The sequence below is a fragment of the Lycium barbarum genome, chromosome 6 (genome assembly GCF_019175385.1).
Source record: "Lycium barbarum isolate Lr01 chromosome 6, ASM1917538v2, whole genome shotgun sequence".
NCBI lineage: Eukaryota > Viridiplantae > Streptophyta > Magnoliopsida > Solanales > Solanaceae > Lycium > Lycium barbarum.
In genome coordinates this window covers 132661921-132806099 of record NC_083342.1, presented here as the reverse complement: position 1 = coordinate 132806099, position 144179 = coordinate 132661921, and the positions used below count along the sequence as shown (strand labels likewise).

General features: G+C 35.3%; 11 protein-coding genes and 1 long non-coding RNA gene across 17 annotated transcripts in view; 4 read left to right on the top strand and 8 right to left on the bottom strand.

The window, feature by feature from the left end:
- Positions 1 to 8279: 8279 nt before the first annotated feature.
- Positions 8280 to 13276, top strand: LOC132599132 (plastid division protein PDV2). Its single transcript, XM_060312358.1, has 2 exons — positions 8280 to 8658; positions 12526 to 13276. The coding sequence occupies exons 1-2, from the start codon at positions 8449 to 8451 to the stop codon at positions 13126 to 13128; spliced, it is 813 nt and encodes a 270-aa protein (XP_060168341.1). The 5' UTR covers positions 8280 to 8448; the 3' UTR covers positions 13129 to 13276.
- Positions 13277 to 16316: 3040 nt separating this feature from the next.
- On the bottom strand, positions 16317 to 16781 carry LOC132644710 (uncharacterized). The gene has a single exon (XM_060361316.1). It carries the CDS (start codon positions 16779 to 16781, stop codon positions 16317 to 16319), a length of 465 nt encoding a protein of 154 aa, XP_060217299.1.
- A 6771-nt stretch (positions 16782 to 23552) lies between these two features.
- On the bottom strand, positions 23553 to 25128 carry LOC132599131 (LOB domain-containing protein 23-like). Its single transcript, XM_060312357.1, has 2 exons — positions 24229 to 25128; positions 23553 to 23903 (listed from the first exon to the last, which is right to left on the bottom strand). The coding sequence occupies exons 1-2, from the start codon at positions 24379 to 24381 to the stop codon at positions 23616 to 23618; spliced, it is 441 nt and encodes a 146-aa protein (XP_060168340.1). The 5' UTR covers positions 24382 to 25128; the 3' UTR covers positions 23553 to 23615.
- Positions 25129 to 25278: 150 nt separating this feature from the next.
- On the bottom strand, positions 25279 to 27985 carry LOC132599130 (uncharacterized). The gene is made up of 2 exons (XM_060312356.1): positions 27423 to 27985; positions 25279 to 25903 (listed from the first exon to the last, which is right to left on the bottom strand). Exons 1-2 carry the CDS (start codon positions 27801 to 27803, stop codon positions 25526 to 25528), a joined length of 759 nt encoding a protein of 252 aa, XP_060168339.1. The 5' UTR covers positions 27804 to 27985; the 3' UTR covers positions 25279 to 25525.
- A 5624-nt stretch (positions 27986 to 33609) lies between these two features.
- LOC132599128 (CASP-like protein 5C3) lies at positions 33610 to 35889 on the bottom strand. Its single transcript, XM_060312354.1, has 3 exons — positions 34928 to 35889; positions 34581 to 34713; positions 33610 to 34223 (listed from the first exon to the last, which is right to left on the bottom strand). Exons 1-3 carry the CDS (start codon positions 35065 to 35067, stop codon positions 34023 to 34025), a joined length of 474 nt encoding a protein of 157 aa, XP_060168337.1. The 5' UTR covers positions 35068 to 35889; the 3' UTR covers positions 33610 to 34022.
- A 142-nt stretch (positions 35890 to 36031) lies between these two features.
- On the bottom strand, positions 36032 to 39983 carry LOC132599129 (mitochondrial import receptor subunit TOM6 homolog). Its single transcript, XM_060312355.1, has 2 exons — positions 39729 to 39983; positions 36032 to 36250 (listed from the first exon to the last, which is right to left on the bottom strand). Exon 1 carries the CDS (start codon positions 39915 to 39917, stop codon positions 39753 to 39755), a length of 165 nt encoding a protein of 54 aa, XP_060168338.1. The 5' UTR covers positions 39918 to 39983; the 3' UTR covers positions 36032 to 36250; positions 39729 to 39752.
- A 2625-nt stretch (positions 39984 to 42608) lies between these two features.
- LOC132599127 (RING-H2 finger protein ATL65) lies at positions 42609 to 44985 on the top strand. Its single transcript, XM_060312353.1, has one exon. The coding sequence runs from the start codon at positions 43076 to 43078 to the stop codon at positions 44255 to 44257; it is 1182 nt and encodes a 393-aa protein (XP_060168336.1). The 5' UTR covers positions 42609 to 43075; the 3' UTR covers positions 44258 to 44985.
- Positions 44986 to 50222: 5237 nt separating this feature from the next.
- LOC132599126 (probable CoA ligase CCL6) lies at positions 50223 to 57143 on the top strand. 4 transcript variants are annotated; one of them, XM_060312349.1, is made up of 21 exons: positions 50224 to 50475; positions 51107 to 51170; positions 51533 to 51622; positions 51750 to 51806; positions 51920 to 51968; positions 52086 to 52162; positions 52386 to 52425; positions 52504 to 52598; positions 52699 to 52863; positions 53222 to 53332; positions 53456 to 53543; positions 53679 to 53745; positions 53851 to 53926; positions 54003 to 54120; positions 54241 to 54486; positions 54649 to 54788; positions 55213 to 55395; positions 55466 to 55585; positions 55829 to 56178; positions 56264 to 56402; positions 56503 to 57143. In XM_060312349.1, exons 1-19 carry the CDS (start codon positions 50330 to 50332, stop codon positions 55907 to 55909), a joined length of 2013 nt encoding a protein of 670 aa, XP_060168332.1. In that variant the 5' UTR covers positions 50224 to 50329; the 3' UTR covers positions 55910 to 56178; positions 56264 to 56402; positions 56503 to 57143. The 4 variants fall into 4 exon arrangements, with proteins under 4 accessions (XP_060168333.1, XP_060168335.1, XP_060168332.1 ...); XM_060312350.1 differs by lacking the exon at positions 56264 to 56402 and having other exon boundaries at positions 50223 to 50475; positions 55829 to 55998; XM_060312352.1 differs by having other exon boundaries at positions 50223 to 50475; positions 55829 to 55998; positions 56264 to 57143.
- Positions 57144 to 86233: 29090 nt separating this feature from the next.
- Positions 86234 to 87908, top strand: LOC132599124 (uncharacterized). Of its 3 annotated transcripts, none has more exons than XR_009566770.1 (4): positions 86234 to 86502; positions 87163 to 87292; positions 87363 to 87482; positions 87576 to 87908. It is a non-coding gene; the product is annotated as an uncharacterized LOC132599124 (long non-coding RNA). The 3 variants fall into 3 exon arrangements; XR_009566769.1 differs by having other exon boundaries at positions 86235 to 86502; positions 87566 to 87908; XR_009566768.1 differs by having other exon boundaries at positions 86237 to 86502; positions 87363 to 87908.
- An 886-nt stretch (positions 87909 to 88794) lies between these two features.
- On the bottom strand, positions 88795 to 90484 carry LOC132599123 (cold-regulated 413 plasma membrane protein 2-like). Its single transcript, XM_060312347.1, has 4 exons — positions 90227 to 90484; positions 89844 to 89951; positions 89662 to 89732; positions 88795 to 89224 (listed from the first exon to the last, which is right to left on the bottom strand). Exons 1-4 carry the CDS (start codon positions 90406 to 90408, stop codon positions 88950 to 88952), a joined length of 636 nt encoding a protein of 211 aa, XP_060168330.1. The 5' UTR covers positions 90409 to 90484; the 3' UTR covers positions 88795 to 88949.
- Positions 90485 to 106858: 16374 nt separating this feature from the next.
- Positions 106859 to 110131, bottom strand: LOC132599122 (allene oxide synthase 3-like). The gene is made up of 3 exons (XM_060312346.1): positions 109199 to 110131; positions 108109 to 108595; positions 106859 to 107128 (listed from the first exon to the last, which is right to left on the bottom strand). Exons 1-3 carry the CDS (start codon positions 110058 to 110060, stop codon positions 107014 to 107016), a joined length of 1464 nt encoding a protein of 487 aa, XP_060168329.1. The 5' UTR covers positions 110061 to 110131; the 3' UTR covers positions 106859 to 107013.
- A 33172-nt stretch (positions 110132 to 143303) lies between these two features.
- The window catches only part of LOC132599121 (9-divinyl ether synthase), a 2151-nt gene continuing 1275 nt past the window's right edge, over positions 143304 to 144179 (bottom strand). Inside the window, exon 2 of the mRNA XM_060312345.1 lies at positions 143304 to 143942. Within this exon, the coding sequence (XP_060168328.1) occupies positions 143396 to 143942 (547 nt within the window). The 3' untranslated portion in view covers positions 143304 to 143395. The remainder of the gene's footprint in view (positions 143943 to 144179) is intronic.

Sequence of the window (144179 nt, the reverse complement as noted above, 5' to 3'; positions counted from 1 at the left end):
TCGAGCGCAAGACAGTTGAATTTAATATACCCGAGAGTTACGAAGCACTAGCAGGTTGCAACATGTCAAGGAGAGGAGACCTATGAGATTGTCCTTCGACTTGCATGCCAAAAATTAAAATTAATGGGTGCGTGAAGATAAATTTCAGCGACCCAGAATGACGCGATTGACTGAGCGAAGAATCCGCAGAAGCAAGGTACTTGAACAACTTGATGGCAAAAATCGAACAAATATCGAGAAGTGTCATTTGATAGATTGGACCAATAAATTTGGACATCTACCAATATAAGAAACGATAAATGCTGATAGTAAAAGTTCCATGACGTAAATCGAGTGCCAAAATGGATTCTACGAGGCATGGAGCTAACAGGTCGAATGTTTCGTCGTTTGAGACAGAAGATCATACCCGTAAAAGAAGGACACAAAAAGCTCTATAATTTGCAGTTTGATGCGAGACAAATTGTTCGACACTAATAGATTTGAGTAACTAAGCAAATAACGATAAGAGAATGCCTATTAAAACAAAGTTGGAATGATAAGAGTTAACTTTAAGGATTTTCAAGGCTAGTTCATGTATGCGAAAATTAGGAAATTTCCTCCGACGATTAGAAATTTGTCGGGAGTCATGCCAAGAACGCGAACGATCTTAAAGGTGCTCTAGAGTGGCTAAAGTGCGCTAACCGCGGAATAAATAAATTTATTTTTTTTAAGTGAAGATGATGCAAAATAATTAATGAACAATATGCAATTGTGCGGCAAAGCAAATATGAATTTTACTTTTCTTCTGAAACAAAGATGATGTTAGTAAATATCAAGTAATAACTTTTCACAAATAAATTCAAATAAGAGCCTTCAAATAAATTTAAGTAATGAGCTTGGCATCAGGTGATAATCACAAATAAATTCAAAAGCAAGCATATTGCAAATAAGTTCAAGTAAACCACTTAGCAAGCAAGCACGCAACTTAAAAGCTTATAACACAAGTATATAAAATAACCGCCACGCGTGTTAATACGTAGGGGACCTCCTTATGCCCGAGGTAGGCCTAGCGTGTATTTGAAAGATGAAGGTGCCATTATATGTCATCCCATTTGCTCTTTAATTAATTAAACGAGTCTATTCCCAAAATGAAGTACATAAATATTTTTAAGCTTTATTACATGCCAAATAAGGAAAGAAAAAATATTCCTAAAAATAAGCTAAGTTCAATTGCGTCCAAGCTTCTTTCAAAACTCGCGATCTTCATGGCTATCTGCATCACAAAAGGTTAGTTAAGCCCCACCATCTTAAAGTTTAATTAATTAGAGCAATGGTCGATATTTGGCCCAATCAACTTCAAATAATACATAACATGATAAGCGTCGCTTAGGGTCATGAACCCACTTGGACATTTTGGTAATGTTTACTAATGGACTTAATACACCTTGGGTATTAAGCCTCTTAGGCTCGTGCATGTCCTTAAAGAGGGTTTTGGTTTAGCTCTATCTTAAGCTGACTAGGAGTTGTTTTCCTATGACACAAGGCTCCCCCAAGCGGACAACTTGGGAGTGGAAAGTCCGTGGCCGTCGACTGCACCACTGATCGACTAAATCCACTAGATCAATCCAACTAAAGGGGTAATTTAGTAGTGCACGGGCGCAAACTGCGAAGCCGCTTTAAGTGTGTGAATATGTGTGAGTTTTCCAGGAGGGGAAGAAATATGAGCGGAATGCCAATTTAAGGAAAGCAATAACATACATATTACATAGAAAATTTACATAAGGAATAAAATAAAACAACCAAAAGCATATAAGGAAAAAGCAGTAATAAAGGCAAAAGAAAACAAACAAAATATCCAACAAATTAACTAATAACCTAAGTCTGTTATGGTTAGAGCCTAAGTTCCCCAGCAGAGTCGCCAAGCTGTTATACCCCATTTTAACCGGGTTGAAGTAGGGTCTAATGGGTAATGGGCTGGTCCGTTTGGGTAATTATTTGGGCTGGGATGAATTAAAATGTGGGCTGATTTTATGAATTGGTCCGAAAATAGTATGAGTTGATTGGGCTACTACATTTAAGTAAAAGACTTATTTAAATAACTTGTGTTAAAATATTACTCAATATAAAATACGCAATTATTAGTGCTCATATAATAAAAATGGCGTTGTAATAGCCGTGCAATGATATTTCGAAAATCCGCAGTAAAATAAACACTATTATTTAATTATGCAAAGATAAATGCGATGCGTGTGCGTGAGCTGGTAAAATGCCGAAATGATACAAATTGTGAATTATAATAATAGTAATAAATAATAATAATAATAATAATAATAATAAATGCGACAATAGTAATAATAATAATTGATAGGATAATGCAATGACGGTGTTGATAAGAGGCTAATAATTATAGTAAACATAATATATATTTATTTTATTTTTCTCAAAAATATTAGAAGCACAAATAGGTATTTTCGGAGGAGAGGCGGGACAAAATTGGGTGTCAACAGTGAGCATATTGTAACGCCTGTTGGTGTGGAATGAACGTGCCCATCTTTCCGGTGGTTCTTCTTCTATGTATTCTGCAGCTTTTGGGTCGATTTGTTGTATCTGTGACATATAGGTACGAAACTCTGCCTGTTTGTAGGTAGTTGTTGCATTGTAGAACAGTGATAGGATCGCTTCGGATGAGAAATATTTCTGCAAGTTCTTCTCCATGTGGTAGATGCATTTTCCATGCTGGGTATCTGGATACAGTTCTTTGATTGCAGTTGCAATTGACGAGTGGCGATCGGAAAGAATTGATAGGTCTTTGCGCGTGCCAAACACCTTTTTCACGTGTCTGAAGAACCACCTGTAGGATTCATTATTCTTAGAGTCTGTAATACCAAATGCGAGAGGAAATATGCTGTTGTTTCCATCTTTTGCTACTGCTATCATGAGCACATCGCGGTATTTTGATTTCAAGAAGGTTGCATCCACCATCATTACTGGTCTACAGTGTTTCCAACCCTCAATTGATGCTCCATACGCGAAAAAAACATATTTAAACTTATTGTCAGCGGTCCATTTGATGTTAGCAACTGTTCCAGAATTTCTTAATTTCATCATGTGAAGATATTGCGGTAGAAGTGTGTAGTTATTTTCTGGGCTTCCTCTTATGACATTATAAGCGTGTTGGAGGGAACGCTATGCTTTGTGGTAACCACTATGCAAGCAATATCTGCTTCTCATTTCTTCAATGACAAATTTGGGTGTTATCTCTTGTAGTGTATGGCGTACTAGGTCTGTAATGTATTCCGCTATGACTTTTGAAGTTGCATTCCTCATGTCAGAGGTGATGAAATTTATTGAACAACTATGTCTCTTTTCAAAGTTAACTACTTTGAAAAGTTCTGATCCTCTGAACCTTGAACTGTGGAAACGCCAAATGCAGGTTGGATCAACACATCTGATGTAATACCGTTGCGTGCATGACTTTTCTACCTTGTACTGTTGATGACGAGTAATTGCAATGTTATTCATGCACTTTTTCACGGTATCTTTGTCTTTGAATAAAATGCCAACTTCTATTTGATCAATCGATGCACTAGGTGTCAAAATTTGTGTATCATTTTGTATCCTCTTCCTTTTTAGTGTCTTTGTTTTGTTGCATGGCTGTGTTTGTGTCTCTTCAACTGTCATGCTCGGAGTAAGTGATACAACATTCATTGAAGTTGGATGCTGAGAAAGGTCATTGTTTACAACTTGCTCAATGTTTGGCGGTTGCCATTGTAGCTGCTGAGGTGTCTGGTTAGGAGTTACTATCTCGCTCTGCTCATGTGGAATCCCAAGGTTATGTCTAATAGGGCTGTGTTGTTCGTCATCCAATCCAACTTCAGACATGTCTTCTTCATAAGCAATGCAGAGTTGTCTGTCAATTTCCTCTATGGTTTGTCCTTCTGTCATTAGGATAGATTCATTATGATGTTCTTGTAATGGGTTGTTCTCCGCATCAGCTGAATTGAACTCTAATATGAAACGGGAATTCCTGAAGTTGTCATTGTTGTTGAGCAGGTACAAGCAAGTGTGAAGATCAATGTAGTTTGTTACACGCATCCCTTTGGATGTTTTCTCACTGGTGTCAAACCATATGTTGGCCTCTTTTTGCTGAGTATATTGTGTATGCCCCGCAAATATCTGTTGAGTGAATTGTTGAAAATTTACACCATCATTGACAAGTATTAGCTTGGTTTCATGATTAACATAATTGTAGGCGGCGTCCCATTTGCCGTTGAAGGCTACGTAGATGCATCTTGGTGTCATTTTTTTGTTAAACTTCCTGCATAAAGAGAGATTCATTTGAGAAAAAAACAAAATGAAATGTATTTAAGTTGTTAGTTTTGAAAATTTAAGTTCTGCCCTTCCCAGCAGGCTTTATATGTAAAGTCATGAAGTATGCCTGAAACGGCATACTCTACCATTTTGTAAACAGAAGTTCTGCTGCTACCAGCATTCTTAAAAAACGGAGTAACTGTTTCTGCAACATTTATTCCAATGAAATTGCAACAGTTATTTTCATGAAACTAAAAAACCTCCTCTGTCTTTATCTAATTTAAATCAAATCCATGCAACAGTTATTCCAATTTAAAATGGACTAATTTATACTTCTATATAAACCAACACAACTTTTGGAAGAAGGAAAAAAAAACACTTTACTTCTGAAAACCAGATATAATCACATACAAAATGAACCAAAATCAACATATTGTACATGTTAATGGTGGCCACGGGCAAGCACATGAACATGCCCATCCTCATAACCAAATCCATCCTAATATTGTAAATTTGCAAATTACTCATGAAATTGCTGATATCAAAAGAGACATAGATTTTCTGAGGGCTCTTTACGGTGCTCTAAGTAGAGAAAATGATGATCTGCGAAGAGAATTACGATTTGTAAGGCAGAGGTTATTCTAGCACACTGGCCAAGTTGACGATGGGGCAATTTGGAATGGGTACACATGAAATTAGAACTGATGATGGTAGTTTGGTACTTATGAAGTTAGGATTTTATGTTTTGTGGATATATATATTTAAATGTATGTTAATGAAGTGTAAGTTTCTTTAGGTTTGTAGAATTTTACTTTAATGGCTTCTAAACAGAAGTATTGCCTTCTACGGCATACTTGTTCAGAAGTTTGCCTGTAACGGCATACTCTACTACTTTGTAAATTGTACTTTTGCCTTCTCCGGCATACTTGTTATGAAATTGATTCAGAACATTGTCGTTAACGGCATACTCTACTCTTTTGTAAATTGAACTTTTGCCTCCTCCGGCATAAGCACTTTTTGTTTTGCTGATGATAATGCAGTAACTGTTTTTGGTTAAAAAAAAAATGAAAACCTCCTCTACCTTCATCCAATTTAAATCAAATGCCTGCAACAGTTATTCCAATTAGAGGATTGACGCAACAAGACTAATTTATACTTCTACATAAACCAGAACTTTTGCCTTCTCCGGCATACTTGTTATGAAATTGGTTCAGAACATTGCCGTTAACGGCATACTCTACTCTTTTGTAAATTGAACTTTTGCCTCCTCCGGCATAAGCACTTTTTGTTTTGCTGATGATAATGCAGTAACTGTTTTTGGTTAAAAAAGAATGAAAACCTCCTCTACCTTCATCCAATTTAAATCAAGTTCCTGCAACAGTTGTTCCAATTAGAGGATTGACGCAACTGCACTACTTTATACTTCTATATAAACCAGAACTTTTGCCTACTCCGGCATACTTGTTATGAAATTGGTTCAGAACATTGCCGTTAACGGCATACTCTACTCTTTTGTAAATTGAACTTTTGCCTCCTCCGGCATACTTGTTCTAAATTTGCACACAGTTTACCTTAATTCAAGTTTAAATTGATAAGCATTGCCTGATTTAAATTGAATTTACTATAATTACAATTTCAAGTAAATAAGCATTGTATACTAATTTAATTAAGGTATAAAGTAATTAAAATCAGAACAAAGCATTACATCCAATCGATTCTACTTTGTTGATTAATTTTATCATGCGTAATGTTCAATCTGAGCTGTATGTCATCTGTTTCTTAATAATCAGGTCGTAGAAGATGATCTTTTTCAAATATTAACAATCTAAACTTAATAAAATCGTTAAATTGAGTTGAATTAAGATTTGTACCTTTTACTAATGTTGTAGCAGTAAAACCAATGAAGAAATCTGGCTTGAAACAACGATTTGAATAATTGAGAAATTTGGCTTGGGAACGAAGTTGGGCTGGGTTAACGATAGAAGGATTTGAGAATAACGATTTTTGTTGTGTTTTATATGTAACAGTTAGGGGTAGTAATGTCTTTTTACTATGTTAGCTTTGCTCGGAAGGGCAATAATTAAAGACCACCATTTTGAGGGGCAAAATCTAAAGACCAGCCCAAAAGAGGGGCATTCGCGCCAATTGCCCATTATAGTGTACCTATGTGTATGTAGTTTTGTTTGGGTAGTAATAATATATATATTTTATATTGCTAATAAACACACACACACACACACACACATATATACTATGTTCAAAACACGATTAATATAACATTGTACTATGTGCTCCGTATCCAAAACTTTATTATATTAGTGTGTGTAACGAATACAAAGTTTGCAAAAATTTATTAATACTTTTTAAAAGAGAAGACTTGTTTAAAACGAAACTATTTTCCTCTCTTTCAGACAAAATAATAACAATATTTAAGCATCAGTTGATACTTTAAATTTTAATTCGATTAATTTAAAGGTGTAAAATATTCTATTGTTAATGTATGTAGATTGGACCTAAAAAATACTTATTATTTTTTATCAAATTTTGATTTGGATAATTCAAATTCAAATTATTAAATTAATTTTACATGTTTAAAACGAAACAAAATAGAAATTTGATTTTCTATTTAAACGAAGAACTATTATTTTTTAATTTTTGGTGAATATTCTTGGTTTAGCTCATTTTACTTGTCATGTTGTCTTTTGCACCTTTTTTTGAGGAAGCGTCAATTAGAATTATAATTTGACTAATTTACCTTATTTATTATTTGATCTCCATTTAATATTATTTTTTCTTTTACGACATTAATCTCTTTTCATATTTATTAGAGTAAGAATAAAAATTAAAATATAAATATTTTAAGTATATTTATTTTAGTAAACATAACAACTAAATGACATGGCGGAATAGCAAATACAACAGTTAAATATCTAGATTAGATCTCAGGCTAATATAAGAAAAGAAAGGAAATTGTATAGTTTGACTACTTAATCTTTTGAAGAAAAGCAATAATATGGGGTTCACGTTTTTTGATGTACAATAATTTTATTTGCTCCCACTAATGGGTTGATATGCACGTGACAATGAATCCACCATTATTGACTTAATGGGAATACTTTGAGAATTACATGAATATTGTTTGATTTTTTAATATGGGGTGCACGTTTTTTGTTTTGTTTTGATATTGCGTAATTTTTTTAATATGAGATCCACTTTTTTTTTACATGAATTTGGAGGATGTTTTTTTATATATTTTTTAATTTTTTTTTAACATGGGGTCCACTTTTTTTTTGTTTAAAAAAAAAAATTAAACATGAGTTGGGGACGGACGACGATCCATCCCCCAACCCATGCTTATATATAGTGTGTATATATATATTCATGTTAGGTTTCTTTTCGAACGTGATATAATGATATATACATTTACCAATTATGGATCCAGCTCCTCTCCATTTCTCTTCTCTTCATTTTCTCCAAGTTCTACCTAGATGAATGACACATGTCCCTTTTTAATATCCATGGTGTAAATTTAATTAGCTAAATCAAAGTACTTAACTACTGTTAGAAAAATATATCTGTACATATTTAAATCTAGAAAATCTTGCCTTCCTATAAATTAGCAGTAAATTGCCCACTAACGTTAATTATTTTTTTAGGTCCCACCTCCAATGCTTAGTCATGTTATTTAACTTTTTACTCTTTAATTATACGTATACGCATTTCACTCCTATTTTTTTTTTTTAAAACATAAGATTAGATTAGGTCTTCGTGATACCTAATTTTATTGTTTTATCTTTTCTTTTACTTTTTTACCCTTTCTATTTTTTTTTTTTTTGGCAAGACTCCTATTAACCCAAAAAAATAGCAACAGGAATAGTAATGCCGGACCACAAAAATAGTTTCCATAAACCAAATATTTGTAATTTCTTTAAGGTAAAGGACAAAAGAGACAATTGGAAAATTATTTTGTTTGTAAGTTAGGAGGGTTTATAGTCGAAAAGCAAGTGTATACAGTGACTAATGTCATCTCTTTAGATTCCAAGAAAGCACCACAATCACTTGTATTTCACTCGTTTTTCTTCTTTTGTCACTTTCTTGCTACTTGTTTGTCCTTATTACAGAAACCCCCTTTTTGCAGATTTCAAGAGTGTTAAGGTAATGGACGAAGACAGAATAGGGTTAGTGCTTGCTAGAATCTCAGAGTTGAGGGTAGAGATAACAAATTGCATTCAGAAAGCATCAACAAATGCAAACAAAGATGAAAATGGAGTAGAAGAACCGGCTGAGGATGAAGATGAAGCTGTGGATTGTTTGTTGAACATTAAGGATGCTCTTGAATCACTTGAAGCCCAGGTGTCTTCTTTGCAGGTCTCTTCCTTGGAACATTTCCCCCCCCTTTTTTTTTTTTTTTGTTTTGTTGAAATAAAGTGTGAATATAATTGATATGTAGAAGACTCCAATTAATTTGAGATTGAGGGGTTGTAGTTATTTTCTTCTTCTTATATGCTACAGAAGTTTCCCTTTTCTTCAGTTGATAGGCAAGGCGGCTCCTAATCTAGGGTAATGAATACTGTAGTTGCTAGAAGAGATAATGGCCACTATCACTTTTTCACCCCTCAACTATCAGTTATTCCCTTTTGCTACCTGAACTATCACCATTTATGTATTAAAACACACACCTAGTTGAGTAGATGGTCCTAGTTCAGGTAGTCAAAGGGAACGACTGATAGTTGGCCTAGTCAACTTCTAAGTGTGTTTTAATACATAAATAGTGACAGTTCAGTTCAGGTGTGTCTTTAACTCTTGCTTGAAGCTTCGTTTGATTTTCTTCTCTGTTTTATAACTCCCTTACACCGGATTTTTTAGTGGGGTTTCTGTAGTCTGGGTTGTCTATTATGCTATGTGTACATTTGTTTTAGGATAATTTCTTTTGTGTGGTAATGCTGTTCTATTGTTGAGTTTTTTTTTTTTTTTTTGTATCCTTGAAATATACTTACTGGTCCTCTTGTTGATGTGTTTATGGTACATTTGAGAGCAATATGTTTAAAGTTTTTGGAGCTGATGTTCCGATACTTATTTGATGGTTAGCCTGATGTTATTTTTTCTGAAGGAAGCTTATATTTTGGACATTCTGAATTGAATTTTCTTCGGTGAGATTAAGTAAATGTATAGTGGTGAATTAGATGGATTTAACGCAGTTTAGATTTGTTCCACGAAGTGGATAAGAAGTCTTCTCGACAGAAATGGATGAAAAGTTTTCTATGTCAATAAATTATCTTGTGTTTTAGTTCTTCAGTTTCAATGAAATGTATAGCAGTTCAGGATTTGACATTCAGTTATATATCTGCTCGCTAATTCTGTTGCACATTACTTTATATATTTTGAATAAACCGAAAAATCCCCGAGGGCTAGTGGCACAAGGTTTGAAATTCAGTAAATAATGGGCACACGCCTCTACCTTTCTCCACTCGAGTACCGGACTTTTTGTTGTAATGCATATACATCTAGTCCATGTAACATGAAGTCATTTTAATGTGGTAGATTTAAGTGGCATCATCAGTTTTTGGATTCTTCAGTGGGATAAATGGACATAGTGGGTTTAAAGTCTACATGAGGTTTAGACGAGAGTAAATATGTTTGCTTTGCTTCCTGAGCAGGACTACTGACTATTGTACGCAATTTTGAGTTCACAATCAAATGTTAAATAGTTGTCTTTGAATCTACTTTTTTGTGTGATAAACTCTTTGACTATTTCTATATGTTGTAAGATGAATCGGAGCTCAAAGACCTGACTAACCATAAAATTGGTAGAATTTTAGCACTCTTAAAAGCAATCCAGTTCAGATTTCAGTGACAAATGTTTTGTGTTTTCTATTACTTTTGTATAAGACATGAAGGGCCTATAGAGGAGATGGTAAGGGCTAAGGGGAATGTAGCTCCCGGTGGGAATAGAACCCGTGCCCAGTGTTCAGGAAAGCGTGAAGCGGAAAAAAGGGACAAGGCGGTGAAGCGAAGCGCTCGCTTCATTGAGGTGAAGCGCAATTTTGTAAAAAAGACCAAATTAGATAGAGATAATATATATAAGTAAATGTTCAATCTATTGTCACAAAAAATACATGTAACTTTGCTTCTATTGGTGGCACTAGCTCTTGTACCATATTCCCAAGTCGCGTCAAATTGGGATATTTTTTAATCACTGTTAAGGTTTAGGAAAAAAAATCAGCAAGGCAGCTCCATTTTTTTTCCAGAACACTAGCAGAAGTCAAAAAAAAAAAAAAAAAGAAGTAGCAGCAGCATATAATTTTACTTTTATGAAAAATTCATTGACATATAGTCACTGTTAACATATAAATGCTTTGTGAACAACATAACAGAGGAGAGAAAAGAAGAAGAAGAAGAAGAAGAGTTGAAACCCTAAGAAGTAGAACAAAAGAAGTAGAACAATTCTGGGTCTGAAATAAGAGTTTTCTTAAGTCGGGACTCTTTTTTTCCTTAAAACCGACCTTTTAAAACATAGAATAAATAAAGCGACGCTTCACAACGCTCCTCGCATCGCAGCGCTTCTGCCTTGGAAGCGACCGCTTTTCTTCACCTCCGTCGCTCCAGGTTTTGGAAGCACTGGGTCCTCTCGCTTTCCTGAACACTGCCCGTGCCTACTGTAGTGCAAGTGAACCTGGCAAATAGTGAACTGAAGGTCAATTCCCTAAGCACATGCTTGTAGTAGAAACGATACCCCTTCTGAAATTTTAATGTTAGAGAGAGAAATGATGATCTTCTCATCTCTATTTGAAGCTAAAGATTTTGAGGTGTAGAATTAGAATATTGGAAACACTAATTTTCCGTAACTCACCAGTTCCTTGAAATATAACTTACTTGATTTCTGAAATTGATTCCATCAACTATATGATCTCTAGCAGTCTCTTTGTAGGTCAAGTAGATACCTGATTTCAGGTGATGTTTCGTTAAAAGAGACCAATCACTCTATTCTAACAAGAGAAACGCGAATCTCAGTTTGTGAAACCCCATAATCCATCCCCGGTTTTGACAGAGCTGAAATTGATAGGGTGTTTTGAAAAGTTTTGAATCCTAAACTACTTTCCAGCTAGGATATTTCTCATTACAAAGTTGTTCTTTTCATGTTACATTTAAATTGTTTAAAGATTACTATCCAAGATTGATAAAGTAACTTCTGAATGTAATTTGTCGGCTAAAGTTTGATTAGTCACTCTGTCTTGGAGGAAACTGTGTTTCAAGTGATGGTGTGATCATATCTAATGTGCAAGCTAGGATCTGCATGCTGAGTTTCTGTTGCAGTTGCTACGTGTAGTCAACTGGAAAGTGACTGTATCATGTTGTAAGAGAAATTGCATTTTTGCTTCCAGTCTAAATGCATCATCACTAGCTTTCATCAAAGAGTTTGAAGTTTGTTTGAAAAATCTTCATGTGAATTTCATATGATTGTTATGCTTAAGTTATCTCTTGGTTGTGGCATGTTGGGTTTGGGGCTTTAACATGTGTTTGGTTGTGATGTTCTGCAGTGGGCAAAACTTTGTCCTCTACCATCATTATTGCAGGGTTGAACTTTTGATCCAATGATCGCGATAGTCTATTCTGGTCCAATCTTTGCTATGCCATTTATAAGCTTTAGAACTACCACTAGAACAAGCATAATCTTTTGTGAAGAGGCTAGTACTAACTTTAAAGTCAATTTTTATCTGTCTTGCACTTGTTTTCATATCTTTATTTCATGAAAAGTCAGAAGGTGCCTGTGGTAATTACAAGTGAAATCCGATCTGTCAATTTAGGAGAGATATATTTTCCTGTTAAAAACATTCTTTTGCATTTAGTGAATGATCAGTGTCACCCGTTACTGGTAACAGTAAAGCTCAAAAGGTTGCTCCTGTGCCTGCCGGGTGAGATGACAAACATCTCTTCTTTGTATGAGCACTTATCTGATGAAAAAATCTTTATATGAGATTGGTAGTTACATATATAAATATATTCTTCTTCCTTTTTGTTTCAAACACGATGTAGTCCAATATTCCAAAGCAGCAGTATTTTCTCATTGCCTTAGGGATTGGATAGCCCGGATTCTTCCCACAGTATTTCTGAGTAAATTAATTTTCTTCCTGTCAAACACGATGTAGTCCAATATCTCTAAGTTGCAGTATTTTCAATTATGTCGTCCACCTTTATTTAAGCTATACCTCATTGCCTTTAAATTCAAATGTTCAGGCACTACAAGAGCAACAATGGTATGAAAAGGAAGCAGCCCTGGCTGAGATAGGTTATAGTCAAGAAAAATTGCTCCAGACACTGAAAGGATATGAAGGCAAGGACTTCCAAGTCATACACGAGGCAATTGCTTTTGTTTCTGAAACAGTAGAAGACAACAACGATCTTCTACTTCCTCCTTACCCAAGCAGACCTTCTCGTTCCCTGGTGTCAGACAAGAGTTATGGTGCCCGGAAGTTCACTCAAAATGGGGCAATTGGTGGCCACAACCACGATTCCAGGAAAGATCTTGATGAAGCTAACCATGAAAGATCCGAGTCTAAAAGCCCATTAAGAATGGTTAAATTCTTCACTAGTGCAGCAGCCAAGACAGCACTCACAGTTGTTGGTGTAATCTGTGTCTTGAGTTTGGCAGGATTCGAACCTCAGCTAAAGAAATGGGATAATCAGTTCAAGGTATCAAACTTGTTTCAACAGCTGGCGAACAAGGGAAAAGTGCCCGTGGCTGAAAATGGTGAAACTCAGTGCACCGTGAAAGAGAGAGTTGAAATCCCATTTGAATCAGTCGTGGCAACTCCAGATGTAAATTATGGCTGTGGATGAAATGTTATTCGTTTTTCAGCGTTTGTGTAAATGCCACTAAGTTTTTTTTTTACTACATTTGAACTCTGCGTGGCCTGACAATGTAATTTGTCTTAGCTAGAGAAAGTTCAATCAGAAAATAAAATCTCATGCTCATTGTGCCCTTTAACTTCTTCTGTTAAAACGTTATATGTTCATTTCTTTACAAACAAAAACAAACTGCTGTGCATATTCATTTTCTTGACTGAACATAGTCGTTATATGCTAGAACACTAATCTCATTGTATTTTATTTCCGTTATATTTCTGAAATGGCAATTATTGTGCTATGTATGGATGGATTTTTTTTTTTTTTTTTTAAAGTCACTCCTACTAGCGAGCGATGTTATCTTGCAATATTTAAGAAAATTGCGTTACCTGGAAAAATACATTGCAACAGTTGTGAGTTAAGGTTTTTGTCATTTTTCTTTCCATATGATCTGTGTGTTCCTTGATAGATCTGCTGTGGATTTGCCAACTTAGGTCATTAATATAATGTCGCACGCATGGATTGAATAGACAAGTAGGTGTTTTATTAATTGAAGGGACAGAATTGTAGCACATTCGTGTTTTGGCTCACCTGAAATTGGGAGACTTTTTCAGCATCACAGCAACTTCCTGCGGACATAGCACATGCTATCCAATTAATTGAGTTGGAATTAGAGAGTTGTTGATTTAATAATTTGCTGTTATTTTTCTCTTTTCCTTGTTATACTACAGAACCAGGATAAGATAATTTTCTTGGCAGTTGCACTTTCTTGGGCCCTTCTTGTTGTGCAATTGGCAAATATAGTATCAAGAAATGATATAATGCTGTCAGTCAAGTAGTAATTTTTCCACTGCTACCAAATTCAATTTTTTTTTTCCATCCCTAAGTTTGTTACTACCATATTCTTTCCCCAACCATTTGGGAAATCGGGGAAAGAAAAGAGGAAAATAATAATTAAAATCAATGTAGGAGATTTAACTGATATCACTAGACTGTAAGTCTTGATGGTAGTTCTCAAGAAATTCACTCTCTCATGAACAAATAATTGATAAATAACATTATGGTAGTGTGTGTCAAGTGTCAGCTAAGGTCTATTGATACTCCTGGTGGCAGCTCTCAACAAAGAAAATTCAAGAAGACCACTAAATTAAAATGATAGACTCCTGTAAATGTTCCTTGTCAAAAAGATTAAAGTCCTTGTCTCAAGTCTGTAGCTTACTGCTACAAGTTAAAACTGCAAACAAATCGATTTCATATAAGTGAATTGATGTTAAGGCTTGCATTAAATTCATCGAATCATACACTTTAGGTACTTGGACATCTGAAAATGTCATTTATGGATTGCAGATGACCCAAGACTCGCTATCACTCGTAGCTGGAAGCTAATAAGCTAAGTGAAAGCAAATACCATAAATTATTGCAATTGAACACAAACAATAATTACACGTCAATTCCCAAATAAAATGGACTAACACAATTCGATATGTGGTGATATTTGGGGCTTCTCATTCGTGATTACAATGTTCCAACTAATACATTTCGAGTATATAAGAGATCTTGATGTTAAATTATGATAGGTACCAAACTTCATTCAAAATTCTAATATTTGAAGAGGTGTAACTAAATCAAATTTTGGGAACTTGACCAACATGCTCCAACTGTTTAGTATACTATAAAGAATTTGCAAGAAATGGGAACTTCCCACTTAAAGCATACTTTTTTTTTCTGGGAATTTCTTTGCAATTTAAAAGTATTCCTGAATGGTATTAAAACCAAAATAAACATGCATTGATGTGTTAAAATATACATGTAGGACATGTGGGAACGCCAACCATCCATTCTATTTCAACATATACAGATCCACATGCCAGTATTAATACCAAATATAAATTGATTTCCTCATTTCACACCGGACCTTTTCACTTTCATTAACTACTTAAACTTATCGTTTGCAGAATATGATATTCTTGCGTTCTTAACTAGAGGTCTCGAGTTCTTGAAATAACGAACTTCTTTGTAAAAATTTAGCATCACCAAGGAACAATCGAAAAAATTCTGGCAATATATGAAAACGATTCATCACCATCTTCGCGTATTAAAACAAGAATGTCCACAGTGTTCTAAATCCAGCTCACGTACCTCTTTAATAGGCGAAAAACCCAACCCTTGAAACATCCTACAGCCCCAGGTGCACCCAGAACTAAAATGACAACCCCCCCCCCCCCCCTCCCCCCAATTTTTCTCGGTTGTGAGACACATTAAATTTGAGGGAGCACTTTTCCTTAGCGTGCCTACCCAACAAAATCCATATTAATCAGCAAGTGAGCTTCGACTACCTGATGATTAAACCGAAAAAATTACATACATAATTTTCCACCGACATCTTTTACTCAATAATTTGAAAAGAAACCCTCTAGTTGGGCATGATCAACTTGATAATCTGTTGTCCTCATTGTTAGGATCGAAATCAGAGGGCATCATGCGGAAGCTAATAATTGCAAACCTCGAACGTCAATAAATCAGACGACAAAAAACATATACTAAAAAAGCATAATATTATAGTATGATTTAGTCAACTGGCCTACACATGAAAAACTAAAATAAAAACTATTGAGATAATAACCTCCCTCTAAACAAAACTCTTTAAGGACTACATTGTGGATGCTTTTATGTGTTCTATTGTATGAGAGAAATTCTTCAATATATAGAGGTCCAAAATCTTTTCCTTCAAAAAAAGGACTAACCAAATATGAAACAGAATTATATTTTTCATAATCAAGACTTTCCTTTTGGAGAAAAGTAAAGGAGAAAACCCTAACACTCGCCCCAGCACTAGAGAGATTCTTTGGAAGCATATTGATTCTATAGCTATCTCAAACTAATATATAATTAATAATTGAGTTCACAATAAAATATTTATAGATACTTTGGGAATAATTTTTACTATATTTACAACCTCTCTATAGAATTTCCGTCAATCCACATATTATGTTCTAGATCCTCCTCTGTTAACTGTAGCCATTGGAGACCCTGCAACTACTTTTTGTGCTGATGGTGGACCCGGGGTGGAGCTACATGATCCGATAGAAAATCACAATCCTCTTCGTCGGAAAATTAAATAGCGCAAATAAAGCAATAATATTTTTTTCTTGTATGCATAAAAATTTTGAATCTCCAAATTTCTAGTACTGTAGTGGTAAGGGTGATTCAAAAACTTCAGGTCTCGGGTTCAAATCTCTAGTATGACAATCTTGCATTTTCTTGAATCCCTTTCCTGATTTTGACAGTGTAGTGGACAAATAACAATAGTCATTAAGAGCTGTACTTGCTTTAACAGCAAGTGCACACATATCTTGAAGAGAAAGTGGAGTGTTTAACTTTGAAATTGGCAAAAGAAAATAAAGCTGACCAAGCTGCAATATTTCAACTTTAGCCAATGGAGGCACTAAAGCGTTGACATTCATGGCTTCTGAGCTACAAATGAAGAAATCAGGATTTTGAATAAGGATTTCGCCTGCGGTAATGGGGTGCTGGAATTCTTGAAGTTTTCCGTTCATTTGAATCACCATGGCTACTTTTGTAACTGGTAAATTCATTATGGTTCCATTTTGTTTTGGCATCAATGGTGAAGATGTACAGATACCCATTTCAATTGGTTTTCCAGGGGGAAAAAAAAAACAGGGGAAAAACAGAGGCTTTTGAGAAAACAGAGGATTTTTTGTTATGGAAAGTGGATAGTGTTGTGCAATTGGGAATGAAGGGATTGTGGTTTATATAGAAGTGGTGGACAGTTCAGTTACCCGGTTTTGACCGCTAATCAAGCTCAATTAATCATACGAGAAAAAGTAGCATGTTAGAGAAAATTACAACGTATGTTTATTGGGAAACAATGCAATTAAATTTGATTCATTTTTTTAATTTTTATATAAGTTCGACTCAAACTTCTCTCTCTATCTTGGTATATATATTGGTATAAGTGTCTTTATAAGTTTATATGTTTTGAGCTATTTTTCTTAAAGTAAGTTTTGAGATATTTTTATGCAATGTAAATGATCAACTTGTATATTTCTGAAATCGTTCCTTAAAAAGATTGTGATATGGAGGAGTATAATAATTTATGGATAAATTGCACTAAACACCCATATAATATGACTTTGTAGCAGATGAACTCCATATACTTTCAAATCAAATATTTATATCCTAATAGTATGAAAATTCTTCACAAATATGTGCTTGAATTTTTTTATTTTTATTTTTTAGAAAGGGCTAAATAAAATTACAATTTAAAAGTTCTACGTATTTAAGTTTATGTAATTTATGAGGATAATTTTTCTTGATGAAATTTTTACATCTTTGATTAAAGAAGAGAAGAAATATTATTGAAATATGTATCTTTCAAACCTCTTGCAAAAAGAAACGGCCACATATCACCAATCAGCAGTAATGACTTCTTGTACTTATGTAAGCTATTTAATTTCTTAAACTTATTATATTTACTATATAGGAATTTCAGTTCTCATTCTTATTATAGTTTTCTTATTTATTTGGATAATATCATTATATTTGGGTAGGATTTTCTAGTATAGGGTGTAAATGTTTGATTTCAAGGAGTGTATATGCAATCGAGTAATATTATAGGGGTATGTACTATTTTGTATATAATTTATTCATAATTTAACTGATACAAATAGAGAGAATAATTCGAACTTCAAATAAATTAAGTCCGAGTACTTTGAGCTTTGACACAGGAACTTGTTAGCGTGTTTTCTAAGAAGGCAGGGCAAAATACACAAGCACACACATATAAGATGTGAAAAAACAAAATAATTAATACAGATCCACCGGCCACTGTTCTTAATGACTTCTCTGTAGCAAGGATTATTAATTTATTAGTAGTAAGTTATTTGGAATAATGAAATTATAAAGGGACGAAAAGGTATAATCCAAAACAGTTATTTAATGACTGGAGAGAAAGGCAACAAATCTTTAATAAAGCATTGATCTTTTAGGTAGGAGATGTATCAAGCATGCTTAATTTAAGAAGTGATCGCCAATAGCATGGGCCAGAATGCAAATGTGCATCCATTATTATTTTATGATTTCTGTTACCCTTAATCATAATCATTATCTAGAAGGGCCTATTTTTCACTGTTAAGGATATTAAATAATATCTTATTTTAAAGAATGTGGATATTACGATCCCTAGATATTAAGCTAGAGTTAAATATGACTTACTTTGAAGACTTTTCACTCGATATCTGTTTGTCTAGTTGAAAGTTGCATCCTACACTTTTTTTTTTTTTTGACAAACTAGATATGCATTAATCAAACTCAGTAATCAATTGTACAAACCAAAAAGATGCTTCTTTAACAACCCAAAAGGAACATGTCAAACCAATAAACTTCACTAAATGGGACATAGTCCTACATTGTTGCATATATATACACAGAGACTAAATTACAAGCTAGATGTACGTATTTGGTAAAACAGAATATTTTCCGGAAATCTTTATTTTTCAAAAGATAACTTACTTTTTGGAAAATATTTTTCGGAAATGACTTAATTACCATCATGCCAAATACACTTATTCGATGGTAAAAATTACCCACACTTGATGTATGTGAAAATATATATCATATATTCATTAAATTGATGTAAATACTGAGTGCAAGTAAGTTCTTGCTCTGATTCGAGAATGTGACTGAACCGTTGAGGGATAATATCATTACGGGAAACGTTAAAACACAATTTCCTAAGACGTTTATTTATTTTGTATGAACAATAGTTTCAACATCGATCTAGAAATAAAGTCCTATCTGTGTGTTTGGATTACCTTGTATGATAGATTGTAATATATTTGGAGAAAATATGCGTAAGTATTTGCTGTTTTTGCAAGTGTAAGAGAGTAGAGACTGCTAAAAGGAAAAAATATATAAAGTAATTATAATAAGTGAAACCTTCATTAAAGGAACAAACGGAATTTAATCATGCTAAGCACTCCGAAAATCATTATCAAAGCTAACACTTTCCTCATAAATTCGCCAACGATGTCTCGATATTGTCTGTTCGCTTTCTTGTTCCTTTTTTTGTACGTGTTACAGTAATTGCAGGCAAATTTGGTTCACACTTGGCAGAGTGAACTCAGAGAAATTATTGGTGTAGACAGTGGGTGATACGAACCTTTTTCAATCATACTCGATAAGATTAAATGATAAATAAGTGTATCAAAAATATACTCGGTATAATATTCACGTGATGAACATCTTTTAAAGAAAAAAGTGTAAACTCGTATTGAGTTTAGTGGCTGATGAGCAATAAGGGTTGTCGTGAGATGAATAGACTATTTTCACCCTTAATCAGAGGTCTCGGAATCTCATGTTAGATCCCCGAATATGGTGAAAATCTTGTTAGAGAGTGTTTTCCCCTTACGCTCCGCGATTCAAATTAGTCAGGTCCCATACAAATACAGGATACGATAAATAAAAAAGAAAAAGGTAAGTGGCTGATGGGGCATGTGTGGGGGTAGCTATGTGCTTTCCTTTTGTTGTCTTTTATCCAACCAGATTAGGGTAGGAGTATAATAATTTCAGATATGGGCCACTTTTGGTTATACTATCGACTATCGTCGCTGCTTCCTTTTCCACATAATGTATGCACATTGCACAATTCTTCAATTTCTTCTCTGTTGTCTTTTTCTATTTAATTTATATCTTGAGGGGGATGTGGTGCGTATTTGTTTGGTTCACAATCACTTATTATTGATGGTTGCTTCTCTTTTTTCACTCTATTTCTTATTCTAATTTAAGTTTCTGGGTCTTTCTTTACATATATCTTTTCATGGTGGAGAATCTTTAATGTCTCATTGCATCTTTTTATTTCGTTGAAAACTATGTATGTTCATATAGGATGAAGCGTGTGATTTTGAGAACATGTTCAAAGAAGCCCTAATTATTTGTAATATGTTTTATTGATTTAGTTTTAGAATGAAATTTACTAGAATTGTGAAAAATATATACAACTAATTCATGAGTCCAACTAATTTAAGATTTAGGCTTAGTTAATAGATTGATTGATTTTTCTTTGACTTAGTGCATATGCAAATTGTTGTTAGTACTTTAGGTTTACATCTTACGTTGTTTTCTGAGAGTATAACTAGTTAAAATGACAATTTTATAGTATAAATTTCATTTAATCCCCTTAACATTTTGAGTTTGAAAATAATAGCTTTCATCTTTTGAATAGGACAATAAACCCCTTAATACTGTTTACATTTTTGAAAATCAGAATTAGCTTTTATGTGATCATATTTATACGAACTATATTGCCAACAAAATATAGCTTTTGAACAGGACCATAATAGCATGATGGTTTTCTTTATGTAGTTATTCAGAAAATTATATAAGTAGATGCATTGCTATATTTTTAGAGCATGATTGAATATCAAAAAAGTTACTGCTAAATAACGATTTTTGTTCTTGATTTTCCATGAAAGGTTTGGCGTCCTCTTTGGGAGCCGGACCAACCCAAATTTGCATAGTGTACAACTGCTTAATATTCATTATTACATAACGTTGACGCCGTCAACACTGATGTAACCTTCACATTATCGTGGAGCCTTTTCTCATTGTAATTGTCATTTTTCTATTTGCTTACATAAGTCGGGTGCCTTTTACTTTGATTTATTACTGTTACCATAATTAAAACAAAGAAAGAGAAAAGAAAAAACTGAATAAGATGGAAAAAGAAGGGTAAGCAGTTTGGAAATTCATTCATCTGTGCGTCACACACTAGCTTTTTGACTTAGTTGACTGATAAAACTCTTTCTTTATGCAATTCCATTCCCTTTCCTTTTACTTTTTGACGGAGTTGCATGCACTGACTCTCTTTGAATTTTAAATACACTTCCACTAATTGGGGTTCGATTTTTAGTAATCAATTAGACTTGACATATTTGTGCCTTCAAAATTCAACGTTGAAAGTTTTAATTTTTATTCTAACAGGTTCATTCTTATGATAGACGAGTTTAGGCTTGACAGTTCAATGATTCTACCCAACATTTTACTGTATATAATAGAGGTAAATCTATTTTTTTTATAGTACTTAATTAGAGTTTTTGATTACATTATAACTAAGAGTTGCTAACTAAAGATTTTCTCTTCTAAATTTATCTCTATATTTGTCTTTTATTGCTTCCTCTACTATGGGATGTTTTAGAAATATTAAAACACTTTCAAGCCTTTTTTGATTATAAAAAATCCCTTAGACTAACCTTTTTGAAGGTGATGTGACATGTAATATAACTTTTTCATATGTCTTATTTTAATCCTACTTAATTTCTTTATTACTTAAGGTGCACACCCAATTTTGGTAAATTAGAAAATCCTAAAGTCCTCTTAAAACGCTTAAGAAATTGTGAATTGTGATGATGTTATTTTAAAAAAAAATCATTATGCATAATTTGAATGAGAGAATATACCGCATTTGCAGTTACCTTAATTAAAATATATATTGCATACAAAAATTGAAATTTTTCTAATTAATAACTCTTTAATTGTTCAGTGTGAAACATTAAAAAATTAATAGATAAAATTGGTCTTCATTTGGATTAGATATTGGTACCTAAAATATTTATTTAGCAACAAAATTTGCATCTTTTCATCGACATGTTTGGTTGGTTTGTACGTTGATTACTCTTATCGTTCATGTTTAATAAAGTTAACTTTCTATTTTGGATATTATTTGGTGTATTATAAAATTTCATTTTTTAAAATTTGATGCACGCAAATACTTATTACTATATTTTCTATTTTCTATGCATAACGAACAATAAGTTGTTTTTATACTGCATTCATCTAAAAAATAATAATGCAAGGCGCATTACGTGGTCAGTCAATTCAATTTTTGGTATGAATTCATAAATATATTTCTTAATATATATTTACTCTTAAAAATTACATAAAGAAAGAAATTATAATATGAACTTGATGGAGTAGTATAAATGTTGAGAACATCTTTGAAAAATATGTAGTTAATGAAACAATTTTTAGTTTTCAGCAGTAGTAATGTCAAACATCTTGTGACAAAAAGGAGTATTCTTTTTATGTTTTTGAGTATCATTTATTTTTATGCGGGTAAAAAATATGCTAGGCAGTGTTTGTTAGCATAGGGAAACATGATTAAATGAATCATGAAGCATTGAATCTTCATTTGTGTTTGGGAAAATAATTAAAATATAGATTTTATAAAATAATGTACCATTTAAACTAACAAAAGGAAAAAATGTCATTTTCTCATCACGTAAATTTTTAAAAAGTAAAAGGAAAGTCTAATTATATTAGAAAAGTAATTAATTTTCTTCATCTTTACAATATACTTTGTATAATTTAATTGAATTAGCATCTACAAGCATTTGTAAAGTATGATTTTTTTAATTTTTTTTTGTATTTGAAAGTTATCTTTGTTTATAAGTAACCTCATTAAAATCTCAACAAAAGAATAAATATAGCATATCAAATTGATGTCTCTAGAATCAAACTATTTTTTTATTTTTTTGGGAAGAAAATGTTTTAATTCATATTGGATGTTAAGAAATTAAGAGACTTTATGTCATGTATTTGTTTGAAGGTGAAAAAAGGTCCAAACTAAGGACAAAAAAAGAATTTTTGTTCAATTTCAAATATTTTTATGCAATTTAAATATATGGGAAGCCTTTAGTTTTTAAGAGCCTGCAGAAAATATCTAACTACTTTCAATAATTTAATGTCACAAAGAGAGGGAAAAAATAAAATTAATTACAAATTTAACTTTTAATATTGATTTTGGGCCACTGCTAGAGTTTGCAGGAAATATCGAACTAATCTTATAATAAGTTAATGTCACAAAGAAGCGGATTTTTTTTTAAATTTTTTTTACAAATTTAACGTTTAACTTAGTTTTGGGCCCGGGTAACTTTGGGCCCTCGCTTAGCACAGGCCAAATGCTACTAGTACATTTATAAATGGTCATATTTTCTTTCCACCTAGTATTCAGTATTCATTTTGGATTCTTCCAATTTATGTTTGCGCCGTGAAGTAGTAATTAGCTTTCTACTATGACGTTATCAGGATAGAGTTAATTTATTAATCTTGTCTCAACGCCTTATCAAAGGGGTTGTTGTTGCAATCACAATCTATTGGAATTCAAGACTCCAATTTTTACTAGTCAAAGAACCTTCTTTATGTATATTGGAAATAGGAAAGAGAAAAAAAACTCATTCAGAGAGTTTGGATATTTTCAAATTTCAATATATTGTTCAAATTGAATAGGCGCACACGAAGAATGCAGATTAGTCAGGACCCTAAATAACGAGTGAGAAAAGAATGCAGATTAGTCAGGACCCTAAATACCGAGTGAGAAATAAAAAAAAGAAATCATGAAATGCCGGAATATGTTTTCATAAACACAAGACAACAAAACACTCTGCATCATAAATTCAAAGTAATTAGTAAAACGAAGGATCAAATGATGATTGTGTTGAACAATAAGCTCCATTTTGATTGGCAAGAAATTCATTTACTTGTAGCCCTAATAACTCTCCTTGAACTGGTGCCTGAGCTTTGAGTAAGTCAATTTCAGCTTGTACTTTAGCCAATTGGCATTGTGCATGGTAGATTTCTTCATGTAAAACAGTAATTATTCCAACACAACCATAAACTGGATCCTTAATTCTGCAATATGCCTCATAGTACAATGAGTCTGCTACATCTGCTCGTTGATGCTCTTCTACTTGCTGCAATTTTATACAAAATAAGAAAGATAAATTATAGATTATAAGTCAAACTTGCATGATGGAAAGATGAATGAAATAATTATTAATAAATAAGTTTAACACTACTTTTTATAGTTCTTGATTTGTATACTTATCATTGGGAGCTAGGGAAAGAAAAAAAAAATTAACTTATATAAAATAATTGTTGGAATATAGTTTACACAGAAAGATCATAAAGATTGAATGTGATCTACATATATCAAATATGCTTAAACATATTTGAAGCAAGAAAATAAATTAGATTTTTGTAGGAGTAATATATATTTAGGCCCTATATATTTAGTACCTGGAGCATCTTTCCAACATTGCTAGCACCATAGATTCTGTGAACATAAGAAAATCTTTGAGGATTATTTGGAGGAAAATATGGCAAAAATATACAATTAGAAGGACATCTTCTTCTCAATTGCTTGCAAGCTGCACAACGCGTACAAGTCATTATTTTTCTTTCAAAGATATAATTTCTTATATTGAAAAGAGACAAAAATCTGTCACCACGAGGTACAAAGATTTTATGAATCTTTTGTTTGAGAAGAAGAAAATCTAACCAAAGATCTTAGCTGCATTATACTTAAATTAAGATCCAAGAGAGTGTATTTAAACGAAAACAACTTAAACAATTAACGGCTATCGTTTTAAAAAAATTGGTGTTGTAAGGAAAGTTACCAGTACTACAAATCAGTCACTCAGTGATTGAGCTAAACATGGTAAGAATGGAATTTACATTTTCCTACCTTGTAGTGAACTAATTTATTAATCTTGTCTCATTAAATGATTTATCGCACAACTTTTATAGTTGTCAATAAACCTTCTTTATGTATTAATCTAAGTAATTATTTTGATAGGACAATTGTTGCAGTGGCAGAGTCATATTGGGCTATTGGCACCATGGTGGTCAATTAAATCTCCCTAATTTTTCAGCAAATCATATTGTGCACATATAGGTGAAATTTGTTCATATTGATTGTTGAATTCAATTTTTTCAAAACACAATGGCAACGGAGGTCAAAAAAAGGGATGATTATATTTTTGGACCACTCAAAAGAATAATATAGCCAACAAATATATATGTTTTGTATATTAAGTGTAAATAGTATACATATTGTAAATACAAAACACACAGATATATATATATATACACACACATAATCAGTGTATATGTTTTGTATATTTAGCTAGCGCCCGTAATTAATTTCGCCCGACTGGTCAAAATGAAAAAGGCCCTTCAAAAAATACTTTAAATCATGGATTTAATTCAAAATTGTAACATTCTACGGATCCCGCTATTTGAAATTCTGCCTGCGCCTTTTTTCTTGCCATTGAAAAGGAATTCAACTAAGTAATAATTAGAAAATTAGGACATTTTCTAGAAATGGAAATAGCGTTAGGACATATGCATGTATCATAAATACACTAAATTTCTACATTAGTGGTTCAACATCCCCTTATACTAGCATCCACCATTTTCCACATTATAACTATTATTAGTCCAACTTACTTAGGTCCTTAATCAAATCTCCCTCTGAAGAGATAGATCTCCAATCTTGACCAGTAATTGAAATCCCACTTGGTTTAATTTGCATTCATTTTGACATTAATGAACCAACGACCCCAGCAATAAGAGTTGTAGGGTCTCCAAGTACTGCAGATATAATAAACTGCAGAGCTAAACCAGCCACTTCACAGCACTTTTTAGCTTTGCCTTTGCTGTTTCGATGATGAGTTTGCAGTGTGCCTTTGAGACTTGGGATCATATTCTCCAATTTTCTATAATTAGTATTATTATTATAACTACTATCATAATTATTGTTATAATTATCTCCACGACCAAAGTAGATCTCGTGCCAACTATCCACAAGCATCTCTTTGACACATGCTACGTGCAAATTGTACTTCTTGCATGTTGATCTGTAACTCCAGCTTCTCCCTTTCCTACCGCACCTGTGGCACGATGCACTTACCTGCAAAGACGAATCCAAAATTTAAAGTCAGTGGAGTCAGAATGAGAAAGCTCTCTGAACTCAACTTGCAGAACTCGCCTTAGATTTGCCTCTAATAATGACTAATTACATATGCGAAACATAATTAGTTAAGCTATGTTTCCTTGATTTGTCAATGTGGACATTAAGACTAGGATTATCAAGGTAATTGAGAAACTAGATTTCAAACAATTGGAATGTAGAAATTAATTAAGAAAAAGGTAAAAATATTTTTCACGTTTTATCCCGTATTCTCCAATTATACCCTCTGAACCTTCAATTTGCCAGACCGGAAATATTTTAGTTATTCCCGAATGAAACTATTAAATTGAGACGTCGATGTTAGGGTACATTTCCATTAAAAATTAACCTACACTTAGATACTAAGACAAATTAAATCAGAAGTCTTAGGTTCGAGCTCTGAAATAAAATCGCTTTTATAAAAAGCAATCTACCCTAAAACAAGGAATACCTATTGGGTGGTCGAAGATGTGATAAGGAAAACATAAAAACGTAAAAGAAAGATTTCTACCAGTTTTGCAAGGCTACAAATGAAAATCATAAAATTATGTTTGCTCTAAAGAACGTTAAAATAGCACCTCCTAGCTATTTTTCGGCATTGCCTTTAAAATATCGAAATTTTTAATGCTAATCCAAATTAGTTAAGCCCCAAAGCATAACAAACACGGGCCGGTGTGAAACAAAAAAGATTATAGAGAACAAAAGTTTAATGGTCCCACAAAATTCTGCACCACGAGACCTTATAAACTCCTTAACCTCCAACAGACTGCCACACTGAGGGGATATGAGCTTCTTGGATAGTACTACTTGGGTAAGGGGACCCTATCAAAAGTACAGTTTTCCAAGGGTGACAACAGATGTGGAAGTTGATTTCTCGAATCATCATTTAGTTTATGAGTTCTTTTTACAAAAGTGTTTTTGATAACAAATGTACATGTTACCATTAAAAAACAAAAATCAACTACACCTAAGGAGCACCTGCCCTCATGACCACCTTCCAGGAAGGGTGTCATGACTTTTTACAAAAGTTACTACATGAATTTTCATCACTTTAAAATTACAAAACTTATAAATGGTTAATCAGAAAATTCTTTAACTCTCACCGAAAACTAAACAGGGCTAAATTAAAATGCCAAATTGACCATGCACTAGGAAACAGAGCAAAAGAAAAAAAATCTTTTATTTGTTTTAAAATGTTACAATTAAATTGTGCATTAGTTCTATTCAATTTTTGAAAATTGTAAATTGATCCCAGGGAAGAGTAAGTTTCAAATAAATTGGGTCAAAAGAAAATAGTAGAGCAATGAATTGGAGGAAATTGCGTGAACTAGCTACAATATTCCGGAGTTCCACTTGTGGAAGGTGAAACTCTAGGCTCATTAATATTTTTCAATTATAGGAACGGAAGAATGGCTATTTGTGTATTTTACCAAAATAATCTTTGGCCTCTTGGTTCAACCTTGAAGCGACAATAACATACCTTTCTATACAAATAAAGCTTTACATCTCCATCATCAAGCACCATAGGAAGCTTTGCACAACATGGATGAAGATCAAATCCACAAGACCTACAATGGTACATAAATCCAGTAATATCCTTCTCACAAGCATTACAGTAGCGCGGCACGTTTCCCGGGGGATGAGAGAGGAACTGGAACGAACACTTCTTGTAAAATGGATGTGTAATTGAAGGTGAAGGAATTGCACAGTGCATATGTAAATCATAGTCACAAGTCGTGCATTTGTAACGAGAACCAATGCCTACTTCTTTACAACCATCACATTTGAATGGGAATTCTGAGTATTCATGTCTTAGAATGTGTTGTGGGTGGCTAAAATGAGATATCTCATTGTACTTCATGTTTTATTTTGTTTTTCAATTAAAGTTTTTGGTGGTTGAAGTAGCTAAAGAAAAGAATTCTAGGTGATCAATATATAAAGATGATTCTTGGACTCTTTAACTTATCTTTATGTAATGGATTTAAGAGTGGCTTGTACTTGAAGCAAATAGCAAGAGGGATTTATGCTAATAGGTGGGATGGTGATAGTTGCAAAATAATGAGTCTATAGAAGAATCTTTAAACATCATCAAGAAGGGAAGGAGAGAGACATAAGGAATTTTTGCTTTAAATCAGCAGTCATAATATTCTAATACTGCTAAAAATCTTTAGATATGTGTGCTTGTGTATATTGTAATCAACTTATCCCTTAACCCCAACAAAAGGGGAAAACAAAAAAAAACCTTAGTTGCAAGCAAGGTTTTCGACATTTGGGGCCACTAGAAAGTTATAAACTCTGCCAAATATCAAGAGAATGCGACTAACGTATTTGCTCCTTTAAGAGAAATGAGGACTACAATAAAATAAGGGAAAAGGATCAAATATACGCCTCTATTTTATTTTATTGGCTAACTTTGTCCTCCTTTAGCTAAAGTAGACAAATATATCCTTCCGTTAGCCAAAGCATACACATATATCCTTGAATAGATGAAAATCCCCAAATCAACCAAAATTACCCATTTAACCAAATTTACTCATGCCCCATAAGTTAGACCCGACCCGACCCAAATAATAATTTTTCCCCACCCTAATATACCCCTCTACGTTTCTATTCTTCAATCAAAACACAACGTGATGTGGATCGGTAAAGTACCAAAGTAAAACAGTAATTTAAAGCCACATATGATAAACAGCAAAAGGTTTCCCTCAGAGGAAGAAGGCACATACCATCATAAATCAAACTCTAACAAGTAAATACTGTCAGCTATCATAAATTTCCAAATCGATTTAATTCCAATAGAAACATTCACTGCATTTAACACAAATAAAAGCAAGGTCATACTTCAGCTACAGACGCAAACATGCATCAGATAAATCTTTATCGATGAAAACATATTAGGGAACTTTCTTGACAATCAATGCACTCACTTTCCCTCACAAAGCTCACAAGCATTGGACTATTATTTCACATTTATTAAGGTGGTACTTTTGCATATAAGATTATCTTTAGTGAATTGGCTTGATGTGAGCACATCCCAGATGATCTTATATGAAAAAGTACCAACTTAATAAATGTTAGTAACATTTGGAGCGAGATAGCAGAGATATACCAAGTAAAGGAAAGCTGATAGCAGATGTCAAAACAAAAATTTCATATGATGAAGCCACTGAGTCTTTGGAGCAAGTCTCGGGTGAAAAGAGAAAGGTTAAACTACGGATTATTATTTTTTTGGTCGGGTCAGGTCTAACTTATGGGGCATGGGTAATTTTAGTTAAATGGGTAATTTTGGCTGATTTGGGGATTTTCATCCATTCAAGGGTATATGTGTATATTTTGGCTAACGAAGGGATATATTTGATTACTTTAGCTAACGGAGGGTAAAGTTAGCCAATAAACTAAAGTAGAGAAATATATTTGACCCTTTTCACATAAAATAATGACTCATGAGAGTAACGTTAATATTAATCATGTCTTAAGTATATTTAAAAGAAATTAACTGATCATATAACTTCCCATTTCAAACTTAATATGTTTTATATATTGTCTATGCATATAACCAAAATCGACGGCAGACCTACAGTGTAGCTGCTGGGTTCTCAAGCATCGATTGCGCTTTACCCAAACGTTAATATTACACGAAGATCAATCTCAAAGTAGCACTTGGAGATTAAAGGCAATAGAGCATCTACAACTTAAAAATTTTGAATTCACCACTGACTTAATTTTTTAAAGTATTTATTGACCATTTGAGGGACAATATAAATGTTATATTTGTTGTTTTGAATTTGCAAGGTAAGGTCGATAATTTCAATATCTTTTGTCTCACGAGATAAAAGAATCTTTATTGTCGAAAATTAAATTGGAGAAAAAAATACGTTCCAACATATCTTATAGGGCATTATAGACTACTCAAATAATTACAAGAAAATTTCTTAGGAGAACCATGAGATGTAGTGAAAATTTAAGGAATATCTAGAAGAAAAAGAATTTGGCATCATGAAAGTGGATATTGTGTATATGGCTAAGAAATCTTATTAGAATCCAATCGGCATGGCAAAATTCTTGAATGCAGGAACATTGGGGAAAAATTCTTATATAGTTGGAATAATATAACCGTTGCCATATGCCCAATTTTTAATAGATCTGATGATAAAATCTGACACGAAATAATTAGTAAGAAGTTTAATTAGGACGTGGATCCAACTATATATGGACTTGCGAATTCGACATAATCATATTTCTGAATCGAACCCTATATTTATATAAACAACAATTACAGAGCGAGCTAGATATGTCATGTATATTATGAATCCGCCACTAACCTAAAAGTTTATCTTCCAAATATATCACCTCGCCAATATTTTCACCTCAACTAGAAAAGGATATGACACGTACAGCACAATTGGGTTATACAGAGGAGGAATAAAATCTGGTTCTATTTAATTGATGTCACCAAGGAACAAATTCCTAGCTCGGTGTTATTCTTTGTAATCCGATAATTATTTTTGCTAATATATATATATATATATTTTATTTTTTTTGACTTAGTACCAACATAGAACGAGCACAGTGAAAAGACAAATGATTCTTGGATATGGGATTTGGTATTGCTTACCTTTGAAAATGAGTCCAAAGTTGTCAAGCTTACACGGAATATTAACTTGAACCTTTTGTTTTTCTTCTTCAAGATGCTAAATTACAGGACCATAAAGCATCAACATTTCTTTAAGCAACTTTAATTTTCTTCCAACTCAACTTTGATGCGTCATCATTTTGTATTTCCTTTAAAAAGAAAAAGAAACTAAAAACAAAAAGATAGACCACTAAGAAGCACGGTGTCAAAGATTTGACATTCGAGTTCTGAAAACAAAAAGCTCCTGGTATGAAGCGTTTTCTCTTTTAACCGGCCTCAAATCTAAATTAGTTGGATCAGTGAATTTCGAATATTGGATGGTCATACTAAAGAATAAACAAAACGATGATATGTAGAATCTTGCCCTTATGGTCAAGACTGCTAGATGTTGGAAAATTTTAAGGTATCGGTTTAATTTGTAATCGTCTCATAATGTCAAGATAGTTATTTCCCTTTGTTCAAATTGTTTTCATTGTTCTCTTTTTTACCTTTGTTTCTCTTTGCTCTTTATAGTACAAATAGACGTTTTGGAATATTAGAGTGAGTAAGTGATATTGAGTATTGTACTTAAAAAGAATAAAAGCCAAATGCATCTAATTCGTTCTTCTTTTTTTCTTGATGAGGCACCTGAGAGAGCTTTTTTTTTATTATTTGTTCCCTTCTCCTACAGCCTTTAACCTATAGGATGTAGCTTTTATACAGCCTAATTATCTTTGTTCATTTACAGTCGGATTCATGAGCATGTATCATGTTTGCTAACAATTTAATGGACCCACTTTCTGGAAGTCTCAGATTAGGGCAATTTGTAGGATTGTCCTTCGCTGGGGTGGTCTTTAATTTTTATCCCTCAAAATGGTGGTCTTTAAATTTTATCCCTCAGGCAGAAATTCTGCCTTAGGTACAGGTAGTATTTCTATCCATGCAAATTCTACTTTACAATTTTTTATTTTTTTTACTGAACCGGAGTTCAAATCCACAACCTCAGGGTATTAGACAAAAGGCAAACCTTAAACACCGCCAATTTCAAGGGCAAAAAATAAAGACCACCCCAAATGAAGGACAATTCGCGCCAAAAAAAAAAAGAAGCTCAGATTTCCTAGTCCTTTTTACTTAAAAGTCTCCATGAAAGTTGGGAAGTTACCCAATATATTGGGCCAAGCCTCGCTCTAATAGCCCAAATTTTGATAAAAACCTTTAAAAAAGAGTGAGCCAAATTGTCCAATTCAGCTCCTATTAATTAGGCCTGTGCACAAATCGGTTCAATCCGAATTTCCGAACCGATTCGAAATATTCGGATAATTCAATTTGGATAATACAATTCGCTTTCGATTTACAAATGCAATTGTAAAATATTACGGTTAACGGTTCGGATACGGTTAGCTTCAATTATCAACCGAACCGAACCGAACAAACTAAATTTATATGCCACTAGTGACTAGTATGACTAATACTCTAGTAGTCTAACTATATATACGCCTAATACTTAATAGTGAAGTAATATTTATTTAACTTCAAAAGTGGTTGGATATTCATGGCCTTCTTGTTGGCCTCAATTTGACTGCCCTTTTGGTCTTTCATCTTTTCAGCGTTCTTCTCATGAGCTATCTTTGCCTTTTGACCATTGCCTCCACCCATGGCTTTGTTTGTTCTTTGATCTTAGCATGTACAAATTAGAGTTTTATTTTTATTTGTTTGAGGATGCAAACCGAGTTATTATGCTTGTTTACTTGCAAGTTGCAAGATGCTGGATTATTAATTTAGTATATGTAATGTGGTGTTGGCGAATTTGTATGCTTGCACAAGTTGTCAAGCTCTTATTTTGCTATTTATATGCTATTATGCTTGCAATTTTATGATTTTTTCTGGTTAATGTCTTGGTTATAAGCCTGCAAATTTAGGATCTCATTATTTTTTGTTATGTTTACTCTAAAACTGAAATGGAATAGTTACTTGTTTAAATTTCGAATAAACCGAACAAATCGATTTGTGTAACCGAACCGAAATAATAAAAAACGAATCGAATTGAACCTAGAATGGAGTCGAGTTTGGTTAAAAATTTTAGAAAGTCGAAATTCAAAATTTTAACTCGATGATGGCCAAAATCAAACCGAACCGATTCGTGCACAGGCCTACTACTAATTCATTGAAGCAGCAGGTCCACCTATATAAAATGAGCCAAAATGGAGCTAATTTTTTTGGGTACACTGGAAAAAGCTAAATAAGATTACATTCTTTCAAAAGCAACCACTTAATTCTGTCAGGAGAAGAAACTATATACCCTTAAGCGCAATTCCCCAGATTATTACTTCATCGAGCTTATGCCCTTCGTTTGCCAGGAAATCGGCCACAATATAGAGCTAATGGATACATGATTCATATAACCTGTGGGGATTGACCATTCTAATTCAGCTGATTTCCCCGTATGGAACCCACTGTTGACTTGGTATTCCAACTTTTTCTTTTGGTTACACATAAATCAGATCATGAAGCAAAATGTTACATAAACTGCTACCAAATACTGTACTTGCTGGAACATTGGAACTACATTTTGAACCTTATGGCTGTGTTCGGTACGAAGGAAAAAAAATTCCGTGGAAAATGATTTCTTAGAAAATATTTTTCAGAAAAGTAAGTGAATTTCTTACTTATTTTCTTGTATTCGGTACGTGAGCAAAAATTATTATCCTAAAAAAAATTGTATATAATCTAGACAAATACTAAGGGAGATGGGGTTGGGGGGTAAGGGTGTGGGGTGGTGGGGATGGGGCTATGGGGTCCTAGTGAAGATGAGGTGTGTCCGGGGGTGTGGAAAATAAGGTGGAATTTCACTTGTAAAACTTATTTTCCCTACTCGCACTAGAAAAGTTATTTTCCTAATTTTTAAGGAACTTATTTTCCTAAAGAAAAAAAAATTCAAAAATAACATAGAAAAATTGGAGACCATTTTCCTCCATACCCAGCACACCCATGAATCCAGCGACTCAGGGTCACTGGGCCAATTTGGAACCCACCTATTAGGTTGAATGAGCTAACGTTTTTGAAAACACGAATCAATTAGTAATGCTCATGTTTCATGTTTCCTGCTTCTAAGTATATATTTTTCTCTTTTCATCTGTGAAATTCTGCAACATATTGGCTATCAATGATTGCTGATTCAACTTTGATTTTGTGCTTGAGTTTGAAGGCTCTCCCTACATCGATCGAGTCAAATAATTCGCTATTAGAAAATTTATGCATCACCTATCTCTTGCCATGCTCTTCTTTCTCCGTACCGGTTCCTCGTGTCAATCAAGATTCGCCATCCAGAGGAGGAAAAGCCTAGACTTTAGGTTGTTATTCTACTGCTCCATAAAATAAATATCTCCTCCAAGTATTATATAAATATAATCCTAGTTACATACAAATTACTAAAACCATGAAGATGGTTAGTTGTTTGTTGAAAAGTGATCATCTTGTGAGAGAAGGAAGCAACCAAAGATTTGAAAGAGAAGAGGTCATGGAGAGAAACCATGACAAGAAGGCTAGTCCAGCAGATATCTGATATCTACTGCATAATCCATCAGGACAGAATGTTTGATCTGCCCTGTGCAAAACATCCACTATTCCAGCAATTGAGCTTGCTGCTGCTAGTGTCAGGAATGACAACGCCTGTTAGAATGCTTGGTTTCTTAGTCAAAATATTCAACTGTGCAGTCTTTAAGTTAATTTCACCAAGATTAATTACTATAATAGTAAAGTTACTATTTTTTGTCTCAGTAAAGTAACTGATATGTATCCCGTATAATAAATAGGATCACGCAAAACTTTACCTAGTAAAACAGTAAAGTATTGCGCTTTTAATGTAACAAGAAAATAGTTTCGTGATTTTCCTGTTATATTGGGTAAAATTCAGTTACTTTAATGGCAATGATTATAAATTGACTTTATTGTTATAGTAGACAAAGTTTAGGGGATTATGCGTGAAATTTAGCCAGAGTCTTTCACAGATTAAAGAGGATGACATACCCAATCTCCTAAAACAATGAAGAGAAGGATCCCTGGCTGACGAATGGGGCAATGGATCAAAACAGAGTATAGGTCAATCAATGCCAAAGTGATGCTCCAGGGGATGACCAAACCCATGATTGTTACTAGGAAGCTGCAGAAGAACATTTAGCAAAAGGTAGAGGATCAGAATATTTGCAAGGCAAATTGAGATTAGTTAAGATTTAATATTTGCTTATATATGCATAGTTCGAGTTGATAGTAATACTTCAGTTGAGCCTGGAGAACCAGCCTTAGAACCTCCTCTGGACACAGGGATATTATGACAAAAACAAAATGGAAGTGTAATTGGCGCAGGAAGAAATTACCAAAAGGCAGTATAACTGTGGAATTCAACTCCTAAAGACATGAACAAAAGAGAAGCAGCAGAGAAGATGGTCTGCCCCAATCTCAAAGCAAAACTAGCACTTGTCCCCACAGCTCCTGGTACTTCATCATCCATGGCCATTTACTCTTTGAACTACAATATGATCTATATTCACTTCAACTCCGTAACTGATGAAGATGATTACAGTGAAAATAATGGTAATTAGTACTTCCTCTCTTGCCCATTTTCATCATGATCTACAGGAGTGATGCCTAAACTTTGCTTCCCCAAAGTATTCATGAGACGGCAGATAACACAACTTCAGGCTATTCACTTGATTATTTAGCATGAAATTTCAATGGCTAGTTGTTGAATTCTTTTTTGTCTTTCTTCTTGTAGTCGTGTGGCTATTTTACGTTAGTTAAACCAGTGAAATAGGGAATTTGTTCATGATGTTCCAAAATGCTTTTAAACGTAGGATGTTAAGAAAGCTTTGAAAACTTTACAAAGGATTTGACAAGTGGAATTGCATATTACCTCTCCTTTTTATTCTTTTTCTTTTATAGCTTTGAGGAGACGGCTATAAATTATTTCGAGTTGTTTAAGTTTGCGTCTATGCACAGTATCCAACATGAACCAGACATAAAATTAGTGGACAAACACAAGCGCGAATAAAATTTTGTGCTAAAACATGGATAATAGTCCCTTTCACAAGATTAGCTAAAAATATTCGGCAACTAAAAAGACACTGTGCTTTGTTGAAAATAGTAACGTCACCAATTTGATGAGAGCAGTTGACACTTCGGGATAGTTATTTCCCACTAAGCTATTATCCTACCGATTCAATGTATTACATGTTACAAAATTTCATATCAAAATGACGCATCATGTACTTAAAGGTCTTAATGAAGTTTTCAATATGAAAAAGTTTGGACTATTCGACTATCGCTCTCTATGGCCGTTTGACACTATACAAAAAAAAACTTGTGTGTGGGTCTCTCAGCATGGAAGAGAGTACAGCATATTCAAGCATTTTAGCGAGATTATATTTGAACAATCAAGCAACATAGCCTAGATAAGCAAACAATAAACTGAACAGAAAAAAGAAGATAAACGTATCTCTAAATTGGCAAGGGAATAACAAAGTTTATCTCACACAATTAGGTTCTCACACAACTAGGTTATTGATCTCCAATTACATTACATGTCAACAAATTTCAGAATAGTGGCACGTGTGAATGAAAGGACATGAAAGAAATAGGCAAACTGAGGAAGGAGATGTTGACAGAGGCATACTTCTGAACAATTATTTCTCGTTGGGAAACTGCAGAAGGAAAAAAGCAAAAGCATAAATTAACAAGTTTACCACAACACTATATTTATGGCATACAGAATAAGGCGCTAGATACTACAGTATGTAGTTCAATAAATCAGCTAAGAGCCTGTTTGGCTTAGCTTAAAAAAAGCAGCTTATAAGCCAAAAAAAAATAAGTTGGGCTACCCCAACTTATTTTTTTGGGCTTAATTTAAGCACAAAATGGCTTGTAAGCTGGCCAGCCAAACACTCAAAAAAGCTGAAAACAGCTTATAAGCTGCTTTCAACAACTTATAAGCTAAGCCAAACGGGGTCTAAGAAACTTCGGCTCCGCAGAATATTGCATAGGATAATTATATCAATATAACGTCGAGCTACAAAGCGATATTACTTCCTATAATGCCTACTTGACAGCAACTTCAAATGAACCTTTAGCTGGTACTTCCCATCATACAACGGGGCGCAGGAATTAATGCTTGAAAATAGACGATTTTATTTAAAGACAAGGTCAACTTTTCTAGCACATTACAATCTTTTTGATGACGGGTGGCTGCAAGACTAGACCTCAAAACCCTTTTTGGCTCTATTACCATATTGAATTGTGCAAACCAACTCATCTAAAAGTTTACTATTAGAGGGGAGACTTATTTATAATGACCTTCAAGAAAGAGCACAGGCATCAACTCTAATGCCAAGTCATTAACTAAAGTATACTAGACTCAGCAACTCAAGCATAATAAGATAAGATTAAAGGCCTGAATAGTCTCATCAGTTGATGGAATGCTGAAACTTCTGTTTTCATGTTAAATTTTTTCATACATCCATTATTCCCATTCACTGTACTGTACAGTTGCATATAATCTAACATTCCATTTAATTGCACTTGCAGTCAGTACGACGTACACTGTTCTCAAGGAAAACAAAGTTAGGTTTTTGTGTTGCCAAAAATATCGAAAATGTTTTTATACTGGGGAAGAGCAACTTACACCCATAATAGGGAAACTCATCCTTTTACTCCATTAATACAAAAATCTCATGCTCCAATCAACATGAAAATACTTAGCTGCTTATCACCATGAGCTGCCACCATTCCTACTATCTAGCAGTATCATCTCCACAAATTTTATGTCCAACAGAACACCAAAAATTACTAAAACAATGATTTTCTAAGGCAAAACCTTTGTCATCAAAAATAGTTCAAGTAGGAAACATTTCATATATCATATATAAAAAGGCATCCGGTAACCATGAAATCCAACATTCTCTTGTAATCTTTAACAAAGACTCAGATGGGAATAACCCATTGTCTTTGTAGATATCAACATTTTTTACTTTGTGCCTCACACAACTGATACAAGTTGTGTGAGGCTTCTTTTTGTTTCACAAATTGGAAAACTCAATGTTTATGAACCCAAAAGTGTAAGATTTGGGTCCACTAATTTGTCAAACAAAAAGAAGCCTCACACAACTGGAACAAGTTGTGTGAGGCACAAAGTAAAATTTCTTGCAGATATCTTTATTGGAACTAAAGAGATTTTTCTTAATTTTTTTTGGTTGGAGTTTATAAGTTTTACGAGCACTTTTAATATCGGTCCAGTTAAGTAAAGAGACAAAATTACACTTCAGTCTCATATAACATGCCAAAATTGGCCTTTACACAACCCCCCAGAGAGATCAAAATACTCTTAAACTTTGCAATCATCCATCATTTGATGGAAAAGTACCCCAAGGCAAACAAACCATCTCAACCCGCAGTACCAAGCTCAAATTCCTTTCTTTTTTATCAGGTCTCCTCACGTTCTTCTCTAACTGATTAAGTGTCTGTACAAGGGCTTGTTTTAGGGAAAATTCAGAGCCCGTTTCGATTGGCTTATAAGTTGCTTATAAGCTGTTTTTAGCTTTTTTGAGTGTTTGGCTGGCCAGCTTAAAGTCATTTTGTGCTTAAAATAAGCTAAAAAAATAATTGGGTCCATTTGACCTAGCTCATGTAAAGCAGCTTATAAGCTAAAAACAGCTTATAAGCCAAAAAAAATAAGTTAGACTACCCCAACTTATTTTTTTTAGCTTATAAGCTGCAAACAGCTTATAGGCATAAGCCCATCCAAACAGGCTCTCAGTCAATTTTGTCAAATTCTTGAACTTGACAAAAAAACAGGTCATGTTGCTCTAGGTTTTAGTCTAGAATCTTTCTTTAATCCTATCTTACTATCTCTTAATGTTCTTTTTATGGTTGTATTTGCTAAATTAATGATTTTGACAGACATCTGGAGGTGATTCTGATTCTTTGGTTAATCTGTTTTGTTAAGTTATCATGCAATATCAAGTCAAAAGTCGAGTGAAATTGTTTTTTTATCTTGAAGTTTATTTGCTGAAAGCTTTTCCTGATGTTCTCTGCATATGATTCTGAGTTTAGTTTGCCGCGGTCCTTTGGTAAAATGAGTAATAAATGTACTGAATTATGAGTTAGATTTTTTTGCCTTCTTTGATAGATTTTTTTGCCTTCTTTGATCTTTCCTTAATCTCTTCTTTTGTTCTGAGTTGTTGGAATATATTTGGCTGGACTTTGGTCGATAACTGATTTTCCAAACAAAAACGACAACAAAGTACTGTCTGAGTCATAGCAACTCGACTCTAATCAGATGGCCACGGAAATTCATTGCTGCAAGACCGGAAAGTTTGAAGAACCAATTTACAAGACACACAACTCTACTAAAGGCACTCAGAAGTTGTACGTATGTTTATAATCTACTATTATGTAACTAGCCAAACAACCTTACTAATTACGCTTTGGAAATTGTATGTATGTATATAATCTATTATGCTTTAACTATAAAACTTAACCCCAAACCCACTTCAGTTCACTTCATGATTCCCCTCTCCCAACCCAACAACACCCTAAGCTTCTTTGGAGGGACAAAACAAGTGCTAGCTCACTATTTCTCGACTCAGCACCATAACATCAATATCACTAATAAAAATGTGCTGAGCCAAAACACATACGCAGATAGTATACATATGCAGATTAATCCACTAAACCTCTATAACAAAACAAGTTGAGTCATTCAGTATCCAAAGGATTTAGCATAATTTCGCCATTTTTTCCTACCGCAAGTCCGCAACACTTTTCCTATATCTGATCTTGGAACTAGCTATGCTTTGTGAACCTCACCTTAGCAGAGTTATATGCACAGAGCTTAACTAATCCTCCCTCTGTTTCAATTTGTTTGTCTTACTTTCCTTTTAGTCTGTTTTTTGGCAACTCTTTAATATCAACTTTATACCGTGGCATGTTTAAGGCCACAAAATTAAAGGACATTTTGGTAAATTATAGATATCATTAATTAAGAGTTTCGCAAAGTCAAAACCAAACAAACAAATTAAAACGGAGTGAGATAATAATGCAATGCACTTTAGAAACTACATAAGCATAGACTCAAACTACTAACCACAATTAAGTTGAAAACCGTGTAATCGATTAAATATTTACCTGAGAAGAAAGAGAAGGTGTAATCTATAAGTCGAGCTTGAGTTCTTCGGTCTGATCGGAGAAATAATGGAGGATGTATGGGGCGACCCGAATAACGGCGACCCAAGTACCGAACAGCACAACATGGGTCTTCAACTGCTTCAAAGCAGCTGCCTTGTCAGGTTTACGCATGAACATTCCTGGAAACATTTTTGCTTATTGAGATTGAACGATCTAAAACCCTACCTTCTAATTCTAATTGAGTAGTGACTACCGGTGGGGTCTTATTTAGTGATAGTCGATTTGGGCCTCAGGCCCACCTTTGCCTTTAGATAAATATTGGGCCGGGTCTACTGTGACTGTAGTCCACCCGCTAGGGTTTTCAAGGAATTTGATTCTTGCAATTAGGGCTGGGCATAAATACCGAAAAATCGGACCGTACCGAAAAACCGAACTATTTGGATTCGGTGTTCGGTATCCAGCTTCAAAAAACCGAAACCGAAATAGCCGAACCGAAGAACTGAACGCCCACCGAAATTTAATACATTACCCAAAAAAATTAAAATAGTCCAAGCCCATTAAGTTTAAGCCCAAAAAAACCCAATTATAACAAGCCCTTTTTTGCTTTTGTATCCCTAATTTTCCACTTTAGTTGAGAAAATCAAATATCCTTAATAAAGGAAGGTGACTAGGATGCATCTTTAAAATTAATACATATTTTTTATGTGTTTTCTTAATTATTCTTACTGTATGTATATAACACCTAGTAATCCTATATCATGGTTATGGTTTTCTGTTTTTGTGTATTCTGTTTGTTTGATTTTGATTTCAATTTATCAGTTTTATGTTTTATTGCGTTTGAGAATATGAATTAGTATAAATGGAATCGCTTCTAATATCATATCAAAAAAATCGAAATCGAAATCGAAACCGAACCGAATCGAAATTCAAAAAACAGAAATCGAAAGAACCAAACCGAACTAATTTGGTTCGGTGTTCGGTGTCCACCTTCAAAACACTGAAACCGAAATAGCCGAACCGAAGAACCGAATGTCAACCCCTACTTGCAATACCATCATTGTTAATTAAGTTAACCTTATGATAAAATTGTTTTAATAACTTACTTTCATGTTTTATATGGTATATATAGATATAATGAAGATTTTTCTTATTAGGTCTATTTGTTAATTGAATAAATTATAAGAAAACAAACAAAGAAATTAAAATTTGGTAAGAGTTGGGCTATATTTCATCATTTAGTCAACCTTGATCTAACTCATCTCAGCCCAAATAATTTTTTGATGCGTCGGTGACCCGATATATACAAGTTCCCTATTTGGACCGATGTTAACTTGTACCCGTTTTTAAAACTGCTTTTTACAGGACTACTTCATATATGTGGTGTTTGAAGTTAAGCTTGACAAAATTACATATGGTTAGAGTTTAGACATTCCTACCTGAATTTCAGAAAAAAAAAAATGGATGAGCTTAAGCCGTATATGCATGAACTTCAGGCAAAAATGACCAAAATTCAGACAAAAATAACTGAATTCAGTCACATGTGTGCTGAAGTTCAAACAAAAATAGTTGAACTTCAGCCATATGAAACTTCAAACACTGCATATCTGAAGTTGTTCCAAAGTGTGTAGACTTACAAATTTTTACGCATTGTAGATATGACGATCTTATAATCAGGTATGTTGCACTTCGGTTGGTGACCCACCTATTTATTGACTCAACCTTTTTGTCTTATCTAAATTCAGCTCAACCCGCTAATTTGACACTTCTAGTCCTACTGGATTATTGGGCATTTATTCTATCTCATTAAATCCAATACCAATTCATTGTACACTTAATTTGACAAGTTCATGATATTAGCGTTATTTTGCACTTTCTCAGCCTCAAGTATATTCTCAAAACTCAAAAGCCACATGCGCTAGTCGATTGTAGGTATGGACCTCATGGCTAAAGAACCCATAACATATCAAGTGCTGAAAGTTAGGTAAATTCCCATTTCCATGAGTCAAATGTTAGTCTAATGGATTGTGTTTTACAAGACTAAAAGCATAGCTTTAAGGGAAATATCAACCTAGAAGTTGGTAATTAGTCAAATACTCTTAAGCCAATATAACTTTACTCCCTCTCAACTTCCACATTTCCGCTTACATCATTCATATTGTTTTATTCCCCACTTTTCTTCGTTATCACGTCATAATGTAAATCGCACATCTTTTTTGTTTGATTTATATCTTTTTATCTCATACTAACATTTCATATTGATGTCACAACAACATTATGTCAATTCGATTTGGCGTTTCACCAAAAAAATGCTAAAACTTCAAATTTGATTAAAATCTTGGGATCTTTATCGGGATCCTTATCGGGTTATCGTATCTTATACGGCCCGACTAAAAACTACGAGAAAGACTATCATGTCCCATAAACCGAAAACAATCATTTAAAACAAACAGCTAAGCATACTTCAGTCTTCGAGTCTTCTCTGTGTTAGTGATGTGCTCACTTCAAAGAAAAAACACTCTCTTTCTTGTCAATGAATCCCAAATTTATAAGCACAGAATCCTTTGACTGTCAACTCCAATCACGTGGCGCCACATCAGCATGAACAACAAAGTCAAGCTCAATGCAGTGGGACCACCCCGCGCATTAAATTCAGTAATGGTGATGTGTCTTCCCTCCACAAACTTAATCAACAAATTGTGAGTTTGTAACAGTGACGTGATGGGACTATTTCGTGCTGGTTTTTAAGTTTTTTCGTTCTAAATATAGAAATGTATAAAAAAAATTGGGACAAACTAAAAAAAAAAAAAAAAGATAATTTTTTTGAAACTGAGGAAGTACTACTTTTTCCGTCTCAATTTATGTGATATCATTCAAATTTTGACAGTCACATAGTTTAGTTTTGATCATGAAAGTTTTTTCGAAATGTATTTTACATATTTAAAAAGTACATAAAAATATTAATAAGTTACAATAATTGATAATTCAAAATTTATAGAAAATATATGGAAAAATTACGATTAAAAAATACCTTTTTTGAATCTTGATATCCAAAAGGTAATTCCGCATCATAATATCCAATAAATTATGTTTCGTGTCTTTAAAGAACTTATGCTCTTAATAGGCATAAGTTTGATTTTGGCGAGTAAAATTTAAAGATCAATCCATTTGAAGGACAAAAGTGTAATTTTTTCAAAAAAACAAGAAGCCTCTCTCTTTCACCCGTGAAAACCCACAAACACAAAAAAGAGCACTAACATTAACACAACACATTCCCCATTAACCAACCCCCTCATAAAGAAGCAGAAAATAAAAGCACCAATTCCACCCTGCATCTCATCATCATCATCATGATCCACCACCATACAGCCCCTGCACCCTCACCGGCACCGCCACACCATAACAATTCTCATAAAGCTCCATCACCTTCAACGTCGCCGTTTCATCATTCATCAACATTGCCAACTCCATCAACGTCCACGTCAGCAACAACTAATCCACCGGTTGATTTCAGTCCTCCTTTAATAGCGATGGTTGTTATTATCGCTACCGCTTTCGTCATCATTACCTACTCACGGCTACTCTCACGTCATCTACTCCGTTTACACGGCCGCTATAGACTGTGGCGTCGCCGTCGCCGACGTTACGTTCCGTCATCTAACGGCGATATTGAGTCGCCTCCTTATCCATTTGATCCTGCTTTTCATGTGTTATCTCCATACGGATTGGATGATTCAGTGATCAAAACTATTCCTCTTTCAGTCTACACTCGAAAAAGCGGCGTTAATGATTGTGCGGTTTGTTTACTTGAGTTTGAAGAGAACGATTATATGCGCACGCTTCCAGTTTGTTCACATGCGTTTCATGTAGACTGTATTGATATATGGTTAAAATCACACGCGAATTGCCCGTTATGTCGTGCCGGAATATTCCCTCCTCAATCACCGTTCACTCCGTTAATGGCAGGAAGAATTCGTCCTAGCTTCGATGATATGATGCTTGAGAGCACAATTCTGGAGCCTGAATCCGAGACAACTGCGGTAACAGAGATCACACAAGATCAACCGTCGATTCAATTATCAGAGGAGAGATTTAACGGACGTGATATTTTGTTAAAACGATCATACTCATTCGGATTTGAGAGGAATTTGGGGTCAGAGAGATCATTAGTGATGGAACCAGCAACAGCATCACCATGGAGATACCGTAGATCATCAGGAAGCTTCTGGAGCAAAAGACCTTCACCTTTCAGTTCATTAACGAAGCCTAGAGTATTTTCCTTCCGATATTATAGAGGAATGAAATCACCGTTTCTCAGGCGGACTAGAGGTGGATTTTTTCCTTTATCGGAATCAAGTGCGAGATATAGTACAGGTGGAGGTGGTGGTGGAAGTTCGTCGAGAAGAAGCAAATCATTCGCAAGTCCAATGTTCATGAGAACATCGGTGGGAGGAGGAGCATTCTCGTCAAGCCGGCTAAGAAGCGGTGATCCAGAAGCTTTACTCTCACCGGACAGGTATCACAGACGGTGAAGATGATCAACAGGACATGACGCGTACTACAAAATAAGAAAAAGCTATATACAGAGTCATTACCGCTCAAACATTCAAAGGAAAAGTACTACTCGAGATCAGATTCAAATATGATGCTAGAGATCAGCACAATACTGATCAGCGGCGGGAGGACGATTTTCGGTGAAGATCGATGAACAGCTAGCACATGGAGAGGAGTTAATCACAGCCGTCGGATCGAGGAAGCGCGGGTGATGGGGATGGGGGCAGGTGACATTAATGGGAGTTACATTGGGAAGAAGAAGAGGAAATTAATGCGATGCCTGTTGCTATGTCTATTGGCCTGTGGCGGTCATTTAATACAGAGACAAGTGTGCAAATGCTGAGATGAAGAAAAGGCCATGTCTGCATTTAATGGGAAAATTTGACTATTTTTGAAGAGTTACAGAGAGATAGGATATAGAAAAGAGTTTGGAGGTTATCCAAAAAATGGTTACACATGCAATGGGCCTATACGTTGATGATATGATGATTAAACTTTTTGCATTGGATGATAGGGTAAGAGCTCCCAGCACATGTCTTTAATTCATGCATGATCAATCGATTTCAATATTTAAGTTAGTGGTACTTGGTACAACTAGAATTTTGGTGTATTCATTGTTTTTTTAGCTAACCCATTCAATTGCCATCTGTGAGTAAAAGAACTAACACCAACCAAATTGTGATTAATAAATTTTTAACACTAGAAATCTCGGAGCTAAGTTTCAAAAATATATATAAAAAAAAAAATTGATGATGAGATACTATATAAGATCTCTTCATCTTTAATTATTAGAGGTCTTGGATAAGTTGGATCGATGCAAAACACTAAGAGGGTGTTTGGCTAAGCTTATAAGCTGGTCAATAAGCACTTTTCGTCTTATCTTTGCATTTGATAAAAATAAAAATGCTTATAAGTCACGTGCTTATAAGTTAAAATAAGTCATGAGTCATAAGTTGGTCTCTCTAACTTATTATATTTCAGCTTTTAAGCACTTTTAGTTTGACAAAATTTTTTACTATTATATCCCTAATATTTATTTTGTAAACCTTGAAATACCCTTACTGTAAAACCCACCCTCTCCGTCATGTTACTCCCTCAACATCTTCGCAACATCTCTGAAAACACAACAATTCTCGTCGATCACCGTCAAAATACAAGAAGATTTTGAAGCTCTCTTACGTTAAAGCAACTGCACAGTCGAATTTATCTTGGTGAGAAATCTTTATCTATCTGTTTTGGTAGTCTTGAATGGATATGTAGTCGACGGATGGGTATCAATATTCGGTGAAGATGGCCATCCAATAAGTGGTTGCTACAAAGTCCATATAAAGTTGCAATTCTTTAATTTAATGTTAAAATAAGACAGTAATTAGTCCGAGAGGTATTAACATATGGGCTGAACACATTTGTTTTCACAAGTAGCTATAAATTAAAATAAATTGCTTGTTTCTTCCATTCAAATATTTTGTGTACTATTTGAATATGCTTTACTAACAAACTTTAATCAAATTATTAATTATTTCATTATAGTTTATGATTGTTTTAGCTTATCATAAAATAATTTATATTTATAAAAAGTAATCTTATCTAATTAATTCTATATTAAAAATAAAATGAGCCATATATTATTTTGTATTTTGATAAAATCTTATAAAAATAATGTTTTATTAGTGTAAACAATTTTAAGGATATTCAAGTAATTTTAAATAATGCTTATAAACACTTTTTTGACAAGCACTTCAGCTGTTTATTATCAGTTTAAACACTTTTATCCAAACACATAATTACTTATTTATCAAAATCAGGTTCAGCACTTGAAAAGGCTTTTCAGCACTTACTGCTTATCCGCTACTTTAAATCAGCTAAGCCAAATGGACTCTAAATTAGGCCCCATGTCCCACTCTATTTCCATACTCATTTCCAAAAATTAGTTTTGATACTGATTGTTGGGGTAAAACCTCCTAAATATATTTTTAATATAGTGTAATGTTATTATTTTTGGCCAGTCGTTCCTATGTGATTTTCCCCAAAATGTTTACATGTAACTTTTTTTTTCTTTTAAGCTATTAATGTGGAATTTTATTTCAAACATATTAATAAACAGATACCGAGAGTTTTATTTGGTTGGTATTCTTAATGAGTACAAATTTATCAAAAAATGTATACTCCATCATTTTCACACACACACCGACTCCCTTCACTCTCTAAATTAAAACCTGCACTTACTCGTGACATCCACTAATGTGTTCAAATATATGTACTAGTAGTCTAGTATATACACTATTCTCAGGGTCGTTTGGTGCATAGTATAGGCTGAGATATTCAGCACTAATTTTTTGTATCGTGTTTGGTAGGAGGTATAAATTTATCTCGATAAATTTATACCTCCTACCAAACACGGTACAAAATGAAGCATAATCCCAAGGGTGGGATATCCCACCTTATCCTGGGATTATTTTATACCATCTTTTAAATGATATAAAATAATCCCAAAAGGTGGGATAAATTAGTTCCGAAATTATAATCTCAGAATAATTTTGGCTACCTACTAAACGACCACTTAAGTATTTTCAAATCCCAAATTTCAAGGGGACAAAAATGAGAAATTTATGCTCGACGTATTTTGAAGATGGTATGTGGATAAGCCATCGACAGATATGCGTAGCACCTTGGCCTACCTAGTCCCCATTTTTAATGTTTGGCACTCTATTCCAACAAGTCATCAATGAGAGTCAGACCATGAGAAGGCTCATAACAATAAACCATGAACAGATTTTTCTAGTGTAAAAAAAGATTAGATTTAGCTATAAACAAGGTATAGTACAAGAAATGACTACCGTAATACTTGGAGCTACGTATGAACATTTGACTGGAATTTGGATATCCTAATTGATAATGCTACATTTAATACTCGACTTTCCGTCCAACTATGAAATTTATTCCTGGAGCTACCCTTATTGAAAGACCTTTAACCTTTTCACCAAAAAAATAAAAATAAAAAAATAGACACATTTACATATTTTAAAGGGGGAGAAAAACATTGATTATGTTTGAAAATGTTAATTTCTTAAGGTGTGTTTGGTATGATGGAAAACATTTTCCATTTGGATAATAAGAGATTTTCTTGTGTTTGATAAGTAAACAAAAATAATATCATCCCAAGAATATTGATATGTAATTTAGGAAAACACTATAAGGTGGGACGAGATGGGAAGTGGGGGTTGCTGAGGTGGTCAAGTAGTAGGGATGGCCGGATGGGGAAGAAGCGATAAATTTGGAATGTCACTTGTGAAATTTATTTACTATTCTCACTAGAAAAATTATTTTCCTGACTTTTAAAAAACTCTTTACCTAAAAAAATGTTTTTCAAAATGTTTTGATCAACCAAACACGGGAAGTTGAAAAATGTTTCTTCCATACCAAATACAACCTCAATAGAAAATGAAACCTGTTGACAATCCGATTGGTGTAACCTTTTTTTAACTTCCAAATTTACTTTTTCGAGCATCTATTCGGTTCTAACTGGGTTCCGCGAATCTATATACTGACAGTACCAAACTACAAAATATAATTGGAGATAATAAAATGTACAATAACACATTTTACGAAGAAATGTTCTTATAAAAATTTGACAAAGATTTAACGATATCTCCAAGTATGAGGTAGTACTGGGGACATATGGAACGGTAAAGATTTGTCTGCATATGTTTCTTTTGATTATATTTGTCATTTTCGTCACAATTTGTGCATAAAATAACATGATACATGCCAAAGGTCAACCATTTTTCCACCGCTCGCTTAGAGTTATGAACTCCACGACAAAACTAATTAAATTCATTTTTAATGGTGTCAAATTTAGGTCATTAAAATATAGTATAATTGCTATCGACTCATCTAAATTTGGGCGGGTATATAAATTGACGGGTCATTTAGGACATAGCCTAAGTTAGGTCCATTCATTTTCATTTAATGGAAATTTGAATTTAAATCGTTCAATTTTCAATTTGTGAAGTACATTGGTCTTTATAATCACTTATTTGTTCTTAATAATAACTAGATTAATTTATAATGATATCAGATTTAGTTCATAAAAATATAACATCCTGACCCGTCTAGACTTAAATGGGTGGTTGGGCATATCTCTAGTCAGTCTATCTATAAGGTTTAGATTAATTTTGGGATGCGTATATAATTCAAATTGACGGATAAAAAAGCTTGAACATAGAAAAATAAATTCTTCTGGGTATAGTTTGTTTAATATAGTCAGGATAAACTAAAAGAGCATTAGCTTGATTTGTAATTAAACAAATTATAAATGAACAAGCAAATAAATAAAAAATAATTTATGGGTTGAGTGATGACTCAACATTTAGCTCAAATTAACCCGCTCATTTGATATAATCATGCAATCAAACATTGGATGAGTTATGATTTGATTTACAAATGCCCTTATTTGGGGGTGGTCTTTCAATTTTACCCCTCAAATTGTTGGTCTATAATTTTTTCTTTCGGCACTTTAAGTGGCCGAAAATACCCCTGAGATTCTGAGTTCGAATCCCAGCAGAGTATAAAAAAAAAAAATAGCAAGATAGAATTTCGTAGCAAATTAGGCCTATTCGAGTAAAAGTTAGGCCTTACTTCTGTAGAATCCAGTAGAGTAAAAAAAAAATCTGCCTTATAAGGCAGAATTTGCACAGAATTTTTAGCCTTGCCTTGCCATTTTTTTTTTTTACTGAGCAGGGTTCGAACCCGGAATTTCAAGGTATTTTCGGCTATTATTTTAAGCGAAGGACAAAAATTAAAGACCAGCAATTTGAGGGACAAAAATTAAAGACCAGCGCCGTTGAAGGCCAATCTGCAAAAAAATGTTTATCAACTCGACCAACTTTAACAAGCCCAAATGTAGCCCAACACGTATCTAATGTCTAATACCTCTATTCGTCTTCATTCTAAATTTTTAGCACAAACATTATTGGAGTGCCAGGGGGAAAAGAACTTAAAAAGGCAACAAAAACGTTTGTTATCTTGATAATGATTGTCTAGGTACTATGTATTCTAAGCAAGTCAATCTGTGTAATAAAAACGTTCATAGTATAAAAAAAATTCATAGTCTTTTCGAACAAAAAAAAGAAGCAACAATAACAAGAGAGAAGAGGGTTTCAAGACTTCCAAACTCTTATACGCATTTCCCTTTTAAGTATTTTCTCTTTGGCACGAAACTTCTTACGTATTCTTTCAAAAAATTCTTTCTGGTCTGTTTAATTATATAATGAGCATTGCCTAAAACACAATGTTTTGCGCTGTAATTAAATGAACAAACTTAAATACGTATCAGATTGAGGAAATAGATGAACATCAAAGGTCAATAAATTGTCTTACATCTTCAACCACTTTCTTCGCAGCACATTTAATACCATGTCCTTTCTCATCTGCAAAGTCACAGCCTAAACTGGACACTATTACTAGTACTAAGGCAACTGCATGTGTAAATAGATAATCTTTTATAGGATTATTTCATCCGTTACGGCTGTTAGTATCTTGTACATTAGATAATTCTGCCAAAGCAGATATCGAGTAATTTAATCTACCGAGGCTGAGGTAAACAAAAAATAATGTAGAAGATACTAACAAAAAATAATTGCTTCTTACCTGAATTTGTATAAAGCTTCAGGAGCAAATTGATGAAATAATATCAAGTTTCAACAACCCAAATTACTCTTTTTTTTTTTTTTTTTTTGTGTGTGTGTGTGTATGTAAGTCGTAAGAGAATAATTGACACCAGCAAAAGTAGGTACCAGTTACTGAGACAAATTAAGGCCTCCATAATCAGTTAGCTGGCAAGTCATGAATTTTGCTGCATTTAACTCTGCTCAACTAACCACCTTTTCCCCACCTCATTTGCTTTTTCTTAGCACATTGTGGACTTAGTTTTTAGCTAAATTTGATCCATTCATATATATATATACACACAATAACATCACTTCGCTGGGATTTTATAGAAAGCTATTTTTTCTCAATTCAATTGTATATTCTTTATATATCAGGGAAGAATGTCAAGTTATACGGTGAAAGTTGAAGAAAGCCGACCAGCTGCTGATGGAAAGCCATCAGCAGGACCTGTTTACAGGAGCATTTATGCTAAAGATGGTCTCATGGAAATGCCTACTCGTTTTGAGTCACCTTGGGACTTCTTTAGGTAATTAAACTACTTCCACTCGAATTACCAGGTTGTTATTTCCCTTTTTTTTGGTTCTTTTTTGTGCATTTTCGATTTTGTAATGTGAGTTTCCTAGAGCATTTGTGGACTCAAACTCGGATAAAAGGAGGATTCCAGTAGGTTGACAATTGGCGTAAAAATAGTATGATTAAGATGAATCCTCTGAATTGATTATAATGGTTTGTATGGCCTACTTTGGGATTGAAGCTTAGTTGATTGATTGATGTGAGTCTTTTAACATTTGTGTTGTAGTGACCCAAATTGGACTGGAATGTTGTCACTTTTATATGGTTTTGAACGATACTCGCCTCGATCTAGTTTTAGGAATTCAGTAGTATGAGACAGACCTGTTCCTGTTATGGTTCCCAATGTCGGGCCTCATATTATATTATCATGCTCCAAAATTGACACCCCTTTGCTTAAAAATCACATGATGTAGATTGATAATTATTTTATTATTATATATATATATATATATATATATTGAATTCCTTTGGCTTCTTTGTAGTTTGATTTCTCTTAGTGAAAATTCTAGCCGATAAATATCCGTTTTTCTTACTTTCTGACATCATTACATGCGCATTGTAAAACATCAAAATTTTCCTCGCAGTGAATCAGTTAAGAAGAATCCCAAAAATCAACTGCTTGGCCGCCGTCAGGTTGTCGACAAAAAGGTACATTTTCTGCAGTGTTCATTTGTTGAGATAAGTCTAAGCATAACTGTAAATGATCTTTAAGAACTTACTATAAATTCGACATACAATGCAAACTGTTGGGGCTTTTGAGCAATTCCTCATTCTTTGAAAGGGACAAGCTCAGCTTAATCCCAGATTGTGAAATAGTATGTTGGTTTAAATTGCTTACATTGTTAGACTAAAAAAATAAAAAAAAATAAAAAACTTTTCCATTTAGCAGACCATTTGGAACAAACAAACTAGTATAGACAGATTGATGAAAATGGAAAAAAATAAAAATAATTATAAAAAGAAAAGAATGAAAAAGGGAAGAAAAGAATGAATTTGAGCATTGTTTACAGGCAGGTCCCTATAATTGGTTGACATATGAGGGGGTTTATGATACCACAGTTAAGATTGGTTCAGCCATCCGAAGCCGTGGTGTTAATCCGGTGAGTTCTATCCCTTGTTATCAGATTAACCTCAAAATTTACTACGAGTTTTGAAGATAATCCACACATTTAGGCTAAATTACATCTAAAGTATAATTACATCTAAAGTATACTTCTGTTTACTCAGGGAGACAGATGTGGCATCTATGGTGTGAACTCTCCTGAGTGGATAATGGCAATGGAGGTATACATTTGCTTCGTGAATAATTTATTTGCTCACAAAACAAAGAAATATGTTTTACCTTCAGTTTACTATTACATTTGGAGAGATAATTTTGTTTGTTGATTTGATCACAGGCTTGTAACAGCCAAGCAATTTCATATGTACCACTCTATGATTCTCTTGGTATCTTGCTCTCGATCTCTCTATCCTCACCCCCTTTTGAAAAAAAAAAAAGTTCTCCAACTGTTTTCCGCAAGAGCATAATTGTAGATACGTTCTTTGAACTTGCCTGAATTGCAGGTGCAAATGCAGTGGAATTTATCATAAACCACGCTGAAGTTTCAATAGTTTTTGCCCAAGAAAGCAAGATACCAGCTGTATATTCTCTTTTCCTTATCCCCAACGTCATATTTTTTCGTTCTTATTCGTGAACTGCAAATTACATTGTACAATAGCACTGAGATAATGAGGACTAAAGTGATAGTACCGAAAGTGCTACGTGGACTTTCATTGAACTGTTCATTATGTTCTTTCAATGAATTACCTAATGCTTAATACTTCTGATATTCAAAGTTACCTAATCATTGAATTCTTTTGCAGATCTTATCATGCTTGTCAAAGTGCAATTCTTACCTAAAAAGTAGGTCAAACTATTAACTTTCCCCATTAAGCTGGTATTTGCGGTTCAGTGAGAGTAACTTGTATATCTTTTCTTAAGCTATCGTGAGCTTCGGAAACATTACCAGCATGCAGAAAAGTGAAGCAGAGGAACATGGAGTAGGTTGCTTCTCATGGGAAGAGTTTGTTCAAATGGTAAAAGGCAATATGTTAATGCAGATGTCATATTCATTGATCTGCCTTGTGATAACTAGTTGTTCCTCCCTTCACTTAAGCGTTGTGTCACTCTACGCAGGGAAGCTTGGATCATGAACTTCCTCAGAAACAGAAGACTGATATTTGCACAATTATGTACACTAGCGGAACTACTGGAGAACCAAAAGGTGTCATTCTGACTAATGGGGCCTTCATGGGAGAAGTTCTGTCGATGGATCAACTTCTCGTTGAAACAGACAAAGAGGTAAGTTTGAGTTATTATTTGCAATTTAACCACTATCATCAATGTTTGTGTTTAGTTAGTGTCTTTTCTTGATGCATCACAAGCAATTATTTTGAGCTATCTTGAACTGAAGACATCATATCATCTGAAAAGCTTGAGAGGAATTGTTATTTAACCGCTCACTTTTAATCTCCTGAGTAAGATTTTCATTCTATATGCCTACATATTTCACGAACTTGCCCGAAGTTCTAAGTTGAGTAGTCCTGTTTGGCTTTATTCAGATAATAAATCTTCTGCAGGTTTATATTATTATCTATCTTATTTCATTGGTGCAAAGAGAGCTTGTGATCTCAGTCTTATCAATTTGTTTTAATCTCAGGGAACAGGGGAGGACGTGTACTTTTCGTTCCTTCCACTGGCTCATATATTTGATCAAATAATTGAAACATATTGCATATACAGGGGTGCTTCAATAGGATTTTGGCAAGGCGTAAGATAGCTTTTGTTAAGCTTTTTTTTTTGTTTGTTTTTTGTTTTTTGTTTTTTTCAACTGTAAACTTGTTGTGTCTTAAAGGCCAATTGATTTAATTAGATGTTTGCATCTGAATAACAGGACGTTAGATACTTGATTGAGGATCTTCTGGTATTAAAGCCGACTATATTCTGTGGAGTTCCAAGAATTTATGACCGGTTATACACAGGTTTATAATCTACTATTCAATTAACAAAGTTCAGGCTTAATATTTGATATCAATAAATTTTTGCGTAAAGGATAGTCTCGTGTTGTTCCGATTGCAATTACTATTAATTTTTGTCTTTGATTGTGGGCAATTCAGGTGTGATGGAAAAAATTGAAGCTGGAGGCACAGTAAAGAAGCTACTTTTCCAGTACGCATACAACTAGTACGTCCTCGTATAACCTTTTTTGTACTTTAGATCAGCATCATTTGAATCGATCCCTTTATTCAAATCATATATTAAGCATTACTATACTTATATATTTTACAGCAAATTAAGGAATATGGAGAAAGGACTCAGACAAGACGAAGCAGCTCCGCGCTTTGACAGGCTGGTTTTTGACAAGGTAAGCTATCTGATTCCCAGCATTTACCTGGTCCATAATATGGTTAACCTTAATTGTATATATATTTTCACTCCAGATTAAACTAGCATTTGGTGGACGAGTTCGTCTTATGCTTTCTGGAGCTGCTCCTTTGCCCAAGCACGTCGAAGAATTTCTAAGGGTGACATGTTGCTGTTCTTTATCACAAGGATATGGTATTGAATACTACTAGTGCCAAATTTACTATAGTAAACTTACCAGGAGTATCTTTACATAATTTGTGGAAGTATGTATTATTGCTTTCAAATCCTAAAATCCATTTTCTTCAATGTTAGGTCTCACTGAAAGTTGTGGAGGATGTTTTGCATCCATAGCCAATGTATACCCCATGATAGGAACTGTTGGCGTTCCAACGACTACAATTGAGGCAAGACTTGAGTCCGTGCCAGAAATGGGATATGACGCGCTTGCAAGCGTGCCACGTGGAGAAATTTGTCTGAGGGGAAAAACCTTGTTTTCGGGGTACCATAAACGAGAAGATCTTACAAAATCAGTACTTGTGGATGGATGGTTTCATACAGGTAAGAAAAACTTAAGAATTACCACCAGTGAGTAACATCTTTCAGCTATATGAATGAAGTTGCAACGCAATTATCAATGACCTGATAGTTAATATAATTGATCTTGAGCTGTGCTGTATTGATTTTGTGCAAAGAAATATTGAGCATAGGGAAAAATTTCAGGTGACATTGGTGAGTGGCAACCAGACGGAGCAATGAAAATCATTGACCGGAAAAAGAATATATTTAAGCTCTCCCAAGGGGAGTATGTGGCTGTGGAAAACATTGAAGGTGTATACTCCAGATGCCCACTTGTTACTTCAGTAAGCCAAAAAACTTCTCTCATTTTTTCCCCTAATTTATCAGATTATAGTATTGTTGATGGAAAAATGGTTTCTCTGATTCCAAAACGAGACACGAGTTTTATTAGGAAACTTTGCAGTTTTAGAGTTGGGACGCGACAGGAACAACTTTTCTAATAAGAATTGCAAGATGTATAAACTATAAAATCCTCAGTCTTAAGAGAGTCTCTAAACAACAACAGCAACAACTATATGTGAATTGCAAGCAATTTGGGTCAGCTATATAAATTCTCACTGACCATGTTGCTCCATTCAAGCTCATTTTAGAATTATTCTAAGTGAAAATAATAAAAAAAAATTGAACGTTATCATGGATTATCCTATGTTCCTTGTAATACCATGTCAGTTTTCGCGATTTCCTTCTCACTCATCATCTGGTCCACAGATTTGGATATATGGAAGCAGTTTTGAGTCCTTTTTAGTGGCTGTGGTTGTTCCAGAAAGAAAGCCACTCGAGGATTGGGCCTCGAGTAATCAAGAAACCGGAGATTTTTCATCTCTATGCAATAACTCGAAAGCAAGGAAGTACATTCTGGATGAACTCAACAGCACTGCTAGGAAACACCAGGTACGTACCAATTTGATTCTATGTATATTTCTTTCTAGTTCTTATTCTGATCTGAAAAATACTTCCACAGCTTCGAGGCTATGAAATGTTGCGTGCAGTTCATTTGGAGCCAATTCCTTTTGACATTGAGAGAGATTTAGTTACCCCCACATTCAAACTCAAAAGGCCACAGCTGCTCAACTATTACAAGGTATACAAATTTGGATTTTTAAAATTGAATTTTACCCGTTGTAGCAGTGAAATCACAAGACTTTACCCATTAAAATATTGTAGTTCGTTATAGTGGTGACTTTATTGTTATAGTTGGTAAAGTGCAGTGTCAATAAATGATTTGTGAGTAAGCTTATCAATGACAATACGTGAAATCAACCACCAGATTAGCTGCTAAGATTTGTATGGCGTCACTTGATAGTGTTACATGTTATGTTTGTAGGATATTATTGATCGACTGTACAAAGAAGCAAAGCAAACAAAGCTGACTGGAAGTGCTGATCGATTGACAAGCTTCAGATGATTCTTTCGGAAGTTCAAAGCTCCTATCAAGTGCACATTACTGATAATCTACATTTAGAATTGATACATCATGAGAAAGAACCGATATATGTATTTTCTCGATGCTTTCCCTTATTTTATGTATATATGAACTTCATCAAGATTACCAAATAATGAAAATTAGTATCTACACGTTCAGAGTCTACAAAATCTGAATGTGTTATATCATTTGCCAAAGGATATAAAGAACAGAGTAATGTTTTATGACCACATTGCGTCCCCTTGTGACTTGTGAGTGGAGTATTTCAAACTAGGCTTCTAGTTTATTGGGTCTTTTGCCCCTTCAACCATATAAATATAAATTCTTGAATTACAGGTTATCGAATTGCTAAAGCTCGAACCTGTTCAGGCTACATAAATTCACTGAAATGATTCAAGTTTTTAGTAGTAACTTAGTCCTGATAACTTTTGTTGGATACTACTCGTGGAGGTGTGATATTTGGCACAAATATCAGGTTTTGTGTCGTATTATAGCTTCTTCTTATGACTTTTATTGCTCACTTCATGACGTAACCGTCGTATTTGAATTTATGTCGTTATATTTCATGTGTATAGGTACGATGACGATAAACGATGGAAACTGTGCTGGAAATGATTGGAATTCGTAGCATATGTCGATTGGCTGAGGTGACGAGTCGAAGACCGCAAAGGACGAACTAAAAGGAGAGCTAAGCAACTGAAGGGACCTCGCTTTCCTTCCGCATCGCGGAAGGATCGCGAGAAGCCTCAAAACTTCAGGTCATCGATCCGCATCGCGTGAAGAAAGCGGAACAACCAAACTCAGTCGTCAGTGTTGCGCGATCCCTCCGCATCGCGTGAAAAAAGCGAGAACCTGCAGAACATTGCGCGATCCTTCCGCATCGCGGAAGGAAAGCGGGGATCTGCGGATGTTTTCCCGATTAGACTAGGATTTGGATTCCTTATCTATTATTTTTACCCTAGCCTATATATAGACGTTTTAATAGCTGAGAACGGGGTGCTGGGATTATTCAAGGATTTGTAAGCTACCGTTCTCCTTTTTCTTTCTCTAGGTTTATTTTCTTTTTCATCTTTCTTCAACCCTAGTTTATTCATGGCTTCTTTTGTCTATGATCGAACCATGAGTAGCTAATCTCCTAATTCTAGGGTTGTGGCGAAAGACTTAAAAGTTGATGTGATGACAATTATTATCTATTGATTTTTCATATTGTGGGTTACTTATTTATTCTTGATTTCAATTGTTTGATTATCTGGCCAATAGTTAGACACTATCTGTGGTGCGTGGATTGAACTTGAAAAAGGAAATTCACGTACGTAATAAGAATAAATAGAGTTTGTTCGATTTAATCGTTTCGCTACTGAGGATAGAGATATACCCTTTAGCCCTACTTAGTTGAATACGGAGAGATAAATGCTGTTAGAACCCGTATTTGTGTACAGTGGAATAATCCGGATTTAATTATGATAAGTTAAGGACAAAAAAATTATTTCGGGATACAAAGTCGGGATTCTTGACCTTCGATTTTATTTTGAGATATATGTGGTGCATGAATTTATTGGTATGGAACAATTAGAAAAATTTGGGACCAAAAGTGATAAAAATTGGAAGATAAAAATTATCCACAATTTCCATGGTTGGCCCACACAAATGGTGTTCAATTTTAATTGGTCCACCACATTGTGTGGGCCACAAACAATAAGAGATATTATGGGGACTTAAAAAGATGACCTTAAGTCATCTCCTCACCATTCTATACTTAGCAAAAAAACAAAAAAAACAAAACAAAAGTGGAAGAACCAAGGGGGAGCTCACGGCTAGGAGCAAGAAAACCAACCCCCATTTCTTTGCCTTCAAAAATTAATTTCTTGGTGTTAACCCACTATATTGAAGTCCCTAAGTAGCGTGGAAGAGTTGTTTGGGTCATCTAACCATTCATTGTATCCAATTGCAAACCCTAGGCTATTGTAAGGTTGAAGAAGAAAAGGTAAGATTTGATTTTGTTTTTGCGTTATGAAGGTTATATCCATGTTGTAGTATGTTATAATGGAGGAAAATCATGAAATATGAAATGTTGGAGGTGAGTTGTGTATGTGGAGCTTGAGCCGTGTAAATGGGTGTTGTTGTGTTGTGATTGAAATTATGAATTAATGCCTAGTTAGTTGATTATGATCATTGTAAGGTGAAGAACAATTGAGAATCATCCATATATGTATATGTGTAGTGTTAGCCGAAAATGGGTCACCTTATGTGCCAAGAATTGAATTAGTATCGCTTATTGTTTAGCCGTCGTCGCCATGAATTCTATGTTGGAAATGAAAGTTTATTGACTCAAATTGATGTTGTAAATATTGCGGACTGATTTGGAAGTTGTTGTACATTTAATGTAAATTGTGTATTGATGAAAATAGCATTGTTAGAATGTAAATTGTAGATACGAACCATGATTTGGAAATGAAGAAAAAGTTAGGGGGGCTGTTTCGGGTAGCTTGGGAAAATTTATGGATTGTTGGAAAAATTGTATAAATTGCTTAGAATGTCCTGAAATGTTTTTGGTATGGGTTCGGGTTAGTATGTGAGCGTATAAGCGTCGATTTTGGCTTGAAGGTAAGTCGTCGAATTGAATTTATGAAAGTTGATGAATGATGGAAAAGAGAGCTATTATTGTTGTATTACCTTTCGGATTGATTATTAATGTTGTTAGGTTGGTTGTTGTTGTTGTTGTTGATTGATACGGCCGAGTTAAATTCTCGGGGTAGCCTATTTACAGGGGAAATGCTGCCCAAATTTCTGTAGAATTAAGGGCGAAATTGGAATTTAATGCCCAAAAAGTCTTTAGCTAATGTTTGGCATTTTATGGCTTGTTTATAGATCGTGGGCAGCCCGAATCATAGGTTGGATTTATCTTGAGTTTGGATCGTATTGGAGAGCGTTTGAGGTATGTAAAGTAATCTTCCTTCTTCGGCATGCCTTAGTTAAAATAGGCTATGATATAAGCCTCGAGGAAACTCTATTCTCACAATCCGAGCATGTTTATGAATCGCATTTGTTCTTTGGCATCCTTGCCTTGTCATGGCAAAACATTGATCCTTATGTTCTTGGAATCCATAACTTGTAAAGATTACATGAAAGCTGATTTTTGTTTTAAAGTTCATTCTTTAGCGATTCCAAAACTTCAAACGCTCATAATTTCCTCAGAAAAGCTCGGATTGCTTTGAAATTTTCGTAGGAGTTTGTATGATATAAAATGAGTATGTTTTTCATAGGCGGGCTCAGTTCGGGCCTATACTCGTCCGTGGGTCCCGCGACGCCCTTTTGGTAATTTCGGTAACTTTGGGGGAAAAAAAATGTTGTAATTATTGTTCCGATTTCAAATATGACTATTTTACTTATCATTTGGATTTATGATGATGATTTTATGCATATGATTCCTCACTACTCCGCTCGTGCCCTATGATATCGTTCGCCGGTTCCCGGGCCGGTTCTGTTGTCGTGCGCTTTGTGATACATTCCGGTGTTATGTTGTGATTATGGTTCACCGTGCTCCTCGCTCGAGGGCCGGGTTCCACTTATGTTTGGCGTTATGCTGTGTTTGGCGTTATGCTGTGTTGTGATGTGTGATGGGGATTCGGAGATTTGAAACTTTCTGGTGTTATGCTGTGTTGTGGCGCCATCGACAGGCGGGCGACCATATTTTCCTGTGCCCTATGCATAATTTATACTTTGGAAATAAACATTTTGATATTTTTTTTTTGATATGTATTATTTTCTATATATCTGATTCGATTATTATTCAGATTTATTTCTGTACCTTCTTCTTTGCATACTCAGTACATATTTCGTACTGACCCCCTTCTCCGGGGGCTGCGTTTCATGCCCGCAGGTACAGACGCACAGCCTGGTGATCCACCTGTTTAGGACACCCTTTCTGCTATTCGGAGTGCTCCTCTCTTTCCGGAGCTTATACTTTTGGTATATATATTTTTATTAGTGCATTTGTATATATTCGTTCATGGGTACGGTGGGGCCCTGTCATGTCATATGATTCTGTCGGTCTGTGGACATGTTTGTGGGTTAGGGTCTTTCTGTATGGATGTATGTACATGTTTGGGCGATCCCATACGCCGAGGCGGCCGGTCCGCATATGTTGTTTGGGCGATCCTATACGCCGAGGCGGCCGGTCCGCATATGTTTATATATTGCTTGGTTAGCCCTGTGTGACTTTTGTTGGTATTTTCTGCGTGCAGGGTATATTGGATAGTCCGTAAAACAAAGGAAACTCTGCCGAAATTTTTCTGGAAATTACCTAAATTTGAAATAAAGCCTTGTCGGCTTCCGCCATATACTAGAATGAGTTGATAGAATTTGAGATAATATTTGATAGATGGGTTCGGGTGCCCAGATCGGGCACTAGTCACGGCCTACGGGGTTGGGTCGTGACAGAAGTGGTATCAGAGCGGTTTGTCCTCGGAGTGTCCACAGATCGTGTCTAGTAGAGTCTTGTTTATCGGTGTGTTGTGCACCACATCTATAAACTGGAGGCTACATGACATTTAGGATGTTGTCTTTTCTTCTGATCTTAGATCGTGCGATAGAACTGTGCTATTAGGATGATTCTGTTTTGATCTGTTGTTGTTTTTCTTTCAGTGATGCCTCCGAAAAAGGCGACGGCCGCCCAGAAGAAAAAGGGCGTAGTAGGAGAGACCAGCCGGGCTCAGAAGGGTACTCGGACCCTTGCTCAGATGATGCGTGATATTACGTCCCGGCAGCCGACTCTGCTACGTCTTCATCGTCAGAGGAGTCTGGAGTAGCTTCACCATTAGCTCCAGGGGCCCCAGCTCCTGCGCCTCTAGCTCCTCAGCCAGGGGCGGAGGACAGGACACTGAGAGAGGCTGTGCAGTTATTGACCACTCTGGTAGCGGGACAGGCTCGCAGACGCGGGCGGAGAGATGATGATGATGACGATAGGCGTGACAGCCTGAGGGTTCGAGAGTTTCTATTATGTGGCCTTCCAGAGTTTTACGGGTCTAAGCCCGACGAGGACCCCCATGACTTTATTCGGGGGGTGCGGCGTTCACTAGATTTGGTCAGGGCTTCAGAGACTGAGTTTGTTAAGTTGGCTTCGCATAGACTACGGGATGTCGCTGCTCACTGGTATGAGTCCTGGGAGCTATCTAGGGGTGAGGGTGCTTCCCCAGCTACTTGGGACGAGTTCGTGGCTGCTTTTACCCGCCACTTTTTGCCCCCAGAGTTACGGCGGGCGCGGGTTGACCGATTTTTACATCTGCAGCAGAGGGGTCGGAGTGTTCGTGAGTATAATATGGAGTTTGATTCTCTGGCCCGGTACGCACCTGCCATAGTAGCAGATATGGCCGATCGGATGCACAGATACGTGATGGGGTTAGACCGCTACTTGATTGATGGTTGTATGGCGGTGGCATTGCAGACAGACATGGATATTGCCCGACTACAGGCTTATGCTCTGGGTATGGAGGACCGACATAGAGCTGATTATTCCAGCAGAGATCGGGACAGGAGGCCGCCCAAGAGGGCCAGATCCGCAGGCTATTCTGGAGATTTCCGAGGCAGACAGCCTCAGCAGCAGCAGCAGAGCAGATATCCTTCTCAGTCATCACGGGGTACACCCCCACAGTTTACCGGCAGGAGATCTGAGGGTGCCGGATATTCAGGGGCAGGCCCGAGCTCCAGGGCTTCAGGTTCACAGTTGGACAGAGGTTCCAGCAGTTAGATGAGGCCACCCAGACCTTTGTGTTCCTACTGTGGGAGACAGCACCCGGGAGAGTGTTTCTGAGCTACGGGTGCATGCTTTGTTTGCGGCCGTCAGGGCCATCAGATGAGAGACTGTCCGGCTAGCGGTGGTACAGGCAGTTCAGCTCAGTCTACCGGGTCAGCCGGTGGTTCATCTTCAGCCTCGGTGGCGATGCGCTCTGCGGGGCGAGGTACTCCAGCACCAGCAGGCCGCGGCAGGGGTCGTGGCGGAGCTTCGGGTTCTAGCGGTCCTTCGAACCGCATTTATGCCTTAGCCAGCAGACAGGACCAGGAGGTTTCGCCTAATGTCGTCACAGGTATATTACTGGTTTTCTCTCGTGATGTGTATGCATTGATTGATCCTGGTTCTACATTATCATTTATATCTCCACTCGTTGCTGATAAAATTGGGATAGAATCCGAACCGATAGAGCCTTTTGAGGTAGCTACACCAGTAGGGGATTCTGTTATAGCCAGTCAGATTTATAGAGATTGTTCCGTGATTATCTGTGGCCGCTGCACTAAGGCGGATTTGGTAGAGTTAGATATATGATCGAGTTTGACGTGATTATGGGTATGGATTGGCTAGCTTCTTGCTATGCTAATGTTGATTGTCAAAAGAAGATAGTCCGATTCCAATTCCCAGGGGAGCCAGTTATAGAGTGGGCAGGTAATACAGTATCGCCGAGGGGTAAGTTTATTTCATACCTCAAGGCTGAGAAAATGATCAGAAAGGGGTATATTTATCATCTGGTCCGTGTTCATGATTTAGAGGCAGAGGCACCGACTCTTCAGTCAGTCCCAGTGGTTAATGAATTTGTAGATGTATTCCCAGATGAGCTTCCGGGTCTTCCTCCCGAACGGGAGATAGAGTTTGCTATTGATCTGTTGCCAGACACTCAGCCTATCTCTATTTCTCCGTACAGAATGGCACCTGCAGAATTGAAAGAATTGAAAGAGCAGCTGAGAGATTTATTGGAGAAGGGTTTCATTCGGCCTAGTGCGTCACCCTGGGGAGCTCCGGTATTATTTGTGAGGAAGAAAGACGGCTCGCTGCGGATGTGCATTGATTATCGGCAGTTGAATAAGGTAACCATCAAGAATAAATATCCCCTCCCCAGGATTGATGATTTGTTTGATCAGCTGCAGGGTGCCAGGTACTTCTCGAAGATAGACCTGCGATCGGGTTACCATCAGGTACGGGTACGAGAGGCTGATATTCCCAAGACAGCATTCAGGACCCGATATGGGCACTATGAGTTCAGAGTTATGTCTTTTGGGCTGACAAATGCCCCAGCAGTATTTATGGACCTGATGAATCGGGTATTCAGACCGTTCTTGGATATGTTTGTGATCGTATTTATCGATGATATTCTGGTTTATTCTCGGTCAGAGGCAGAGCATGCGGACCATTTGAGGACGGTACTTGGCACACTTCGGCACCAGGAATTATATGCTAAATTTTCTAAGTGTGAATTCTGGTTATCTTCAGTGGCATTTCTGGGACATATTATTGGGGCTGATGGCGTCCGGGTGGATACCCAGAAGATCGAGGCTGTAAAGAATTGGCCTAGACCTACGACGCCGACAGAGGTGCGTAGCTTTCTGGGATTGGCTGGTTATTGTCGGAGATTCGTGGAGAAGTTTGCTTCCATTTCAGCGCCTTTGACAAGGCTGACTCAGAAGGGAGCTAAGTTTCAGTGGTCAGATGCTTGCGAGCGTAGCTTCCAGTTGCTGAAAGAGAAGTTGACTACGGCTCCAGTCCTGACTCTTCCGGAGGGTCCAGATGGGTATGTGATTTATTGTGATTGTTGACACCCAATTTTGTCCCTCTTTTATCTAATTTACTCGAGCTTTCTAAGTTTGCTGACGAGCTAAATACTTTATTTTCACTACTATTAATATCGCTACTTTTATTTTTCAACATTATAAGTATTACTTTACCACAAATTTTAAATGATTCGTCATCATTTCATTTTTTCGGGTTTGGACTCGTTAAATTAATTATAGAACAACACGTTGTTAAATCCTTATTTTTTTAAAATATTAATTATTAATTGTCTTCATATAGTATATATTGTACTAGTTGTTAAATTAGAAGCCCAACAATAATAAAATAGAGGATGAAGGACCAACAATTTTCAGTCAAATTAATGACTTAAAATACAATGTTATTCCCCTACCCAAATAATCAGCCCACATTTTAAATACCCAGCCCATTACCCATCGAAATAAATCAGCCCACCACTCCATATTTGATTATTTTCGGACCAGCCCACATATTTTATCCGACCCGGTCCAGCCCACTTATTCTTTTTGCCCTAAATCTCTTCCTCTCTCTTTCTCTTACTCTTTTCCGCCTCTCTCTCTCTTTCTCTTCTTTCTTCATTTCCTCCGCCTCATCTCCCTCTCTCTCTATACTCTCCCTTCCCCACACCACGCTCCCCTACCCCACCTCACTCCTCTCTCTACCCTACCTACGCTCCCCCCGCTCCTCTCTTTCCCTTTTTTTTTCATCACCGCCGCTACCCCACTCAACGCCGCCGCTCCCCACTCCCGACCCTACCTTACGCTCCTCCACTCACGGACGAACCCACTCCTCACGCTCCTCTCTTTCCCTTTCATCATCACCACCGCTCCTCTCTATGAATCAAAAACCCTATAAATAATCCTAGTTGAATCAGGAAAAGGGGGAGGGGGCTGAAAACGAAAACCTCACAAAACACAAGTTTTAATCAACAAAGCCAGCGAACAATTACTCTATTTTCCTTTCATTTTCTGTTTAAAACTTTAAGTTTCTTTAATCGATTTCGAGTTCGTCGCGTTCGAGTGTAGATTCGAGACCTCGTCGATCCCCACTTCACTGTACCACAAAAAGGTAATGACGTCTTCTGTTTAGTTTCTTTAGCTGATAATGTTGTGTTGAAGTCATGTTTGGACTTGAAATTGTGTATATTCTGCTGCTGTTCAGATTTATTGTCTTGTTAAATTTCTGTTAACATAGAGAAATCATGTTTTAATGCCTTGTTATGACCAGTCGTGATTCAAAAAAAAAACCTGTTTGCATTTCTTATTTCGTGTAGCTGTTATAGTCGTTGGATGATTTAATTTAATCTGGGAGTCTGATTTATGTGTAAGGGTTAAAAGGCGATACAAATAGATATCATGAATTCGCGTATGTAGCGCTGTCCCTCTTTTGCTCTATTTTATTCGAGATAATGTATTCGGTCATGAATGTAATTTACCTGGGTTTAGATGTGACGAAATGATTATACGACATATCGGTATTCGTTGTTGATTTTATTTGGTCTGCAAGATCATGGTCGCCTGTTTAAAATGATAGGATTAATGTCGAAACGACTAGTTTGGGATTTCAGTTAGTTTACCATGTCATTGCTGCAATACTAGTTTCAAAGGCCTGCATTTTTCTACATCCCTTTAGAATTCGTTTAAATTGATAGGATTCATGCTGAATATACCCATTTACAAATATGAATATCCCTGTTGATGCAGCTGTTTTGGTATGAATTGATGTTGGTTATTGGTTCAATCCATGTTTGGTTAAGTTCTAGTATGCATATGCTGTTCTCGTGGATAATCTGATTCTCTTTTGTTTGTTTAATAACAGCAGTATAGACCTGAGTTTTAAGCATAAATTATTATCCTGGTGTATGCTAAGCAGTTGGGACCAAAGGAATATGTTACAAATAATTCATTAAGCTTCAACTCTTGTCTTAGCAGTTTAGAGAGAATACAATGATATATGGTTATTTAAGCCCAATCCTGGTGGTATAATCTGTTAACAAGAATGCTACAGACTGAAATATATGACGATATGGTTGTGCTGTTTGTTTGAATATCTCAAATCCGTCTTGTGCTATTAAGTAATGTATGAAAGGTATGTTGTTGAAATTAGCAAAGGAACAAGTTTGAGGCTGCAACAAATTGAGTAGAGTTAAAGAATATTAGTCATATTATTCAAAGTTTATGACCAACTTGCTTGCGTTATATACCTGCTAACATTGTTTGTGTCTCGGATTTAGAGGACTTAAACCTTTCATTGCATATGACCTTTGTCTCATCCTCATTAGTGTTAAATATGCATATATATTGTGGAAAATGATATGCAAACATGCTGCATATGTCTTGCCCAGAATGAAAAAATAAAAAAAAAATCCAAGTGTACGATGTTTGATCCCTTTCCCTTTCCCCTGTATGTGCATACGTTTCTTCTTCAGAAAATCCTTGCTTGCTGCCTTAAATACATTGTATGAACCTGCAAAGGGATTGTTTCCCTTTGAGTTATCAAAACCAAACACCTCTGTCCCTTTTGGCTGCTGCTTTATTGTTGGGTTTGTGAGCCACATTTGATAAAATAGCTACTGCTGAACTTTGGTATAAACAACGATACTTTGGTCATTACTTTTAGCCAGCTGCTGTTGCCATTTTCTTGACTGTTGCTATACTACAAATAGCTATTGCATCTGTGTGTTAATCCAGTACCTGTGTCGAGAAAGATGTGGTTATACTTGGCCGCTATGTGGATATTACTTACGTTCGATAAAACAGTTGATGTTTTTGCTGCTACTTATAGCTGTGCTAATTGCTACGTTTGGAATTACGCTAGTGGTCGTTGTGTATCGCTTATTTGCCCATTTCTTCACATGTCACTTAGTTCCAGTTGCAAGTTCTTATATTTTAGGCTGAATATATCTTGGCACATGTTAATCATCTCTTAAGTTTCCCAGATATGATGATTTTTGTACATTATAGGAATTATACCCTCGCACTAATTTCTTCTCCTTTCTTTTGCATGACATCGGGGATTGTGAGGAGTCTCGAATGAGACTCAACTTTGCTGCAAGATCGAACAATCATGCTACCTCCTCTCGAGTCAACCCACTCTAAAAAAAGGGGATAATTCTGGGCCAAAGCCCATCACATTGGCAGCGAATAGCAGCAGTCCAAAAGGATTGAGCCAAACAGTAGTTTAGTCGCGGCAGTCCTAAAAATGGATTGAGCCCCTTTAATTTCTTTGCTCTTCTATTTTATCGTTGTGTATTTAATCTTTGTTGTATGACTAATTCTTTTGTTTGTTAATCTAGATGAACTTTAGCAAATTAGTGGAGTTTAGATGAATAATGGGTAGTCAATTTAAGGAAACTAATAATAATCAATTCCATGAAGTTTCATTTTTAATTATTTATAGAATCTATAATATTTACTTTTGGTATAATTGATTTTCAATAGCAAATTCATATTTTGAGTCAAAGGAATCATAATTTATGTTTTACTATTTAGAAGTGTCACAAATCTCACACTACATTAGCGTATTCTAAGAAAAAATAAAAAGCAAACTAACTCAACGAATAATTCTTTCACTTTAGTTTCTTTCCAACACTTAGAAATATGTATTTGTCTAGAACAACCTTCAAAGCTTTTACTAAATAACTCTTTAAATTTTAGTCATTTCTTTCACATATAAACATACATGTCCCGTTTTCTTTTAGTTTATTTTTGACTAAACTCTTTTATGCAATTGCTATTTTCTACAAGTATTATTTTAAACAACGCTATTATACCTTCGTCAAAACAGCATTAAAAATACTCTTTTATACAAATTATTATTATTGTTTTACAAGTTCTATTTTTACATATCTATTTATGGCTTTAGCCACACTTACAAAACTGCTTTCCTTTTTCTATAATACCATATTTACACTTAGCCTAACTAATCATAAGTCCGGTCGGTTAACCATTGTTAATGGGTCTTAAAGGATGCCTAATACCTTCCCTTTAGACTAATTGAACCCTTACCTAGAACCTTAAGTTTCGCAGACCTTAAACAGAGCTAACTTTAAAAAATAACTTTAATAAATTTAGGTGTCCTAATTCACCATAAGTAATTAGGTGGCGACTCCTTAAACAAACAAACAACAATAATAGGAATCTCCAATACGTCATACTTCTAAATTTAACTCTCTGCGGTTAAAATGGGGTATGACAGTGATGCCTCTGGTATTGGTTTGGGATGTGTGTTGATGCAGCACGGCAGGGTGATAGCTTATGCTTCCCGGCAGCTCAGAAAACATGAAAAGAATTATCCTACTCACGATTTGGAGCTGGCCGCGGTCATTCATGCTTTGAAGATGTGGAGACATTATTTATATGGGGTTCACGTTGACATTTATACAGATCATAAGAGCCTTCAGTACATCTTTAGGCAAAAGGAGCTGAACTTGCGGCAGCGGAGGTGGTTAGAGTTGCTGAAAGATTATGATGTTGACATTCTCTACCATCTTGGGAAAGCTAATGTTGTGGCGGATGCACTCAGCCGCAAGTCTATGGGCAGCCTAGCAGATGTGCCATCAGAGAGTAAAGAAATGGTTCGCGATATTCATCAGTTGGCTAGTCTTGGAGTTCGCTTGGCTGATTCTGGAGATGTTGGAGTTTCTGTTCGAGGTATGGCTGAGTCCTCTATTACAGAAGATATTAAGCGGCATCAGTATGAGGATCCTATTCTGGCACAGTACAGAGACGCAGCTCTGGCACAGGAGAAGACTCCGTTTGAGATTTCACCTGATGGAGTGTTATTTCACAGAGGCAGATTGTGTGTACCTGACGTTGCAGGGTTGCGGCGACAGGTTATGGGCGAGGCATATTACGCCCGATATTCTGTTCACCCAGGGTCGACGAAGATGTACCATGATATCAGATGCCTATATTGGTGGGACAGTATGAAAAGAGATATAACAGAGTTCGTTGCTCAGTGTCCAAATTGCCAGCAGGTTAAGATTGAGCACCAGAAGCCCGGTGGGCTATTGCAGGAGATGGAGATACCGACGTGGAAGTGGGAGATCATTAATATGGACTTTATTACAGGTCTACCTCGCACTCCACGGAGGTATGATTCTATTTGGGTTATTGTTGATCGGCTGACGAAATCAGCCCATTTTCTTCCGGTTCGGACCACCTATTCAGCTGAGGATTATGCCAGGATTTATGTCAGGGAGATTGTACGACTTCATGGAGTTCCTGTGTCTGTTATTTCCGATAGAGGTGCCCAGTTTACAGCTAAGTTCTGGAGATCGTTTCAGGAGGGATTGGGGACCCAGGTGAGCCTGAGTACAGCCTTCCATCCCCAGTCCGACGGACAGGCCGAGCGCACTATTCAGACATTGGAAGATATGTTGCGTGCCTGTGTTATTGATTTCAGGGGTAGCTGGGACGACCATTTACCGCTTGTTGAGTTTGCGTATAATAACAGCTACCACTCCAGTATTCAGATGGCACCATATGAGGCTTTGTATGGCAGGAAGTGTAGATCACCGATCGGTTGGTTTGATGTTGGGGAGACTGAGTTGATTGGCCCAGAAGTGGTCCAGCAGGCCGTGGATAAGGTGAAACTTATTCGAGAAAGATTGTTGGCAGCCCAGAGCCGACAGAAATCTTATGCCGATAAGTGACGTCGACCGTTAGAGTTTCAGATTGGCGATTGGGTGTTCCTGAAAGTGTCACCGATGAAAGGTGTTATGCGATTTGGCAAGAAAGGAAAGCTCAGTCCGAGATATATTGGGCCCTATCTGATTATTCGCAAAATAGGCAAGGTGGCCTACGAATTGGATTTGCCAGCTGACTTGGGAGCGATACACCCGGTATTTCATGTTTCTATGCTTCGTAAGTGTATTGGTGACCCTTCCAAAGTCTTTCCTGTAGATGACATTCAGGTCACAGAGGAGCTATCTTATGAGGAGCAGCCTATAGCCATATTAGATCGCCAGGTAAAAAGGTTGCGGAACAAAGATATGGCTTCTGTTAAAGTGCTGTGGCGGAACAATAACCGAGAGGAAATGACCTGGAAAACTGAGGAGCATATGAAGAAGAAGTATCCTCATTTATTTTCAGAGCCTACAGGTAATCCAATTCTCTATTTGACTATGTTGTTTGATAAATGAATCGTTGATCAATGATTGTATTGTTGTGATAGTTAGTAAGGAAACTCCCCCAAATTGTTGTATGATCGGTAAGGTTAATCTGACATTCGAGGACGAATGTTCTAAAGAGGGGGAGGATGTTAGAACCCGTATTTGTGTACAGTGGAATAATCCGGATTTAATTATGATAAGTTAAGGACAAAAAAATTATTTCGGGATACAAAGTCGGGATTCTTGACCTTCGATTTTATTTTGAGATATATGTGGTGCATGAATTTATTGGTATGGAACAATTAGAAAAATTTGGGACCAAAAGTGATAAAAATTGGAAGATAAAAATTATCCACAATTTCCATGGTTGGCCCACACAAATGGTGTTCAATTTTAATTGGTCCACCACATTGTGTGGGCCACAAACAATAAGAGATATTATGGGGACTTAAAAAGATGACCTTAAGTCATCTCCTCACCATTCTATACTTAGCAAAAAAACAAAAAAAACAAAACAAAAGTGGAAGAACCAAGGGGGAGCTCACGGCTAGGAGCAAGAAAACCAACCCCCATTTCTTTGCCTTCAAAAATTAATTTCTTGGTGTTAACCCACTATATTGAAGTCCCTAAGTAGCGTGGAAGAGTTGTTTGGGTCATCTAACCATTCATTGTATCCAATTGCAAACCCTAGGCTATTGTAAGGTTGAAGAAGAAAAGGTAAGATTTGATTTTGTTTTTGCGTTATGAAGGTTATATCCATGTTGTAGTATGTTATAATGGAGGAAAATCATGAAATATGAAATGTTGGAGGTGAGTTGTGTATGTGGAGCTTGAGCCGTGTAAATGGGTGTTGTTGTGTTGTGATTGAAATTATGAATTAATGCCTAGTTAGTTGATTATGATCATTGTAAGGTGAAGAACAATTGAGAATCATCCATATATGTATATGTGTAGTGTTAGCCGAAAATGGGTCACCTTATGTGCCAAGAATTGAATTAGTATCGCTTATTGTTTAGCCGTCGTCGCCATGAATTCTATGTTGGAAATGAAAGTTTATTGACTCAAATTGATGTTGTAAATATTGCGGACTGATTTGGAAGTTGTTGTACATTTAATGTAAATTGTGTATTGATGAAAATAGCATTGTTAGAATGTAAATTGTAGATACGAACCATGATTTGGAAATGAAGAAAAAGTTAGGGGGGCTGTTTCGGTTAGGGGCTGTTTCGGGTAGCTTGGGAAAATTTATGGATTGTTGGAAAAATTGTATAAATTGCTTAGAATGTCCTGAAATGTTTTTGGTATGGGTTCGGGTTAGTATGTGAGCGTATAAGCGTCGATTTTGGCTTGAAGGTAAGTCGTCGAATTGAATTTATGAAAGTTGATGAATGATGGAAAAGAGAGCTATTATTGTTGTATTACCTTTCGGATTGATTATTAATGTTGTTAGGTTGGTTGTTGTTGTTGTTGTTGATTGATACGGCCGAGTTAAATTCTCGGGGTAGCCTATTTACAGGGGAAATGCTGCCCAAATTTCTGTAGAATTAAGGGCGAAATTGGAATTTAATGCCCAAAAAGTCTTTAGCTAATGTTTGGCATTTTATGGCTTGTTTATAGATCGTGGGCAGCCCGAATCATAGGTTGGATTTATCTTGAGTTTGGATCGTATTGGAGAGCGTTTGAGGTATGTAAAGTAATCTTCCTTCTTCGGCATGCCTTAGTTAAAATAGGCTATGATATAAGCCTCGAGGAAACTCTATTCTCACAATCCGAGCATGTTTATGAATCGCATTTGTTCTTTGGCATCCTTGCCTTGTCATGGCAAAACATTGATCCTTATGTTCTTGGAATCCATAACTTGTAAAGATTACATGAAAGCTGATTTTTGTTTTAAAGTTCATTCTTTAGCGATTCCAAAACTTCAAACGCTCATAATTTCCTCAGAAAAGCTCGGATTGCTTTGAAATTTTCGTAGGAGTTTGTATGATATAAAATGAGTATGTTTTTCATAGGCGGGCTCAGTTCGGGCCTATACTCGTCCGTGGGTCCCGCGACGCCCTTTTGGTAATTTCGGTAACTTTGGGGGAAAAAAAATGTTGTAATTATTGTTCCGATTTCAAATATGACTATTTTACTTATCATTTGGATTTATGATGATGATTTTATGCATATGATTCCTCACTACTCCGCTCGTGCCCTATGATATCGTTCGCCGGTTCCCGGGCCGGTTCTGTTGTCGTGCGCTTTGTGATACATTCCGGTGTTATGTTGTGATTATGGTTCACCGTGCTCCTCGCTCGAGGGCCGGGTTCCACTTATGTTTGGCGTTATGCTGTGTTTGGCGTTATGCTGTGTTGTGATGTGTGATGGGGATTCGGAGATTTGAAACTTTCTGGTGTTATGCTGTGTTGTGGCGCCATCGACAGGCGGGCGACCATATTTTCCTGTGCCCTATGCATAATTTATACTTTGGAAATAAACATTTTGATATTTTTTTTTTTGATATGTATTATTTTCTATATATCTGATTCGATTATTATTCAGATTTATTTCTGTACCTTCTTCTTTGCATACTCAGTACATATTTCGTACTGACCCCCTTCTCCGGGGGCTGCGTTTCATGCCCGCAGGTACAGACGCACAGCCTGGTGATCCACCTGTTTAGGACACCCTTTCTGCTATTCGGAGTGCTCCTCTCTTTCCGGAGCTTATACTTTTGGTATATATATTTTTATTAGTGCATTTGTATATATTCGTTCATGGGTACGGTGGGGCCCTGTCATGTCATATGATTCTGTCGGTCTGTTTAGAGGTCTGTGGACATGTTTGTGGGTTAGGGTCTTTCTGTATGGATGTATGTACATGTTTGGGCGATCCCATACGCCGAGGCGGCCGGTCCGCATATGTTGTTTGGGCGATCCTATACGCCGAGGCGGCCGGTCCGCATATGTTTATATATTGCTTGGTTAGCCCTGTGTGACTTTTGTTGGTATTTTCTGCGTGCAGGGTATATTGGATAGTCCGTAAAACAAAGGAAACTCTGCCGAAATTTTTCTGGAAATTACCTAAATTTGAAATAAAGCCTTGTCGGCTTCCGCCATATACTAGAATGAGTTGATAGAATTTGAGATAATATTTGATAGATGGGTTCGGGTGCCCAGATCGGGCACTAGTCACGGCCTACGGGGTTGGGTCGTGACAGAAGTGGTATCAGAGCGGTTTGTCCTCGGAGTGTCCACAGATCGTGTCTAGTAGAGTCTTGTTTATCGGTGTGTTGTGCACCACATCTATAAACTGGAGGCTACATGACATTTAGGATGTTGTCTTTTCTTCTGATCTTAGATCGTGCGATAGAACTGTGCTATTAGGATGATTCTGTTTTGATCTGTTGTTGTTTTTCTTTCAGTGATGCCTCCGAAAAAGGCGACGGCCGCCCAGAAGAAAAAGGGCGTAGTAGGAGAGACCAGCCGGGCTCAGAAGGGTACTCGGACCCTTGCTCAGATGATGCGTGATATTACGTCCCGGCAGCCGACTCTGCTACGTCTTCATCGTCAGAGGAGTCTGGAGTAGCTTCACCATTAGCTCCAGGGGCCCCAGCTCCTGCGCCTCTAGCTCCTCAGCCAGGGGCGGAGGACAGGACACTGAGAGAGGCTGTGCAGTTATTGACCACTCTGGTAGCGGGACAGGCTCGCAGACGCGGGCGGAGAGATGATGATGATGACGATAGGCGTGACAGCCTGAGGGTTCGAGAGTTTCTATTATGTGGCCTTCCAGAGTTTTACGGGTCTAAGCCCGACGAGGACCCCCATGACTTTATTCGGGGGGTGCGGCGTTCACTAGATTTGGTCAGGGCTTCAGAGACTGAGTTTGTTAAGTTGGCTTCGCATAGACTACGGGATGTCGCTGCTCACTGGTATGAGTCCTGGGAGCTATCTAGGGGTGAGGGTGCTTCCCCAGCTACTTGGGACGAGTTCGTGGCTGCTTTTACCCGCCACTTTTTGCCCCCAGAGTTACGGCGGGCGCGGGTTGACCGATTTTTACATCTGCAGCAGAGGGGTCGGAGTGTTCGTGAGTATAATATGGAGTTTGATTCTCTGGCCCGGTACGCACCTGCCATAGTAGCAGATATGGCCGATCGGATGCACAGATACGTGATGGGGTTAGACCGCTACTTGATTGATGGTTGTATGGCGGTGGCATTGCAGACAGACATGGATATTGCCCGACTACAGGCTTATGCTCTGGGTATGGAGGACCGACATAGAGCTGATTATTCCAGCAGAGATCGGGACAGGAGGCCGCCCAAGAGGGCCAGATCCGCAGGCTATTCTGGAGATTTCCGAGGCAGACAGCCTCAGCAGCAGCAGCAGAGCAGATATCCTTCTCAGTCATCACGGGGTACACCCCCACAGTTTACCGGCAGGAGATCTGAGGGTGCCGGATATTCAGGGGCAGGCCCGAGCTCCAGGGCTTCAGGTTCACAGTTGGACAGAGGTTCCAGCAGTTAGATGAGGCCACCCAGACCTTTGTGTTCCTACTGTGGGAGACAGCACCCGGGAGAGTGTTTCTGAGCTACGGGTGCATGCTTTGTTTGCGGCCGTCAGGGCCATCAGATGAGAGACTGTCCGGCTAGCGGTGGTACAGGCAGTTCAGCTCAGTCTACCGGGTCAGCCGGTGGTTCATCTTCAGCCTCGGTGGCGATGCGCTCTGCGGGGCGAGGTACTCCAGCACCAGCAGGCCGCGGCAGGGGTCGTGGCGGAGCTTCGGGTTCTAGCGGTCCTTCGAACCGCATTTATGCCTTAGCCAGCAGACAGGACCAGGAGGTTTCGCCTAATGTCGTCACAGGTATATTACTGGTTTTCTCTCGTGATGTGTATGCATTGATTGATCCTGGTTCTACATTATCATTTATATCTCCACTCGTTGCTGATAAAATTGGGATAGAATCCGAACCGATAGAGCCTTTTGAGGTAGCTACACCAGTAGGGGATTCTGTTATAGCCAGTCAGATTTATAGAGATTGTTCCGTGATTATCTGTGGCCGCTGCACTAAGGCGGATTTGGTAGAGTTAGATATATGATCGAGTTTGACGTGATTATGGGTATGGATTGGCTAGCTTCTTGCTATGCTAATGTTGATTGTCAAAAGAAGATAGTCCGATTCCAATTCCCAGGGGAGCCAGTTATAGAGTGGGCAGGTAATACAGTATCGCCGAGGGGTAAGTTTATTTCATACCTCAAGGCTGAGAAAATGATCAGAAAGGGGTATATTTATCATCTGGTCCGTGTTCATGATTTAGAGGCAGAGGCACCGACTCTTCAGTCAGTCCCAGTGGTTAATGAATTTGTAGATGTATTCCCAGATGAGCTTCCGGGTCTTCCTCCCGAACGGGAGATAGAGTTTGCTATTGATCTGTTGCCAGACACTCAGCCTATCTCTATTTCTCCGTACAGAATGGCACCTGCAGAATTGAAAGAATTGAAAGAGCAGCTGAGAGATTTATTGGAGAAGGGTTTCATTCAGCCTAGTGCGTCACCCTGGGGAGCTCCGGTATTATTTGTGAGGAAGAAAGACGGCTCGCTGCGGATGTGCATTGATTATCGGCAGTTGAATAAGGTAACCATCAAGAATAAATATCCCCTCCCCAGGATTGATGATTTGTTTGATCAGCTGCAGGGTGCCAGGTACTTCTCGAAGATAGACCTGCGATCGGGTTACCATCAGGTACGGGTACGAGAGGCTGATATTCCCAAGACAGCATTCAGGACCCGATATGGGCACTATGAGTTCAGAGTTATGTCTTTTGGGCTGACAAATGCCCCAGCAGTATTTATGGACCTGATGAATCGGGTATTCAGACCGTTCTTGGATATGTTTGTGATCGTATTTATCGATGATATTCTGGTTTATTCTCGGTCAGAGGCAGAGCATGCGGACCATTTGAGGACGGTACTTGGCACACTTCGGCACCAGGAATTATATGCTAAATTTTCTAAGTGTGAATTCTGGTTATCTTCAGTGGCATTTCTGGGACATATTATTGGGGCTGATGGCGTCCGGGTGGATACCCAGAAGATCGAGGCTGTAAAGAATTGGCCTAGACCTACGACGCCGACAGAGGTGCGTAGCTTTCTGGGATTGGCTGGTTATTGTCGGAGATTCGTGGAGAAGTTTGCTTCCATTTCAGCGCCTTTGACAAGGCTGACTCAGAAGGGAGCTAAGTTTCAGTGGTCAGATGCTTGCGAGCGTAGCTTCCAGTTGCTGAAAGAGAAGTTGACTACGGCTCCAGTCCTGACTCTTCCGGAGGGTCCAGATGGGTATGTGATTTATTGTGATTGTTGACACCCAATTTTGTCCCTCTTTTATCTAATTTACTCGAGCTTTCTAAGTTTGCTGACGAGCTAAATACTTTATTTTCACTACTATTAATATCGCTACTTTTATTTTTCAACATTATAAGTATTACTTTACCACAAATTTTAAATGATTCGTCATCATTTCATTTTTTCGGGTTTGGACTCGTTAAATTAATTATAGAACAACACGTTGTTAAATCCTTATTTTTTTAAAATATTAATTATTAATTGTCTTCATATAGTATATATTGTACTAGTTGTTAAATTAGAAGCCCAACAATAATAAAATAGAGGATGAAGGACCAACAATTTTCAGTCAAATTAATGACTTAAAATACAATGTTATTCCCCTACCCAAATAATCAGCCCACATTTTAAATACCCAGCCCATTACCCATCGAAATAAATCAGCCCACCACTCCATATTTGATTATTTTCGGACCAGCCCACATATTTTATCCGACCCGGTCCAGCCCACTTATTCTTTTTGCCCTAAATCTCTTCCTCTCTCTTTCTCTTACTCTTTTCCGCCTCTCTCTCTCTTTCTCTTCTTTCTTCATTTCCTCCGCCTCATCTCCCTCTCTCTCTATACTCTCCCTTCCCCACACCACGCTCCCCTACCCCACCTCACTCCTCTCTCTACCCTACCTACGCTCCCCCCGCTCCTCTCTTTCCCTTTTTTTTTCATCACCGCCGCTACCCCACTCAACGCCGCCGCTCCCCACTCCCGACCCTACCTTACGCTCCTCCACTCACGGACGAACCCACTCCTCACGCTCCTCTCTTTCCCTTTCATCATCACCACCGCTCCTCTCTATGAATCAAAAACCCTATAAATAATCCTAGTTGAATCAGGAAAAGGGGGAGGGGGCTGAAAACGAAAACCTCACAAAACACAAGTTTTAATCAACAAAGCCAGCGAACAATTACTCTATTTTCCTTTCATTTTCTGTTTAAAACTTTAAGTTTCTTTAATCGATTTCGAGTTCGTCGCGTTCGAGTGTAGATTCGAGACCTCGTCGATCCCCACTTCACTGTACCACAAAAAGGTAATGACGTCTTCTGTTTAGTTTCTTTAGCTGATAATGTTGTGTTGAAGTCATGTTTGGACTTGAAATTGTGTATATTCTGCTGCTGTTCAGATTTATTGTCTTGTTAAATTTCTGTTAACATAGAGAAATCATGTTTTAATGCCTTGTTATGACCAGTCGTGATTCAAAAAAAAAACCTGTTTGCATTTCTTATTTCGTGTAGCTGTTATAGTCGTTGGATGATTTAATTTAATCTGGGAGTCTGATTTATGTGTAAGGGTTAAAAGGCGATACAAATAGATATCATGAATTCGCGTATGTAGCGCTGTCCCTCTTTTGCTCTATTTTATTCGAGATAATGTATTCGGTCATGAATGTAATTTACCTGGGTTTAGATGTGACGAAATGATTATACGACATATCGGTATTCGTTGTTGATTTTATTTGGTCTGCAAGATCATGGTCGCCTGTTTAAAATGATAGGATTAATGTCGAAACGACCAGTTTGGGATTTCAGTTAGTTTACCATGTCATTGCTGCAATACTAGTTTCAAAGGCCTGCATTTTTCTACATCCCTTTAGAATTCGTTTAAATTGATAGGATTCATGCTGAATATACCCATTTACAAATATGAATATCCCTGTTGATGCAGCTGTTTTGGTATGAATTGATGTTGGTTATTGGTTCAATCCATGTTTGGTTAAGTTCTAGTATGCATATGCTGTTCTCGTGGATAATCTGATTCTCTTTTGTTTGTTTAATAACAGCAGTATAGACCTGAGTTTTAAGCATAAATTATTATCCTGGTGTATGCTAAGCAGTTGGGACCAAAGGAATATGTTACAAATAATTCATTAAGCTTCAACTCTTGTCTTAGCAGTTTAGAGAGAATACAATGATATATGGTTATTTAAGCCCAATCCTGGTGGTATAATCTGTTAACAAGAATGCTACAGACTGAAATATATGACGATATGGTTGTGCTGTTTGTTTGAATATCTCAAATCCGTCTTGTGCTATTAAGTAATGTATGAAAGGTATGTTGTTGAAATTAGCAAAGGAACAAGTTTGAGGCTGCAACAAATTGAGTAGAGTTAAAGAATATTAGTCATATTATTCAAAGTTTATGACCAACTTGCTTGCGTTATATACCTGCTAACATTGTTTGTGTCTCGGATTTAGAGGACTTAAACCTTTCATTGCATATGACCTTTGTCTCATCCTCATTAGTGTTAAATATGCATATATATTGTGGAAAATGATATGCAAACATGCTGCATATGTCTTGCCCAGAATGAAAAAATAAAAAAAAAATCCAAGTGTACGATGTTTGATCCCTTTCCCTTTCCCCTGTATCTGCATACGTTTCTTCTTCAGAAAATCCTTGCTTGCTGCCTTAAATACATTGTATGAACCTGCAAAGGGATTGTTTCCCTTTGAGTTATCAAAACCAAACACCTCTGTCCCTTTTGGCTGCTGCTTTATTGTTGGGTTTGTGAGCCACATTTGATAAAATAGCTACTGCTGAACTTTGGTATAAACAACGATACTTTGGTCATTACTTTTAGCCAGCTGCTGTTGCCATTTTCTTGACTGTTGCTATACTACAAATAGCTATTGCATCTGTGTGTTAATCCAGTACCTGTGTCGAGAAAGATGTGGTTATACTTGGCCGCTATGTGGATATTACTTACGTTCGATAAAACAGTTGATGTTTTTGCTGCTACTTATAGCTGTGCTAATTGCTACGTTTGGAATTACGCTAGTGGTCGTTGTGTATCGCTTATTTGCCCATTTCTTCACATGTCACTTAGTTCCAGTTGCAAGTTCTTATATTTTAGGCTGAATATATCTTGGCACATGTTAATCATCTCTTAAGTTTCCCAGATATGATGATTTTTGTACATTATAGGAATTATACCCTCGCACTAATTTCTTCTCCTTTCTTTTGCATGACATCGGGGATTGTGAGGAGTCTCGAATGAGACTCAACTTTGCTGCAAGATCGAACAATCATGCTACCTCCTCTCGAGTCAACCCACTCTAAAAAAAGGGGATAATTCTGGGCCAAAGCCCATCACATTGGCAGCGAATAGCAGCAGTCCAAAAGGATTGAGCCAAACAGTAGTTTAGTCGCGGCAGTCCTAAAAATGGATTGAGCCCCTTTAATTTCTTTGCTCTTCTATTTTATCGTTGTGTATTTAATCTTTGTTGTATGACTAATTCTTTTGTTTGTTAATCTAGATGAACTTTAGCAAATTAGTGGAGTTTAGATGAATAATGGGTAGTCAATTTAAGGAAACTAATAATAATCAATTCCATGAAGTTTCATTTTTAATTATTTATAGAATCTATAATATTTACTTTTGGTATAATTGATTTTCAATAGCAAATTCATATTTTGAGTCAAAGGAATCATAATTTATGTTTTACTATTTAGAAGTGTCACAAATCTCACACTACATTAGCGTATTCTAAGAAAAAATAAAAAGCAAACTAACTCAACGAATAATTCTTTCACTTTAGTTTCTTTCCAACACTTAGAAATATGTATTTGTCTAGAACAACCTTCAAAGCTTTTACTAAATAACTCTTTAAATTTTAGTCATTTCTTTCACATATAAACATACATGTCCCGTTTTCTTTTAGTTTATTTTTGACTAAACTCTTTTATGCAATTGCTATTTTCTACAAGTATTATTTTAAACAACGCTATTATACCTTCGTCAAAACAGCATTAAAAATACTCTTTTATACAAATTATTATTATTGTTTTACAAGTTCTATTTTTACATATCTATTTATGGCTTTAGCCACACTTACAAAACTGCTTTCCTTTTTCTATAATACCATATTTACACTTAGCCTAACTAATCATAAGTCCGGTCGGTTAACCATTGTTAATGGGTCTTAAAGGATGCCTAATACCTTCCCTTTAGACTAATTGAACCCTTACCTAGAACCTTAAGTTTCGCAGACCTTAAACAGAGCTAACTTTAAAAAATAACTTTAATAAATTTAGGTGTCCTAATTCACCATAAGTAATTAGGTGGCGACTCCTTAAACAAACAAACAACAATAATAGGAATCTCCAATACGTCATACTTCTAAATTTAACTCTCTGCGGTTAAAATGGGGTATGACAGTGATGCCTCTGGTATTGGTTTGGGATGTGTGTTGATGCAGCACGGCAGGGTGATAGCTTATGCTTCCCGGCAGCTCAGAAAACATGAAAAGAATTATCCTACTCACGATTTGGAGCTGGCCGCGGTCATTCATGCTTTGAAGATGTGGAGACATTATTTATATGGGGTTCACGTTGACATTTATACAGATCATAAGAGCCTTCAGTACATCTTTAGGCAAAAGGAGCTGAACTTGCGGCAGCGGAGGTGGTTAGAGTTGCTGAAAGATTATGATGTTGACATTCTCTACCATCTTGGGAAAGCTAATGTTGTGGCGGATGCACTCAGCCGCAAGTCTATGGGCAGCCTAGCAGATGTGCCATCAGAGAGTAAAGAAATGGTTCGCGATATTCATCAGTTGGCTAGTCTTGGAGTTCGCTTGGCTGATTCTGGAGATGTTGGAGTTTCTGTTCGAGGTATGGCTGAGTCCTCTATTACAGAAGATATTAAGCGGCATCAGTATGAGGATCCTATTCTGGCACAGTACAGAGACGCAGCTCTGGCACAGGAGAAGACTCCGTTTGAGATTTCACCTGATGGAGTGTTATTTCACAGAGGCAGATTGTGTGTACCTGACGTTGCAGGGTTGCGGCGACAGGTTATGGGCGAGGCATATTACGCCCGATATTCTGTTCACCCAGGGTCGACGAAGATGTACCATGATATCAGATGCCTATATTGGTGGGACAGTATGAAAAGAGATATAACAGAGTTCGTTGCTCAGTGTCCAAATTGCCAGCAGGTTAAGATTGAGCACCAGAAGCCCGGTGGGCTATTGCAGGAGATGGAGATACCGACGTGGAAGTGGGAGATCATTAATATGGACTTTATTACAGGTCTACCTCGCACTCCACGGAGGTATGATTCTATTTGGGTTATTGTTGATCGGCTGACGAAATCAGCCCATTTTCTTCCGGTTCGGACCACCTATTCAGCTGAGGATTATGCCAGGATTTATGTCAGGGAGATTGTACGACTTCATGGAGTTCCTGTGTCTGTTATTTCCGATAGAGGTGCCCAGTTTACAGCTAAGTTCTGGAGATCGTTTCAGGAGGGATTGGGGACCCAGGTGAGCCTGAGTACAGCCTTCCATCCCCAGTCCGACGGACAGGCCGAGCGCACTATTCAGACATTGGAAGATATGTTGCGTGCCTGTGTTATTGATTTCAGGGGTAGCTGGGACGACCATTTACCGCTTGTTGAGTTTGCGTATAATAACAGCTACCACTCCAGTATTCAGATGGCACCATATGAGGCTTTGTATGGCAGGAAGTGTAGATCACCGATCGGTTGGTTTGATGTTGGGGAGACTGAGTTGATTGGCCCAGAAGTGGTCCAGCAGGCCGTGGATAAGGTGAAACTTATTCGAGAAAGATTGTTGGCAGCCCAGAGCCGACAGAAATCTTATGCCGATAAGTGACGTCGACCGTTAGAGTTTCAGATTGGCGATTGGGTGTTCCTGAAAGTGTCACCGATGAAAGGTGTTATGCGATTTGGCAAGAAAGGAAAGCTCAGTCCGAGATATATTGGGCCCTATCTGATTATTCGCAAAATAGGCAAGGTGGCCTACGAATTGGATTTGCCAGCTGACTTGGGAGCGATACACCCGGTATTTCATGTTTCTATGCTTCGTAAGTGTATTGGTGACCCTTCCAAAGTCTTTCCTGTAGATGACATTCAGGTCACAGAGGAGCTATCTTATGAGGAGCAGCCTATAGCCATATTAGATCGCCAGGTAAAAAGGTTGCGGAACAAAGATATGGCTTCTGTTAAAGTGCTGTGGCGGAACAATAACCGAGAGGAAATGACCTGGAAAACTGAGGAGCATATGAAGAAGAAGTATCCTCATTTATTTTCAGAGCCTACAGGTAATCCAATTCTCTATTTGACTATGTTGTTTGATAAATGAATCGTTGATCAATGATTGTATTGTTGTGATAGTTAGTAAGGAAACTCCCCCAAATTGTTGTATGATCGGTAAGGTTAATCTGACATTCGAGGACGAATGTTCTAAAGAGGGGGAGGATGTTAGAACCCGTATTTGTGTACAGTGGAATAATCCGGATTTAATTATGATAAGTTAAGGACAAAAAAATTATTTCGGGATACAAAGTCGGGATTCTTGACCTTCGATTTTATTTTGAGATATATGTGGTGCATGAATTTATTGGTATGGAACAATTAGAAAAATTTGGGACCAAAAGTGATAAAAATTGGAAGATAAAAATTATCCACAATTTCCATGGTTGGCCCACACAAATGGTGTTCAATTTTAATTGGTCCACCACATTGTGTGGGCCACAAACAATAAGAGATATTATGGGGACTTAAAAAGATGACCTTAAGTCATCTCCTCACCATTCTATACTTAGCAAAAAAACAAAAAAAACAAAACAAAAGTGGAAGAACCAAGGGGGAGCTCACGGCTAGGAGCAAGAAAACCAACCCCCATTTCTTTGCCTTCAAAAATTAATTTCTTGGTGTTAACCCACTATATTGAAGTCCCTAAGTAGCGTGGAAGAGTTGTTTGGGTCATCTAACCATTCATTGTATCCAATTGCAAACCCTAGGCTATTGTAAGGTTGAAGAAGAAAAGGTAAGATTTGATTTTGTTTTTGCGTTATGAAGGTTATATCCATGTTGTAGTATGTTATAATGGAGGAAAATCATGAAATATGAAATGTTGGAGGTGAGTTGTGTATGTGGAGCTTGAGCCGTGTAAATGGGTGTTGTTGTGTTGTGATTGAAATTATGAATTAATGCCTAGTTAGTTGATTATGATCATTGTAAGGTGAAGAACAATTGAGAATCATCCATATATGTATATGTGTAGTGTTAGCCGAAAATGGGTCACCTTATGTGCCAAGAATTGAATTAGTATCGCTTATTGTTTAGCCGTCGTCGCCATGAATTCTATGTTGGAAATGAAAGTTTATTGACTCAAATTGATGTTGTAAATATTGCGGACTGATTTGGAAGTTGTTGTACATTTAATGTAAATTGTGTATTGATGAAAATAGCATTGTTAGAATGTAAATTGTAGATACGAACCATGATTTGGAAATGAAGAAAAAGTTAGGGGGGCTGTTTCGGTTAGGGGCTGTTTCGGGTAGCTTGGGAAAATTTATGGATTGTTGGAAAAATTGTATAAATTGCTTAGAATGTCCTGAAATGTTTTTGGTATGGGTTCGGGTTAGTATGTGAGCGTATAAGCGTCGATTTTGGCTTGAAGGTAAGTCGTCGAATTGAATTTATGAAAGTTGATGAATGATGGAAAAGAGAGCTATTATTGTTGTATTACCTTTCGGATTGATTATTAATGTTGTTAGGTTGGTTGTTGTTGTTGTTGTTGATTGATACGGCCGAGTTAAATTCTCGGGGTAGCCTATTTACAGGGGAAATGCTGCCCAAATTTCTGTAGAATTAAGGGCGAAATTGGAATTTAATGCCCAAAAAGTCTTTAGCTAATGTTTGGCATTTTATGGCTTGTTTATAGATCGTGGGCAGCCCGAATCATAGGTTGGATTTATCTTGAGTTTGGATCGTATTGGAGAGCGTTTGAGGTATGTAAAGTAATCTTCCTTCTTCGGCATGCCTTAGTTAAAATAGGCTATGATATAAGCCTCGAGGAAACTCTATTCTCACAATCCGAGCATGTTTATGAATCGCATTTGTTCTTTGGCATCCTTGCCTTGTCATGGCAAAACATTGATCCTTATGTTCTTGGAATCCATAACTTGTAAAGATTACATGAAAGCTGATTTTTGTTTTAAAGTTCATTCTTTAGCGATTCCAAAACTTCAAACGCTCATAATTTCCTCAGAAAAGCTCGGATTGCTTTGAAATTTTCGTAGGAGTTTGTATGATATAAAATGAGTATGTTTTTCATAGGCGGGCTCAGTTCGGGCCTATACTCGTCTGTGGGTCCCGCGACGCCCTTTTGGTAATTTCGGTAACTTTGGGGAAAAAAAAATGTTGTAATTATTGTTCCGATTTCAAATATGACTATTTTACTTATCATTTGGATTTATGATGATGATTTTATGCATATGATTCCTCACTACTCCGCTCGTGCCCTATGATATCGTTCGCCGGTTCCCGGGCCGGTTCTGTTGTCGTGCGCTTTGTGATACATTCCGGTGTTATGCTGTGATTATGGTTCACCGTGCTCCTCGCTCGAGGGCCGGGTTCCACTTATGTTTGGCGTTATGCTGTGTTTGGCGTTATGCTGTGTTGTGATGTGTGATGGGGATTCGGAGATTTGAAACTTTCTGGTGTTATGCTGTGTTGTGGCGCCATCGACAGGCGGGCGACCATATTTTCCTGTGCCCTATGCATAATTTATACTTTGGAAATAAACATTTTGATATTTTTTTTTTTGATATGTATTATTTTCTATATATCTGATTCGATTATTATTCAGATTTATTTCTGTACCTTCTTCTTTGCATACTCAGTACATATTTCGTACTGACCCCCTTCTCCGGGGGCTGCGTTTCATGCCCGCAGGTACAGACGCACAGCCTGGTGATCCACCTGTTTAGGACACCCTTTCTGCTATTCGGAGTGCTCCTCTCTTTCCGGAGCTTATACTTTTGGTATATATATTTTTATTAGTGCATTTGTATATATTCGTTCATGGGTACGGTGGGGCCCTGTCATGTCATATGATTCTGTCGGTCTGTTTAGAGGTCTGTGGACATGTTTGTGGGTTAGGGTCTTTCTGTATGGATGTATGTACATGTTTGGGCGATCCCATACGCCGAGGCGGCCGGTCCGCATATGTTGTTTGGGCGATCCTATACGCCGAGGCGGCCGGTCCGCATATGTTTATATATTGCTTGGTTAGCCCTGTGTGACTTTTGTTGGTATTTTCTGCGTGCAGGGTATATTGGATAGTCCGTAAAACAAAGGAAACTCTGCCGAAATTTTTCTGGAAATTACCTAAATTTGAAATAAAGCCTTGTCGGCTTCCGCCATATACTAGAATGAGTTGATAGAATTTGAGATAATATTTGATAGATGGGTTCGGGTGCCCAGATCGGGCACTAGTCACGGCCTACGGGGTTGGGTCGTGACAAATGCGTTCTTGTTACCTCTGACCATAGAGATATAGGCGTTATAGTAACATCTACAGGCTTGTGAGTAGTTCGAGAGAATATCATAAAGCATAATTAACCCGTCAACTAGTAACCTAGGAAATAAGACAGGTGAAATTGTCGGAAGATCAACTGGATTGTCGAAAGCCATAACCCTAGATCTTTCTCTCATCTGATAATTCTTACAATCTTTGTCAAGATAGTCCCAGTCATAAAAACACCCATCACAAATTGTTTACTTTTCAGTTTTAGTTTAGTACAACAAACAATCTTGATTTTCACTTTCTTGAATAGTTTCATTCGAATTTGAATTAGTTTGACAGTAGAATCTAAGTCTCTGTGGGATCAATATCTGGACTTAACAGTCTATATTACTTGTACGACCACGTATACTTGCGTGTGCGTTTGGAAGCAACAAGGTGTGCATTCGGTCAATAAGACCCGGTTTTGTTTATTCTTTTTTTTTTTTGGGTACATTGGGTCAATAAATCTGATTCAATCAGATCACTTGCTACTGCTGCATCTGTCTTCATTGCCAAATAACTCTTCTTCATCTCCATCTTCGACAAGTTCTTCTACAAAAAGACTGTCCTTCTTCAAGATTTTGAGTTGCAGATTCAAAAGAAAGTTGTGACAATAAATATATATATATATATATATATATATATATATATATATATTTAAAATATCTTAACTATGAAAACAAGGTCGACGGAGTTAAGTCAAACTGGAATGATTGTGACAGTTTTGTTTGTTAATGCAGAGAGTGTGCCACGTGGATCACAATAAATTGATTTCTTATATGTTACGAATCCAAGCATCCAATGAAACAACAACTATGCCAGTTGTTGCGTCTTTACGTGCTATTTTAAACTTCATATCATCTTTAACAGTATAAGATATTTATCTATATGTAATGATGAGTCATATATTAAAAAGGCATATTTTGATAATCTAATTTGTTTTTTGGCTTGGCCGACCTCTAAAAATATCCCTCTCATTGAATTAAGTTTGGGTCCAATCCACATGCCTTGTCACATCCATTGCATTATTTGTTTAATTCCGTATTTCTGTAATCGGAAGGGGCAATTGATTGATGCATACAGATATTGGTGAACTTCATAACCAATTCATGCTAAAAGATAGAAATATTAGGTGGCAAAAATATAAGTGATGATTCATCAAAGCATTATTTTATAATAGAGAAGCAGGTGTGGGGTCCAGTCCTCTATCCTATATTTTAAGGAAGGAAGATTTTTCTTCCTTTGACAAAATCACATTGGTAGCAATTGTGGAATTGGCCAACAAGCTAATTCTTTTGTTCACATTTTCGTGATGTAAGCGCTTACCTCATCATAGTCGTAACGTAAGCGCTTACCTCATCATAGTCGTGACGTAAGCGCTTACCTCATCATAGGAAATTCATTCCTATAAATAGGCAGCTTATGATTCATTTGCAATACACCAAGATCATTTGCTATACACACCAAAATCTCAGACAATACATCTGAGTGAGAGCAAAGTGAGGTGTTCCATAGACTGTGAGAAAATAGTCTGTGAAGAAAAATAGAGTGTGAGTGATATTGTAGTAAGGTGGGAAATCAAAAGAGTGTTATTTCTTTTGTGGGTGTAGTGGTCTTAGGAGTATTTATACTCGTTACTACACAGTGTAAAATTCCTTACTATAGTGATATCAGCTGCTCCTCTTGGCCGTGGTTTTTTCCCTTATTCAGAAGGGTTTCCACGTAAAATCTTGGTGTCATTATTGCTGCATTTTATTCTTGCTGATTTAACCATAAGTTAGTGTTCCACGTTTATCACTAATACCGTGAATATTATTTTTTGCGGGTCTATTTTATTCCCATCAGCAGGAACATGGGGGATTTAAGTGCTACTTCCTGCATTAATTACTGATTGTTAATCCATTAGTTATTACCCCTTCCGTCCCAATTTAAGTGTCTAATTCTGGATGAACTCAACAGCACTGCTAGGAAACACCAGGTACGTACCAATTTGATTCTATATATACTTCTTTCTAGTTCTTATTCTGATCTGAAAAATACTTCCACAGCTTCGAGGCTATGAAATGTTGCGTGCAGTTCATTTGGAGCCAATTCCTTTTGACATTGAGAGAGATTTAGTTACCCCCACATTCAAACTCAAAATGCCACAACTGCTCAACTATTACAAGGTATACAAATTTGGATTTTTAAAATTGAATTTTACCCGTTGTAGTAGTGAAATCACAAGACTTTACCCATTAAAATATTGTAGTTCGTTATAGTGGTGACTTTATTGATCGACTGTACAAGGAAGCAAAGCAAACAAAGCTGACTGGAAGTGCTGATCGATTGACAAGCTTCAGATGATTCTTTCGGAAGTTCAAAGCTCCTATCAAGTGCACATTACTGATAATCTACATTTAGAATTGAAACATCATGAGAAAGAACCGATTTATGTATTTTCTCGATGCTTTCCCTTATTTTATGTATAGATGAACTTCATCAAGATTACCAAATAATGAAAATTAGTATCTACACGTTCAGAGTCTACAAAATCTGAATGTGTTATATCATTTGCCAAAGGATATAAAGAACAGAGTGATGTTTTATGACCACATTGCTTCCCCTTGTGACTTGTGAGTGGAGTATTTCAAACTAGGCTTCGAGTTTATTGGGTCTTTTGCCCCTTCAACCATATAAATATAAATTCTTGAATTACAGTTTATCGAATTGCTAAAGCTCGAACCTGTTCAGGCTACATAAATTCACTGAAATGATTCAAGTTTTTAGTAGTAACTTAGTCCTGATAACTTTTGTTGGATACTACTCGTGGAGGTGTGCATTCGGTCAATAAGACCTGGTTTGGTTTTTTTTTTTTTTTTTTTGGGTACATTGGGAAATACTAGAAAAGGTAGTTTACAATTTTTTAAAAGTAACACCGCTTAAGTCTGCTAGGAGAAGAAACTCTCATATTATCAAATCTTCATCATGCTTTTGCCTTTCGTTTGCCAAAAAATCAGCATTATTGATTCGCCTCTCTCTAGATGTGTTTAATAATCCTTGTTCACATTCAATAAATATTTACAATCTTCAATAATAGTCCAAAAAGGATGATGTTATAGCCTTATAAGTCCTCATCCTTAATAAGTTTCACATCAAGTAGCAGTATGTTTCCGCTTCTGCTTCTCATCTTCAAATGGACTAGTTAATTACTGAACTAAAACTACTCTTATTATGGTACTATGGTCCTATCTTTCTCCGAACCTCTTGCATAGTGAGAGTTTAGTGCAATTGACTGTCCTTTTTATTTTAGGTTCGGTTATTTTTATTCCTTTTTATCTTTGAAATGCTTAAATCTAATAAACTTGAAACAAAAGAAAATCTATTCATTCACTTGAAGATTGAAATTTTTTTGAGGAAAGAAAAAACAGATCCAAAAAGAGAGGTAAATGAAAATGCACGGTATCACTTCTTCTACAAACATCCACAAATCATGGTAGATAAGGTAAATGAATCTTAGGCACAGAAACATATTATTCACATAACAAACGAGCAATGTATTCCAGAATTACCACACAAATCGACATTCAAGAAAAACAATTACACTCAATCTTCCAAACAAATCGCAATCATGATAAGTTATCAAATTTTTTTGTTCACAGAATGAAGAGAATCAATGCCCAGACTGGATAAACCATGACGAGGACGATTCCTATAGTGTTTGAAACACCATTAGCTTTAGTGAAAGCATTTCTGAATCCACCAGATGCTCTAATGTGTTCTTGCAAGAGATAGCAGCCAATGACTAGGCAAATCAATATACCAATCCAACTGCCCCTTGCAGTGTCAGCAAGAAAACTGGGCGCTACCACGATTAGAAGGACCAATGCTGCTGGTGCTTCTAGCCAATCTGCTGATGCTTCTACCCAATCTGCACACAAAACATGTCAACAAAATTCACTCGGAGGTGAATGGAGAGTAGACGTAACGGGTTCAACTTAACACAATACTTTTGACACAGACTATAAAATGTATGTGAAAATAATTAAAAGTTGCCTTGTCTAAATATTAAACTATGAACTCTCGTGATTTCAAACGTGGTCATGGGTTCAGTAGGAAAAATCTAAATGTTGAACTCCTTAAATGCAAATCTTGGATCCGCCTCTTTACCTACTTGAAAAGGCATGATCATCATAAACGATTGTAACTTCAGTGATTGAATGAACTGGTGGTCTAAACCTTACTAGTAGAAGTAAGGAGATTCCAATATTCATTTCAATGCCTTTTTGTTTTTAATTGAAACAGTTGGGTAAATAATGTCCCCTAGTTACATATCATATCGACCATAAGAAGATATATATAATGAACCTGGAATGTGTTTTGGGAAAAAAAGGCGTGTTACAACAGCGATCACAGCTAACCATTTTCCGACATCTCCCCTGCAGATTTAGCAACAACATACACAGAGTCTTACAAAGTCAAAGAGATAAATTTATGTATAAAAAATATGTTGAAAGAATATAACATAGCTAAGGGAAATAAAGAAATACCTGAACAAATTAAAGAGTATTGAAGGGAGAGTCAAGAAAATGTAAGGAATTAGGAGACTTGTGAGCATGTTGGTCCTCCAGTTTGTTCGATCCAAGATCAACAAATAACTGTATAGCAATATATTGCAATTCAAAGATGAAAAAAACAGCTATTAGTCTGCTATTTTCATCCATTTTATCAAACACAAAAGACAAGTCAGGGGCAGATGCAACAGGTTCAACTGAATTAAATATTTTTTTAACAGAATAGTATAGAAATATATGCACGAAAAAATCACTAAAAATTTTTCAACAAATATTCAGTCAAAGCACTAATATCGAACCCATCGATTTTAAATGTTGAAACAGTTCGAGTTTAGAGAGAAAGAGAAGAGGGGGATTACATAGCGGCAAAGGAAGCCATCCATTTGAGAAAAGAAGTGCCAAAACCAAGGCCACCAAGCATGATAGCATGATTAGCTAACTTCCTAGCAGCAACACCAATTTCCTTAAAATCTGATTCAATCAGATCACTTACTACTGCTGCATCTGTCTTCATTGCCAAATAACTCTTCTTCATCCCCATCTTCAACAAGTTCTTCTACAAAAAGAATGTTCTTTTTCAAGATTTTGAGTTGCAGATTCAAAAGAAAGTTGTGACAATAAATATATATATTTAAAATATCTTAACTATGAAAACAAGGTCGACGGAGTTAAGTCAAACTGGAATGATTGTGACAGTTTTGTTTGTAATGCAGAGAGTGTGCCGCGTGGAGCCCAATAAATTGATTTCTTCTATGTTACGAATCCAAGCATCCAATGAAACAACAACTATGCCAGTTGTTGTGTCTTTACGTGCTATTTTAAACTTCATATCATCTTTAACAGTATAAGATATTTATCTATATGTAATGATGAGTCATATATTAAAAAGGCATCCATTTTTTATAATCTAATTTGTTTTTAGGCTTGGCCGACCTCTAAAAATATCCCTCTCATTGAATTAAGTTTGGGTCCAATCGACATGCCTTGTCACATCCATTGCATTATTTGTTTAATTCCGTATTTCTGTAATCGGAAGGGGCAATTGATGCATGCGTACAGATATTGGTGAACTTCATAACCAATTCATGCTAAAAGATAGAAATATTAAGTGGCAAAAATATCAGTGATGATTCATCAAAGCATTATTTTATAATAGAGAAGCAGGAACATGGGGGATTTAAGTGCTACTTCCTGCATTAATTACTGATTGTTAATCCATTAGTTATTACCCCTTCCGTCCCAATTTAAGTGTCTAATTTTTTTTTCAGTTTGTCTAAAAAAGAGCGTCTACTTTTATATTTAGTAAATTGACAATTTGTACATCCTATTTAAAACCACATGATTCAAAGAATATTTTAATAAATTACACCCATCTTTAATTTAGGACTACAAAATTCAAAATCTTTTTTTATTCCTTAAATTTTATGTCAAATCAAACTAAGACACTTAAATTAGAATGGAGAGAATACTGCTTATTTATATTTTGGTGAATAGATATAAGATTTAACCAAAGATTATGAAGAAAATATAGGTTAAGGATGCTCCGTAATAGGATAAAAAGGGGGGGAAAACTTTTCAAACAGCTAATAAACATTTAGCCATAATTTCAAAACTATTCAATATTTAAAATTTGAACAAAATCCTTAACTATATGTAATGATAGACTCATATATTAAAAAGGCATCCATTTTTGATAATCTAATTTGTTTTTAGGCTTGGCCGACCTCTAAAAATATCCCTCTCATTGAATTAAGTTTGGGTCCAATCGACATGCCTTGTCACATCCACTGCATTATTTGTTTATTTCCGTATTTCTGTAATCGGAAGGGGCAATTGATTGATGCATATAGATATTGGTGAACTGCATAACCAATTCATGCTAAAAGACAGAAATATTAGGTGGCAAAAATATCAGTGATGATTCATCAAAGCATTATTTTATAATAGAGAAGCAGGAACATGGGGGATTTAAGTGCTAATTCCTGCATTAATTACTGATTGTAAATCCATTAGTTATTACTCCCTGTATCTAATTTTCTTTTTTAGTTTATCTAAAAAAGAGTGTTTCCTTCTATATTTAATGAATTGATAATTCGGACATTCTATTTAAAATTACATGGTTCAAAAAATATTTTAATACATTACATTCATCTTTAATTTATGATCACAAGTTCAAAAATCTCTTTTTATTCCTTAAACTTTGTGGCAAATCAAATTAAGACACTTAAATTGGGATGGAGAGAGTAGTACTTATTTATATTTTGGTGAATAGATATAAGATTTAACCAAAGTTTATGAATGAAGAATATATAGGTCAAGGATGCTCCGTTATAGGATAAAAAAGGAAAAAAAAAACTTTTCAGACAGCTAATAAACATTTAGCCATAATTTCAAAACTATTCAATATTTAAAATTTGAACAAAAATATCTTTATTCAAATATGTAAATATTCCAGCGCAATATACTAAAGTTCCTTACTCTTACATGCAAATTCCGTATTCGGAAACTCCCTGTATATGAAAATCCATCTAATCTAAATATTTACCAAAAATATGCCTTCTGGTTCAGTATTCCAACAAAGAGACCTCTTATGTCGACATACTTCCACAAACATTATCAGACTACAGGATTATTATTTTTTTGACTTTTTCGCAAGAATTAAACAACTTAAACAAAAGGATATCTGAAAATTGAATGGAAGATGAAATAACGGACACTAATTTGTTGAAAAAGATTTGACTTGCCAGTTGCCACAACTTCTTATGATCACTAGAACTTTAGTACAAATTTTTTCGGAACTAAAGTTCTAGTGATCCATTGTGGCAAGTCAAATTTTTGTCAAGCCACATCATAAATTCTTAGTATTCGGCTAAAATTACGAATAATTTTATTTCGAAGTCACGATACGATTTATACTATACTCTCTACTAGAATTTATGGGGAAAATTCTGATTCGTAAACTATTTTTGCTAAATTTATTTAAAGGGATAAACAATTAAATAGTAACACAAAAGATTCTATTTGTGCAAATCACCGTCAATTTTTGAGGTTTCCAAGACTTTGGAGGCTAAAAGTTAAAGTTCTACTAGCTTGGGCCTTGAAGGGGCTCGGAATATAGTTGCAGATAGCCCAGCTGAAATTATTTGAGGATACAGACACTTTTTACTTTTGGCGTAATAGGGATCTTTTTTTGCATAAATAATTGGTTGAATTTATAATTTATTTTTCTTTGTCAGTATGTACAGATTATCTATGAATTGTCTATACATATATTTATCGGCTATTTTAATTTAAGTGGCTGAATGACTAACTATTTAAATTTAATTTCTAGATTGTCAATTATAAGTCCCACTACAACTGAGGAGGATGGTCCTATCTGTATCTATATATAATATAAAGCTGACACTCTCTTTGATCAGCATTTGTATTTATCTTTTATCTCATTTTTTTGGTCATTTTTATACCTAATTTACTAATACAATGGATTAATAAAAGCCAATAAACATAGAACTCAAGCCAGTAACAAAGCCGGGCCTTTATGACAAACCTTTGCAATAAAGCTCATTATCTATATCTATAGGTTTAATACCTAGATAGACCCTTAAACTTGGCATGTTTTGTAAGATAGACATATAAACTTATAAGGTGACCAGATAGACACTTAAACTTACTCAAAGTGTATTTTTCAAGTTTTTCAGTTGTTTTGAAAACAAAAACTATATTTTTCAAACACTCACAATTTTCATGGCCAAACAAGCCCTAAATATATCACAAATTTTTTTTTTTTAAAATGCAAAAATAAGGCAAACGCATATACATGAGACTATAAATGTGCACTTAAACCAATAAATACTCGCTAATCGCAATTTTGCAGCTTTCAATTAACTCGGATTTTTTTTTTACACTTGAATAATTAAAAAATAATAACTTTAACCAATAAAAATCCTTAAAAAAAAAGAAATTTCAAATTAAGAAATTTCTAAGTTCAGTATTTCAAGTGTAAAAGAAATTTCAAATTAAGAAAACTGTAAAGCCGAGAAGAAAATCTTTAAAAAAAAGAAATTTCTTAATTTGAAATTTCTTTTTTTAAGGATTTTTATTGGTTAAAGTTATTGTTTTTTAATTATTCAAGTGTAAAAAAAAAACCGAGTTAATTGAAAGCTACAAAATTGCGATTAGCGAGTATTTATTGGTTTAAGTGCACATTTATAGTCTCATGTATATGCGTTTGCCTTATTTTTGCATTTTAAAAAAAATATTTTGTGATATATTTAGGGCTTGTTTGGCCATGAAAATTGTGAGTGTTTGAAAAATATAGTTTTTGTTTTCAAAACAACTGAAAAACTTGAAAAATACACTTTGAGTAAGTTTAAGTATCTATCTGGTCACCTTATAAGTTTATATGTCTATCTTACAAAACATGCCAAATTTAAGGGTTCATCTGGGTATTAAGCCATATCTATATCTATATATAATATAAAGCTAATCAATAAAGAGATATATGGCACCTCTCTTTGGCCAAGGATCATATTTATCTTTTTTCTCAATTTTTTGGTAATTTTCCCGATATCTCTATTTATTACTTATTATTGTAAAAGAATAAATGTATTAATTACCACCCCTCTATTTATTGCTACTATTCTTTAATGTTTATACTTATTTTTTAATTTTTATCCAAACAAAAAGCCACGGTTTTGATACGTTCATTACTGGTTGGACTAGACCCGTTGCTCTCTCAATTCCCATAACGGTTATACATGGGTAACTGATGGTGAGCATATTGACTTTTAAATGCCTCATTCAAGCAACCAAAAGATCATAAGCATTCTCAATATCTTATTCAATTTTGTTGAAGGTTGCGTGACTAGGGGGAGATGGATAAGAAGAAAAGAAAAGGGCTGCTAATTCTGTCAAAAATTGCAGGGTTAATAATGCCTCCAAATGTACTTTTGTTCTTTGGTTTGTTATCCTTTTTTTTTTTTTTTTGTTGGTAGGATAGAGTTATAGGGGAAGTGTTTTTACTCATTTGTTACTTCTAAATTAGTGGAAGGTAAATTTTGCTAGAGCTTTTTGGGTTCATGATGTATTTGAAGAAATCGTCACAAACCATGATCTTGATTCAAATTCTTGGGAACAACTGCAAATTGGAGTCAGTACACAGTTTTGCCATAGTGAAGCAATTGACCATAAACAAAGTAGAAAGAAGACATCCATCCAACGATTGCGTAGTTGTAAAATAGTAGCAGTGAAAAATTGGTGAACATGATACATCAACTTATCATTTAAATATCCTTAAAAATTTTCGTAAGTACGCTTTTCGAACGATATATACCTCTATCAGATCTATGCTTCTACTCTATTATTTTTCCTAGAGTACCCCGTCTATTTTTTAATTGATTTTTTCAGTCTCTGGACGACTCCAGCAGCAAGGACGAGAAACATGTAAGTCGGTTCTCAATTTTTCTATATTTGTACAGCTTCTACTATATTAATTATTTTGGTTAAATTTTGTTCTATTTAACGTTGATGTAGAGAGGCTGAAATAGGTGATGCACGCCGTAAATATCCTTCTACTCAATAGAACCTATTAAAATAATTTATTATATGTTAAGATGTAAAAGTTCTTTTCAATATTTTTCATGTATTTTAAAACTTTTTAGTCAAAAGTTGTGCTTTTAATTATTTAGATGTTACTTTAACATAAACTTTTATTTACATCAGATTATGTTCCGCAAATAAATAAGTTGAATTTTGAACCAACTTAAAATGATAACTTATACAAAAAAGGCAGTGGATTCTTGTTTTTGTTGGGGACATGAGATTAAGGAAGGAATATATCTTGATTTTACAAACCAAAAAAAAAAAAAAAATTGTTGGTCTTATTCTCTTAAATAAATTTGGGAAATAAATTGACGGTATTTGATTTCACTAGTTATTCTCCAATTCTTTTTGTGCTCTTTTTTAATTGTTGAATACTACTAATGTGTCATTGATTCGAAGCGCAACTAAAGCAAGAAAGGTTTGCCATTGAAGTTTAACTCTTATAATTATGCAAAATTCAAGTATTTCTAGAAGATTAAAAAAATTAAATTAGAGGAAAATATTTAAGCGTTAAAATATTTTTAATATTTAATAAATATTACTCCTATTATATATTTATTTAGGATTTTTTTGCGCGGATAAATTTACTAGTTATTGTAAAAGTAACGGCTCAGGCAATGAAATTGCACTTGTGAGGATAACAGATGGTAGTAATAAATGAGGAAACAAATATGGTAGTATAACGGAGGCAATGAAATGTCACAACCTGAGAGGGTAACCAATAGTAGCAGTAAATAAGGAAAACAAGTACTTTCATTTTATTCCCAAAAACAAAATCTCTCTTTGTGCACTATATAGCACTGACAACATTTGCGTAAACAACACTTAGTCCAGTTCATTAAGAAAGCCAAATATAGAGAACAAACAAGAAGGAAATGTAACTCTATGCTTTGAGTAGGATATATAAAAAGAAGAAGAGTTGGAAGAAGGGGAATGGAAGACGAGGAAAAAGCTAATTTCTCTTGATTGACCGGTAAGTAAAATTATGGGAATTAACTTTTACTTATTTGAAATTTGCAAATGTCCATATTATTATTTAACAATATTGCAATTATATAGTTGCCTTTTGAAAAGGTTAGAACCACGTGGGCATTTTTATTCTGCGTTTAATATTATATTAACTTTTACTCTTTTTTGGTTGTCAGAAGAGGCGAATCCGAGATTTAAACTTTATCGGTTCAATCTTAGGATTCTTCGCATTGAACATACTATATTTTTAAAGTTTATGGATTCATATCTACTATGTTATTATAATTTTAGTAATTTTTTACACTTAAATTTATGCTCGGCATTGAAAGTTTAGCATTTCATTAGTTTGATAATGCAAATATAATATTTCTTTCACGTACTAATTAATTGTAGTCTATGTTCCCACTCTATAAGAGTTTAGCTTGGTTATGTTTCAAAACTATATTACTTTTTGGATGCTAAATGCATATAGATGGACTTTCCTTATATGATTTTTTTTGGTCGACTTCTTACTTTGTTGTAGTGTGTTGTTTGCTATCTTCCGGATGTTATTGGTTTACTACGAATTAATCAAATCTCTGCCAAACTTGAGTTACAACAGAGTATAACTTTTGTAACAAGTTTAAGACTATCAGTTATTCTTTAATGTGTGTCTTGCTGAAATTTTCTTAATTAGTTAATAAAATAAGGTTTAAAATTTGATATAGAAAAGTTCTGATTCTATATCTTAAATTTTTTTTTTTTTTTTTTTTTTATGATTTGATCAATATATATAATTGATTTTTGTAAGCACGTGCCTGGAAAATTTTACTATCTCTTTTATCTCAACAATAGTTATAACTAATTCATTTTTAAATTCATGAATATCTTTTCTGTGAATAACTTGTGTTTCTTTGGATAAATATACTGGTGATTAATTAAACCTTACAACTTGCGAATATAAAATAATAGCAGTTATACTAGTGAAGTAGTAATGATAATTTCGCATTATTTAGTTACTTTCGTGCTTTCTTTTTTAGACTTTGAAGCACATTCCAGTATATAATGTTAAGAATTTATATTTATTTACACTATATAGAAGCACGAGTTGGGTCCTTCTTCGTGGTCCGTTGATGGGCTCCATAAAAAAAAATATTTGGGCCTCATATTAAACAGGCCCTAAAAAAAAATTGTGAATCCCATATATATTAAACAACAACTAATATTTAAAAAAAAAAATTGTGGGCCCCATATTAAACACCAACTAGTATTATAAAAAAAAAAGTGGTACCCACCACATCCAAACTCACGGGAAAAAAAAGTGGACCCTATATTAACAAAATCAAGCAATATTAATTAAAAAAAATGAATCTCATATTAAAAAAACAAACAATGTTAAAAAAAAGTGCTTAGAAAATCAAACAATTAAACCAATAATGATGGACTCATTGCCACATGCGTATCAGCCCATTAGTGGGAGCAAATGAAATTATTGTACAGCAACATACTTAAAATACTTATATATTAAAATAAGATAGAATTTAATTACTTTTTCATTTTTTTCTTACTCTAATAAATGTGAAAAGAGATTAATATCAAATGGAGATCAAATAATGAATAAGGTAAATTAGTCAAATTATAATTCTAATTCACGTTTCCTTAAAAAACCATGCAAAAGACAACATGACAAGTAAAATGAGTTAAACCGAGAATATTTACCAAAAATTAAAAATAGCATTTCTTCGTTTAAATAGAAAGTTAATTTCTACTTTGTTTCGTTTAAAACATGTAAAATTAATTTAATAATTTGAATTAGAATTATCCAAATCAAAATTTGATAAAAAATAATAAGTATTTTACACTTTTAAATTAATCGAATTAAAATTGAAAGTATCAACTGATGCTTAAATATTGCTATTATTTTATCTCAAATAGAGGAAAATAATTTTCTTTTAAACAAGTTTTCTGTTTTAAAAAGTATTAATAAATTTTCGTAGCAAACACGAATAAAATAAAGTTTTAGGTACGGAGCACAAACTACAATGTTATATTAATCGTATTTTGAACATAGAATATATATATATATATATATATATATATATTATCACTATCTAAACACAACTACATATACATACATACACTATAATACGAAATGTTGGGCCTCTGCGCAGCAGTAGCATAAACCATCTAGTTACATTTTATAAACTAGCACGGTAAAAAGTATTTGACTCGCTCAATGATTAAATTCAACAGGTTTCCGACCATCTTTGTTAAGCTTATCATCATCTCGTGCTTTGTGTATATATTAATTAACCTCATTAGATTTATAAAATAATATTTGGATATTAAGAATATTCTTAGCTTCAAATCCGTATACTTTCAGTTTCAACTTATAATCCACTACCTAATTTTGTTTTATTTTAAACATAGTTAATTTTTATATAATTTATATAGTAGGTGATTTCTTTAAAAACATGTAAAGAAAGAAAAATAATTTCAATAAAATTGATCTATATCTGTGCTTGATGCAGTGGCGGATCCAGAATTTTAAGGTCGTGGGTGCTCATTTCCTTTAACATAAAGTTGCTATCAATCACATAGTCGAAGTGAGCAACTATTCAACGCTACAGTGAAAAAAATTAAAGAAAAACTATGATTAATATTATCATTACCGGGAAAATACTTCTAATCACAATGAAAACTACTGTATAAAATATCATGATTAAAAAAAGACTTCTAATCACAAGTCACAATTATGCTTGCCGACTTTTTATATGTTGAAAACGATGAATGATAGCATCATGCTAACAATTGCGAGTATCTTAGGTTCTTCGTAACAAACTAAACAAAGAAATAACAACAATAATTCAATGAATTTGTTTTACAAAACATAGGCAATAGGCATTGTGAAAACCCATTAACCCAACGATAAGAATTGCAAAACCCAAAATTCTAATCTATCACGTGTTATACTTATACCCAAAATCTCTAGCTTATAATCAAAATGCTAAATCTTATTACCTTATTTCTTGTATTTTAATTTTGAGATTTTTGGAGAGGATAATAAAACTTGCTAGTTGTTGTGTATCGTCGTTCCTTTTCTTTTTCCAGTTTCTTTCTACGACCAAGAAAGGGAAGCCAATTAGGGGTTTCTTTGTCTTTATACTTTCTAGAAAGCCTACTAATTTTTTATAAATTACTAATTAGTGAAATGAAATATTGGAAGGTAGAAAAAACAATAAAGAAAAGGTAAGCATTTTGTATAATCCATAAAAGAAGAGTCAACGTTTTTTTATTAAAAAAAAAAAAAAGAAGCTCTGTTATTTTCAATAAAATAAAATAGGAAAATTTTGTTTGTCATTTAAACAAATGAAGTGCAGCGGTGGTTCGAACCCTCACCATAAGTCTTGGGCGCGCTAAAATTCATTCTCAAAGCCAAAGCACCCATATATATATCTTAAGTCTGTACGACTTATTACTTGTAGCAACTAAGGAATATGAGAGGAATTGCCATCAATGATTCACAAGAAGGAAAGAGTTTCAACGAGTTGATGAAAGATCCTATTCATCATAATGACTTCGCCTCCGAATTACATGAATGCATTCACTAAAACGCTGTTGAATTATACTTCATCATCAATTATATGATCGGATTCCTTGTTCAAGCAAAATTCAACAGAAAGTAGGGAAAATCATTTGCGTTTGAAGCACGCAAATAGATAATAAGTTTATACTTTGAACACCGTAGAGCCTGTTACTTATGGTTATTGTTGGCATAAAGAATCTAGCATATGGTAGAAATACTTGAACTTGGGGCTTACCCAAAGCTGGGCTTACCCGTGTTTGAAGCCTATCAGGCAATGAAAATTTATAGGATAGGGGAGGTGAATGATTTGTAATTAATTTGAAGGACACCAATCTTAAAAATAAATTTTGTAACTGAACATCATTGCAAACGGCTCAATTTTGGTTTTCTTTAAGAAATTAAAGCAAATGGGCAGGAATTTAATAGCCAAATTGTTTTTTTTTTGTCTTTTGTTTTTGAGTTACTCTTAACTAGTGAATATGGCCGCGCTTCGCGCGGTTATTAAAGAAATTTAATATATGTGACTAAAGAATTATTTTTGTGAGTCTTATATTAAAAATATCTATCTTTACTTTTGATCAGTTTATCTCTCTACATATCACAATAGAAATAATGTTGGTTGTTCCTTGATATAATTGTATTTCTCAGGTTTGATTGCTCTTCTTTCATATCCTTAAGCCTCACTTAACTGTTGTTACATTTGTCAAAATTGCATGATAAACAATTCAATTTATAGAAAAAATGAACTTTAAAATAAATACTACTATATTTCATATAAGATACTGAATGAAAAATTCCACACAACATATAATTTTTTGTAATGTATTATTGTAATTTTTTAATGATCTTGTGGTACTTACAATATTAATTCAAGAATAGTAAATATCAGAAAATTCAACACAAGTTCAAACAATTAATTTTATATTCGTTCATAAGATCTATATTATATTTCAAAGAAAATTACATAACCCCATCATTTCTTAAAGTGAAAGAGGAAAAAGCAAAAGTTACTAATTTGCACTTAATAGTGCTTAGGCCATCTATTTTAAAAAGAATCCTTAGTCAGGCCCTTTCTAATATGTTCGAGCGAATTCACAAGTACAAATGATACTCTTATGTGATGATATAATTTGAAATTCTACAAAAAAATTAATAATATGAATATATACTTTCAGTGTAAAAGTGTCACCTCACTTTGGTTACGACCAGCTTTATATAGATGTACATTTTTTCTTTCAATGTATTTCTCCCATATCCGTATCTTAACATTCTTTTTTCCTAATTCTACTCAAATAAAAAATGTTCCTTCTTTTCCGCATCATAACTTATTGCATATAAAATCTCAAAATCTATGTCCTATTCTCCAAAGGTAATGCTAATATGCTACCATTTAGACTCTTATTTCTTCTCCATATAAAGTCAAAGAGCAAACTAAGGAAAATGGATCATACATATACTTACAATTAGAATATCTATCTGATTTGCTTCCACTACAAAGAATTCCTCCAATATTATATGTACGAAAAAACTGAAATTAATTAGTAGTATATATGTTCTAGAAAGTTGGCGGTAACTGCCGCTTTCAACTTATAATCTCCCAATGTCAACTTATAATCTCCCAATGTCACAGGCGTTACCTTCTCCTTATTTTGTTGTTGCTTTACATCTTTCTTCAAAGTAAAAATTAAGGACTATGAAATTTTATCAGAGAAGAGTTAGGAGTCTTAACATCAATTCAAGCGAATTGAAGGCAGAGTTACGCTGGATTTTATGATTGTACCAAAGGTAAACCAATTTAATAGTATAGAGCATCTTTACGCTGGAAAGAGGTACTATATATATTCACAGGAATCGAAATTATTAAATAGGCAGTCCAAAGAGCCATTATTTTCTTTCACAGTGCACGTGACACGCAATTTTCCAAACCCCACTCCCATGATTATTCTCATTTTGAAGTGAATGGAGAGATTAGAGATGGATCACTATAGAAAGACTCAATAACACAAATCATTAATATAAATTATCATCCTGTATAAAAAAAGTCGACCAAATCAAGAAATTGAGCAATCCCTAATTTAAACCACTACAAAATTTGCAAGAACGTTTAGTTTAAGAACCCTATATATATCACACAAAGAAAAACCAGAAAAGAAATTTTCTCTAATTCAGCATGAATGATGGATAGCCAAGAATACTCTATACCTGGCAAAACTTTCTCATGGGATAAAGAATCATAGTTATTATTTTCTGATGCATGGGCTTTTGGCTTTGTCCATATACAACACACACACACAAAAGCAAAAAAAAAAAAAAAAAATGACTTGGAAGTGAAAGGTGTGTACGAACTACAAAGTAATACCGGATCAATTTTGTTAGATAAAAGCTTGCCAAGCTATCTCGGGAATTCAATATAAAGATAATTATTATAATATCATCATCATCTAAGTCTCCTCCAAACACAAATATAGTCTGCTTATGTACAAGTGTGGATAATGAATATTTGTTGAAACATTTGTTTTTTACTCTAATTTCAACATATAATAAGTAATGTTAAGAAAAGGATTTGGAAACTAACCACACTGTAGCTGGGATGAAACCATAGACCACTATATATAGTTAGATGGAAATTGAACGATCAAGTAGAGAATTGTAAAGAACAAAAAATAAATACTAACAAATTAGATACAATTAATACTCATGATTTTATAATTACTTCCATAAACGGTTGCAAAAATGATACAAAGAGCTTTATTTTATACCTTTCTTTGTCATTAAAGCTGCTTCTTATATCCAATTAAATTGAATCTCTTCCTCTTCATTATTTAAGACTCATTATCGTATATAGTGAAAGATATAATGAGTCTGTCGTGGTCTGGTTCTTTATTGCGTTCATTTATGATATGAGCTAATGAAAGGAAGAGTTACACCCATTTGTATAAAATTGTTACAGCCGTTATAACCATTACATTTTTTCTTTAGGAAGAGGCAATTGTTTAATAGGAAAAATGAAGATAAAAGGCCAAAAAATGAGAAAAAAGATAAATGGCTTTCTTGATCATCTAGGGTGCCACATCACCTCTCTTATGCCTAGCTTTATATTATATATAGATTCTTTAAAAAACAAATAAAAAAAGAAGATAAGAATATGAACTGAACAATCCAAAGGAGGTCAGAAGACATTTGAGTCCGGAGCCAAAATGGCATATTTTTACAGCAATTAGACCAAAATAGGCTGTCTTTTTTTTTTTATACCCAAATGGGTATTTCGTTGATCATTCAACGAAATACCCCAGTTACTGTTCATAGCAGCAACTCTTTTTTTTTTTTTTTTTTTTTTTTTTTTGCTATTTCGTGGATTGTTCCACGAAATAGCTTTTTTTTAAAATTTTTTTTGCATTTCGTGGAACAATCCACGAAATAGCTTTTTTTTTTTTTTTTTTTAATTTCGTGAAAAAAATGATTTTGTTTTTTACATATCATGACACAATCCACGAAATAGATGTTTTTTTTATTATATTTCGTGAATAAAAAAAGAAATAGGAAATTATAATTTTTTTTTTGTTTTTGCATTTCGTGTATTAAAAAACGAAATAGGAAAATAAAAAATAGGAATATATATATATATATATATATATTTCATTCATGTACCAATGAAATAGGATGAATATATATATATATTTTTGTGTTTCATTTATAAAAACATTTATATATTCACGAAATAAAAAAAAATCTTATTTCGTTTTTTAATAAACGAAAAAAAAAATAGTTGTAAAGTCAAGACATAACTTTATTTTAAATATAAATATAATTCTAAAAAATATAGGGAGAAAAACTAGTTGTAAAGTCGTCAAACTTTAGATGGTCATAACTTTGTGCTCGGACGTCCGATTTACGCGATTTTTTTTTTGATTTTGGGTATTTTTCCGAGATCTATGCACACAAACGGCCGTAAGGCGGTTTGGCCGAGCTGATTTTTAAAAAAACGCCTTTTATCACATTCAATTTCAATTTTTCCCCAAATTGGCATGAAATTTTCAGTTTTATTTACTTATAAGATGATGATACGCAATAGATTTCAACGTAAAAATCCAGGGATAATGTATCTGTGAATGTCAATTTCACTTCTGCGGTTTCAATTTTTGAAAATAAAGCTGACTAATTTTCTCGATATATAAAGTTGACTAAAATAACCTTACAGTTAAACACTAAGTTTTTGAAAAATATATTTAAAAAAAAATAAAAAATGGCTTTTAATCAATTTGGAATATATATATATATATATATATATATATATATAAGATCAATTTCAAAAATATATAAAAAAACTATTTTCTTTTTATATTTCGTGGATTGTTCCACGAAATGCAAAATAAAAAATAAAAAAAAAACAGTTTTAAATTAAAAAATAAAACAGTTTCGTTAATATAAATAAAACTGTTTTTTTTTTTTTTTTGCATTTCGTGGAACAATCCACGAAATATGTTTTTTTTTTATTTTTTATTTTGCATTTCGTGGAACAATCCACGAAATATTTCATTACATGAATGATCTATATATATATATATATATATATATATATATATTTATATAAACGAAATGAAAATAAAATTATTTTCCTATTTCGTTTTTTAATACACGAAATGCAAAATATATATATATATATGTATATAATTTCCTATTTCGTTTTTTTATTCACTAAATACAAAAAAAAAAAAAAAAACTTATTTCGTTCATTAGATTACGAAATGCAAAAAAAAATAAAAAAACAAATCAATTTCCTTCATTAATACACGAAATAATATATATATATATATATATATATATATATTTTCCAATTTCCTTTTTATACGAACGAAATTAGAAAAAAATTTATCCTATTTCGTTTTTTAATACACGAAATGCAAAAACAAAAAAAAAATTATAATTTCCTATTTCTTTTTTTATTCACGAAATAAAATAAAAAAATATTTATTTCGTGGATTGTGTCATGATATGTAAAAAAAAAATCTTTTTTTTCACGAAATTAAAAAAAAAAAAAAAAAAAGAAGCTATTTCGTGGATTGTTCCACGAAATGCAAATTTTTTTTTAAAAAAAAAGCTATTTCGTGGAACAATCCACGAAATAGCAAAAAAAAAAAAAAAAAAAAAAAAAAAAAAGTTGCTGCTATGAACAGTAACTGGGGTATTTCGTTGAATGATCAACGAAATACCCATTTGGGTATAAAAAAAAAAAGACAGCCTATTTTGGTCTAATTGCTGTAAAAATATGCCATTTTGGCTCCGGACTCGAAGACATTTTCTAGTGGTTAGATGACAAAAAAAGTGCCCATAAACTTGAGCAATAATTATTTTGGTGGTTAAGAAGCTTGGGAGTTATGAATGTAATTAATTAGTACCGATTAAAAAGTAGAGGTTATGAAAATTAAGGAGTGTGGGTTATGGAGATGATTTTTTTAAGATGCACTAGTCAAACAAAGGAGAAAAAAGATAAATAGAAATGGTGGCTATAGAAAGGTGTCACATTACCTTGTCTATGTCTATCTTTATTATATATAAATATAGATAGATTGCAACTGGCTTTTAAGAAAATTAATTGTATAAATATTTTACATCTCAAGTAAATAAAACTTGATCTCTAAATTTAATTATCAGCTGAAATTAATTCGATGAACTCAACCTCTTAATTAATGAATTCAAAATCATTTTCCGTCAAATTAGCCATTTTATTTTCACATTTATCTTTGGGGTACTACGATACAAATAAAGTTGACAAATTAGTATCGTAGAGAGATCTTGGTCATATTTTGTTACAATTCTTTATAATGCATTTGAAAATTGATGCCCTTAATTATCATTGTCGAGCACATCATGTTAGCGCAATTGAAGCATGTAGATCTGAATAAATAAAAAATGCACGTGTTTCACCTGTTTTGAGAGATTTGGTGAGTTGCTTAGAGTGAATTGTCTGTGGTTAGGCAGACAATGCAATATTCACGTGGTTCCCTACTTTGCAAATGTAACTGAAGAGAGTAATGCAAATGTATGGATATTTTAGGGTTTTTAATATAATGCATCCTATATATTATCTTAAACGAAAAAAATTGAAGAGTTGTCCTACTTGCATCTTATTATAATTAATGAGTTCGACTAAAATTAGTATTTTCGGCAGGCAACATATAGATAGATAGATATGTAAATTCATAATTTAAGAATTACATGTGTGTTCGATACTAAAAAACCTTATATATTTATCCAATAAAGTGTAAATCTGAATTTGCCTATGGCTATGGTCCATATATAGGACGAAGAGAATATAAAAACTTATCTTTTACGATCCACGTCTATCACATGTGTCTTGAAGGAGGTACGTGAAGAGAAATAAAATTAGCAAAAGATGCAAAAGTATCGAGGAAAATTCAAGTTGCACAAGATTTCTGTTCTTATTTTTGTTGTTACTTTTGTTTGTGGAGGCTTGGGGTATATCGAGTGTAGGAACGAAACGTCTAAAGGATATCAATCTTTATACATCTAGGATGTAAAACGTAGCTCTAGTACTAGTAAAGCAACATCCAATACTTAATATATTTGGGAAAAAATGTAAAAAGAATAATATTCTTATACAAAAAGAAGATAAGGATATTAAGTTGTACAAAACATATAAAATAGTATATTAACTTTTGCGTCTCATAGATGATTTTTCATTTGCATACACAGAGAAAATGCAAATTAGATTAAATGTTCGTTGTACCGAACATATAAGCAGAGGGCGTTGATCAATTATTTTATCTCGTAGGTGCGTAAACTTCTTTTACGGGGCATGCATGCATGAACTGTAACAAATAATGTACATCATTAATTATTAACATATCTACTCAGGCACTCAATTCATTATCATTATACAAATACCACAATGTTCAGAGTGACCACATTCAGTAGTCATAGCTAAATCTTTTGACCATGAGCTTATTTATTATGACCTTAATTAGCTAAATGAAGATTGAAGACTATAATTCATGTCGCTCTTTTTTTTTCTACTGTCTTAAACGTTACTGACGATCCCACCAAGAATTTACTTGTCTCCACTGTAAATGTATCGTAACGCATGAAAAACTCCACCACCAACAACCTGCATACATAAGTTGAGAATTCAAATCACATGAGAGATAAATAAAAGTTAATAATCCCTATAGTGTACAGATTTACGTTATCTTAGCTTTTACACGTAACAATAGAACAACATGTAAACCTTCGTGTCACGTATCATATATATGGTAATTACATGAGAAGTAGCATGATAATCCGTTATAATACATCAAGTTAAGTTGATGGGTAAAGTAAAGCGGTATAAAACTTAATCCTCATTCAAAAGTGATGGAAATTTTAACTTATATGCAGGGAAAGTATATGTACAGAAATTTTATACCTTACCTGTTGTAGCAGGTGACCCACCTTATTTCTAAACCAGAATTATACAATAGTGCAATAATCTACGTTATCTTTACATAACAAAATAATAACATGTAACCTTCTTATCAAGTATGTTACGGTAATGACTTGGGAAGTTGAGTTATAATTTGTTATAATCGATCAAAATTCGCTCAGATGGTGTATAAGTTCTTTATTTTTATTTTTTTAACTGCATGCAACTTGAACTTATTCGGAAGTCTGTGACGGATATTTTAATGTGTACATACTGAGAGTACATAAAGAAATTCTACACTATTTACCCTTTATAATAGGTAATCTACCTTATGTTGACCAGTCTAGATGGTTAGCAAGTAACTATGGTTGAGAATATTTAGTTAATGAGTTAGGTGTCAAACTAACGAAGTCGGTTAAAAGTAAATATAAAGTCATGTACACCTCACTGTAAAGCAAGTAGTTCATTTGAGATATTTTAAAAGCAATTTAATATTTTTCTCTCTATAACTGTTTCCTCTCCTCTTCTTTCTTTCATTTTCTCCTCTACTTGACTGATTGACAGACTCCCTTAATGGAGCTATCACCCTATTCTCATATAATTAATCGTACTTTATATCGACACTTACCTCACATAGTAAATAGTGTAAAGTTTGTTCTTTAGCCAGTATATATAATTAAACTAACCTGCATAACAGCACAACCAGATCTCTCCCCGCGCATTGTTTGTTATCCACTGTAGGATGATCAATCTCCCTAGCATTTGACCAATAAACATACCTTAACAATTTTTCTCCATCACCCATGAACCTCTCTGGCATAAATTCTTCAGGTTTTTCAAAAATCTTTGGATCCTTTGTAGCAAAAGTTTGATACCCAAATATCATTTCACCTTTCTTGATTAAGAAAGTTGAATCATGGCTTTGGACCATTATATCTTCTTTGGCTTTACCATACTGGAAAGGGACAGGGGGTTCAATTCTTAGTACTTCATACACTGTTGACTTAGTCAAACGCATCTTGTTGACTGCTGATAGAGTGATGGACCCACCTTCTTCCTTGATTGTCGTCCTGATTTCATTTGCTAGCCTAGTGTGTAAGCTCTTTCCTCCACTTGCGACCCACTTGATCAGTGACGGGAACAAAACTTTCATCCCACCATAAGCATTGAACCCTACAAGTTGACGTGGCAAAATTAATCAATCCGTCCAACTCATCTAAGTTTAAACAAGTCGGATCATGATTTAATCGTTGATTTGACCAAGAGAGTTGAATTTGAAATGAACCGTTAATTTTTTTGCTAGAAACATATCAAAATAGTGTAACTCAACTGATCAAAATGCAATTCAAACTCAAACATACAATGACTATTTTGGATATTGAGAATTATGTAAATTAGAAAGAATTTAAGCAAAATATATTACTACACTTTAAAAAAGAGAGATCTTAACATTTTTATCCTGATGGACAAATTTTTATTAGATGTCTAGTCGAAATTGTTTGTAGTCGTCCCCAGTACATATTCAGTATATGACAAAGTGTATAATGCATAGACTAAGATTATACCCAAATTAAAAATTTATAAAAAATAAAAATTAGAGTTATTCTTCGTTATAAAAAAGTAAAGGGAAGGTTGGGTCACGCTGAACGACTTGGGTTATGACTCGATGTTTGACTCATTTAACCTAATCCATTTTGATCGGATCAAGCTTTGAGTGAGTTTAATTATTACATTTCCTATTTTTTAACCATTTTGACTTGCCCAAATTTAACATACCTGCAAGAAAAACTAAGTTGTGGCAAGCTTCATCTCTTTTGATCCCACTCTTCTCAACTTCATTCAGTATACTTCCAGCATGCTCACTAAAAGCATCATAAAGCTTCTGGTAATGCGATCTCACCAGAAAAAACGGCAATTGGAAAGTATGTAAGATTAAATCTTCCAGAAAGTTGGGTACAAATTTTAGACCAAGAGTAACCAATGGAGCTAGTTGAGGCAAAATCCATAAATCAAAAGATTTTGCTCCATTAGAGCCAAGATTTGTGTCATGGGGACTTGTGTTGTCACACAACAAACGAAAAACAAAGTCGAATGACATTGCGTCGCTAATGTTGTTGAAATTCGCTTTCCCATTTTTGGACATTTCATTTTCAAGATTTTGAAACATGGCAGAAACGGAAGTTTTAAATAAAGGAATAAATTGATTATGAAATTTGTAGATTAAAGATAAATAGACCCCTTTAAGTGTAGCATGTTTTGGTTCTGAAGAATCAAGAAAAGCACAAGGACGATATCCACCGAAGAAATCAGTTGATGGCATGAAAGTGCCATCAAGAACGTTCTTTTTTTCAACTTTTGAGTTGTCGAAAAGAAGAGGAAAACTTATAGCATCGAGGAGAACGATGACTTTGGGGTCTTTAGAAATAAATGAACCTGGTGGCATGTTGGTTCTGAATACAGTAGAATTATATTTTTGCGATTTTGTACGAAAGAATTCGTCTTGGCCAAGGTTGTAGTAATACTCGTATCTATCTTTCATGGCTCCAAAGAATGGGGAACCATAGTCACCTGGAATTTCTCGAACTGGAAGTTTGGAATTAGAAGACTCATCGATTGAAGATGTGGAAAATGAAGACATTTTTTGTTACTCCTTTAAAGATTTTGAAAATTGTAATGTGTGCTGAATTTGGGAGAACTAATCTACACAACGTTCTTATTTATAAAAAATGACAAGGAATGGATATATTAAAAAACCTTTGATACAGTACCCGATGGGCTGGAGGTGGCATGAGGGGCATGTTATGGGCGCGATTCACGTTGTTAAATTATTTAATCTTTATAATTAGTAGTGTTGGCTAAGTAACAGAGATAATTACTTAACAATTCATTTAATATCATAAAAAAAATATTATTTCCGTCTCAATTTATGTAAAGTTAGGGAATCAAACAATTCTTTGTTTGACTATAATTTTCTCAAACTTCATAAAAGTAGTCATTAGCTATGTGGGTTTGTAGTACTTTTTATACAATTTTCAGATATGTAAATTTTATTTTAAAATAAATGAAGAATCTATACCTGAATTCATAGTCAAAATTAATTGTTTTGTGCAATATTTCGAACACCTTCACATAAATTGGGACAAATGAAGTATCATGTGCAACACCAATTCTCCTTCATTTCCCCTAATGACTTTTTATTAGGTTTAAGAAAAGGTAAGTACTTTTTCCTTACAAAAATTAATTTAATGATTTTTTTTGTAATATTTAAATAAAATTGGATGACTTTTTTCATTGCAAAAAACATAATTCAAATAAGTTTTTGATCAATTGAAGTGAATTGAATGATGATCCATATAAATAATTCTATATTTTCATAGAGTATACGATACTTCGTTGAGGTTGGGTTAGGGGCAGGATTTGGCAGGGTTCACGTGGTTATTATAAATATACAAATACAATGAGGAAATTCTTTTTTTTAATCTAGACAATTACTGCTGTTTATGTCTTAAATTTCATAATTAGCCTTTTTGAGAAAGAAATATCAATTGATACTTGATTACGCGACTCTCCGTTAGAGTCTTTGTGTGGAGGTGTCTCGTTACCTTTTTTTTTTTTTTTTTTTTTTTTGAGATTTTGTAAAACAATAAGATAACAAATACTGGTCACCTGACAATAATCGACTTGCTACATAAAAACAACAATCTTTGCTGTATCATAGGAATTATTTTAGAGTCGCTCTCAGTAGTTTAAATATATATATAAACTTCGTGAAATAAATTTATTTATTTTACCGTCGAAAATTAATGGTAAAGACACATAAAGAAAGAACATGATAGCAACCAAAAGAAAGTTGGTATAATAACAAGCCATTCTAGGAGGCCTTTTTTATATATATTATATACTTCTTTAAATTTGATTTTTTTTAGCTTGCCCTCGAAAATTAATTGAAAAGACATAGTATAAGGAAAGAATATGATAGCAAGCAACAAAGTCGCTAAAATAACAAGCTATTCTTGGAGGACTTCTTCTTTTTGTTTTTTTGCTTTGAGTTGATGCTTGAAGTTGGTTGTTTAAAATGACTTTCACCATGAAATTACTTTATTTGACATTTATAGGTCGGTTAGCCAAATATTTGGGAAGCTAAAAATGTACTTAAGTGCTTCTTGTAGAGAGTTGAGGTATTTGATCAAAGCCTTTAGAAAAAAAAATAGTGATTTTGAGCAGCAACAGAATATGAAAAATAACCTTTTCATTTCTTAGAAACACTTTGAACATTAGCAAACACAAATTGTTGCTTTAATATTCACAAAAAGTGCTTTTTAAAATTGATTAGCCAAAAAGAAATTATTACTCTCCCAAATCACCTTTTTGAAAGTCATTTTTTATAAAGAATATTTTTTCAAATAAGCAGATTTTAAAGTTTAGCTAAACAAACAACTCTTATTAGACTAGAACATCTCTTTTGTTTTTCCCCTCCATTTGGTGGTTTAGTAATTGTAATGTGTGTTGGAGGAGTGGGTATTATATGAGCTAGATGTAGGCCCTAGGGAAACCACGTGTATAAATATAGAATTCGTTTATTTGGATCATTAGTTTTAAATGTTACTGTAGTTGTTTTGACAAATTAAATTTATTTTAAAATATTTAATGTTTTAAGCAATAAAACTGCTTTTAGAGTTTTTTTTTCCTTTCAAATTAACACGTACTGCTTTTTGATAGCTCTTAAATTTCATCATGAGCGCTTTTTCGAGAAAGAATTATCCACCGAGGACTTGACTATACAAATCCATCGTTATAGTCTCTCTAGGGAGAAATGGCTGCTTACTTTAATTGTAATGTTATGTTTGGGAAAAAAACAAATACAGGTCACTTTGACAATTGCGAAACATCATACTCCGTAATTATTATGCATTTCTTACCAGTTTATTGACAATTAATTTTACAGTGTCATAGAGATACTTGAAAGTTAAAAATTGGTCTGTAAATGGGACGAAATTACTAGAATGATAGATTGATATTATTGTACAAAATCGCGTGTACATCACTAATTACAAGTAAACCATTATTTGTTGATTTCTTAAGAAATGAAAAGAGCAAGAAGCCAAGAATAGTTTAAATTGTGAGACCACTAATTAAATCTTCAGTGTATCGAATGATGTAGACTCGTAGAGTGGTTAATCTTTAAATTAATGTTCTAGTTGGACTTTGAAATTATGCCTTAGAGATACTAATGCGAGAAGAAGATGATACAAATATTTGAAATGGATAGCGAGATTTTTTTTTTTTTTTAAGTATATTTTTTTGGGTCAGAAGCGTGGATTAATTTTAATAGCATTTTCAGAAAATAATGTTACAAGTTACACTATCAAGTTACATAATCTTGTTAGAAAAATAAATTCCAGAAGGAATTGTATTTGTATAAAAATAATTCATTATATATATATATATATATATATATTTTGAATTCAGTGACAAGTTCAGAAACTCATAAACTTCAAATTTTGGCTCAGTCCCTCAAGCAGTTATATAAGTACTTACGCTATCAAGTTACATAATTGTTTTCAAATAGTGAATTGTGATTGAAGAATTTAAGAAATCCCACTTCACATTTGAACACCAAAAAGATTGGAAAATAAATATTTATCATATCATAGCGTGCTTTTACAATGTAAAGATGAAGATAAATTATATGAATATGATAGTGTTATTTTGCTGGTTTTTTCTGTTCATGGTGTCATTATTTTCCGATGCTGCTGCTGCAGATGCCAAAAAGGGCAGTAAGTATTTTTGCCACGGCATCCCACATGCATTTTGCTGTTTTTGTAGTCTGAGACTCTGAGTATATAATTTTGTATTCATGTTTTTTTCTTTTTAGGAAAAATGACAGCTCAGATGGTGTTATTATTGATTGTGTTATACGACTGATCATCAATCAGCTTCTGATCATCTATCTATTACTCAAGAATCATATCTTTTTCCTCGAAGAGAAAACAAAAGAATCTTTTTCTATTTGATATCATACAGATCTCTATCGAAATTTGAATTTGTCGAACTTTTCATTTGTATTTTCGAAAAATGATTTGGATCATGGATTTGGGACTTCAAATGTTTGAATATTCGATTTTGATTTCTTATACTACTATTTAGCTCTATCAATTACGCATTTAAATATGCAATATTCCAAAATAGTACTATTAAATAAATCAATATACCTTATTAGCCCACTTAATGCTTCTTGCCGGAAATTTACATGATAATGCAGGTTGCGTTGCGTAAATGAGCATAGTACGCCAAGTACTTATAAGCATTAAGCAAACCCTTTGCTGGATAATTTTGACATACAATACTTTATTTGGATGATTGTGGTGAATAGGAAGTTATTATGGTAACTTGACATTACTACCTTACTTGATTTGTTCGTTTTTCTAAGAGGAAAAAGCTCAACTTATAGGCTTAAAACCGATAATTCGAAATAATCAAATTAGTTAAATAAAAAATGAACTTAATTAAAACAAGTCGATCAAATCCGAACTTAATTTGATTGAATTATAATTTCTTAAATTAAAAAATGAAATTTTCAAATTGAATATTCATAATCCAATCCGAACTATCTGATGCTCCGCCTGAGAAATAATAACCAAAACAATGAAAGACCATGACAAATGACAATTCAAATAGTAAGAAAAATTCTTAGAAGGAAGAGGGCGCGGTGAATAAAAATTATAATGGGGAAGTCTTGACCCGCTTTGCCTCGCCCCGTTTACACTTGTATTATTTGTGATGATGCTCAATAATACAAGTTATTTTCTCATCCTTTTTATCTAATTTTGAGAAGGAACTCATTGTTGACATTTAACAATGTTCTTAAGCAAAGGGAATGTTTTAGTTAAATTTAAAGGTTCAATTACTTAGTGACGGCAATGAATAGGATTTTTCCTCAAACACAAACACCAAATGTTTATGTAGTCACTCCCTTCTTTACCAAACTACTTTTTACGAATAATTGAACATACATTCCTTTTCAACGGCCTTGACAAATTAAGAAGATCAAGAAACTTTGTGCATAAAAATTGATGACAAAGAATTATGAACGTAACCCATTCTTGTAAATCCTTTGAGGCCTTTTTTTAATTTTCGTTTAAACATGGATTAATATCCTTCAAAAGATGGTAAGTGATTAAATTTTGTATTCTTTTGTGTATGTAAGTTAAGCTTTTTCCCTTAAACGGTTCAGAGTGGTAAATATTTAGTAGAGAGTGGCATGATAAGAGACAAATAGGAGTAACTTTAGATTTGAAATAGTAAATTCTAATAAATCAACATTCATTATTTTTTTTTATTTGATTATTATAATATTCTTTTAAGAAATGACTGGCCATTTTAGTTTAAGTTTACATTTTGATCACGAAACATAACAAGAATTAAATTTAGAAAATTGAGATTGAAAGCTTACCACTAATTCGTTTTCATAAAGGTATAAACTCGTCCAATCTACTAAATTTAACGGGTTGGGTGAGTGATCATTTAAAGACTGACAAGATGATCAGTTTGAGGTATGCTCAAATTAAAGATAAAATTGTCCGAATTGTCCTTCAAATGGGCTAGTCTTTAATTTTTCCCCTTTAGCAATCGAAGTTGTGCGTAGTGAGACATAAGTTCTTTAAGGGAAAAAGTTATACGGGTCATAACTTGTATTATGATGTGAATATATAAACTTATACTCCACAAAAAAGTTGTTTGTTACGAGGGGATAAAATTTAAAGACCAACACAAAATAGGAACAAAGGTTCAAATGACCCCGAATTGAATCGTGAAAAAGCTACATGGGCTGCTACTAAAGCCCAAATCAGCGCAATTTCTGAAATTTGAAACTATAAGTTATCTGCGTTGACATCCTTGATCCGGCCCATGAAACCCGCTGGCGTAAGTCTTGAAATTAAAATGAGTTCGTTTAGACGTTTAGCCTGTTTTGTTAACACTACAATTCTATTACTGATGGATAAATGATTAGCATGTTAATACTGATAATACCAGTATCATGGCAGCATTACGCATTGCTCAAAACCAATTGATTGGAATGAACAAAATGGGGATAGTATTATATTAGTAGACTTATCTTGTTGTAGAACCTACTCACTCAACTCTCTTGAAGCTACTAGATGTTCAAGAAAAGTAATTTTAAACATGCTTTAATTTGCACTATGACTTGCTTGAACCGGAACATTTCCAACCATTGACATATAATGTCTCGGGGAGTAGTTTAAAGGGATATATAATACAGTAGCATTTATTTTTGGTCATACTCCATATGTTTTACTTTATTTATGACATTGTTTAATTGAACACAAAGTTTAACTTAAAAGGAAGATTTTTGATATTTATTATGTTCAATCTCCCTCAGTCTCAAAATAAGTGTCACCTTAGCAAAAATGATTTGTCCCAATTTAAGGGTCATCTTAGGAATTCAAGACAAAACTTGGCAAGTATTCCAACCATGCCATTAGCATTAAAGAAATAGCCCTCTTTAATATTGCTCAATTCTCAAAAAAACATCTAATAAATAGGAGTAATTTAGTAAACTCCACTTTGTATTTATGGATTTCTTAATGGACGTGATTTTTGCTAATGTGAAACTTTTTTTTGGGACTAAGGGAGTATGTCATAACATTTATGTGGAACGTGGAAATAAAACTTTTTTTTTTATCATATGCGTACTATAATAGTATTAATATTTGTGTGGCTAAAAAAGTTTGTCATTAAAGTTAAAATTGAAAGTTCAAGCTAAATTTTGAAAGTGTACAAATTTTTTTGGAATGACTAATAAGAAAATTAATGACAATCTTTTTTGACGGAGGGAGTATTAAAGAACTTATTGATCAACCACATAAATTGGTTCACTTGAGCAGCAAGTAGTGGCGGAGTTATATTTTCACTTAGAAGATTCAATTATAAAAAAATAAATACACGAAAAAGTCAAAAGGAATACAACATATGTATAAAAATTAATTTAATTTTTTATATACAATATAATTTTCTAAGGTTCGGATAAACTCCTTGGATCCTAGCTCCGCCCCTTGCTGCAAGTGGCATTGTTTTGAGACTTTTTGCTATTAGTCCGTTTTTGTAGTTTTTTTTAATTTTTTTTTTTTATAGTACTCCATTTGGGTTTAATTAATGGAGGAGGAAGCAATATATGAGGAAGGCTTTACTAGACTATTTTTATTTTATTTTATGAAGAGATCAAAATATATATATATATATATATATATATATATATATATATATATATATATATATGTTAGTTTAGATTATTTTGTACAGTTCTTCGTCAAAGGCCTTGAGTATGTCCGCTTTTGCTGTGTTTAAATTAATACTCTGTCTGGTTGACCGGAGGAAGAATACGAAGGCTTTACTAGCCTGGTTGAATTATTTTTATCGATGACATCAGTACTAAATTTAAATAATTATTATTGGTCTGGAATATATTCCCAATTGAAACGAAAATCTCAGAAATTGTCCGTTTGTTAGCTGTTTAATTGGACTACTTGTGATTTCTTTTGTAATTTTGAGATATGAGTTAACTAACCCCGATTTAATCGACTTAAGTTTGTACAACAACTCTTAGAAATGTGTTTGGCGAGATTATATCTTACTAGCTTTCTTCCAGGACATGCCCATGGATAAAGTAATACGGATTCAAGTTAGATGTGTATAAGCATAGTAACGTGGAATTTTTCAACAAGGATATTAATCTGATATGTAAGTGGATAATCTAGAAGATATGTAAAGAAAACACATGAATGTTTTTCATATGTTTGATATGAAATTCCCTTACAATTAAACAGAGAAGAAAATGACTGTACAAAAGATTTCATGTGTTTTTTTTAACAGATTTTATGTGCTACTTTTTTATTAATCTCACCCGAACCGTCTCAGTTTTTCTCTGAAGAGGAGTTTGGTTAAAAAAGAAACCATATAGCTAGAATATTATTTGACTTTTGACCGCAGTTTGCAGAGCCTCCATTTAGGAATCTAATAATGTGCATAAAAATTTCATTTCCCATTCTCCTTGCAGGGAATTTTCTCGGAATACAGAAAGCAAGTCTTTTACTTTTATTTTTATTGTCGGTTAAGAGAGAGTAAGTCGTCTATATGTGTTAAGCATAAAATTAAGCAAAACCCAAAGGGCGATGCTTATATTAACAAGTTAGCTAACAACTCTATACCAAATCTTTCTCAGTGGACAAGTAGCTAGATATATATACTATACTTATAACGTTTAATTATTTAGACTTGATTTACTAGTAACCCTAATTCATTAGAATATCAAATGATACTGGAAGCCAAGTGTTATTTTAACAGAGAATATATATATATATATATATATATATATATAGTCTGAGTTTGCAGGAGTGTGTTAACGCTCCATAATGTTAATCTTTATTCCATCATCACAAAAGTATTAACTTTGTCTATCCAGGTTTAGACAAATAAAAAGAATTTACTTAATTTGCCGTTTACGTGTGGTTTAAATCTCTTGACATGATCCCTAAAAAATTCTCCTGGCATGATTAATCTCTATGATGCATTATTGAAATAAATCTCTTCCTGTGGTTAGTTTGACATCAACGGGTCTTGTCTGCTAGGTCTTTGAAATTGAAAAGCAAATTGCACACGAGGAACAATTACTAGAATGATGGGTACTGCTTCAGGATGCTGACAAGTGACTAGGTAGTATCGCCAAAACCACATTTTCCTTTTAAATTAAGCAGCATTCATATACCATGAAGCGTTGTGATGAGATGGATAGAATTTCTTTATTCTTATGTAGATGTCTCATATTCGAGCTATGAGGAAAAATATATCAACAGGCAGGGGCGGATCTAATAAGGCGGGTGGGGATGCCACGCCACCCGCACACCTCGAGCAAAATCTTGTATATATATGTGAGTATATATGGGAAATAGTATAAATATGTAAAATGGCACCCGACTAACAAATGATTGTTTGGTGCCACTGGTAAATGGCTGAAAGTTGTGCCCACAGCACCTGGGATCGAGTCCAACTTGCACCAATTCTTTTAAAGACTTCTCCTTTCTAAGAAGCTTACAGAAGATTCGTTCTCCTTTTTTTTTTTTTTTTTTTTTTTTTTTTTTTTTTTTTCTATTTTGCTTCTTCTTTACTTTATTTTCCTTGTTTCTTCCTTTCTTTTTATTTACTTGCTGCTGGTTTTTTTTTTCCTAATGAGTCACATTGACTTTTTAAAATTTTATATATCCTTGCTTCTCTTTATAGTTAATAGTGTTCATTAATTTTTTATTTTGATATCTAAATGTGCATCTAAGTTAGTTCTAGTTGATTAGTCTTGAGTTAGCTGATAGCTTCAAAACATAACTCTCAATTATAAATGAATAATATATTTTTGTTGATATTAGTAATACTATTGAAATTTTATGCTCTGTTTAAAATTATCATAATTATTAAATTATTTCGTTTAATCGATGTCTATATAAATCGAAAAGATGAATAACCCAAATTGCGGCAGTAGAAAAAATAAATCAAGTTGAAATCCAAAATAGTGTGACAATCGGTTTGTCTATATAAACGGACGGAAGTTGCTGCGCTCGCCAACTCGTTTAAGTCAACTGATGCATTGGGTCATTCCCTTGTTTACGGAACTGGGCTATGGAACGCGTCGAGAAAGCCGACGCTTTTGCCTTTTCACGAGTTAAAAATTGTAACAATAGAAATACTTGTAGCTAGGATAAATAACCCGAACCGAAGCTCAAAATAAATCAAGTCAAAGGCCAAAATAGTGTGATAATTGGTCAGTCTATATAAACTAGAAGGCTGAATAACCAGAATCGAAGCCCAAAATAGTGTGACATCCGAAATCTCAAATTCCTGGATCCGCCTCTGTCAACAGGAAGTTTTTTTCTCCTTAATGAACCATATACATGACGCGTGTCCAAATTAATCGACAGCAAAGACCTAAAGCGCGTACAACTACTGGGCGGAACAAAAAACAAAGAATCATTTATGTGGTTGGTCAGTTTAATAAATGAATTGAAACCATTTATTGGTTGCTCTTAAATGTACCACATTTTCCTTTTGCTTACTGTCACTGTCAACATTGACAACTGCTAACACAATTTTGAAATGTCACACTGTATTTTCTTTTTTCCAATGTATGTGATGACGTTTTATTGAACATAAAGTTTTAACAAGAAAAAAATTAAAACTTGTAACATGCCATAGATATTTCTATTACTCTATTTTTTTTTTATTGGTAAACTGTGAAAAATTACCATGATCAAACAAAAAACAACAATACAAACTAAAGAGCACCTAACAACCGATATATACCAACTTCTAGGAAGAGTGCAAAGGAAAGATAAGCCTCAAGTGCTATAAATAATTTTATCAAAGGTAAAATAAGAAAGTTAAAGTTAAATTTTTTCAACTATACAAAGGTGTTTTTTTTTTTAGACGTATTAAAAAAATTGTGTAACATAAAATTGAATGTAGTAAGAGGGTGAGTCTATCTGATCCAGCTAATGATCCTTTTGCCTTCAATGTTATGATACTATTAACAAGTCAAATCTTTTTTTTTTTTTTTTTTCAAGTTGGGTTGGGCAATACTAGGGTCCGGAACCAAAATGCCTTAAAAAAAATATTTTGAACCAAAATACCCCAACAAAAAAAAAAGTTACCAAACTACCTTTAGCGCAGTATCTTACTGCACTATAGCACTTGACGGACACGGAGCCGTTAAGTGCTATAACGCAGTAAAATACTGCGCTATCTAAAAGTGTCTGTCACCTATAACGCATTATTTTACTGCGTTATAGGAGTTTGTCTCTCTCCTATAGCGCAGTAAAATACTGCGCTATACTACTTCACTATAACCCGATCGGGTTCCACCACTGGTCCCCTCCAATGGCAAAAATATAATTCAAAATGCCATTGGAGGCGAGCCAAGTTGGTCCCCACGTCTTAAAAATGTCGTTTTCTATTAAATTTCATCCGAAAAGTGTAGATTCTCGGTATATTCAAGTCAAGGAGCAAGATTCTAAGTTCGAATTTTGAGAAAAAGCGGCGTACAACTCGATTAAAATAACTTTACAAAAAATCTTCGATTAAGGTTTTCTACTATGAACTTTTGTTATTATTTTGTTATATACATTATATTGCATGCATGTTTAACATTTAATCGTCGTTAATTTGTAAAAAAAAAAAAAGTTTTTTTTTGTTTGATCGGGCTGGGCAGTGGCTGATTGCCACTGTTCCGGTTTTTTTTTTTTTTTTTGGTTTAATTCATTAATTGTTAAATGTTTGTGAATTGTTAATTTGTGAAATATTTATGCATTGTTAATTTGTTATATGCTTATGAGTTGGTAATTTGGTTAATTATTTATGACTTGTTAATTTGTTAAATGTTTATGCATTGTTAATTTGTTATATGTTTATGAGTTGGTAATTTGGTTAATTATTTATGAATTGTTAATGAATTATTATTTTGTTAAATATTCTTTATGAATTGGAAGAAGTTGATTGATAATGAATTATTATATTGTTAACACTTTGTTTGGATGATTGTTATGTATTGTTTTGACATTTATCGTATTGTGTTGTATTGTATAGGACCAAATCAGTGGTTACATAAATTAGAACCTTTCGTCGTTACATAACAATAAAATTAAAGTAGCAATCAAAGCAAACATTTTATTTAAACTAACAACATAATATAATACAATAGGTAACAACCATACAAACAAGTTGTAAACGATTATGAAATGTTAATCTATACAATTTTAAAAGCGTGAATATATATGTTAAATAAAAAAAATTATCTTAAAAAGAATAGTTAAAATTCTTCTTTTCATAAATGCATAAGCTAACGATAAAAATGTAAAAATATGTGGTCGACGAATATACTCTTTTAGTTTAATTTTATCGTAGTTGTGTTGGCTATTTGGTCAACTAAAAATGTATCACATATTCAAAATAGAGTTCCAAACAAATATTACTGCTAAATTTCGATTAGTTAATATAATTTATCTTTCATTTCAAGAATAATGACTAATTTAGTTTGTACAGACCAGACTCTTTCATGGATTCGAATGTTCCCCCTGGGTCCGATGATCACCCGGAGCCCGCTGTTCACCCGGGGCCCGCTGATAGATCAGTATTGTCTTTGCAAGACAATCATAGGTCAGAGTTATTATGGGTCGGTACTATAGGGATATCTACTAGGCTCCGTCCCCGTAGGCTGCAGAGAGCGTGGACTCTTTTACGCGAGCACCCCCCACACCCTCGCGTGTTGGAGACATTATTTCGGGGAGGCATCTACTATTGCGTGTCCGTTGGTCGGGTACAACATGATTGGGCGCTCATCACGGCTATGGTTGAGCGGTGGAGGCTAGAGACACATACCTTCCATCTTCGCACTGGTGAGGCCACGATTACACTTCAGGATGTGGAGGTCCTCTTTGGATTGTGGGTAGATGGAGAGCCACTGTACACTCGGTACGAGCCTCCTCCTGGTCAGACATGGGTGACAGAGTTGACTAGGCTCACCCACTTCATGCCTGATGCCGCGACCCAGATATCGGGACAGAGTCGGGTTCAGCTTAGTGCACTCTGCACTTATTTGAAGGGTCTGGATCCGGTTGACAACGGCACCCCGCAGGACGATGTTTATCATCATGCCCGTTTGTAGCGGCTTATTATATCCGGGGGCATCTTATTCCCGAATTCATCGGGTGCCTTTGTCAGTTTACCTTACTTGGTTTTTCTGGAGCATCTGGACCGCTTGGGAGATTACAGCTGGGGCGGTGCTGTTTTGGCGTATCTTTACAGATGCCTGTGCCGAGCGTCTATTGGTGCTGTCAGAGATGTGTGTGGATTTTTTGCTCTTCTCCAGGTAATATTTAACTGTGCATTCTTTTAATGTCAACAAACCTCTTGAAATGATGACTAAAAAATCGTATTGTCTAATATCGCTTACAGTTATGGGCGTGGGAAAGGATGCTGCCTTTTCAGCCCGTACCTAGGCATCACCTCGAGATTGACATGCCTTATGCGAGGAGGTGGACAACGGGTTTTGACCGGGATGTCGATACGCACCACATTATTTTTCCATTCCGGGACCAGCTTGATCACATGACGGACGATGCGGTAAATCTATTTAAATTTACATTAATAATTTAATTAAACGTCTTTTCTACTTGGTGATCACTGATTTGTATTTATATGTTATGCAACTTTTTGTATGGACGCCGTACGCTGCGATATTAGATGGTTTTCCCCCCTTCTGTAGGGCAGATCAGGGGGTTTTGGAGGTCGCGGTGTCCATTGATACACCTGGACATCGTAGAGGATCACATGCCCGAGCGTGTCTTACGACAGTTTGGGCATACACAGAGTATACCCCCTGATGTCCGTCATGAGCTCCGACACTACCAGCAGGACGATCGGGTTGCCGTTGACGATGATTTTTTGGCTTTGATGGATGTACAACTCCACCGTTGGGAGAACAGGCTGGGCACTTTAGCGGTGGTCGGCCATTTGACTCCCATTGAGCATTACATGCGCTGGTATCATCAGATCACACGCCGATTGATCGGCAACCCAGCTTTGCGTCCCCCTAAGGATGTAGGATATTCAGCACTCGCGGGGCAGTATGAGGCATTGGTAAGTTTATCGTATTTAGATTTATCTAATTTCATTAATTGTTACGTTTTAAAAATAAACTTTTTTTTGTTTCTGTTAAACACAAATGCATCTGGTGGCCGTACACCGTTTACGCATCTCGGGGTTAGAGCATATGCCTTACCCTGGGCTTGCGGGGCTTGCCGCGGAGATGGTTAGGATTTCCGAGGATGGTATCCGCCAGGCAGGCAAGATTAGGCGCATGGCGGAGCCTGTTCCGAAGGCTGAGTATCAAGCAGCACCGGGTGCTCCCAGAGGAGGAGGCCGTGCTGGCAGAGGACGCCGTGCTGCCGGAGGACGCCGTGTGCGTAGAAGACGCGGCGATGCTGCTAGAGGACCTAGTGGTAGAGGACTGGTAAATGAGGCGGATGAGGCCGATCCCATTCCAAAAGGCGTTCACGGTCTAGTCCATCCGCAGCCCTTCCAGGCCGGTGGCAGCTCACCTGGGGACTCACCTACGTTTACGCCGGCGCTCTTACTTGCTGAGATACCCGGGTCTTCATCACAGCCGAGCCAGAATGCATACATGGAGGAGCGTGATAACGTTGATCGGGCGGCGTTACGCGCTTCATTAGCTGATGAGCGGCCTGTGAGGAATTTAGAGGGAGCCCGAATTCTTGACTTTGATGAGTTTTTGATCCCGGTTAGTATGTAAAATACTTATTTGTTCATTTAAATTATTTATTTTAAATATATATATGTTACTCATTATTTAGTACTATTTTATATTTTAGGAGTCGGCGCCAGCGGGTCCACCAGAGCCACACACTCAAGCATTTTCTCATGGGCCTGCCGAGCTAGCGATGTCTTCCCACGTGACTGTCGAGCCACATGTAAGCTTTTAATTAAAATTAGTTTTATTCAATATAAGGTCAATATTTAATATACATATTTGATCATTTAAAGTACTTATTATTTCATTTTTTCATATTTTAGGATTCGGTGCCAGTGGGTCCACAGGAGCTGCCCATTTCGGAGTATTCTCATCAGCCTGCCGAGGCAGAGGTGTCTTCTCATGAGACTACCGAGGCGCATGTAAGTTTTTTTACTTAAAACTAATTTTATTTAATATAAGGTAAATATTTATTTAATTTTTGTAACCTTTACTTGGACTTCGAACAGCATCTCGTCCAGGAGACTACCTCATATTCACCACTAGACCCATCTCAGGAGCCTACAGAGCCGTCTCAGGAGCCTATTCAGGCGCCCGTTCACACACAGGTTTGATTAAATAAATAACGTTAATGTTGACACCCAATTTTGTCCCACCTTTCCTCCGAAATACCTATTTTTCGCTTCTAATATTTTGGCAACTTTAAAAAATAATTATTTGCATTTTTTACTATAATCATTAGCTTTTATTAATACCGGCGTTTCGTTACTCTATTGCAGTCACCGGCTGTTATTATTTTGTTACTTATTATTATTATTATTATTATTGTTACTATTACTATTATTATTATTATTGTTATTATTTTATTATCATTATTACCAGTATTATTATAAGTTGCATTGTAACCATTTCAGCATTTTTACCACCTTATGCACGCGCATCGCATTATTTTTTGCGCAGTTAAATAATAGCATTATTTACTGACATTATCGCACAGTTATTACAACGTCTTATAATTTTATTACCTGAGCATTAATAAATACATATTTTTATATTAGGTAATACTTTAGCACATATTAGTATAAAGTTAATTCAAATAGGTCTTGTATTTATATTTAGAAGCCCATATTTTGATTTATCAATCCAATTTTTCAGACCAGCCCACATTTTAGTTTACCAGCCCAAATCAGCCCATACCCGTTTAAACATTACCCGACCCGACGGCCCAATTCCCATTTGAACAAAAAGGAACCACTAGGGTTCCTTTTTGTCATCTCCGCCGCACCCCACCCTGTTCGTCTCCCTCTTTCCCTTCCTCTCTTCTCTCCCTCTTCTCTCCCTCATCGCCCCCCACTTCGCCCTGTTCCCCGCTGTCCCCCACTTCCCTTTGTCCCCCGCTCTTCTCTCTCTCCCGCTCCTCCTTCTCTTTTTTTTTTCAACACAAAGAAAAAACCTATAAATAGTGGCAGATTGAATCGTTTGAGAGAGGTTTTCGGAGAATCTGGGAATCGCAAAAATCCTTTACAAAAAAAAAAGTGTTTTTCCAGTGGCAAAAAATCCCCTAAGCAATATTAGTACATCAGCTCTATTTCTGAATATCGAGTCAAAAAATACTAAAACAATTTTTTTTCTGCTTTTCGTTTGCTCTGTTGTTGCTGTGAACCCGAGCCTCGCAAGCTCGGATTTGGAGTCTTTCGAGGTAAATCTAAAACCCCCCGCACCCCATTTCGCTACACTCGAAGCAGGTGATTCTCCTTTCCCTTTCGCGTCTTTTTATTTTATTTTAGGTGTGTTTATCCTGTGTTGGTTTATTTTACTGCCTCTATGGATTTGTGTATTCAGTACCTGCATACGTGTTAGGATAGTCGGGTTCTGTGTGCGAATCATAATCGTGTTCAGTTCGATTTAGTTAAAAGGAATAGGATTATGGGAAAGAATTCACCTAGTTATTAAACATGCTAATCAGGTCAATAATGTTCTTATGTAGGATGATTAAGTCTGCTTGATATGTTAAGTTAGTTTAACATGGTCTAAGCCCCTGTTATTTAACTCTTAAATAGATTGATATTTGTTAGCTATGCATGTTTGAATGTCTTGGTTCTTATTCATCGCTGGATGTTTTATATGGTTAGCCGACTAGTTGCTATACCAGTGTAAATCTCTTTGTTTCATTTGTTGAAGAATTGTATCATGTTTAGCTTGATCTGTTTTAATAAAGATGATATACCTTACTTTGATTTGTTTGCCGAAACTGTGATCGCAGTCGAAAGAGAGAGACCCTTTCTGTTTTGCTCAGTATTTGAATCATCTAGCCTGCCTAAGTTAGCTTAATCCATTGAAGCCTTATACGATGAGTTATTTTATAATTAAGCATGACTGTATGTTTGCCTGGTTTAAACCTCCTTCAACTGCATGTTTTAGCTCAAGCCTATATGAACAAATTCTTTATTTATAAAGGATCTCGTCGTTCCACTATTTCTACATCCGAGGAGTAAAAGTAGGATTTGTAAGAGTGAAAACTAATTCTGTATGTTTAAGGGGAATCAGATTTCCAGAAGTTGTTCTATGCTATCTCTTAATGTCTTGCTTGTCCCTTACTTGGTCTGTATCTTCGGTTTATTGGTTATGCGTCTAAGAAAGAGGATTGGTGGACTTTCCTGATTACTAGTTGCTGCTTTGTTAAGCCCTTCGTGTGGCTCTTAGCTGCGTATGCTATCTTTGAAACAATGGGACTCGACAAGTTCTTTGAGCAAGAAATAAATTCCTAGATTTCAAATTAAAGAGTTAGGGACTGTTTTGAAGCTTGGCTTTACTAGTCATTTTAAACTATTTGTAAAACATAAACCAAAGTACGATGTTTAAGCAAGCAAGCATCTTGTTAGAACTCTTGTTTTTTTAATACTCATTCTTTATCTCCTCTTTCTTTTGCATGTACACTTTGGGAGCAAATGGAGTCTTAAATCGGGACTCTCGCAAGGTGGAGTCTCAAGATGAGACTAGATATACCCGCACTTGGAATCATCATCATCTTCCTTAGATTTACTTGTTGATTTACTTGTGTGTGTGTTTTTTTTTTTTTTTTTGATATTATATCTCATCTTTGTTTGGGTTGTTCACGATAACGTAGGATTAGAAAGGGGTAGATTTTATCGTTTAGGATTACCGCTCTGAACATTAAATACTTATTTTCACCATATAGAGTGCACCATTCATATAATCATGTTTTAAACTTTGTTAGTTACAAGTTATATTTTTCTCAAAGCTATTTTCTTAAATTTTAGACCTTAGAATTAAGTAACCTAAGTTTGGCCGGTTAACCGTAGTTAACGGATCCTAAAGGATGCCTAACGGAGGTTTAGTTAGCTTTACCTTAGTTAATAATTAGGTTCCCTAATTCACCTTAAAATCAATTAGGTGGCGACTCCTTAAAACAAAGCAATATAGGAATCTCCAATATGTTGTACTCTAATTTAACCCGGTTAAAATGGGGTATAACAGCTTGGCGACTCTGCTGGGGATCAAAAGGTTCTTAACCATAACAACTTAGGTTAATAATTAATTAATTGGATGTTTTGGGTGTTTTGCCTTTATTTTTTGCTTTGTTGTTTTCGTATGTGCTTTTAAATAGCTTTTATTATGTGAAATTTTCTATGTTACTGCTTTTCTTAAACTGGCATTCCGTTCATATTTCCTCCATTCCTGGAAAATTCACACAAATTCACACACTTAAAGCGGTTTCGCGGTTCGCGACCGTGCACTACTAAATTACCCTTCAGTTGGATCGATCTTGTGGATTTAGTCGATCGGCGGTGCAGTCGACGGCCACAGACTTTTCACTCCCAAGTTGTCCGCTTGGGGGAACCTTGTGTCATAGGAAAACAACTCTTAGTCAGTCTAAGATAGAGCTTGCCACCAATTTTATTAAGTCATGCATGCATAAACCTTAGGTGGGTCGGTCCTAGGTATCGACTCCACAGTTAGAAAACCTATCAATTGTCGACGGGTTTCATAACCCAACGACCAGCAAGCATATTATGTGTAACGTGATAATGATAGAAGGATCCAAGCCTAGCCATGACATGTCGAGTTTGGGAATCATATCCTTTTGTAGGATGGTTTTTAACATCCCCAAGTTCTGAATTTTCAATTACGTCGCTTAAAACAAAAATTTTCTCTTGTAAATCGAGTCCTTGAATTATTGGAACAAGTTAAAATATTTTGAACTCGAGTTAGTTATCGTGTTATTTCGAAGTTGATTCGTAACTCTTGTCGCCCCTTTCTTGGTTTCTGTTTAGATTCGTAGAATTTGTGTTATGTGTTTAGCTTAGTTAGTTCTGTGGTGGTTCTTCAAAAATGCTCATTTTCTGTTAGTGTTAATTTAAGTCACTAGTAGTTAGCTATATGATCACCGTATAATGCTCAGCTTATGGCTCATTACCTTGATGTTAGTCATCAATAATCTGTTCTTACTCGTTCCGCCATTAGCTTGATTATATCATTTGTTGTTAGCTAGTTATTATTGTTGGGCTAAGCTGATTACCATTAACTAAGGATGAGGATTAAGATAGGTGTTTAAGTGTAATTGTTGAATGGTATTTGATTTTCATCCCCTTTACATGATTAAGTTCCAGATTGATTGGAGGTGGAGTTCAGTTTGGACCTTGGATGTGTGCTAGCTCGATTTTTTTTTTTTTTTTTGGAGACAGCTACTGCTTTACATCTCAACATTGTTAACTTAGTTGTATTCTTGTGTTTTTGATAACTTTATTCTGTATATGTTGGATTCAAATGTTAGTATAAAGTTAGAAATGCTGCCTTTTGCTGTTACTTCTGGGCTGTTAGGTTTGAGTATTGAGTGTGAAGGCTCATTATAGCTTTTCCCTACTTTCAGTTCTTGAAAGCCTAGTTGTTTAAGTCTTTAGTTTATGAGCATGAAATTAAACTCAACATGCTATCCCGAATCTGTGCGATGTTGTATGTGGCGTAGCTGTTTTATATAATGATTCTTCCATGGGATAAATATTGATAAGTGTGTCCATAATGCCCCAATCGTCTGCCTATGTTCCTTCATCAGATTAGCTTAAATCAAAATGAATAGAGCACTGATGTATGTTTATGTCCATAATCAGAAATACAACCGTGTACTTGCAGCATCATTATATTAACTTAAGAACCATAATTTGATTAAACTCAATATACTTCCAGTAGGAGCAACATCTGAGGCAACCAGTTTATTGAGGTCATCTGAGGCAACCAGTTTATTGAGAAATGAATTCTCTTCCTAACCTGTTATGTTGTTCACTCAAGCATACTTCATTATCACGAAAGATTGTATGTCAAACATACGATGTTAAAGTTACACTGAAATTGAATAGAATTGCAAATTCTCTTATTTAGGGGAAAGATCCCACTTTAAACCAGTAGTTAACCAGGGTTTCCAAACCAGACCATACACTCTTTAGTTTATTATGTGTTTGATTGAGGTTTAACTTATGCAAAGAATCTTTAAAAGAGCTACTGGACATGTTTTTGAAGTTTGTTTGGTTTTAGTCAACCCACTTTCTTTAAGTATATATGGAGTTACATACCAGCTCTGTTTGAATTAATTTCTTTTAAATGTTAAGATAAAGGATAGTCTTGTGGATTGGATTTGAGCTTTAATTTGTTTAATTGTTAAAGAGTTGTTTGTGCTAAACTAAGTGATCAACTACATTTATATCAGCTTATGAACTGTGGTGTGTGTTTTACCTGATCCTGCTCCTGCCCCATTGAGAATGTCGATTGAAACAGTTAAGCTCCATCACTAAACTTCTGTTTTAAGGAGGAAATAAATAGCGTGCATTCTGCTTGGGAATTTATTTTTCCAGAACCTTTATCTCTTATGTGTTATATGCCAAACCTGTCATTTTCATATGATTCAGAGCTCTTTTTCTCTTAGTGGTTTCCCTGTTGTCTTATGATTGTCATGCCGGCCGAAAGCCAAGGCAAGCTTTGGGTTTGTTTTAGCCTTCTCCGATAGCCTGCCATGCCTAAGATTCTGGAAAGCTTTGGATCTTGCGCGGCATTGGAAACATGGATGGTAGTATCCCCCATTGTTTCCCTAATATTTTAGCCTAATTCTTTGTTCTATATGGCCAGTCTAGGAAAGTTTTTTTTTTCTTTTTTTTTTCTTTAAGAACAATGTTGAGTTGATGCACTCCTTTTCATGTATTGGTTTACTAGCTGTTAGTTGGAGTCGTTTGAAATGGTTCGAGTAAGGGTTTGTTGAGGTTTAGTTGAGTTTCCCTAGTGTTTTAATCTTAATAAGGATTCCTATTTTCTTACAAACTTGACCTGTGGATAATCCTCGCTCAAAAAATGACAAGGGGCTGTCCCTGTTTTGTTTTAGTACAGGTTAAAACCGGTAGTTTTTTTTTGTTTTATCATGTTGTAGCATTAGTTCCAAAATGTGCATTTGCTTAGATATTAGTGTGACTAGCTACTGGTTACTGCCCTTTTATGTTAAACTTGTTCTCTCTGCAAGATAGTCTAACTAGATTTAAAACTTCCCATGAGTATTAGATCAAAATGCCTATACTCTCAAGACATGATAAGGTGGAACCATTTAGTTTGACATTTTGTTAGATAGAGACTATCTTGAAAGGTGTGTAAGACAACTCAAATCGTTCATGTTTGATCGAAATGCTCAGCTTAAGGTCTTTACAAATGGAAATCTGTTTACCATGCATAACTTCCCCTCCCCTTAGTTAGCTACTGTCAATGTTTGTTACACCATTGAATGATTACATGTCGAATTCAAATCTGGAGTTTGTTCACCATTATCTGTAGTTTAGTATATTCTTGTTTCCTTGTCTTTACTTCAATTCACTTGTTGTTTTAATGTAGAAATATTATGATGCTTCTAGAAAGGATTTTCAAAGCTTGAATGGGTAAGCATGTTTTATCCGTGATTTGTGGTATGTGACCTCTTTCATTAAGGACGTTGAGGAGAACAGTTTAAATCAGTCCCTAGGTTTCATCTTGAGATTTAAAGAGGAAGTTTCAAATCCCAAAATGTCATGGATTGATTGTTGCACGCTTGAGTTACTACTGATCCTTGAAGATTTGCTTGCACATGTAAAATATTCAAAGCGTTGGGCCTTGACAAACCAGCTGCTGCATTTTGAGGATGGCTATTTTATTTTACCACCTCATTTTGGGGTAAACTGCTGGTGTGTTTCGAGCCATCTGATGTTACGTTTTGGCTGAATGGTTGCTGCTTTCAAGAGGAAGCTGCTACTGCTTTTGAATTCTAAAAGATCTGCTGCCAATGCTGCAATTTAAGATGCAGCAACTACTGCATGTTTTTTGGTTTTCTAGTGTTGCTACATTTTGCTGCTTTGTTGAAGTTTGGGGTACTTTATATCAAAGGAGTCGATCCCCTTGTTCTGGTTATTTGTGCACTATCTGAGTGTGTTTAAGTATCCGTTTGAATGTTCTTGATTAATGAGTATGGAGGAGACACTGGGAAAACGAAGTGCATACAGAAAGTTGATGGAATGTGCTTAAGGTATGGTGAACAGTTGTTAGCGCGATACGGTTTGGAGGGGTCACAGAAGTGGTTTAACATAGCTATCATGTTAAGTTTCATCTTTGGTTATAGGTTTTTGTGTTTTCTGATTATCTGGTATAGATCCTGCAGAAACAAATGTTGAAAAGAATGACTAACAAATTTTCTTTCATCTATGAAAATCTAAGTACATTAATTTGTGTTTTTAAGAGTTCTCCATATTGCTGTAACGTTTTCAGATACTTTTCCCATGCAAAATTGTCCAAATGAAACCTTCAGTATCCCTTTCCTTTCTTAAATTCAAGAAGAGTTGTTTTCAACTCCAATTTGCTTATCAGCCGCAAATAAAAAAAAAAAAGAGCACAAAAATCATCATTTGAGTTAGAATAATGGAAAAATGAAGTCATATATACAACAATTACAAGGAAAAGGTACAATAGATGACTCAACTTGTCTAGTAGTAGTACTAGCAAAAGGAATATTTAAAGCGTAACCCATTGCAGCATTTACCACTTTGTATTGTTTTATAAAGAAGGTTAACATTATTTTCTATGTTGCGGGAGAGGCAGTACGTCAATTTTTGGTATTTTATCACAGCTAAAGACTTGACAAAGTCTTCAATAGCAGAGTTTAGGCCTGCTTTCTACCAATATATACAAAAAAAAAAAAACCTTAGAGCTAAAGACTTGTTTAATTTAAGTTGCAACTGCTAAAGGCTGTATTTTGTAGAACTAAGGAGGAAACAGATACCAACTGGTTTCCTTAAGGCTAAAGTCGTTTTGGTGTTAACTGGGGGATCAAATGACGCCTTGAACCATCTAGTTTTCTTTGATATTTGTATGTGTAGTAGCAAGAGAGGGATAAATTTATATAAGAGTTGATCTCACGATCTTTTCTTCTTTTGGTTTACGTATGGAAATTTTCTATTAGGATTCTAATTTAATTAAGTTTCGCCTGGGTTGAGAGTGTTTATTGCGTTTGGATGTCGTCATGGGAAGACAATTTGGATAAGACATTCTCGCTTAGGGACCATGGTTGTCACTCTCGAGATGTGGGCTCAAATGGCTAACATAATGCAGTATTTGGGGTATGCGGGAGCAGGGCCTAGCAATGACGGAGCATCATCTTCAGTTCAGCCGCCAGCATGATCAAGTGCGAAATATCTAGGCCAAGTCTTAGGAGTGTCTTTACGTTATGTCACCTTTTATGTATTTTGGTTTATTGTCTCATCAATGTGCTCGCTTTTGTTATTTTAATGAAACTTGGCCTTTTATTTTCAAACTCAAGTGTCTTAATTAAATGGCTTGGATCACTCTATCATGATCTCGAGTATTTGGCGTTAGGCCTACCTCTGGCATAAAGAGGTCCCTGCATATTAGGACGTGTTATTAATGTTTGTGTTATAAACTTTGTAAGTCATTTGCTTGCTTACTTGCTAAGTGATTTACTGAAATTTATTTGTAATACGCTCGCTCTTGAATTTATTTGCGATTACTTGATGCTAAGAGAATTATTTGAATTTATTTTTCTACTTGTTTAGTTTTAATTCTTTAGAGGTTGCCTAGCATTGAACATTGCGTTGGCTGCGAATCTGCGTTAAGGACAAGATACAATGGCAAAAAGATTTGAATCATTCAACATCGGTGTGGGATTGGTGCAAGCGCAAAATGAGGATAGCGAGAAGAATGTAGTACAAAGAAGCGTGTTGGTCAATTTAGGAAATACTTTCAGTCTTCTTCCGAACACAAGTTCAGCTTCCAGCTCAACCCAAAACATTTCCTTCACTATTTCTCCTCACCCAGCTTTTACATATATACCGCCAAGATACTCTATTAAACCAGAAGCTTTGCGAGTCACGTTGATGCCTAATGTCCAAAAGCCTACACTTGCAGCACGCTTCACAGAAAACCAGCAAAATTAGCTAGCGGTATGCCCATACAAGAGATTGAGAAATGAAATGAATGCAATCAATTGGGATGACTCGGATAGAGAGCTTTATAATTTAAGGATAATTGTCGAAGAAGAGATGCGGGCAAGAAACGTCCAAAGTTTAAGATATGAAAGCTTGTGTATGCTTCCAAATGTTGAGTTGCCGCCAGGATTCAAAGTGCCAAAATTCAACACCTTCAATGGCAGAGGAAATCCTGTTACGCACTTGAGGGACTATTGTAGCAGATTAATGGGAATTGGACAAAAGGAAGCCATACGAATGAAATTGTTCATTCAGAGCCTATCAGGGTTAGCATTAGATTGGTACGCAGAACAAGATTTTCGCAAATGACACACATGGGAGGACATGGCCCGCGACTTTATAGAACAATTCAAGTTTAACATCAGGGTTAGTCCAAATCTTTATGATATGCGTGAGATAGAAAGAATACCACATGAGTCTTTTCAGGGATATGCCATCCGATGGAGATTGGAAGCTTAAAAAATATGCCCTCCGTTGCCCGAGAATGAGTTGATTTCAACTTTCATCCAAATGCAAAAGGGCATATATTATGAAAAGTTTTTATGTGCGCGGTTACGTGACTTTTCTGATCTAATTCAAATTGGAAAGCAAGTAGAAGCGGGCATTCGAGCAAGAAGAATTGTTGACACTTCATCAGTACAAGAAACTTTTCAAGCTGAGACATTCAACAACTTGCCAGGCAAAAAGAGAGAAACCGACTCAGCTGTCAGGTCTACACATCAGCCGCAATCACGACAGAACCATCAAGTTTCGCGTGATTATATATCTCTTCACCAACGAGGCTTTCAATATCAACCCGATCAAGCACAGTCTATTTTACGACAGTCAGAGCAGGTAAAATTCCGCACTTTTACTCCTTTTGAAGAGTCATTAACCAGCATATTTGAGAGAATGAAAGCCAATGGACTCCTGAAGCCAAAGAAAGGATGGATCCCTAAAAGCCTACCGCCAGATTTTGATTGGTCCAAGAGTTGTGCTTACCACTCTAATATTCCAGGTCATGACACAGAAAATTGCCCGACACTTAAGCATAAGATCCTTTAATGATTGAAAAGGATAAGATAAGCGTGCAACAAAATAAATTATGCGACAATAATGGCCCTCCAGTTGAAAATGCAATTATTGTTACCGGTGATCCATCAAAATTGGCACCGAGACATTTGAAAAGGAAGCGTGGAACTAAGTAAGATGATTGAAAGGATCTACTGTCACTAGCATTCTCCACCCACTTGCCTCATGATCAGCTTTCCTTCTTGTAATTTTTGCTAAAGCTTTGTAAGAACTACTTTTGACCTGATTCCTTCGGGATAAGTAGGAAGTCCATTCTTGGACACGGTCTTAATATAGTGAAAAATTCCATCTTCCCCATAAAGCAACACTGGGGCAGCTTTGAAAATGGCCTATCATTATTCGACAAAAGCATGAATCGAAATCCCGAGCAATATATTAGCGTCACCAGATTTGTCGCAATGCCATCACCACGAGAAATGCAGATTCAATGCCAAAGCTTCAGTGTTCAATGCAAGGCAACCATTTTATTTTACACTAACAAGTTTTCTTTGAGTAACGCAGGGGCATATTTTAGCTATTCTTGAAGGATATCACACAGTATCAAGTCGGCAATTGCAAGATTCAGATAAAGCAAAGGGCAAAGCCAACTTAATACTGATTAAATTTGAAACTCACAAATTTCTTTGAGTGCAGGAAATTTTTAGATGTAAATTTTGGCAGGGTAGAAGATCCCCAAATCATCAGCACTGCATCATGAATATTTGCTGCTGCAAGTTACGCACTGCGTCAAGCTCATCTCACCGCATATGAATGTTCGCTACTACTCAAGCATCGCATCAAGCTCTTCACTCCGCACTAATTTTAGTAAACATAAATCAAGCACCGCATTTAGGCTAGTCCGCCTTTAATAGGACATTATAGGCTTGTCCGCCTTTAATTGGACATTATAGGCTTGTCCGCCTTTAATTGGACATTTTAGGCTTGTTCGCCTTTAATTAGACATATTAGGCTTGTTCGCCTTTAATTGAACATTTTAGGCTAGTCCGCCTTCAATAGGACATTTTAGGCTCGTCCGCCTTTATATGTTGCATGGGCTGAGCACCGCCCTTTTGAAATTTCTGCATAAGGCTGAGCACCGCCTTTTATATGTTGCATGGGCTGTGCACCGCCCCTTTGGAATTTCTGCAAAAGGCTGAGCGCCGCCTTTTTATATGTTGCATGGGCTGAGCACCGCCCTCTTGATGTTTCTGCATAAGGCTGAGCACCGCCTTCAATCTGTTGCATGGGCTGAGCACCGCCCTCTTGACGTTTCTGCATAAGGCTGAGCACCGCCTTTTATCTGTTGCACGGGCTGAGCACCGCCCTCTTGATGCTTTTGCATAAGGACTGAGCACCGTCTTCTATCTCAATTTTATTCTGCCTTGTAATTTGAACTACGCTTGACCTGATTCCCTCAGTGGGATACGTAGGCAGCCTATGTCAGGCTCGGTCTCGTCATTCGCAAAAGCTCAACATCCTCCTATACCAGAAACTGGGACAAATTTTAAGGGCATCACCGCAAAAGCTCAATATCCTCCTATACCAGAAACTGAGACAGTTTTAAGGGGCATCATCGCAAAACGACACTCTCCTATGCCAGTAATTGGGACAATTTTTAGGGGGCATCATCGCAAGCGATATCGAGAAACATGAAAGAGTATATGGCCAACAGAGTCATCAGGCAAAAAGAAGACTTTGGAGAAAGGATGCTCGCTTTGTTTCACAGTGTGTCACAGTCCCAGTTAGCCAAGACTTAGAAATGGGCGGAGTTTACAAGTCCAGACGAAGTTGGAAGCATGAAGCGCCAGATCTTCAAAGTCAACGCGAATCAACCCCCCCAAAAAAAACTTACAAATTTTCTTTGGATGCAGATTTCCAAGTTGCGGAAGCTGGAATGTAATAATGTTGCAGCCTTGCAAGGATCGTGTGTTGAACGGTTTGAATTTTCTTATAACAATTATGCCTCTCGAGTATCAATAATTTTCGAGATTTGCAACAAAATTAATGCTCGAGTCTTACAGATAATTTTTCAAACGTATTGATGCACAAATATTTCCTATCGCTTTCAAATGCTTTGCTTCAAAAACCCCGCACTGCATATGCACTATTGCTTTAAATTCCCCGCACCATATATGCACTATTGCTTTAAATGCCCCGCACTGCATATGCACTACTGCTTTCAAATGTCCCGCACTGCAAAAGCACAGCACCTACATTGCATTATTACTTTCAAATGCCCTGCAAAGGCACAACATCATTATTCACAAAAGCACCGCATTTAGGCTAGTCCGCTTTTAATAGGACATTTTAGGCTCATCCGCCTTTAATTGGACATTTTAGGCTTGTTCGCCTTTAATTGAACATGTTAGGCTTGTTCGCCTTTAATTGAACATCTTAGGTTTGTCCACCTTACAATAGGACTTCATTATTCATCTAGGTTTGTCCACCTTATAATAGGACTTCATTATTCATTTAGGTTTGTCCATCTTATAATAGGACTTCATTATTCATTTAGGTTTGTCCACCTTATAATAGGACTTCATTATTCATTTGGATTTGCCTCCCCTTAAAATGGGACGCGACGTTATTAGGTTTGTCCGCCTTACAATAGGACTTAATCATTTTATTTGGGTTCGTCCGCCTTATAATAGGACTTGATTAATTTATTTGGGACATGTCTTCCTTAAAATTGGACATGCTAAGTTTTACAAAAGCGCACTGATGTTGCACTTGCATTCGCACTACTTTTACCTTGAATAATTTTTGTACTAATCTCGCACTAACACTACTCTTATCTCAAATATTTTGTACTAATCTCGCACTAGTACTACTTTTATCTCAAATATTTTATACTAATCTCGCACTAGTACTACTTTTATCTCAAATATTTTGTACTAAATCTCGCACTAGTACTACTTTTATCTCAAATATTTTGTACTGACCTCGCACTTGCGTAACATTTATCTCAAATATTGCGTACTAATCTCGCATTTGCACAACTTTTTGTCTAAAATGTTTTGTACGAACCACTGCACATGCACTATTTCTTTCAAATGCCCCGCATCATACATGCATTGCATTATTACTTTCAAATGCCCTGCGAATGCTCGCAGACGCATCGCACCGCACCTGCATTGCTTTATTATTTTCAAATGCTCTGCGAATGCTCGCAGACGCATTGCACCGCACCTGCATTGCTTTATTATTTTCAAATGCTCTGCGTATGCTCGCAGATGCATTGCACCGCACCTGCATTGCTTTATTATTTTCATATGCTCTGCGTATGCTCGCAGATGCATTGCACCGCACCCGCATTGCTTTATTATTTTCAAATGCCCTGCGTATGCTCGCAGATGCATTGCACCGCACCCGCATTGCTTTATTATTTTCAAATGCCCTGCGTATGCTCGCAGACGCACCGCACCGCACCTGCATTGCTTTATTATTTTCAAATGCCCTGCGTATGCTCGTAGACGCACCGCACTTGCATTGCCTTCAAATGCTCTGCGTATGCTCGCAGACGCACCGCACCGCACCTGCATTGCTTTATTATTTTCAAATGCCCTGCGTATGCTCGCAGACGCATCGCACCGCACCTGCATTGCCTTCAAATGCTCTGCGTATGCTCGCAGACGCACCGCACCGCACCTGCATTGTTTTATTATTTGCAAATGCTCTGCGTATGCTCACAGACACATCGCACCGCACCTGTCATTTTAATCACTGTAGTTTTTATGGGTTTATTTTGCATCGCTTTATTTCGATATTTATTTTTACTGATTATTTTTATCTAGTTTAAAGTTTCGCAGGAGCTTTAGCGCAACGTGGAACTATTTCTTCGGCAGCGAACTGGGGCAATGCGTCGGGAAGGAAAGCAGATTTCTTGACAAGGGTCAAAGATCTACCCCGAACACTCGCCTCCAACTCCAAATATCTCGCTCACATTCCAGCAGAATTTTTGAGTTCTACCATAATACCCAGTGCCATCATAATTCGACACTGGGACAATATTTTGCAAAGATTCGCACCAATCGGGATTTGTTATTCATAGGGGTCGTAGTCATCCCAGAACTACACACGGCCTGATTCTCATGCAGCCCAAGATATGTAGGCAACTTGGAGACCGGGGTTCGGCCGTAATCCTCTCAAATTTTTCTTTACCCTTAGTCCTCCAAAATCCTTTAGCCGGGACAAAATAGGCTACTAAGTTAACGTCTTTGCCCGAAAATTCTTTCATCATTACCGAGCAAAGAGGGACAAGTTGTTGACACCCAATTTTGTCCCACCTTTCCTCCGAAATACCTATTTTTCGCTTCTAATATTTTGGCAACTTTAAAAAATAATTATTTGCATTTTTTACTATAATCATTAGCTTTTATTAATACCGGCGTTTCGTTACTCTATTGCAGTCACCAGCTGTTATTATTTTGTTACTTATTATTATTATTATTATTACTATTACTATTATTATTATTATTGTTATTATTTTATTATCATTATTACCAGTATTATTATAAGTTGCATTGTAACCATTTCAGCATTTTTACCACCTTATGCACACGCATCGCATTATTTTTTGCGCAGTTAAATAATAACATTATTTACTGACATTATCGCACAGTTATTACGGCGTCTTAGAATTTTATTACCTGAGCATTAATAAATACATATTTTTATATTAGGTAATACTTTAGCACATATTAGTATAAAGTTAATTCAAATAGGTCTTGTATTTAAATTTAGAAGCCCATATTTTGATTTATCAATCCAATTTTTCAGACCAGCCCACATTTTAGTTTACCAGCCCAAATCAGCCCATACCCGTTTAAACATTACCCGACCCGACGGCCCAATTCCCATTTGAACAAAAAGGAACCACTAGGGTTCCTTTTTGTCATCTCCACCGCACCCCACCCTGTTCGTCTCCCTCTTTCCCTTCCTCTCTTCTCTCCCTCTTCTCTCCCTCATCGCCCCCCACTTCTCCCTGTTCCCCGCTGTCCCCCACTTCCCTTTGTCCCCCGCTCTTCTCTCTCTCCCGCTCCTCCTTTTTTTTTTCAACACAAAGAAAAAACCTATAAATAGTGGCGGATTGAATCGTTTGAGAGAGGTTTTCGGAGAGCCTGGGAATCGCAAAAATCCTTTACAAAAAAAAGTGTTTTTCCAGTGGCAAAAAATCCCCTAAGCAATATTAGTACATCAGCTCTATTTCTGAATATCGAGTCAAAAAATACTAAAACAAATTTTTTTTTCTGCTTTTCGTTTGCTCTGTTGTTGCTGTGAACCCGAGCCTCGCAAGCTCGGATTTGGAGTCTTTCGAGGTAAATCTGAAACCCCCCGCACCCCATTTCGCTGCACTCGAAGCAGGTGATTCTCCTTTCCCTTTCGCGTCTTTTTATTTTATTTTAGGTGTGTTTATCCTGTGTTGGTTTATTTTACTGCCTCTATGGATTTGTGTATTCAGTACCTGCATACGTGTTAGGACAGTCGGGTTCTGTGTGCGAATCATAATCGTGTTCAGTTCGATTTAGTTAAAAGGAATAGGATTATGGGAAAGAATTCACCTAGTTATTAAACATGCTAATCATGTCAATAATGTTCTTATGTAGGATGATTAAGTCTGCTTGATATGTTAAGTTAGTTTAACATGGTCTAAGCCCCTGTTATTTAACTCTTAAATAGATTGATCTTATTTAGCTATGCATGTTTGAATGTCTTGGTTCTTATTCATCGCTGGATGTTTTATATGGTTAGCGGACTAGTTGCTATACCAGTGTAAATCTCTTTGTTTCATTTGTTGAAGAATTGTATCATGTTTAGCTTGATCTGTTTTAATAAAGATGATATACCTTACTTTGATTTGTTTGCCGAAACTGTGATCGCAGTCGAAAGAGAGAGACCCTTTCTGTTTTGCTCAGTATTTGAATCATCTAGCCTGCCTAAGTTAGCTTAATCCATTGAAGCCTTATACGATGAGTTATTTTATAATTAAGCATGACTGTATGTTTGCCTGGTTTAAACCTCCTTCAACTGCATGTTTTAGCTCAAGCCTATATGAACAAATTCTTTATTTATAAAGGATCTCGTCCTTCCACTGTTTCTACATCCGAGGAGTAAAAGTAGGATTTGTAAGAGTGAAAACTAATTCTGTATGTTTAAGGGGAATCAGATTTCCAGAAGTTGTTCTATGCTATCTCTTAATGTCTTGCTTGTCCCTTACTTGGCCTGTATCTTCGGTTTATTGGTTATGCGTCTAAGAAAGAGGATTGGTGGACTTTCCTGATTACTATTTGCTGCTTTGTTAAGCCCTTCGTGTGGCTCTTAGCTGCGTATGCTATCTTTGAAACAATGGGACTCGACAAGTTCTTTGAGCAAGAAATAAATTCCTAGATTTCAAATTAAAGAGTTAGGGACTGTTTTGAAGCTTGGCTTTACTAGTCATTTTAAACTATTTGTAAAACATAAACCAAAGTACGATGTTTAAGCAAGCAAGCATCTTGTTAGAACTCTTGTTTTTTTAATACTCAATTCTTTATCTCCTTTTTCTTTTGCATGTACACTTTGGGAGCAAATGGAGTCTTAAATCGGGACTCTCGCAAGGTGGAGTCTCAAGATGAGACTAGATATACCCGCACTTGGAATCATCATCATCTTCCTTCGATTTACTTGTGTGTGTGTGTTTTTTTTTTTTTGATATTATATCTCATCTTTGTTTGGGTTGTTCACGATAACGTAGGATTAGAAAGGGGTAGATTTTATCGTTTAGGATTACCGCTCTGAACATTAAATACTTATTTTCACCATATAGAGTGCATCATTCATATAATCATGTTTTAAACTTTGTTAGTTATAAGTTATCTTTTTCTCAAAGCTATTTTCTTAAATTTTAGACCTTAGAATTAAGTAACCTAAGTTTGGCCGGTTAACCGTAGTTAACGGATCCTAAAGGATGCCTAACCCCTTCCCTTTAGGATAATCTAGAACCCTTACCTAGAATCGCACTGGTTAAGTAGACTATTAACGGAGGTTTAGTTAGCTTTACCTTAGTTAATAATTAGGTGCCCTAATTCACCTTAAAATCAATTAGGTGGCGACTCCTTAAAACAAAGCAATATAGGAATCTTCAATATGTTGTACTCTAATTTAACCCGGTTAAAATGGGGTATAACAGTTAATGTATTCAATATAAATATGAAATGGTACTAATATTTATATACTTTTCAGGTTCATCCTTCGGCGCCTGCGGTGGCGACTCCCGACGAGGAAGAGGTCAAGTTTCCAGACCCAGCTCAGCCTGAAGTTCTGAGCTTGCCAGCGGGACAAGATCCCAAAAAGAAGCACGTTCTAGTTAAGGGCGCAAGGGCTAGGGGAAGAGGAGATGATCATGACTTGGAGCGCCCGATTATTAAGAGGAAAAAGGGCGATGGAGACGATGGCGAGGGCAGTGGGGATGGCATAAGCCTTAGGCCCAGGGATAGTCTCCGGCATACTACATGTGGGACCCATCCTCGATAGTGTATATACATTCGTGTTGTACAATTTATCGTAAATATTATATATTTTTTGCATATTTATAAATATTATCTTAGTCTTTATTATTGTTTATAGTTTCACATCCTAAATTGATAATAAAAAAAAACGTGACACATACGAAATAAAGTTTAGCATTAATTAAAAACTAAGACGAAACCCTAAAAGATAAATAACTTAAAGCTAATGACTACAAGTCTTGACATAAAAAAGGACTTCGAGCACTTTTCAACCACGAAAATGACAATCCAAAGTATTGCGTATTCTTGATGTGTTGAGCCTATTTTATTAATCGTACAAATATAACTAGAGTTCTATATAAAATATTGAAGTTTCGGAATCTCAAAACATGATTAATATACGGCTAAACTACGTAAACAGGGTGAGAAATGGGGGACTCCTATAACGCAGTAAAATAATGCGCTACAGGTGAGAGACACTTTTAGATAGCGCAGTATTTTACTGCGTTATAGCACTTAACGGCTCCGTCTCCGTCAAGTGCTATAGCGCAGTATTTAAAGGTAGTATGGTAACATTTTTTTTTGTTGGGGTATTTTGGTTCAAAATATTTTTTTTTAAGGCATTTTGGTTCCGGACTCGGCAATACAGTGGGGGATACAATACAATCACAAGCTCAAAGACGAGTACTACACCGTAGGTAGCTGACGCTTGGTTGGTCTAAGTTATCTTTTGCAAATTTTCTGTACTTTCTTTGGGTTGAATGAAAGATGAAGGAGACTTTCCGAATTTCTTTATGATGAGATCATGAGTAGCTATGTCTAACACTCTATTAGACTAATTTTTTTTCGGGTCCGATAGACTAATTATTGTCTCCATCTGTTGGAGCTTTAACCGTGATAATTATTATTTGTTGGAAATACTTTATTTTGGGTCCGATGTGGTTGCTTGGGTTATTTAACTCTTTGTCAAATGCATGTCCCTTGAGTAACCACCCACAACGCGTGCGTTAGCTTTACAACTTGATGAATGATGAATTAAAAAAACAAAAAAAACAAAAAAACAAAAAAGTCCCTTGAGTAAGTTTGATAGAGGATGAGCACGTTAGACTTTTTTTTTTTCAAAAAAAGGGCATGCTCCTTGCGTATTTACTAGTACTATTTAGAAACATTCGTCTTTATGACTAGTAGTTTAGATGAAAAAGAAAGAGGGAAATAACATAGAGGGAGTCAGAACTTTAATAATAGTGATAATTTTTGTTATAATTAAAATAATGATGATCATTATTATAATGGGATAAGCAAAGAGAAGGTGATGCCTGTCCTAACAATAAGTTAACTAACAATTAACAATCTTTCTAGTGGACAGGCACATAAATATATACACTACATGCAACTTGTAATTTTTAATTCTTTTGACTCAATCTGTAATCAACATTTATTCATTTGAATTATAAAAAACAAGTAAATAAAAAGGAAATAAATAGAATACAAATTAATAAAATTCATCAACTAAGCAATTAAAAAGACCCAATGAATGCACACACACTTTGACAACTTCAATAAAACTCCCAACACATTAAAAAATTTATCAACTTGCTTTAGTTAATGTCTTGATCGCAACATTTGGTGCACGAAAGAGGGGTGTAATTTCCACGGTGAACGTATCATATCTCATAAAGAACTCCACCAATATTAACCTACCCAATAGGTGCACCAAGTCTTTCCCTGCACATTGCTTATTTTCTGGTGCTGGATTCTCTGTTTCCCTTCCATTAGACCATAAAACATGTTTGAGCATTTTCTCACCATCACCCATGAACCTATCAGGGACAAAATCGTCCGGGTTCACGAAAATTTTGGGGTCCCTACTAGCCATGGGTTGATATCCTACGACGAATTGTCCTTTATTGATCTTGTAAGATGCATCATGGCTCTGGACCATGAAGTCTTTCTTCGCCTTACCGTACTGTAATGGTACGGGTGGGCGAAGCCTCAACGTTTCGTAGACTACGGACTTGACCAAATTCATCTTGTTGATGGCTGATAATGTCACTGCTCCCCCTTCTTCCTTAATAGCTGTCCTGATTTCGTTAGCTAGTCGAGTGTGCAGACTAGGGCCCGCTTCGCCCACAAACCTGATAAGATATGATGAGAGAAGAAAAATAATCATGTAAGATATTTATATATGACTCCATGATTCAGCAATGACGGTGACAGTAATCGACGATTAAGTCTGAGATCAACTTGCGCAACTATAAGCGAAGGCAATTAATCCAGAATTTGAAATTATGTGGGTCCAATCGTCCAAGTTCGGGATTCTACTGCAGCTTATTTGATCTACTGGGTGAGGGATTTATTAATTATAGTTTCTT

Bases quoted from the DNA above. Each gene is read 5' to 3' on its own strand.
- LOC132599132 (XM_060312358.1), top strand. From the start codon at position 8,449: ATGGACGAAGACAGAATAGGGTTAGTGCTTGCTAGAATCTCAGAGTTG. The intron at 8,659-12,525 runs GTCTCTTCCTTG...TCAAATGTTCAG, and splicing joins CCCAGGTGTCTTCTTTGCAG to GCACTACAAGAGCAACAATG.
- LOC132644710 (XM_060361316.1), bottom strand. From the start codon at position 16,781: ATGGGTATCTGTACATCTTCACCATTGATGCCAAAACAAAATGGAACC.
- LOC132599131 (XM_060312357.1), bottom strand. From the start codon at position 24,381: ATGACTTGTACGCGTTGTGCAGCTTGCAAGCAATTGAGAAGAAGATGT. The intron at 23,904-24,228 runs GTACTAAATATA...ATAAAATTGCAG, and splicing joins ATGTTGGAAAGATGCTCCAG to CAAGTAGAAGAGCATCAACG.
- LOC132599130 (XM_060312356.1), bottom strand. From the start codon at position 27,803: ATGAAGTACAATGAGATATCTCATTTTAGCCACCCACAACACATTCTA. The intron at 25,904-27,422 runs GTATGTTATTGT...TCGTCTTTGCAG, and splicing joins AGCTTTATTTGTATAGAAAG to GTAAGTGCATCGTGCCACAG.
- LOC132599128 (XM_060312354.1), bottom strand. From the start codon at position 35,067: ATGGCCATGGATGATGAAGTACCAGGAGCTGTGGGGACAAGTGCTAGT. The intron at 34,714-34,927 runs GTAATTTCTTCC...GTTCTTCTGCAG, and splicing joins CACAGTTATACTGCCTTTTG to CTTCCTAGTAACAATCATGG. The intron at 34,224-34,580 runs GTATGTCATCCT...GCATTCTAACAG, and splicing joins TCATTGTTTTAGGAGATTGG to GCGTTGTCATTCCTGACACT.
- LOC132599129 (XM_060312355.1), bottom strand. From the start codon at position 39,917: ATGTTTCCAGGAATGTTCATGCGTAAACCTGACAAGGCAGCTGCTTTG.
- LOC132599127 (XM_060312353.1), top strand. From the start codon at position 43,076: ATGATCCACCACCATACAGCCCCTGCACCCTCACCGGCACCGCCACAC.
- LOC132599126 (XM_060312350.1), top strand. From the start codon at position 50,330: ATGTCAAGTTATACGGTGAAAGTTGAAGAAAGCCGACCAGCTGCTGAT. The intron at 50,476-51,106 runs GTAATTAAACTA...TTTTCCTCGCAG, and splicing joins TCACCTTGGGACTTCTTTAG to TGAATCAGTTAAGAAGAATC. The intron at 55,396-55,465 runs GTACGTACCAAT...ATACTTCCACAG, and splicing joins GCACTGCTAGGAAACACCAG to CTTCGAGGCTATGAAATGTT.
- LOC132599123 (XM_060312347.1), bottom strand. From the start codon at position 90,408: ATGGGGATGAAGAAGAGTTATTTGGCAATGAAGACAGATGCAGCAGTA. The intron at 89,952-90,226 runs GTAATCCCCCTC...ATTGCTATACAG, and splicing joins ATGGCTTCCTTTGCCGCTAT to TTATTTGTTGATCTTGGATC. The intron at 89,733-89,843 runs GTATTTCTTTAT...CTAAATCTGCAG, and splicing joins ATACTCTTTAATTTGTTCAG to GGGAGATGTCGGAAAATGGT.
- LOC132599122 (XM_060312346.1), bottom strand. From the start codon at position 110,060: ATGTCTTCATTTTCCACATCTTCAATCGATGAGTCTTCTAATTCCAAA. The intron at 108,596-109,198 runs GTATGTTAAATT...GTCAACTTGTAG, and splicing joins CAACTTAGTTTTTCTTGCAG to GGTTCAATGCTTATGGTGGG. The intron at 107,129-108,108 runs GTTAGTTTAATT...TTATGTATGCAG, and splicing joins CTGGTTGTGCTGTTATGCAG to GTTGTTGGTGGTGGAGTTTT.